Here is a 144,179-nt window from a genome sequence, read left to right as displayed (position 1 = left end):
CTAGGATGAAAATCTAGGAGATGAACTATGGAGGATGATTTGTTTTTTTAGATTTTCATCAATGCTACTATTTACCTAAAAGAAATGTTTATAAAGGATAAAAATCAAATTGAGAAAGGATGTCAATAATCCATCATTTAGGTTCCATTCAAATCTAGTTTTTTTATCTTCACCAAAATATCTTTACTTATAACTCCTTGCAAAAGAATATTCATTTGTGAATCCTTATAAAATAATAGACATTCATGACTTTGAAATGCTAGCAAGCCTCATTAATATTACACACATAAGAACTGGACCTCATCATCAAGCCCCAACATTGAGCTCATGAGTATCGACCTAAGTTAGTTAGGCTAGTTAGGTAGTGAAGGTATGGCACTATCAAGTTAATGGTGTGGTCAACCTGAGTGACAAATGAGATCTATGTGTTGATTGACTCAATGAAGTTCTTGGGTCAAATATGTGAGACTAGGTGTTGATGTAATTGTACATCAAATGGTTGGGCTTGACTCTGAATTTTAGTATTTGGATAAAGAGTTTCATTTAATATGTGTATTTTGAGTGTGTAGGAATTTGATGGATATACACATGCTAACAACTTGACATGACCAAGGTCTTGGTTATATGATGGTTTGAAATCCATGAAAAATAAAGAATGATATGTTGGGACATCTGAGAGATCGCAGAACAAAGAATATGAGGCTATAGCTCTGCCTATGAAGTGAACTATGTAAGCAAAGTGTGAAGAATGGTACAAGAAGCAAACTGAGATCTCAGGTGCATTTGAGGGATAAGAAGCTTCATTAGATTTATTTTATGGTGGAGATGGTTGTATGGTAGAAGTGTAGCTTGCTTGGATGGAAGACTATGTAAGCAGAGCATGAAGGATGATACGAAACTTGAGTCGAGAGATCAAGTGCAACTAAAGAATAATAAACTTGATGGAAGATGGTCTTGTGGGGAGACAATTGTACGATGAGTTGAGAGTTCAAACCAAATGTACTTAATTGGATGAGGATGGTTCTCAACTTCAATGAGTGTGACTTTGCTAAGAATTAACAAGAGTAGATTTCATTTTCAATTTATAGATATATGATTACTAATCACTCTCTCCCTCTCGAACATTTGGTCATCTCACTCAACTCACCTCATGTTCCTAACACTAAGCAAGTGAACCAAATAGGTTGGGCCAACAAAAACAGACCGACTAGTCTAATTAATATTCTAGTTGGCTAGGTGAACCATGCAATTTCGATGGGCTAAATGAGTTGTTGAGTTGGAGGTTGGGCAAGCTAAATGGTTTGGGCAAACTAATCAAATTATTTAATCCTAATAAGTTGTGTGAGTTGGGTGATCCATATATGTTGGTTGGATAAATTCGAATGAGCTAGTCTAAATGGATGACTCATGCGAATCAGACGAACTAGATGTGTTAGGTATGAGTTAAAGTGATCAAGCGAATATCTCATTATCTTTTTTTTTATCCCTCTAATTTTTCTTTAGGGTCTAATCAAGCCAAGTCAATCCAAACTTAATTATGTTTAAATTTGTTCCTCCACTCGTTAAGTATATTTAAATTTAGTTGTTAAAATATTATGGAGGTTAATTGAATTTGAGCCTTTTATAAAAAAAAATGATAATCCCAGTTAGTCGCATTGACTCAATCCTTGGGGTGACCGGCCCGGTCCCACGGAAATTTTCTACCGGCCACCAAGGTAAATCGGGAAGTGCATGCAGCGGCCAACCCAGATGCTCAGCATCCTTTGATTGCGATCCTCATTTGAAGAAAAATTCCTACAAATACGCCGTAGCTGGAGATCGAACCGTGAATTTGAGCCTTTTATCAAACTCAACTAAGATACATTTGTCTTATAAATTAATAAAAATATTGGTTTAATGAATCAAATAAATATATTTTTTTTTCAATAAGCTTACCTTTATATCCAACAATTAAGAGTTCTAAAGGAAAAAAAAAGTCATAAAATAATTTTCAGTGTCAATCCCAATTACAAATTTAGGTCATATTTGAATAAATTCTTCCTTAAATTATTTTTATTCTATTTCTATTTCTTGCACATTAAATATTTTTGCTTCCACCAATAGGCCTTAAATCCTTACATTAGTCCGATTTTTGGTCAACCATGTTGACTAATGACTCGTCTTCCCCTTACCCTCCACAGGTCAACTATTCGTATTCTTTAATGGCATTTTGTGGTCTTCTCTTGCCCATAACTTAATGATCGAACCAACACATTGTCAAATCGCGATCTTTGGATCGATTAGGAGGAATAATTTCTCCAATGTGATTCTTTCTACTTTGACTGTTCTCGAAAGTCAAAAAGAGGGCTGCGACGCGACGCATCTAGTGTCGTTTCCTACCGCTAATGATGCTTCGCCACGTAGACGGGAGAAACGCGGCATTATGAGATTTTGACCAGTCGCGGCTAGACGAAACGCAGGGGTCAAAGGTTTTGTCGTCACGCTGCGCAGACAGACACGTGGCCCCATGTGGAAACGGTGTTGACCTTGGATCACGCGCGTGCTCGCCGCGGGTCCTACGTTGACCTCTACCAGCCGGTCGCAGCCGGTGGCGCGCCGCTTGGTGGATAAACAAATAATAAGAGTGGAATATTTTGATAACCTCACGTCATTTTATTTTCCGGATCAGAGTTCTATCGAAATAGAATTCTGAAGCGGTCCCTTTCCTGGAAGCGTAGAAGTTATATTTGGGGGGTGGACATAACGAACTGAGTCATGCGTCACTAGGGAATATATTTGATGGGACACTTGTCGGATCTAAGACTTCGACATTTACGGGGGTTTTTTTGCTTAAATTAAAAAACATTTTAGGTTCGATATGGAAAACAGCATGCGTTTGCCTTAGAATTAAGTGGGAGAAGTAGGTAGGGAGTTTTGCTGCAGGAAACACAACAGGCTAGCTCTTTGCCAAAAAACATTTTTTTCAAAAAAAAAAATGAAAATATTTCATTAGATATTTATTATATACATTGAGAATAAAAAAACACAGCAAAAAATAATTAAATCTGGAGGTTCTATAGAATTATCTGATGATGTAGGTTTTAGGGCTCCACAAGTTGCACCAAACGGCTTTACATAAGTGGCAGGCATTCCAACCCTATTAATAATTCCTCTTCCCCATCATTCCTTCTCCTACCAGACCTCTCTTCTCTTCTCCTCTCTCCTCGATCCACAGCTTCAGATCGTCCGTCCATGGCCGATCACCAGTTCCAGGCAGGCAGCAGCTGGTGGAGCTCCTCAGCCGTCCCCTGCCGGCCCGACGACGTCGTCAGCCTCCCGGCCATGCCTTCCTTCGTCAGCTGCTCCACCGTGCTCTGCAGAAGCCTCGACTATTGCGACGAGATGACCACGTCGCCGTCCGCGTCGGTCTCAAATAGCTCAGTCACCTTCCAGGGTCACCCTTCCGCTCTGACGACCGCCGGAGTAATCCCCATGGACCACTTCCCCTCCCACGAGTGGAACCTTCAGGGACCCTTCTGGTATTACAAGCTCTCTTATATAATTGCGATCAGCTAGCTAGCTAGTTTTATAGGGTTTCTATATTGGGTTAGCCGATCACAGCGTACATGGAGCTTCAGTTGACTGGATTCGATTCGTATAGCAGCGGAGCGAGATCGGAGCACAATTTCCACGGCTTGCTCCAAGAAGATGTGATGACGATCTCCGGCGTCAATATCGACATGGATGGCTCATCCTTTTCGAGCACCACCAATATCAATCCATTGAGGAGCCACCCTATGAGCCACACCTTTCTGGAAGATCACAGCGACAGCTTCATCATCAACCCTCTCGTTTCGCCCTCCTTCGCGTCGCCTTACGCCTTCCTGCACGGCCTCAATCTCGAGCAAGATGGTGGATCGCAGACTTCTTTCGAGGAGGACCGGACGATCCGGTTGCCGGAGCAGCAGCAGCAGCTTCAGTTCTCCAATGAGACTTTCTTCTGGAATCCCATCGCGGCCTCCGGCACTGAGCACCATGCTTTGAGGCCTCCTGCTCCTCCTCCTCCTCCTCCTCTGACTCTGCCTCTCCATAATCAAACCTCAAGTGGTGGCTACAACAGTAGCCTTCTTAAGGTCAGTCCTTTACTCTTATCATTTTTTTAATCAGCTAGCTAGCTTTTCCATTCAAGTACAACTATTGGTTTACATGATCATGGTTGTGTGCGTGTAGACATCTTCTAATTCTTCCATGGAAAGTCGGAAAAGCAGTGAACCATCGCTCAAGAAGACTAGAATAGAGGCTCCCTCCGTGATACCGACCTTCAAGGTATATAGCTCAATATTGTTCCTTTAACCGACTAGCTAGTACTCTATTGATGGCCGGGACTAATGGCTTAAACTATTCAGGTGAGAAAAGAAAAATTAGGGGATAGAATCACTGCACTCCAACAACTAGTCTCACCTTTTGGGAAGGTACGCATGTACTTAGAGAATTAATTAATTAAGAGCTAGCTAGATATCAATTAGCTAGAGTACACTAATTCTCTAACAGTATATAGCTAGCTAGCTTAATGTCTCTAGCTCCATTAATGCATTTACAGACGGACACCGCATCAGTATTGCACGAGGCGATCGAGTACATCAAGTTCCTCCACAATCAAGTTCGTGTAAGTCGACTTCTTCGCGTTCTATTAAGTCTTGCATATGAAAAGATTATATGTTCTCACGCTACGAGTACTGTCGATCAGGTACTAAGTGCACCATATCTAAAGAATGGTCATCCTGCAGTGCCGCAGATGAAGGTAATTAATTAAGCATGGAGTACGTACATTGATTAATTGTTTCATATTTCTTGAATATCTAATAATGATACTAATTTTACGACGTACGTATTACTTGGACAGGATTCGGAGAAATCAAAGGAATGTGTTGTGCAAAATCAAGAGCTAAGAAGCCGAGGCTTGTGCCTGGTTCCAATCTCAAGCACATTTGCCGTTGCTAATGAGATCCCAACTGATTTTTGGACTCCTACCTTTATGGGAGGAGCCTTTACTTAGGGAACATGTATGGAGGAGGCATGCATGCACTGATCAGTGTTTTTGAAACCGGACCAAAATTAATTAGGTGATCGATCGACATATATATATCTATATATATATTAATTTAACAGCATTGAATCGATACTGATCCGGATTCAAGAACACTGAAAGTTTAGCTAGCTAGCACTCTACATATATAGGGCCAATTGATCTCTTTTAGTTATAGTAGGCATAGAGGAAGAAATATGACTCATCATTTGATATTATAGAAGACAGTAGAGAGAGTAAAGAGGAAGGAAAGGCAAGTGTGGTGGTGACCCAACAAAGCTAGATAGCTAGCTAGGCATGGTGTTTTAATTTGGGACACCACTACTTGTTGTATTGGATGGAATATGGCATGATTAGTGGTTTGGAGTACAATGGGGGCATTAATTAATTAATTGATGTTTTTCATATTGTATGTATTTTATTATTATTTTTCTTTCTAACAATTAATTATTATTTGGAGGAGAGAAAAAGTTTTTCAAAAAAGAAGAAGAAGAAGAGGGGAATAATAAGAACAAGTGTGTGACTTTTCTGACAGAAGGATCAACTTTTTCTTGATTGTTTAGTTGAATTCAGATGTGATAGTGGAAGTCAGGGAGGAAGGGGGTGGTCCATTTGCCCACTCTCTTCCTGAAATTCTTCATGTTTTTATGCAATGCTGATGCTTTATTTTGTAGTACATATATATGGGCAATATTAAAGGAAATTAAACAAGTGTTTTTGAAGGAGGAGGGCAATGAAGATGATAATAAATTTGTGCATAACAAAGGAAAACAAGTGGTGGAATGGAAGGAAGAGAAATAATTAAGGAGGAGGTTTCCAATTATAATACTTGATACTCATGATTTAGAGGGGAACTACTCATAGATGAACAAATCATTGATCAAATAAAATTGTAAACTCATGTAATTTATTTTTCACTTGCAACTACAGCATATTCTAATATGAACATATATATATCATATCATGATTGAAAATTACAAAGAATATGACTACACTCAAAAGTGCTTGAAGATAAAGATATATGATCTTAGGCTCTTGATATTTTAACAAAAATAATGAAAGACTATAAAAAACAAGAGTATGAAGACTATGAGATAAACAATTGTGATTGTTGAGGTCCCTTTACTTTTCTATTTGTAGCCTTTACTCCAAAGTTGGATAAAATTTACATGGTTGTTTTGTTTGAATATGTCGAGTACTCAAATATTCTCTTCAAGTCAACTAAAATATTGATCATAAAGGTCTTATCTATCAACGATTATCTTCGGTCGATAAAACATCTTTTAGCTACTTCAAATCCATGTCAATTAATTCATTTGGATAAGATTGTTGTTGATACAATCATGCCAATGAGCTATAGTTTTGATGGTTGACATCAATAAAGATTAGAATAAATTATGAGAAACTTCATTTAAGTATCAAGTGTGTAGGAAAGTCCTTACATGTAAGAAGGTCGGATGTAAGACAAAGGAAAGTCCAAGAAAGTCAAGAAGCGAACTCTTGATTAGAGAATGTCCTTACCAGTCAGAAGGCCAGATGTGAGATAAGTAAAGTCCAAAAAGGTGGATGATCAAATTCTTGACAAAAGAAGAAAAATCAAACGTATCACAGATCAGATACGCGAGAGGTAATTTAGACGAATTCGATCATTTAGAACAACAAATCCCCCCCCCCCCCCATCAGTCAATTGATCATGATATCCAGTCGATTGATATTGATACCAGTAGATTGAAAGTGAATCATCAATCGACTAATACTATTGTTCAACCTTGATTCTACGTATTAGTTGATTGATTACCATATTAGTCAGATTGATTTGAGATTCAATTAGATTGATAAGAGATATCAGTCGATTGATTCTGTTTCAAAAGCAAATAGAAGAGGATCGATTTAACTGATAAGGGATATCAGTCGATTAATTCTGTTTCAAAAAAAAATAAAAGAGAATCGATTCGACTGATTCATTATATCAGTCAATTGATTCTGTTTCGAAAGCAAACAGAAGAAGATCGATTTAACTAATAAGGGATATCAGTCAATTGATTCTATTTCAAAAAAAAAATAGAAAAGAATCGATTCGATTGATTCTGTTTTAGAAGTAAATAGAAAAGAATTGATTTGACTGATTATGTTTCAGAAGCAAATAGAAGCAAATCAATTCGACTAGTGACTCGATTATCCATATCAGTCGACTAGTATATGAATCAATTCGACTGATATTTAAAAATCGATAAAATCAAATATTATTTCAGAAGGTTCATAAGTTGTTATTTGGTCGCTGACCAAATCAATCAACTGAAAGAAAAACTCTTAAGATCATTGTAAAACTTCTCTTCTTTCTCGTCGTATTTTCTACCTTCTTTTGCAAGCTATTATAATCCTACTATAAGAAGGTTTCTCCGCGTTCGGGGTTTGTCTGAGAAGGAGAAGGTTTAGTGGAAGTGGTGAGCTAAGACTGGATCCTTGGATTAGTCACTTGAAGGAGGTGGATACTAAGTAAAATCATCTGAGTTAGCATTGTGTATGTAGCGTGGCTGGTTCGTTGAAAAATTTTCACTGCTCTAGTTTAAGACTAAGTGAACATTATCAATAGATATCATCTTCAGTAATTTCATATCCATGTAAGTCGAATTTCAATAATTAGTCAATTGAAAATTTGCCATCAGTCGACGACCTACTATTAGTCAACTATCTACTATCAATCAACTGCTTAGTTGACTCAGTCATGACTAAAACTATTTTTTCCATTAGCTACTGAGATCTAATCGACTGGCAAGTCGACTACTTAAATCATAAATCTACTTTAAAATATAGAGTTTTTCAACCACCAATCTATTAGTAACTCTTACTATGACCACTTTTGAGATTGAGCTTTTCTATGCTGAGTTCTACCATAATCTACATGGATATATGTCATGCAACACTCTCACCAGAGTCTTACTCTTCACTGCTTGACTTTGCCCTCAGTTATCTCCTATTAAGTCATACATCTCTCAGATGCACCTTAGTTGGCTCCTCCACATGTCATCTTTCGTACCTCTTGCCTATATAGTCCACCTCTATCAATTGTAATCCTCGTTACCTCGATGCTCCTAGTCTTATGATATCTCGATCTATCTCATGCAACCTTCTCATTTGTGGACCTTGAGTCATCGAGCTACCAACTTGGCCACATTAGGTCATCACTACAAAGCTACTCTAACACCACTTAGTGTTTCTCATCTTGTGAACCTTTAGATATGTCATATCATCCTTCTTCGATCTCTTTGGGTCTCCGAACCATTAAGCGTCACCTTGGCCACACCAAGCCACAAGCTCTCTAAGCTCCATGTGTATTCTTATATGTCTTGCAACACTCAAACGCATATATCAAATGCAACATGCAAGACCTAATTTAAATCCTCTACCCAAACATCAAAATCAAAGTTACACCGAACCACTCAAGGGCTTGATTCCACCAACATTCAATTACCAATTTCACTAAAACTTTGCAAGTAACAATCAAGTAATTAATACCATTGTATGATTTTATGAAGTGAAATAAGTAATTTACAAATAACATCCATATATATTACTTGTTCATACAATATACTATGTAGAAATTTGCATTGATATTTTTGTAAGAGTTCAAATGATGCACAAAATAAAATTGTTCATGCATTTTCGATTGAATCATTGGTGACATACTATAATTAGAATGATGATTATGCTCAAAATGAGTGCACCTTGAATATTTTTTCTAAAATTTTCACTATCTTGATTTAGTTTGTGTTTCCTTCCATCTTCTTGATTATATGTGACACCTAGGAGGTAGTAGTTAAGATCATTGAGGCGACAATCTAAAAATTGCTTACACCTTGTAGCATGAATTATGTCATATATGTGCTTCTAAAATGTGATGATAAATAGTACTCTTGTAAAAATTATAATGATTCATACTAATGCATCCAAAATTTGCCTCCTCACTAGTTGTTGATATAGAAGCTTCCTATAAGGATGAAGGCTAACCCACATGGATTAACATGCGTTAGAGGATATTAGAATTGTCTGGTGAAGCCACTCTAATGCTTAAGTTAATTTCTAATGATGGTAAATGAGGCAAGTAATGGAAAATAGAATGCAGGCAGAGAGGATGAGTTTAGATCCTTATATTGTTGTTAGCTTAACTCCTTTTATATGACCAGTTTCTTGAACCCTAGGGTTTTTGGCCCTAGGGGCATGGGCTATAGGAGTATGAATTCTAAGGGGACACTAACTAGTGATGGCTTGGGTTTGTTAGGATCATGCCCATATGTGGCTCATAACCGTTGAGCCCGTACCTAATTATGATCCATACTTTCCCGACCCATGCTTTATAGGGGCCACGTCTAGTTGTGGCTTCTTTGCTAGGATCATACTTAGGGATGGCTTGAGCCTGTGATTTTTTGAGGGATTAGGCCCATCATATGAGACTTGAGGAAGCTTAAGATACTTGTAGGGGTAAGTTGAGTACGGAGCTCAGAAAGACATCCTACGTATGAAGCTCAAGTGCAACCCTGAGTGAAGTGCCTTGAGAACTCAAGATGTAGAGTCGAGATACTTGGGTTACTTATTGGTGCAATCGATCCCTGGTCAAGATCGACCAAGTTTGACCAAGATCGAGTTGACTTGAGTTGAGCTTTTGATGTTTGATCAATATATTAAGTGGTAAAGTGAGACGTCGAGTATATCAAGGTTAATCGGATACTTGACGATGTCGGAAGTCCAACAGGGAGTTGGTAAGAGAAGTAAAGTCCAAGTGGATCATAGAGAACTGGGTACTGGGCATGAGAAGTAAAGTTCAAGTGGGTCATGGAGATTGGATACTTGATATGAGAAGTAAAGTCTAAGTGGGTTATGGAGGATCAGACTCTTGGTGATGACGAAAGTCTTGATAACTTAAAGTTAATCAAATATTAGATAATGAGAAAGTAACGGTAGGTCAAGATTGACTGGATACTAAGCACGAGAAAGTCCTAGCAGGTTAAGATTGATTGGATGCCAAGTAATGAGAAAGTCCCGATAGGTCAACATTGACCGGATGCTAGACAACGAGGAAGTCCCAGAAGGTTAAGATGAATTAGATACTAGACAACAGGAAGTCTCAACAGATTAAGGTTGATCGAATGTCAGGAAAAGAAAGTCCTGGTAGGTTGAGGTTAACTGGATACCAGGCAAGATGATAATTCAACCTTGGTAAGGCTAAAACAAGAGTATTAGTCGGATGCTAAGCAACGAGAACATTTCGAATCCTGGGGAAGGCAAAAATCCACTGGCCAGGGGTGGAAAGACCTAGTGAGTAACGGCACGGTCGAGGGTCGTCGGTTGACGACATAAAGGGGTCGCCAGTTGGGCCGCCCAAGGGACCGCCAAGGGGCCGCCAGTTGGGCCGCCCAAGGGGCCGAGGGGCCGGGTCATTACAGATTGAGATCAACTGAATAATAGATAAGATGAGAATTCAATCTTAGTAAGGCTAAAATAGGAGTATTAGTCTATTGATAGAGAATATCGATTGACTAATGATCGTAACATCTCAAATATATGATTGCTTTAGTACTGCTCCACAAGACTTATAATCTACAACACTTGGTGGTGCCTGCCAATTTCCATCAAGGTCTCAGTATGATTTCTGTATTTCTAATTTCTTCAAGATGGAATTCCACTAGTTTTTTTAGAAATAAACTCTCATTTTAGAAAAATATCATTTCTAGGTTGGCAAACACTTTACCTTGTGTGGGATTGTAAAAGTAATATCTCATTGTTTCCTTGGAATATCCTACAAAATAGCACTTATCAAATTTAGGTCCTAGTTTATTTGAGACTTGACGTTGAACATAAGCTTCATAATCCTAAATCTTCATAAAAGATAGTTTAGAACTTTTTCTAGTCCATATCGTATATGGTGTCTTTATGATGGCTTTAAATAGAACTTGGTTAAGTGTGAAAATAACTGTCTCTAGAGCAAATCCCCAGAAGGAAGTAGAAAAATCCATCTGAGTCATCATTGATCGTACTATATCTAATAAGGTACGATTTCTCCTCAGATACACCATTCCATTGTGGTATTCCAAGTAGAGTGAGTTGAGATATGATCTCATACTCAGCTAGATGATCATAAAACTCTTGATTAAGGTATTCACAATCTTGATCTGATCGAAGTACCTTAATCTTTTATCAAGTTGATTTTATACTTATTATTAAATTCTTTAAACTTTTCAAAGGATTCCGACTTGTGTTTCGTGAACTATAATTGATCGAAGTAGTAGTGAGTACTATCCAAAAAGGAGTCTTTGATAGACATATTGAGGCGACTTAATTACGATAAAATTCTAACTAAGCATGCATCACATACAATCATGGCATATATCGACATCTAAGCATAAACGTGACATGGTTATGGCCCATCTACTACGATCTTCTCAAGCCAATCAGAAGATCGAAAGATCAATCTAGGGATAACAACTTCTCCAAGTGCTTCCTTTGGTAGTCCTGTGTCGTCGACATCCTTCTTATAAATTCATCATCCAGTAGACTAGCACTCCTTATTTTGTACATTATAAATTAAAGAAAACTTGAGTTACATTCGAGTCTAATCTTATTTTATAACTAGAAATATAGAGGTAAAGATAGACATGCATGCTATATTATGAATTACATCATGCACACACATGCAAATCCAATCTCATTGGGTAAAGGGGTCATAACCATGCACCATGGCATATAACATCCACAATAGATCTATGACATGATTTACTATGATTGCAAATACGACTTATGAGTTGAAACCTCACGACGGTCCCACTAGTCCATCAAGATGAACCTGAGACCCTCCACAATCCATTGATGCATCCTTACGATAAAAATTGCACAATCTATTCACAACAATTCGTGAAAGTTTTTCACAATCTGTTCCCACCAAATTGATGCAACCGCATCAACCATCATGAAAACCTTATGTTATAATAATTTGTCGAATGCAATGGGATTATAGCATGTGTTCATAATATGTATGAAGATGCTACAATCCTTTAGTTTGATCAACACAAACTGTTGCATACTCGACAAAATGCTCAAACGATCATGCAACTCATAATAAAACACATATCCAATTTCTATATCACATATAAACACTAAGTTTGTACGATCTTTCGTAAGTGGCTCTGATACCACTGTTGGGATCTCTTATGCGAAAACAATAATATATACAGCGGAAAATAGGATCCTTTCCAATGATCCATGCGAAAAATTCATATAAAGTTCTAACTAAGAGTTATACCTTTGTTGTGTGCCCTTAGCATATCCCTACTAGTCCTTGGTTCATCAAATCTCTGCACGATCAGAATGGTCGTGCCTCTAATAGTATCCACATGAACACGATCTCGATCTCGGAGATGAACCACCTTAGTTGTGCTAGCAACTTGGAATGGTTCACAAGACAAGAGGACCAAAAACACACCTTGTGTGTTTCGGCCAAGAAGAAGGAGAGGAGGAAGAAGAGGAATGATGAGCACTCTATCTATTTCAAAATTACAAGAAGTCTTTTTGTATTCATCCAATGAATACAAAGGGTTTTTGCCTCCTACAAAAGAAAAAAAATAAAAAGAGTTAACTATAAGATGGGTCGGGTTCGGGGATGGGGACCTTGAGCTTCCCCTCCTCTTAATACCCATAAATCACAATGAATACCCTAAAAACTCTTACCATATATTTTTTAGCTCTTCATCTTCTATTCATCCAATGAATAGAATGTCTCTTGGTCTTCCTCTTTAATAATATTTCATTAAACTTTTTAATGAACATTATCCATTATTAAGTGGTTGAGTCTAATCTAAGTGAGTCTAACTCGGATTAGACTCAATCTTATAATCTAATTGGATTTATTTGAGTTTAACTCAATTAATTCAATTTTGGATCACATTTTAGTCAAACTAAAATCAATTTATCTTTGAAACATTGTATTCTTTGTGTGTGATCCAATATGTTCTTGTAATGTTGGCAATGTATCTAAACCGCTTTAGATACATAAACAATGAGCGGCATCTAGCAATGCATCATTGCTACTTCAAGTGATAAGAAAGTCGAGATTTGACCTAACCTTTCCGTGTCTATTATAATGTATGACTTTGTCCTTTTATCCTCGATATTGAGATTGATCAATGAGGCATAGATCGTGTCATTCTCTTATCAATCTTTGTGTTTCTTATTCCTGAGTAGACTCATTTAAACAAATGAGCTCAATATCTCAAATTGACTCATTTGAATATAGTCATGCGTTCTAGTAGTCCTTACTCGATCAAAAGACTCACAGATATCACTCCCGTCATGTGGGAGGGATAGATCTCATCTACATCACTCACATCCCTCCGCATAATTCATTGCATATCCAGTGATTGACTTTATAGTCTACCCTATTATGGATGACATTTGACGATATCAAAGTATACAACTTCTTATGTAGGGAACCATAGTGACTTCAGATCTAAGGACTATTCATACCAATAGTCACTATGGAAAAGTTTATGACACTCATATAATGATCCATGAAATTTTCTCATATCAAATCAATTCAGTATATATTCTTCAATATATATCCATCTATCAACATGATATCTCATATTCATGACTTGTGAGATGAAGTCATCAATTAACCTATACACTAGTCTCAACGCATTAATATTGTTCCTTGTATATTAATGTTTGACTATGACTAAGAATAGCATCTCACTGTCAATTCAATTCAACCAATTGATATGATATATATTAAAACATATTACCCAAGGATATTATTATACTTATTTATTTGGTACAAATTAAATGAAATAAATATAATAATTAAAATTTTATTTTTATTAATAAAATATAATATAAAATGTTTATTTAATTAACTATGTTATTTCATCTCATGATTGATTCTAAAGCTAATAATAATACATTTTGAGTGAGATTTAAACTCCATTATTTAGAAAGTTAATCCAACCTCTTACCGTAATACCATAATCCCAAGGTTATTTTTATCAAAGTTGATCTAAGTTGCTTCGTCTTAAAGTTGTTTTTATAAAAAAAATATATATTATAAAATTAGAGTTTTCATACTTTTCTTAATTAGATTGATCGAGAATAAAGGAATAAAGGGGTGTTTTGACATTGAAAATTATGGTAATTTGACAAATATGACGTAAGCTAAGGTTTTCTGCATTGGCAAGGCAATTCTATATCGTCTTCTCCTGTTGCCACATAAATAAATTCTAAATGCTCGCCTGCCTGCCTGCGTTGGAATTGGTAAGACGAGATGGCGGATCAGAACTCGAGAGGCGAAGAGTTCGTTCAGAAGGCGGAGAAGAAGCTATCGGGATGGGGAATCTTCGGATCCAAGTACGACGACGCCGCCGATTTGTACGAGAAGGCCTGCAATTGCTTCAAGCTCGCCAAAAACTGTACTTCTCTTGCCCTTTTCGTATCGATCCCTTCTTTGCCGATTTGGATTCGCGTCTTTTATAGGATTTTTATGTCTGTACAGAGAAATCAGTTTTCCGATCATTTTTCTGGGAATATTCAGTTCATAATCAGGAATCGTTCCTGATTCTGGTGGATGAGTTGATTGCGGTCAAACACTTTTGTATTCGCTAGTTGGATCCCTTAGGAAACCAAATTTCTGGTCTTTCGTTAAATAGTGGCTGTTGGCGGTAACATCTTGCTATGGATCTTGTCGATCCAAAAGCTTTGTAGGTTGAATTATTAGCATCTGGTATTTTTTTTTTAACTAATTGGCTTCATCTTGTTGAATTATGTGCCCCGATCAGCACTTGCTAGTTTTCAAACCCTAATTCAAGGGACGCCATGTTGTTGTCCTGTGTTAACTTGGCGTCTTGACTGTGTGATCCATCTTGTGCTACATGTCAGATCATGTAGGTGAAGGCAAATGATGATATAATTGCTAGTATCTTGTTGGGCATATTTCAGAACTAGTATCAGATGTTATTAATGTCCTCATTCTTAACGAGTTTTGGGAAGCTCATGCTGCATGTATTGAAGAGGGCAAGTTTGATAAACTTTGGAAAACATGCTGTGAATATTCTATCTGCCACAGGTGTGGCCAATCTTCTGAGGTCATGTTTACCCTGGTGGAATCCACGTGGGTGGAGAGAAGATCTTTGATTTCAAGGGGCACTCCCTTGTTTAACCAGAGGAGCTCTCTCTAGTTCTCGGCAGATGCTTTCTTCCTAGAAACTCTGTTCACTGCAAACAAGGATGGCATACTATTTAGCCATAAAGTCTCAGCAAAATCCTGATCTTATCACTGTGTGAGCTTTGGCGAAGGTGCAAAGTCCCATGGTTCTCATTTGGATAGCAACAGCAATAAATTAGGCAACGGCGACAAATCAGGTGGTCAATTGGGCCATTGTAGTTGTAGTAAAGAGTAGACTCGTCTTTTTATCTTCTCCCCTTAGTGCAGTAAACAGAGGAGTTTAAATGAAGTGAAGAAAATAATATAGTGTAGGAATATAAATGCTATACTAAGCAAGGGAAAAAAAAGACAACAAGTGTGTTTATTAGTAGGGGTTTTACATATTTGTTTGGAGAAATTGGGGAATGTCTCATTTGACACTGAAAACTATTCTGTAACTTTGGGATAGAAGATAAGAAGATGAATACACCAAACAAGAAAATTAATATTACTCTTCAGTATTGCACGTGTTCAGTAATTTACATTTAGCATAATATTTGCAAGAAATTGGTTAACACAAATGATGGCATAAGTCAATTAAATCGATATTTAAGTTGTAATTTTTGCATGTTCCAAAATGTTAAATACTACAATCAATACTTACCAAACGTATTAGATGACAGTGCAACATAATTAATTAGATTATTGCTTAGTTTTGCCAACTAAATTGAGTTATTTGTTAACATATGGACACATGACAATGTTTATTTACCAAGTAATTTAAATGCACAGTTGGCATTGATTCTGAAAGACAATTGGTGAATGTAGATAGTCTGGTAATTGGCTGGTATTTGTTTTTTGACCTAATGTTTCTTAGTTGTTTTGGTCTTTCCTTTATTTCTCAGAAAGATATTATTTATGGTAATATAATTCTTCTTAAACTTGTCTTATATATATACTGCAGGGGATAGAGCTGGCTCTGTGTATATTAAACTTGCTATCTGCCATTTGAAGGTTAGAATAACAGTTAGCTTGATAGTATGCATAGTTTGACATGTATGTCTAAATGATGTTTAATTATTCTTTAACATCATCACACAGTTAGAAAGCAAGCATGAAGCTGCCTCTTCTTATGTTGATGCAGCAAATTGTTACAAGAAAATCTCAATTCAAGGTATATAATCATCTGAATATAACTAACTCCAGTTTCTCAATGATTTTGATAAGTTGTGAATTTCTTGATGTTGTAATAGTGTTTTCTTCCTTCTCCCTGAATTTGAATGGCTCCACGTTTCTTAGTTTTTCCAGTTCATTTAAATAAAGATGAAAAGTGAGCAACAATTTTGAAACTCTCACTTTGCTATTTGGACCTCAGAAACTTTTTCCATTCATTGCAGATGCAACACAGTCATTAAACCAAGCTGTCAACATTTTCTTGGAGATTGGTAGACTAAACATGGCTGCAAGATATTGCAAGGTTATGAACTATCTGGGAAGTTTGTTTTTTATTGTTTTATGGCTGCAAATTAGTTATAAAACTCAATTTGAGGAAACATTCACAGTTACACGCATCTATAGTTATTCTAGTATTTAATTACATAGGTGGAGACTTCACTGATTTTACTGCTAATTAGTTGGCATGGGGGCATGGGCATGCCATGCATTAGCTATATTATATATCGTGATAGTTTGAGCATGAAAATGGTTCAAAATTATGTATCTGGAATAGAATTACAGTTAGGATCTATTACTATGTTTCCTGATTTAAGTTGATGGCATGCATGTACAACTGTTGGTTGTTTTAAGATATTAGTTTTGTTTACTGAGATTCCACATCATCATCTTACAGGAGCTTGGTGAGTTATATGAGCAAGAACAGAATCCAGAGAAGGCTATTGAGTACTTTGAACGAGCTGCTGATCTATTTCAAAGTGAGGAAGTGACAACTTCTGCTAACCAATGTAACCAAAAGGTTGCACAACTAGCCGCTCAACTAGAACAGTAAGTATAATAATCTTGCATTTTATTCTAGCACATTAAACTGCGAATCTTATCTGAAATATTTTTGGTTCTTTTTGATCTATTTATTAGCAAGTAGGATTACAACATAAACCTTTTGTTGTCAATGCTCCTGAAGTAGGAATTTTGCACGTTGTAAGATGCATTGCTAGAATATGTTGGTTTTCGCCCTTCCGTCCATGCTTGGAATTACATTTTTATGTTTAACTCATTGATTTATTAATTATAGTAAGGTGATACTTTTATGTGCAAATGCAAAACAAATTACATTTGTCTATCTTATTGGTTTACCATAGTTAGCTGTTACTTTTTCTGTTCATATGTAAATTATGCTATTTGATTTTGTGATTGTTACTATCATTTTGTTTTCAGTGAGTATTTGTTAACTGAGTAAGAAAATAGTGTAGCATTTACCACCATTTGTTATTACAAGTCTATTGACTGTCCAAGAATCTTAATTGATTTAGTAGTTTTTCCAAAATTTGGTCTCAACTGGATGATACTAGTTATCTGGGGCAATTTATATAAGTTAGTTACTTTCACATAGTAGATGTAGAACACCTTGATCCACCGTTTTTCCTTCTATATTCAGTTCCTCAGATTTACATCTGCCATATGGAAGTTGTATTTGGTGAACTGCTGCTACCTTTGCTTTGATCATAATACCATGTTAAACAAAGATTTGCTTTCATTCTGTGTCATGTACTTATCTTTTGCTGATCTCAAGGTTCTGAAAATATCTATATACACCATTTGCGCTGATCATTGTTTAAGACTTTGCAGATCATATGGTATCTATATGCTTTCTAGAATCCCATGTGCATATGTTTGTGTTCAAATAGTTTAAAATTTCCATTGCACTTGTGTTCATGGAAAATGTAACACATTGTGATCTTTCCAGATACCCAAAGGCAATTGAAATATATGAAGCAATTGCGAAACACTCAATCAATAATAATCTTCTCAAGTATAGTGTTAAGGGGATTCTTCTTAATGCCGGAATATGCCAATTGTGCAAAGGTGATGTTGTTGCAATTACAAACGCATTAGAGCGATATCAGGTTTGTTTGTTTTGGTTAATAATTGATGGGGTTTTTTTTATATATATAAAGTATCATTAAACTGACTGCACTTTGCAGGAAATTGATCCTACTTTTTCAGGCACAAGGGAATGCAAACTTTTATCTGTAAGACTTCATTTTTTATTTTTGGGCTATAAGTTTGTCTAGTTTCTCTCTTACAGATAATTCCTTTGCTTAGTTGGTCAAGTTCTAAAATATATGTTTGCTAGAAGATGTGACATAATCTATTTCATCACGGACAAAATCTTTTCAACTGGAGTTTTTTCAAATGAAATATAGCACTAGTATGTATGTATGTATGCTTAACTGTATTATTTTAGTAATTTTGCTTGAGGATACACCAAAAGGAAAGGCAAAACAGCTATAAAAGAAACTAACACAATCGTACAGATATTATATAGCCAATTAGCGCTTTTATTGTTTTATCTGGTACAATAAATTTTTACTAGTATAGTACAAGAGAAATAATTTGTGTGAAAGCTTCAAGTTTTAGCTATTAACATGTCAGCTAATATATGTTCAATTTGTTTCCTTTTTCCTGAGATACATGTCGTTCACTTTGAAAAATAGCACTTTCATTTCAGGCATTAGCAGATTCAATGGATGAGGAAGATGTTGGGAAATTTACAGAAGCCCTTCATGAATACGATAGTATGACGAGGCTGGTATGTATTTTCTATTAATGTTAGACTGTTAGTCGTAGTTTCTTGAGATCTGGGTTCATTGTTAAACTTGAGATAATAATTGTTTGGTTATGGTATGACTATTAGTTTCTTGACTTTCATGCCCAAGCTTGTTGAGTTAGTTTCCAATTATAACATGTTTGATATAGTTTTTTGCATTCTAGGATGATGATCGGAATTAGCACTTATTATTCACATCTATAGATCTTTGGCCATATAAAATAGTTCCTCTAAGAATTTGTTAACAAGTCCCAATATCCTACATACCTGTCGATGCTTATTTCAAGAAACATAATTTTACAGTAGCACAAATAGGCCTTTCAGCTGAGATATGAAGGGGTTCTTCTATGTTCTTTGCATAGTTCTTTTCACCTTGACACCAGCGACATTAGATATATAGATAGCAATTTTGCTGTTCAATTCGGTTAAACTTTTGCTGATAATACAAGTCTCAATGGACAACAGGATGCTTGGAAAACGACGCTTCTGTTACGCGTGAAGAATGCCATCAAAGAAAAGGAAGAAGAGGAAGACGATCTCACCTAATTCATTCCTACCGGATAGTAATAGGATTGGAGTGCCTTCATCTTCGTCTGTACTCGCACATGCTGTATCTCAGACGGTACTTGCTCATCTTCATTCGCTTGTTTATGGCTGACCTGGTTTGAAGAATTTGGTTTGAGTGTATGAGGTTATTAATACGTACGTTCAGGTTGTGCACAACTACTTACTATTAACCCTGAAGACGTCTACATTATGTTCGACAATACGGGTGGGCAAAGCATTTGCCCACTTGTTCCTATTTCGATGCATTCAATTCGATATTTGGTAGTTAACTTACAAGTGATTCTGGACATCTTGAAAGTACTTCATTAAACTCTCGTCATCTCTTTCGATCGGATCCATTGTATGCCCTTGGCTTGACGACTCGTGTTTTCTTCATCGAAGATGTGTGTGGGCTCAGGAATTTAACATAATTGGTCAAGCCTGCGCAGCAGTGGAACAGAAGTTTTTGACTTTGTAGAATTAATTAATTAATTACAAATTTAATTTATAATCTTTATAATAGTGTTGATAATCTTCATATTAATTTTTTTTCAAATTTGGAAGAAAAGTTGTAGAAAAGAGAGAATACGTGATATAGAATTTATATGAGTTTAATTTTAAAAGTATAAATGAAAAACATTTAATTTGGAAAAATAGAATTGTCCAAAAAAATCAAATTTAATCATCTATCTTTTAACTTGAACAAATAAAAGGACAAATGATGAAATTAATTATTACATCTATAAAAAATAATAGAGAAATAAATAAAATATTCTTTATTATTCTCTCACTTATTCATCCTTCCATTCATAATTTAAAATGGTTTATCGTGCATAACAAAATAATCAAAATATATCATTTTAATAAATTATTAAAATTCAATATCACTCCATTAATTTTACTCTCTCTTTTGTTTCTTCTTTAACCTCTAATTTTATCGGCATAATATATCAGGATATAAGCATAATAGTAAATAATATTATTCTAGTAAAAAATTAAAATTTCAGCAGAAATAAAATACCAATAAGGAACTCTACTAATTAAACTAACAAAGATTGAAAAAGAATTAATAAGTCAAATGATATGTACATCCTATTACTAGCTTATTTTCTTTCATGAACATTCTAATCCATTATGTAGTTTATTTAGTGTGGAAAAATGGAGGTGCAAGAAAAAAGAATAAATTATAAAAGATGTGTATGTAAATAACATATACAAGTCAGATTACAATGAGAAAAATGAGAATTCATGCAATACCAATCAAGTTTGTGCACATAAATTTCTTTTTCAGAACTTCAAATGGAGTGGAAAATCTTGTACTTTAGACAAAAAGAAGAGGATGAAGCTAAATTCACATCTAATATTTTTTTTATATATAGAGAAGTTACACATGAAACTAATACCAAAAAGGTCACAAACAAAGGAAAGCAATTGTGGGAGGCTGCAACGAAAACAAATAAACTGAAACGCTACACTCTCCGGTCCATAGAACGAGCAATTCAAGTGCACCAAAGTTTAATCCCAACAATACCTTGTTCGCGGAGAGCCTGATGCATACTCCTAGTCCCTGTGATCTGGTGACCTGCCAGAGGTTTAAGTTAAAGATTAGGCTCATCGAGTCATAACACAAGCATGCATTCTTAAGCAAGCTAGGTGGAACTTCAAACAACTTCATGGATAATGTTTAGTTTCTTCATATAAATGATGTTTTCTTTTTTAAGTTCCAAGCAAACAAACTGGAAAAATAGATCAACCATCTTTTGAATATGAACTCAGTCAAATAAAAGGCTGAACATTCTGATCTTTCATACCCAAGTTTAGGCTCACTTAATGGTATTTGCAGTTACATAGAAATAAACAACAATGTTCATTTTTGTTCTATTGGTCACCAATTCTCAAAAAATTGAGGAAACAGCATTTTCATTTCACATAATTTACATGGAAAAGTAACTGCAACTTTTTTGGTATTGTAGAATTGGTTTTAAAACACAATGAAAGGATTACATATCCATTTGCGAACTTATATATACTGCAAAATTAATTGCACATTAATAAATCATCATTCTTTTTCTGAGTGTGAACTTGATCCCTAAGCAGGTTATAACAATCACCAGCTTATGGTTCCATATCAATAAAAATAGATGGATAATTCCTTCCAGATTTTTTGCATTTTAAGTGGAGGCCTTGAATCCTAAATCATATCAATCCTAAATCCTATTTTGCCCCCAAAACAACACGAAAATATTTCACCAATATAGGATAATGACTTTCCAAGTTTCATGACATATATAGGATAATGACTTTCCCAGTTTCACGACATGTTTTAGTTTGCCAACAGAAAAAAAAACCTAGTTACCAAATTCTCAGTTCTTATGTCTTTAGATAAGGTCACTGTTACATACACAATTTTGATAACGCATGGGCATGACCAAATTTGTACCTACTTACCAAGCTTCTAGTAGCTTTATATAAGATTAGGGAATTCGTACCTAGTTACCAAATTTCATGGCATGCTCTACTAGCTTAATTAACATAGTCACCCAAGCTCAAAAAATTAAATAATTAATTCAAACAAATCAGTTTTGATAACGCATGGGCATGGCCAACAAAAAAAAGATAAAGAAGAAAGTGACTTACATTCAGATAAACTTACTTTCCTAATGCATGTTCTCACCAAGAAGGTTTCTTCGTTTCTTTTCCTTCTTTTGTGCATGAAGAAAAGCTATGTATCAGTCATTGTCACGTCCAAGAGAATGGAGAAATGAGTAAACAAAATGATGTTTTTGTATCTTCCATCCGATGCAAGAGTTTCTCAAAAGGAGACCAATGGCTTGTTCACTTGCAATTAATCATTCATACACAAATCGCACGTCAACATGAATATATTTCCTCATAAGACCAACTAAAAATGAGGTAAAATTGGCTAACATTTGAAACTCTTCATGCGTTTTCATCCCTAAAAGTACACCATGGATGACTAATTTCTTGAGGTTGGGACATCTTCCAATCATCCCAAAAGCCCAACGCCCAAAGTTATCACTTATAGTAGTCCATCCTAGTTCTAATACATTAACATTTTCCAGGGTTGAGGAGCCTTGCAGCGCATTATATTGTAGTCCATCTCTAATGTCATAGTTCAACGCCAGATGTTCAAGTTCTGGGAATGAAACGGCAATGGATTCAGAACCAATGAGCTTATCCACGGAACAAATGTTACTCCCCATAGCCTCAATCTTCTTAGTTTAGATGCTCTGGAAAAAAATTTGGTAAAATTTGGGCATCGTTATCACAAAGTAACTCACATCAACAACCTTCAAATTGTCCAAGTTCTCACCGATTTCCAAATGGGTGACACTACTATCATCTATCTTCAAATGTTTAAGAGTGCCTTTTCCATTTAGCTTTAAAAAACCAATATTCGAGTATTTTAAGTGCAAGCTCTCAAGGTTATCTGCCTCCAAAATTATTTTCTCCAATCTTACTGCCTTTGCAAATATGCACTTCAATGTAGGACTATTCAGTTTCATTGATGATTGAGAATATGAAGTGAAAATGTCTACAACATCAAGGGTCAAGGACTCTATTCTCGGACACGCAGTTAACAATAAGTTCAGATCCAAGGCAGAGATAATAACACGTCTGAGAGAGAGAAATTTGAGACAAGTAAATCTCTGATAACTTGGTTCAACCCTGATTTTAGAATGATGATCTAGATCCAAAGCCTCCAACTTATGTAGACCACATTCCTCTAGAACATTCACATTCGGAATAGTGAGCACTTTGTAGGACAAACTCCATAATGTTTTTCTAGTGTGCGTGAGCCAAACAATGACTGGAGCAGCAGCAAATTGATAGGCACTGTCCATATGAATCGAAAGACACTGCAATCCCACGGTTTGCAATATAGTTTGTGTTATGCTACATATATGGATCTCTAGCTGCCTAGTAGTAATATCACGGGGCCAATCATCAGATTTGAAAGAAAGCGTATGGAGGTACTTGCAGGCTTCTCTCCATTTCCGGCAAGTTGCAGATGCAACAACAACATCTCGAGCAGTTCCAAGATAAGAAAGTATGTTACCAATGACTTCCACAGGAAGATCTTCCATGATCCAAGATAAAGTAGCTTAGTCAACCACAACAGTTTCAAGCAGTGTAGTCGCAACAATTGGTTGAATTATACAAATGCAAAATCCGCTTCTAAACTAGAAGAACCGTTCGAGGAAGAAAGCAATCTGAAAGGTCGACTAACTAACTCCAGCATCTTCCTTTCCTGCAGAAATATTTGGCGGGAAAAGAAACAATTTAAAGAAATTCAAAGAAAAGAATCAAGAGACATCATCTTCCAAAATCTTTGAACAAGTACTCCAGACAATATGAATATTCTTCACTTCAAAATAAGCGCAAAAAACAACAGAAATCTCGCAAGGCAATAATGACAAGATCCAGCTTTTCTCCGAACTTCGATGAAACAACTCTGAGTATTTAAACCTATCCCATCATTCCATCAACAACTGTGTCGACCATTCATTATTAAACGAAAGTGCGGCGCAATAAGGAACATGAAAAATGTTCATCAAACGAACTCGACGAACAGATTTACGATTCACCCTTACCAACGAAATGAATTTACAAATCGAGACATCATTCATCTGGATCAAACAAAATAAAAGACTACCGTGTGTGTGGATCGAGCGGCATACCTTCCAGTCTCGCGTCAATCGACGAAACCATCGACGGGGAGCGAGCAAGAAAAGAAAGGATCGATGCGAGGGTAGAACAGGCGGATCGCAGATCGAGGTTTACCGATCAACGTTGATGGAGTGGGAAGAAGATCAAACGGAGAAGACGCTCGGGGGATGCATCGATCGCTACAGCTTTAAAGAATTTATAAGTTTAATAATGGAAGGGGATATTACAAAATTTTAATAAATAAATAATTCAAGAAATACATTTTTCAAATAAGCCCTTAGGGTTGATTAAATCATATTTATAAACTTATAAACAAGCTTATAAATAATCAAATAAGCTCCTAAAGGCTTTAAATTAAAATAGACAAGCAATCTTTCATATCAAACTCACTGACCAATTAAATATTTTTTAAATGTAAAATCTGCAAACAATTAAATAAGCCCAAATTAAGAACTAGAATTAAAAAAAAAATCAGTAATTATTTATAAATTATCATGTTTGGTGAGAAACTGATCTGTTGATCACTAATTGAAGGGAGGAAAAACTTTAAAAACAGTTTGTAAAGTTTATTTACAGCCGATTAAAACTATTAAAGATTGGAAGAAAAAAATTAAAACCTGTGAATATGAAGAAGGAAAAGGGATAGAAAATTATTGAAGTAACTCATTTATAAGAAAGATTGGATTCATCAAACATGATTACTGGTTTTATAGCTGAAGCTAATTAAGTCGATAGTGATCGACAAGTATGAGAAGGAGATGAAGCAAGAAATAGCTGTCTATGGAGTTGAAGGGAAATCAGCGGCGCCAAGCAACAGCCAGTGGTTGCTCCAGGACAGCAGGAAGAAGAAAAAAAGGGCTTCGTGATAAATTATATTAAAATATAAAAAAATAATAATTACAACATAAAGACAGTTTGGCCGAGTGGTCTAAGGCGCCAGATTTAGGCTCTGGTCCGAAAGGGCGTGGGTTCAAATCCCACAGCTGTCACTTTTTTTTCCCTTTTTTTTTAAATTCTTTGTGAAAAATTGAGCAAAATTGTCTTTATTAACTTGATTTTAGGTTTTAAAAATTATTATATTTTGTTTATGAATTTACTGTAAACATTATATTTAAAAAATGGCTAAAAATCTCCAATCATTTAATTTTGTTAACCAAAAATTAATAAATAATTTTTTTCTCTAGGGACACAGTACAATGATAAACGGTAAGGCGGATAGAGTTCGATTCTGGACACTTTTGACCCTCACTACGATGCTTGAACTACTAGGGATGTTGGATCGTTGGGTTGTGGACATTTGTGTTTCTCATATTTACTATGATGGTCAATGGAAAATTTTTTATGAAGTTAGACCGTCCACTTTCAAAATTAATCGGATTGTAAAAAATGAATACCCAAGTAAAAAATAATAATTTTTAATCATTAACTTAATTTTTAGAGTTTAAATTCTAACTTAATTTTTTTTTCTTATAATAGGGTCAAATGGTTAGTTTGCAAATATATCACAATATTATGAATTTTTTATGTGTCTTAATGTTTAAAACTTGTTGAATCTATCACCATTCTTATAGTTTTAAATAGGTTATAGGCGAAGCAAGTCGAGTTAAATTTTATATTATTAAATTTATTTGATAAGATAATCAAATTAAATTAAATTTAATTTAAAATGAACTAAACTATTAAAATAATTATTCAAACGTAATTTGATTTCGTTTTATAGTTTGAGTTTAATTTTATTAAACTCATAATTTGAATTTTTTATTATTTAAATTTTTTTATATTTTTAAACTTATTTAATTAATCAGTGAACTTGATATTTTTAAACTTATTAATTCATTCTAAGAGTTTTTTTTATTTATTTATAAATTTGATAAAAAATTTATTCATAAACATTACATTTATATATATTAATTCACGAACAATTCATAACTATATTAACACATATATATTTAAAACTATTTATTTAATTTAATAAATTATTCAAAAAAATTAGTTCAAAAAAAAATTTTAAAAAAATCTAAAACTTGGTAGGTAAGCTCAATCCTAAAGTGCCCTTTGTTGTTGGCCCTTCCTTCCATCATCCTGGTTCTTCACTGTAATAGTCAAACAATTATTGTTGCATAATTAAGTGGGAATTAAGCCGAGATTAGTGGCTAAAATGGATAAACAATCTTAAATTTTCTAGAGATCATGTACATGATTATGCAAGTATATATTCCTCCCTCGTCCTATAAACAATAGGGTAGAATAAGTGGATTATCTACATCCTCTCTCTATCTCACTATCCTTAGTGACTTAAATATTAGAGTGATTTTATTGAAAATAATTTTTGATGCCCTCTAACATTTTCTTTTTTTGATGTCCTTTAATTTTTTTTCGGATTTAAACAATTTTTTTATTCTTTTAGATAGAACTCAATTTTTGTTTTACAAAAAAAACCAAATCTTTCTCCTTCGTCCTTTTGTTTTATTTTCTCATCAATTGCGCTGATCACGATTGATTTAAACATTATGCTTTTTTTTTAATCATGATGAAAAATACATAAAATCACGGCCAGCATTCATGATGATTGATGATAATGTAAAAGTCCTCGGACATACCTGAGTTAATTACGACGCTTAATAGAAAAGATTGTAAAAATAGAATTGTAGAAGAGAATAATTTCTCGATTTATTCAAGATCCTGATGAAATCCGGTAAGGCCGCTAAGGTGATAAATTTCAATTTTTTTGTTACAGGATGATAACGTAAAGTAGAAGGTAGCCCAAAATAGTGAGATAATGTTTTTTTTGTTTTGCATAATTTACTAGACGAATAAACTGATTTTTTAGAGTGAGTAAATTTAAAGAACTTTATAAGGATAAATAAGTAAATTTGTAATGTAGGGACGGGTTTTACCAAACCCACAACGTTACCCAAGCTGGAGACCACCAAACAAACCTTTTGCAGAGTATACAGAAGCGGGCCCATGCTCAACCAATCCCACCGACTTCGCCCACCGTTTCAGTCAGACGGGGACGCCTCACTCGGCCCCTAGTCCGCCGCTGCCGCGTGGTGCTCCGCCCACGACTCCGCTCTCCGCCCGGAGGCGAGCCGCCTCATCCCTCCCAACCCGGGCAACTCCTGCGTCGGCTCCTTCCCGGCGTCCTCCGGGGAAGGGAGGGAGCGAGCAAGCCTTCCTCCCCTCGCCCGTCGGCACCGCGCCGGGGCCGCCGCCGCCGAATCCGAGGCAGCATATCCATCGGCTCCCCGGCCGCCCCTTTCCCTGCCTCCGCTCCCTCTCCGACAGAACCCTCCCGAAGCAGGAGACCTTGGGCGAGCCCGGATCCGCCTCCGCGGACTCCCTGCGCGACCGCGCGCTGCCCTTCCTGATGAAGATCCGGCCAGCCGGCTGTCTTCTCGAGAGCCGCCCCGCGGAGGGCCGGATCGAACTGGGGAGGCCGATGACCGGGGGCGGCTTCGCCTTGAGGCTGGCGGAGGAGAGCTCGGAGATGGATCGGGACTTGGAGTTGGCGTGGCAGCTCGACTTGGGGTTGGTGCTGCCCTTGGTGGAGTCCTCGCGTTCGAAGACGACGTTGAGGTAGGCCCAGTCGATCCCCTCGCCGCCGATGGGGACCTGAATGGACTCCGGAGGGAGGTCCGCATCCTCCGCCCGCGCATCAGGTCGGGAAACTGCACTTTCCTCCTGGTGCCCTCTCCCGGAGGCGACGGCGGCGGCGCCTCCTCCGTGGCGCAGGAGGCCGTTGGGATCCATCCGGACAAGAAGAAGAAGAAGAAGAAGAAGAAGAAGGGAAGAAGGGAGAGCCAAAATGGAAAGGGAAAGGGTGGGGGATTCGGAAGAAGATAATTGAGGAAATCTCCCGAGATCTGAGCCGCCGATCACGCGGTGCGAGAATCACAAAGCAAACAGAAGGAAGCAGATTCGCTTACAGTCGCTCCGTGGCGTTGGCGTTTTCAAAACCACGTCACTAGTTCTTTTGCTCCGTTTAATAAATTTTTTAAAAAAATAGATTTAAAAAAAAAAAGCATCTCATCAACTATTTTATCCTAAAAATAATTTTACTATCAACGGTATTATAACCACTGCAATCAACCAACGGAGCAGACTATTCTTGTTGGGTTCATGCCCGCGGTGTCGAGTTTCTTGTGCACTTGACTATTAAGTCAAAAACAGCTTATACTTAGTTTATCAGGTTTATGGGAAGTGGGGTTGAATCATACACTCAAGGCACACTATAATCAAACATATAAAGTTTAAGTCTCAATTGAAGTGCACTGTTGAGAATTTCTTCGTAGTGGGATGACAGACTTAAGAACGCTAATCGTTTGGATGGATAGCCATGAGCGCTTTCTGATTTACTCTGATGGTCGATCTTTCATGGAGTCGGAACAATCATTTTCAAAATTAATTGGATTGTAAGAGTTTGATACTTGGGTTACTATAAAAAAAGATACAATAGCTACAATATTGCCCCTAGGGCATGGTGGTGGTAAGAGGCATGGTGCTTTTCTCAAATAGTAGGGTTCAAAACTCATGCAGCGCATGCATGTGATGTTCGAACAACTAATGTTGCAGTGTCACATCAAGAGGTGCAAGTCGAAGTATTTTTACAATAGCTACAAGGTGCACGGATAATCAAACATATAAAATTCAAGTCTCAATTGAAGTGCACCGTTGAGAATTTCTTTGTAGTGGGATGATAGGTCTAAGAACGCTAATCGCTTGGATGGGCCATCGTGAGTGTTCCTGATTTACCTTGATGGTCGATCTTTCATAGAGCCGAAACGATCATTTTTCAAAATTAGTTGGATCTTAAAAGCTAAATACTTGGATTACTATAAAAAAAATACAATAGCTACAAAATTACCCCTATGGCATGGTGGTAGTAAGAGGCATGATATTTTCCCCAAATAATAGTGTTCAAAACTCACGTAGCGCATGCATGTGGTGTTTAAACAACTAGTGATGTTGTAGTGTCACATCAAGAATCATCTCGCTTCTTGGATTTATTTGGTGAGTGAAATGTAGAGTCAGACCGTTCATTATAAATTAGTCGATGTAAACTATATAACTGATATGGAAAAAAATACAATAGCTACAATATTATTTCTTATTTCTAATATGATTTGATCTAAGATCAAGAGATGGATTGAGTCTTGTTGAGTCATTTTCTACTATGTTGAACTCTAGCTCATCGTCTTTTGTCAAGTGGGCTTTTACCAAGTTGACTTGTATTAGGTCAACTTTTGTTGAGTTGGCTTCTACCGAGTTGAACTTTAGCAGGTCGTCTTCTACCGAATCAACTTCTACTAAGTCGATTTCTGCTAAGTCAAACTTTATCGAGTCAAGCTCTAGTCATTCATCTTCTGCCAAGTCAACTTCTTATCAACTTCTTATCCCATGCCTAGTCAACTTCTATCGGGTAGAGTCCTGACAAGTTGACTTCTAGCAGGTAGGGTCTTAGCAAGTCAACTTTACTGAAAGAGATCAGCAGAAAATTAAAAGGAGACCAAGGCACACCTTGCTATGACCCCTCAAATGCTCAGAGGAAAATGAGGTGGAAATGAGAGTAACAAAATAAAAACATAACGAAGTTGTGCATACTCTTTCTTGATTGATGTTGCTACATTATATAGAGAAGATGGAACCATTATTATTGAACACAACTTGAGGAGTGGATGCATCTTTACCGCAGTTGCACTCCTTTCCTATTTGACATTATATTATTAACAGCGGTACCATTATTTACCTTTATAATTGGTGTATGCCTCTTTTTCTACTTTTTATAATGCGCATTGCTTTATAATTGACTCCCCCTCTGTAATCGATGCCTCTTTGATTTTGTAACTATCCTAAATTCCGTCTAATGAAGGTCTATATCGACCGAGCTTTGCTCATGCCATGTAACTCTCATACTCTTCTCCACATCATAATAGTATTATAGTAGTTAGTCATACCTGCTACAACTGTATAGCAGTTTATTGTAATATTATAATAGTTATTTAATAATAATTTTTATTTAATAACTATTTAGTGGATTCTATCATTATTTTAAAATAATTTTAATTAAGTTTAAAATTTGTGATCAAATTAATAAAAAGTAAGAATTAAAATTTAAAATTTAATTATTATTGTGCAGTAGATATTTATAATTATAATTATTTTAAAATAATTTTGATCACATTTGATAAAATTTAAATAATTTTAATTAATTCGATAATGAGTATTTTAATATAATATTATTTTATATATAATAATAAATAAATAAATATATATATATATATTTAAGATTCGTTTAGATGTACTTTTGATTATTGTTTGTCTTATATATTTAAATTAAATTAATGAATTTAGATATTAATGAGCTGAAGTGACTGATACGACTGGATTTAAAAGGCAATGGCACTGGTGCGGTCAAACTAGAAGAGAAGGAAAAGAAAGGCAGGGAGTTGCAGAAGTAGCTGACGTGTCCCATTCGGTGTCGGTGGCAGCAACAGCAACAGCAACGGCAACGGCAACAGCAACAGGAACAGCAACAGCAGGAGCAGAAAGCCAACTGAGGAAGCATGAGCAGGAGCAGTGGCGTCCTCTACTTTTATTTTTATTTTTTTATATATAATTCAGATAATATGAGCATTCGGCACCTACTCTCCTAATAATTTCATAGACGATCAACTCAGTCCATGCAAATTTTTTACTATTAAAATAAATTTAAAAATATAAATAATTTTTGAAAATGGACAGTTTAACATTATAAGTTTTTAAAAATTTTCACATGTAATATGTGTGAGATTTGAACTTCCTTGTATAAAGAGTCAGTGTCACCTTTTATGATCATTCTGTAATTTTAATTTTGGGAGCATCCTCTAACTTAAATTGGAGAGTGGGTAGGTGGTTGGGGAGAGGGGATTGTGTGGCTGCTTCTACTTTCAATTTGAGAAGGATAGTTAGAGCATCCGCAACATACGTGGCGTTATAACACCATGGGCTCCATTGTCACGTGGTAGTCGATCAGGTGATCGACTACCACACATGGTGATCGATCACCTGATCGACTACTACCACCTGATTGTGAAAAAAATTTAAAAAAAAATGCATGGCCCACCACTGTCACCGATTAACGCGTTCAGAACTCTGAACGCATTAAATACCTCACTCCTCCCTCGCTCCTCCACGTCCGCTGTTAACGCGCGATTAACAGCGCGTTACGGATGCTCTTAGAGATGTGAGATGGATTAATTCATCAAAAATTCATCATCTAACGAATTAGAATGGATGGACTTGACCGTTAATCTGACGGGCTGAGATTAGATGAGTCAATACACAAGTCAATCAAAAAATATTTTATATATATATATATATATATAAGATTGTAAATTTTAAATTTAGATTACAGATTAGACGGATTGACTCATGAATCAATTAAAATTTTTATTTTTATTTTAAATTTTTATTTTTATTTCTTCTCAATTCACGAGTCAATCTAAATCTTACAATTTTTTTTCCACTTACAATTTTTTCCCCACTTTAAATTAATTTTTATTTTTAAATGAATTGATGAAATTTTAACTTAAATCATTTAAATTATTTGATAGGAGGATCAACTCAAATTGATTGCATTAAATAGCTAAAATCAAATTTTAGAAATACTTTATTTTTTTTAATTATTTATTTTAAGAAATATTGAAAGGATGTCATTTTAACCGCGTTTTTTCTTTTCCAAAATATTAAAACACCCTGTCAATCATATATTTAGTTTTGATTAAAATCGCTATTTTTAAAAAACTTCTACTTAAATTATAAATTTTAAAAATTTAAAAATATTTAAAATATGTGTCGAAATAGTCCTGTAGTTAAAGCTTATTGTTATGCATTATTGCTTTTAAAATTATTAAATTCTTCAAAAAAAGTCCTAGTGATTTTGGACCTAAACTATTAGGTGATTATTTTATACTCAAAATTAGAATATAAATACACTATAGAAGTCATTAAAATCCATTTGTTTTTAAAGTTATCAAATAATTCAAAAACGATATATAGCAATTTTCATTCAAGACTATTACATGATTAAAATTTGAATTTGTAAATGCAATCTACAATTCTATTGGAGTCTAATCATGTTTTCAAAATTGACCAAATGATTTAAAATTATTATATAATAATTTTAACCATTTGTATAGCAATTTTAAAATCCTAGTTGATAAAAAAAATTAGATTCATATAGTAGTTTTGGTTTTAAAAATAGTAAATTGCATCTGTATATTCAATTTTAAATTTTGAATATAAACTAACTTTAGGATTAAAATTGTTATACATCGTGAGTCATGTGACCTAGGATTACCTCATCCATTCTCCTATTAAAGCTCACCATAATTTTTTTTACTTAAGTCGTTTGATCGATCACAATCCATTAGAATATTCTTTATTCGACTTCTCTTTAGCAATCAATTGGTGACACTAGACTTGCAAAAAGATCCATTGGAATATTATTTATTCGATTTCTCTTTAGCAATCAATTGGTGACACTACCAGTGCAATTGGAGTGTGGAGTTAGTATAATTGGAGTTGACATAAATGCATTGTATCTCATTGATTCACATCTGAATTAGGTCCAGCCTCTGTGTCATCCTAACCTACTTCACTTCCAATACACAATTTGTCACTGATCTTATTAGGTCCAACCTCTGTGCCAACCTACAAGTACGTGTCCAAATTTTTTTGGAGAATGTAAGTCCAGGGATTTTTTGGAATAGAAGCTTTCATAGAATTATTTTAAGCATAATCTTGATTCATAGAACAGCAATAACCCTTACCATTTAATTTCAATCCCAATCTAACACATTTAATAAACGTGTTTAAAATATATAATTCCTACATAACGCGATTGACTAATTTATGATGCATTAATGACTTGTTTAATTAAAATAGTTGGAAAGATCATAAATATATCATGTGATATAACTGGTTAAGCAAACTTAAATAAGCTTTAAAATTAAAATATAAACAATATACAAACTATGTTTAATTATCTAAAAAAATATTAAAATACGATTCATATGATTTAATAACTTGTGATTACAAGTGATTTATAACTTACTATTAGATCATATATTTTGTTAGATCTCTACTAATTAACTAATTTAATATCTATATATTTATAGATCAAGTAAAGGAGATTCATCTTCAAAACTATGGAGACCTCTTCAACACAATAAGGGCATGGAAGATAAAACCAATGTTCCATATACATTGAACTTTATATTTGCATGCAACGAACAAACCAAAATGTTGATTTACTATCGACAACCTAATCAGTACTTGGATCATTAAAGAATAAGGTATTAGACACCGGGTTAAATTAAATATAATCTGGTATCATATTTTCAATGTTAAAAAATAACTACAAACATGTATCCCCTATGGAAACCAGCAACCTTTCGATACAAGACAGCTAATGGAGTATAGGAGATTCAATTTGTGGACCTATGGCAATCTCTTCAACACAACAAGCGCATGGAGGAATTAACCAATAGTTCCATATACACACTAGCTTTACTTCAAATTTTATGAGCACATTCCAAACACTAATTCTCAGTAACTATGTCACTTTAAAAATGGATGATCATATAGAGTTCAAGTTCATATTTCCATTGTTAAATAAAAAACTAGCCATGCAACCGAGCAATCAGCCTCCTCAACACAGTAAAAGTTGGAGGAATCAACCCATAGCTCCATCCACATCATAAAAGTCACAAGGTTATATTACATTCAATCAGGATCATATTTTCAATGCTAAATAGTACTAGGAACATGTTTCACCCATGGAAATCAGCAACCTATTAATACAAGGCAGCTAATGGAGTACAGGAGATTCAATTTGTGGATCTATAGCAACCTCTTCGACACAGTAAGAGTCTGGAGGAATTAACCCATAGTTCCATATGCACGATGACTTTACTTCAAATTCAATGGACAAATTTCAAGCATTAATTCCCAGCAACTATTGCGATCACTTCAAAAATGGATGGTTATATAGAATTCCAATTCATATTTCATTGTTAAATAGAAAACTAGGCACATGTTTCACCTATGAAAATCAGCAGCCAATCAATACAAGGCGCTGATGGAGTAAAGGAGATTCACTCTTTGGAACCATGTCAGCCTCTTCAACACAGTCAAAGTATGGAGGAATTAACCCATAGTTCCATACACATCTAATTATATTTCAACATGGAATGAACAAACCCCAGCTATCTAAGTCACAAAAAAAAATCAAAGAAATAAACAGGCAATGAATGATAAACCCGACTGATAATGGCCATGAGTATGGAGTATGGAGTATGGATATGGAGGCCTATAGCAAAGTTAGCAAAATTCCGTAAACAACCAACCGTAGTAAATCACAAGGTTATATTACATTCAATTAGGTATCATATTTTCAATGCTAAGGGACATGTTTCACCCATGGAAATCAGCAACCTATTAATACAAGGCAGCTAATGGAGTACAGGTGATTCAATTTGTGGATCTACAGCAACCTCTTCGACACAGTAAGAGTCTGGAGGAATTAACCCATAGTTCCATATGCACAATGACTTTACTTCAAATTCAATGGACAAATTTCAAGCATTAATTGCCAGCAACTATTGCGATCACCTTAAAAATGGATGGTTATTTAGAATTCAAGTTCATATTTCCATTGTTAAATAGAAAACTAGGTACATGTTTCACCTATGAAAATCAGCAGCCAAGCAATACAAGGCAGTTAATGGAGTAAAGGAGACTCACTCTTTGGAACCATGTCAGCCTCTTCAACACAGTAAAAGTATGGAGGAATTAACACATAGTTCCATACACATAATTATACTTCCAACACGGAATGAACAAACCCCAGCTATCAAGTCATAAAAAAAGAAATAAGAGGCAATGAATGATAAACCCGACTGACAATAACCATGAGTATGCAACCAACTTTACTAAGTTACAGGGTTAATTTGTGGATGTTTCACCCATGGAAATCAGCAACCTATTAAAACAAGGCAGCTAATGGAGTACAGGAGATTTAATTTGTGGATCTATGGCAACCTCTTCGACACAGAGACTAGAGGAATTAACCCATAGTTCCATATGCACACTGACTTTACTTCAAATCCAATGGACAAATTTCAAGTGTTAATTCCAAGCAACAATTGAGGTCGCTATTTTAAAATGCAATGTTATATAGAATCCAAGTATCATATTTTTATTATTAAATAGTAATCTAGATACATGTTTCACCCATGGAAATCAGCAGCCAATCAATACTAGGCAGCTTATGGAGTACAGGAGACTCACTCTTTGGACCCATGACAACCTCTTCAACACAGTAAAAGCATCGAGGAATTAACCCATAGTTCCATATACACCTAACTATACTTCAACACAATGAGCAATTCCCAACTCCAAGTCACAACAAAGAACGGGAATCAAAGTAATAAAGGGTAAAATTGATAAACGACTGACTATGTGAAATTTAATTAAACGGCATTTTATCATTAAAACAAAGGAGAGATCAATTTTTTCCTGTTGGTGCTTCCTGGCAAGAGCCATAAGAAGGGCCTCTTCGATTCAAGTCCTGAGGCTCAGGACCAGAAGCAGTGTTGAATCTATTACCATACCACCAATAAGTCAATGTCAGAAAAAAAATCCAAATCTTGGTCAGAGAAAAAGAAATAGAAAATCACAATCCCACCTTCGCCGAATGCATTCATCCATCCTCGAGTAGCTTCGCTGCAAAGATTAGCGTCTGCTGGTCCTGTGGATTCCACAAAATTGCAGAAAATTAAAATATATGTGAAAAAAGGAAACAGACTAGAACCCTAATAAACAAGATGAGAGCTGCTACATCGCTCGATCCGCACCTTGCCTGTCTCGGATCAAGACACTGGCATTGTCGAAGATGTCGATGCACTATACCATAATAGCAACGATCCTCCGGCGACAGTCTTCACATATACCGGCAACCCCGCCGGTCTCCCTCACCCACTCCCTCTCTAGCGCAGCAGGGGAATGAAGCCTAGTCTTCCGCACCGTTACGTCCTTTACCATTTATAGACAATCGGGCCTTCTAGGGTTTCCTTTCGTCAATAAATTTACGAATTTACCCGTATTTCTCGGATTTTTTTTGCGTGAAAAAGAGGATCCGCATCCTATTCGGATATAGGCGGCGGTTCAAGATGAGATCCGAATCCGCAAATAACTATGGTGCCACTTTCTCTGATTACTCTGAGAATAGACAATCGATTGCTATAGTGTAGCAATCAAAATTATGATTCAGTATGCTTATATGATCCTACACAATAATTTAAATCGATTGATTAATTTAAAAAAATTAAAAATAATTTAAAAACTTTTTATGATAAAAAATTCATGACTCTCAATACAATATATCGAATTGGTATTTGAATGCATGGATACATTCAGGAGCACTATTCGAGTATATAGGATGTGGTTCCATATCATTTTAAGTTCTTTAAATTCATCAATCACTTTTGAATGAAACTGACTAATAAATTACATAGGATGAAACATCAATTTTTTAAATATAAATCGAGCATAAGAAATAATGTTGGATGTTTATTATAAATACTATGGCTATCGGTTATGATACTCACTAATGGACAGCATAATTGAAATTATTGGACTCCCATTTTTCTAAAAATATTTATTTTTTATTTTTTGAATGGTAGAAGGGGTGTGATGTAAATAAATAAAGATCATATAAAAATTGATTAGGAATTGAAAAGACTTAAGACTCAATTGGTTAAGAGGAAGGGAGAAATAAGAAGATATCTCTAATAAGAATGGATGAAAGGAGAAACATAAGCTCCACTCTAACTACACTATAAAAAATATCGTAGATCAAATGACTGGTCGAGGTGGTCGCTCAATTAGAGTGGGACGTGTCATTGGGTGGTCAGAGGGAATGTGAAATCGACACCTAAGGTTATCACCCGAGATGAAAGATAATGACCTATTACTATCGAACTAGGGGCGTAAATCCATTTGAGGAGACTTAAGTGGATCATGGGACAAGGAAGTCAAACCAGTGCTTGACATACCCACTCAGACAAAACAAACGAAATGAAAAGAGAGAGAAGACAAGATGATTTACACAGATCGAAAGGAAGCCGTAGAACAAGGAAGGTCATGAAGCTACGATAACCACAATTGAGGAATGCAGAGTCACATTTTTAGCGGACCTTGTTTCCTTTTTATAGCCGAATGAGACACCTCAAGGAAAAGGCATGGATAGTTGGAACAACACCCACTTTTTCCCGTGTGATCCAATAGCTGTGGTAGCAGCCACTCGATGAATAATATCAACACACGTGGACATTATGGATGGAAAAGGAGATACAGTTCGCAGTCGTCAGGCTCACATCCGAGCATGTACGGGCAATGATAATGTCAGAAAACTATTCTATGCTTCGCGTCTGTGGATCACAGTTCCAAAAACTTGAGTAACAAACAGCTCATCACTTGAGTGAGCATAGATAAATTACACCTTAGATATGTTCGAACTAGGGATACCATATAACACGAGGGGGTAACACGAATATGATAGCCTAATGGGTCAATATTGAAGTTTAGCAGACATTCTAATTGACACCTTTGTGAATTCCCTAAAATAAGGGATATCTTTGTAGGATCGTGATACACGCTAAAGAGGGGTGAATAACGCGGTAATCACTTTTTGTTCGTTCGTTCTATCAGAAAACTTACAGCGAAATTAGATAAACAATGCAGGGACACATGGATTTTTACTTGGTTCTTAATCCCCCCCAAGGTTAGTACATCCAAGGTCTATGTACGGGAGGTGTTCATCCACTAGTGGTCTCCTTTTCGAACATTCGTTCGAATCCAATAAAGAATAACATTCATTCGCGTTCTACTGGAACTTCCGGAATAATAAAGACAAACATTTGTGTAGAGTCGATCCGGAAGTCCTGAGCGTCATGCACTCCTCCTGGATCTTCCCCGGTTGCACGAGCCTAGCTCCGTTCGCGTTCAGCAATACCACTAGATGAAGAAGATGGCTTGTTGTTGTTGTCTTTGGTTGTGCACGTTCATCTTCCTTTTATAGTCCCTTCCGATCGACTGGAACCCTCATCCGGGCAACTGGATAGGATCTGATCCGATCCAATCTTCTCGATCTCATCTGGGCCGAATATTATATTCCGGTCGCTTGGAACATTCATTCCGATCGCCTGGAACATTTCGGTCGCCTGGAATCAGTTGACTCAGGTTTGACCTGAGTTGACCCCAGGTTTGGTTCAGCTGCCTCTATTTGCTTCACTTATATTTTCTCCATCTTGCTTCCAGCTCCTAGTTCCTATAAGACAAGCATACAAACATGCAAACAACCTAAATCTTACCCTGTGGGTCTAACTTCGGATCTCTAATAAAATCCTGAATTAAACTAATGCATACCGTTCTACTCCGAAAACGCGCCCTTACCCACTCCACTCGGGAGAAGTTTTGCCAATAAGTCCTCCAGACTTGTTGGACTTCCCGCTTAGCCGTGGTCCTCGACCCCCAGAAATTTGCTGCTAGGCCCTGGTCCTCCTGACCACCTAGACTTCCACCAAGCCTCCGGTCAATCTGACCCTACTCGCTTGGATTTTGGCCACGCTTTCCAGTCCTCTTACATTGTATAGACTTGCACCTGATGCACTTAACTTTACTAAGACTTCTGTCTGATCTTCCAAACTAAGACTTGCCTTTGCCTAGTCTACAACTAGGACTTTCCCTGCCTAGCTTCACTCATCAGGACTTCCTTGTCTAATCTTCCAAATCAGAACTTCCACTGTCTAGTCTAACCGACTAGGACTTCTCGCTAATCATCTGGTTAAACTGATCTGACTAGACTTCACTCACTCACATCCAAACATCAGGTCATATTTGGATCAATCCTTGATCAAACTGACCAGACTTAGGTATATTGTCAAACATCGAAACTTTAAGTAAGATTTAGTGCTTCTTACACCAACAATCTTAATACTTTCTTCATTAATGATCCGAGCGACAATGTATGACAGAACCCAGTGGTAAGGGTTAAGATTTGGAAAGATCTTTCTGGAAGACTTATGACGATTACAAGACTCATGATGAATCATTGGGGGCATTACTTTGGTTCAAGCAAATTGATGATCATAGTCATGCGGCCTCGAGCCAACAAGTTGATATTTAGGTGATCATGACCTTTTCATCCATGTATTGTCAAAATGGTCACCCAGATGAAGGAAGGTATTATCAAGGGAATAATCAAGAACAAATGTCTTAGGAATAAATGATACAGGCCTTTGCCCACTTTGAACGACATCACGAAATTAAATGACCATCATGGTATATTTTACTGCTGACAAAGTTATACGAACAATCATTGAAAATGAAAATTTGACCTTATGGCTTTGCAAAATATCCATCTTGATCAGGAGGATAGAAGTCATCCGAACGATCATCCCTTAAAGTTTTGGCCTCAGGGCCTTACAAAATCTCCTTCCTCAGTAGGAAAGGTTAACGTTTGTTGAGCTACTCACACTTGAAAATTTTGACCTTATGGCCTTACAACATTCTCCTCCTCGAGTGGGAGGACTTAGTTTTTTCGGGCAACTTGCCCTTAAGAAGAACACCAGTACATCATTCGAAAGGAGGGGAGAAGGCATAATTTCTCGAGCACGCATTCTAGGGCCGGTCTAGATCTAGAAAAGTGGAGGCCTCGCAGAGCGGTGAATATCTAGCTTCCTTTAATTGAGTCGTATAATCATCAAACCCCACTTTCAGGGAGGAGAACATGCGATCCACCAATAGGCCAGTGATCTTTGGGTTGGAGGCTTTAGATGATATGCTTTAAGTTCTCCTTGCGGACCTTGGTCGTGGGAAGTTTGTTAAGGGCTAACATCCTCGCCTCTTCAGCTTCCTTAGTGCGTTGGTTGGCGACCTCTACATGCTCCTACACTAGGATACAATCCTCCTTAGCGTGGCTATCTCCCTTACAGACACATCCTCCCTTTCCCAGGCGACAGATAGATCGCTATCTAGATTGCTCCTCATCTTTTCTAGAACTTCAGCTCAAGCCTGGACAACCACTAGATTGAGATGGAAACCAAGGGAACGACCTTCAACCAGGGAGCCTGACTTGAAGCTTGTTGGGGACCTTTCCCTCTACGAAGATGATTATCCAGCTCTTGGGCCACCTCTAGCCCCTATGTGGCGAAAGAGAGTGGGCTCATAAGAACTAAGGGTGTGCTACAAAAATTCATATAACAGGATATTAGAACTTACCTGAGACATTCTTTGCATTGTGAGGTCATAGAGTTGCCTCCAATTCAACTCGATAGGGGTTCGGAGGTAGAGGGGTTGATAGCCTCACCACTTGAAGTTGCACTAGTATTCGCTCGGAGGACCTCAATAGCCTTGAGAACATAACAAGTATATGTGACTCAAGGGTAAAGGGTTGAGCGAAAAATTTACACAGGAAGTCTGAGAGGCTCAAAGGAAATTTTGCAACGATTAAAGACAACAGTTTGTGTAGTAGAAGATTAAAAGTGAAATAGCAAAGTCTCGTCATATTTCACTCGCCTTTTATAGTCGTGTTCATCATGATGAGGTAAAAACATGAGTGGTTAGAATCTCATCTGCTTTTTTATCAGCCCATCAGATAGCTAGGGTAACAACTGTTGGATCGAGAAAGAAGAGGAGGGTGAATCTCGTATTTTAAAAACTTTTCATTTTCAAGACTTTTTGAAACCAATAATTGCAGTGGAAAATAAGAGTAACACACAACATATTTACTTAGTTTACAATCCTCATCGGATTGTTACTCCAAGGCTCATAATTCGATACTGGACTACCTCAGTTGGGCAAATTACTAAAATCCTCCTTCTGAAGAACTTTCGACAAGGAGGGTACGTTTATAAGATATATAAAATTGTAACACTTTTACAATTCTCCTAATACAAAAAAATGTAAACTTATACCGACAAAAATATATGACACTTTGATGTAGGTTGTCGAGGACTTACACGGCTTGCTTAGACAGCTAAATGAGCACAGAGGTTGAAGAGTCCTCTTTTATAGACCTTTCTGGTTGCCTAGAGAGACTTTCGAGCGACTCCAACTGTACTTGTTGATTTGAAAATTCAGTCTGTTGATTTAGAAATTTGATCCCTTCTGTCGCTTGAATTCCCTTTCGGGCGATTTCAACATGGCCTTATTCATTCCAACGTATTTTTGATATTTTTCTACTCTAGGTACCTGTATTCATTCTGGTCACCTCCGATCTGACTTGTCAAAATTACTCTTCGAGCGCCTAAAAATGATATGGTCGCCTCTGATCTGATTTGCCAAAATTACTCTCCAGGCGCTTGGAAACGATTCAATTGCCTGGCCTTCCGGTCGCCTGGAATCTATCAGATTGTTCGAATTCTTGAAAATTCGAAGTAGCTCATAAATAATATATTATCATTTGGAATAATCATCCAATATTTGGATCTGATCTTGACTTCAGAATCCAAGTTGGACCCTTAGTCGGATCATTACTTAAGTTTATCCCCATAAAGAGGACTTGTCCTTTCCACTTCACTACTGGAGCTTATCTATCAAATATTTGATCTACTTGATCTGCTTGGACTTTCTTTGCTTGATGTTCGATCTCTTGATCTATTAAGATTTTCCTGCAATATTAAATTAGCACAATAAAATAGTAATGCAAAATACTATATTTTTAATTACATTTGCTTTGGAGTTCATTCCTCTAAGATTGCTCATTATTTAAGGTTCACTCTCTTAAATTTTTTTTTTACTTGGAGTTTATTCCTCTAAGAGTTCTCATTATCTAAGGTTCACTCCTTTAAGACTTTATTTTTCTTATCAAGCATCCGGTTATCCTTGGCCTGCTTAGGCTTTTTCCTGCTAGACATCCAATTAACCTTGACCTGATTGGACTTTTTTCCTTTGCTAGTCATCTGGTCAATCTTGATTTGACTAGACTTCTCTTTGTTAGTCATCCAATCAACCTTGATCTAACTAGATTTTTCTCTTAACTAGGTCAATCTTAACCAGACTTTATTAAATATATATTGTTAAAAAAATATTAAAACTTTGAAAGTCAATTGCACCAACAACAATCGCTTGATAAATAGTATATTCCTACATGGCAATGGTAGACGATCGGGAATATGAAGCATGAATTGAACGGCTGAAATTAAACATGCATAGTGAAAATGTATTATTGGGTGGAGCTTCGAGCGCCGAGTCTGTTGACGCCAGTGTCATTAATGCACAAGATAGATTGACTAATAGGTAAGGCGACGAATGTGACCAGGATGCATGCCCATCATGTGTCAAGGATACGAGACATAGAAAAATAACCCGAACAGTTAACGAGAGGGACATGTGATGTGGTCATGCCTTTCAGCTTCTTGAGAAGTATCAACATGAAACAAAAAATATAACCCCTTCAAGCAAGCGCTCAACATTAACCTTCTGAATGAGTAGAATATCTGACCCCCTCCAGCAGCTACTTAACATCAGCCCTCTAAACGAGTCGAATATCTGACCCCCTCCAGCAGCCACTCAGCAACAACCTCTAAACGAGCAGAATATTTGACCCTTGCCAACATCACTTAGCATCATCCCTCTAAATGAGCCGAATATCTGAACTACATCAAGGACCACAGGCCCCCCTCAAACGGAAAGCCTCCGTTTGATGTCTGCAAAGTCCTCGACCCACCAGGACTTCCTGCCCCCTCGGTCCACCCTGACCTACTAGGACTTCCTGCCCAGCCGTGACCACCGAGACTTCCTGTCCCTCGGTCCACTCGACCTACTAGGACTTCTGCCCAGCCGCAATCAGGACTTCCTGCCCCTCGGTCCACTCGACCTACTAGGACTTCCTGCCCAGCCGCAACCAGGACTTCCTGCCTGGTGTCTGGTCCTCTCAATTCAGACACAGGAGCACTCACTTTCTTTGTATAAGGTTCAACCCACATGGTTAGATCTGGATCATGGCTCATCCGGCGGTTAGTCCGGTGAAGAGCGGTCTCGCTCTGATACCAATTGTAGGGTCCCCAAGGATGTCTGTATCTCCACAATAGCATGATATTGTCCACTTTGGGTCTAAGCCCTCATGGTTTTGTTCTTGGGCTCTCCCCAAAAGGTCTCACGCCAATGGAGATATATTTCATTCTTTTAAACCCATGATCTTTTCCATGTGTTTTAGATGTGGGACTATGTTTGCATCCCTTGCAACCCAACACATCAACTGACCTAGGCATCAATCTTCAATCGTATTCATTTTTAGCTCATACACAAATATATGAGGTTTGCTTTCTTACTAAGATAGTTGTCAAGTAACCATCAAAACCTGGTACAATTCTCACGACCTTGGATTGCTATTTTCTTTGGTCGGGGTGGAATTTGCCTTTTACGTATAGTCCTCACAACCATGGATTGCTACTCTTCTTGGTTGGGATTTGACTTGTCTATTCTTCCTAGTTGGGGCTGGACTTGCCCTATTTTGATACAATCCTCATGATCTTGGATCGCTATTCTCCCTAGTCAAGACAAGATTTGCTTTATACTTGGTACAATCCTCATGATCTTGGATTGCTATTCTCCCTAATCGAGGTGAGACTTCCCTATTTTGGTATGATTCTCACGACCTTAGATGATTACTCTCCCTGGTCGGGGTGAGATTTATCCTATACTTGGAACAGACCTCACAACCTTTGATCACTACTCTCCCTAGTCGGGATGGAACTTGTCCTAATTTGGTACACTCCTTGCAACCTTAGATTGCTATTCTCCCTAGTTGGGGCGGGATTTGCCATGTACTTGGTACAATTCTCACGACCACGAGATCACTACCCTCCTTGGTCAAGGTTTGCCCTATACCTGGTACAATCCTCATAACCTTGGATCACTACCCTCCTTGATCACTACTCTCCCTAGTCGGGATGGAACTTGTCCTAATTTGGTACACTCCTTACAACCTTAGATTGCTATTCTCCCTAGTTGGGGCGGGATTTGCCATGTACTTGGTACAATTCTCACGACCACGAGATCACTACCCTCCTTGGTCAAGGTTTGCCCTATACCTGGTACAATCCTCATAACCTTGGATCGCTACTCTTCCTGATCAAGATGGAATTTTCCCTATACCTGATATAGTCTTCATGACCTTGGATAGCTACTCTCCTTGGTTGGGTATTTTGATATAATCCTCATGACCTTGGATCGCTACTCTCTCCGATCAAGTTCGAACTTGTCCTTTTATGGTACAATCCTCACAACCTTAGATCGCCTACTCTCCTTGGTTGAGACGAAATTTACCCTATACCTAGTACAATCTTCACGACCTTGGATCACTACTCTCCATGATCGAGGGCAAGATTTGTCCTATACTTGGTATACAATCCTCATGACCCCGGGATTGCTACTCTCCTCGGTCAGGACAGGACTTGCCCTATTCTAATACAATCCTCATGACATTGGATCGCTAATCTCCCTAGTCAAGATAAATTTTTCATATATTGGTACAGTCCTCACGATCGTGGGATCACTACTCTCCCCCGTCGGGGTGGGACTTGCCCTATTTTTTGTTATTATTTTCGATCGCGGGATCGAGCTTCTCTCCCCAGTCCAGATGGAACGGACATTTTGGTATTCTCAATTTTCTCTTGAAATTCGTGGTATTCTTATTATTATCCTCATGATCGAGGGATCAAGCTCCTCTCCCCCATCGGGGCAGGATTAACTTCTAGTATTCCAGACATTCTTATTATTGTTCTTGGGCGCGAGATCAATCTCTCTCACTAGTCTAGATGAAACGAGTATTCTAGTAGTCTTGATTTCCTTTTGGAAGTCTCAGCATTCTTACTATTATCGTCATGATTGAGGAATCAACCTCCTCTCCCGATCGGGGAGGGATTGGACTTTTGATATTCCATACATTTTTATTATTGTTCCTAACCACGGGATCGAGCTCCTCTTCCCAGTCCAGATGGAATATACATTTTGATATCCTCGATCTTCTCCTAGAATTCTCAGCGTTTTTATTATTATCCTCACGACTAAGGGATCAAACTCCTTTTCTCGGTCAGGGGCAGAATTGGATTTCTAATATTTTGGAAATTCTTATTATTATTTTAGACTGTGGGATCAAACTTCTCTCTCATGTCCAGATGAAACGACTATTTTGGTATTCTCGATATTCTCCTAGAATTCATGACATAGTTATTATTATCCTCATGACTAAGGGATTGAACTCCTCTCCTCAATCGACGTAGAGTTGGACTCTTGGTGTTATGAACATTCTTATTACTATGAGATTGAGTGCCTCTATCCGGTCCGAGCTAAAGAACCATTCCAGTATTTTGGATCTTCTTCTGGTATTCTTGGTCCTCCTTGAAAGTTTTGGCGTTCTTAATATTATCCTCCTGACCAATAGATCGAGTTGCTCCTCTCGATCGAGACAGTATTAAACTTGTATTATAGGCTTTCTATTGATATTCTAGACGTTCAGACCAATATTTTCATGGTCGGTCAGGGACTAGTCTCTTCCTAACTCTATGACTTATTAGACTTCATTTGACTTTGCTTCTTAGTCTGACCTAGAGGGGGGACATGTAATGCAACTTGGGTGAACCCCGATCAAATCATCGTCCAATCAAAATCTTGTACACTCGATTGACACCCTTCACAACCACATAGGTCCATTAAACCCCGACCTTCTCTACCCGAACGGCTATATCGATTCTGAAACGATGAGGGATTTGGGTTGAGCGAACTCTTTCGGACACCAAACCTTCGATAGTCCCTGATGCAAAATTTACCCTAGCGAGGTTGTCCTCTTGGGGAGCGACATCAGGCTAATGACCAAACAACACCAATGGTACGGACGGATGGTTGTCTCCCCTTGCATAACGACCCGCTCATGTGGTTGGCCGGTGGGTGATGCCTTGCTTGTGTGGTTGTCTACATAATCCACTCAAAACTGACGTGGCTACATAGACCTTCTACCTCCGCGGCTATATAAGGTGATGCAAAAGTAAATGAAGGTATGATTTTCTTCTAACTCAATGAAGTTAATTTTTTCCATCTTCCTCTTTCGAGCTCTTAAACACTCTCTTGTACACACAAGCTTCTATTCTTCTAGATGAGTGCTAACTTGACTGTCGGAAGGGTCACGCCGACAACACCAACTCCCACCTACCTTGCTTTGATCCATAAGACTTTAGGAACGGACTCATCAAAGGAATAGCCACCGCCACCACCTCTAAGGAGGAAGGAGAGGAGGGCCCAAGCAGTTGAAAAGGACTACATCAACATCTAACATAATCTTAATAGAAGATATTATTTATCAGACTATTTTGATACAATTGATGAAAGAAAACCTTGAATTTGACATTTTTTTTTAGTAGTGCGAACTCAAAATTCTTTACCACAAAGCGTGCGTTGGTCAAGCACATGCCTTATCTTTGGATTGGCTGCCATAACCAAAATAGCAAAATTTTGTGAGAACAAGGTACGACTTGCTTCATCTTGATCATGATCTTGAAACCTGTGGTTCTCCAGTGTGAGAAATTGCTGGTTATCATCTATTTGATAGTGAATCTTCATAAATTACTCAAAACAACCAATAGCTCAAAAGATTTGGATGCCAAGGGCACAGATCATAACAACAGCACATATGCTGCAATCCATGAAAATGGCACCTGCTACTTCCTGAAAGATAAACCATGCCTCCAAAATATCGCTTGCGTTCCCGGTCCAATGATATTCCAGCTTTTCATTCTTGGCTGCCTTTTGCTTATCGCCTCCACGATTTGCCATCAGAGGCCAAAAAACAATGGTCAAGTCCGCCAAGATATCAAGGAACAAAGGTCTGAAGTTAATAATGCTTCCGCCAAATGCACCACCAAAGCAGCTCGATATGATGGTGAAAATTGCAATTGTAAACGCACAAAGTAAACGTGCATTTTCAGAATCCGAGACAACATGGCTGACTTGCTTTGATGAGATTGTCAGGTTTTTCATCAACCGTGCTGATGAAGCTGTATCTACAACTTGATCAGGTGATTTCTGCGCCACCGAAGTGTTACGGAGTTCTGAAACCTGATTCCTTTGCAGCTCCTTCACTTCAGGCTTCAATTCAAACACAGTATTATTGTGTTCCATCTTGGCACTAACCACTCCAATGCTTGCCTGAGTTGTAGGAATTGCTTTGTGTTTATCGATTTCTTCTCTTTCACTAGCTGTGATTTTGCCATCGTTGTTGCTCTTGTATTGGTCATTAGTTCCCTCAACCCTGCTAAATGGAGAGCCTACAACAAAATGAAGGCCGATGAGCTACTAAAGGTTTATTGTAGAGAAAGATGACTCCTTCCAAAAGATAATCACTAGGACAATAATATCAATAAGTATTAAACAAAATTTTCTAACAGTGACAAACATCGAGAGAAAATTCCATCATAGCAAAGAGCCAATGTAAGAGTCTATTCCAGGTCTCCTGGGAAATACGAGTAAGCTGGCCGATACCGAATGACAACCTTCGGCCATACACCACGTTAATTCAATATTAACACACATTTAAAGAAATACAAACAATTAGCTTGGACGAACAAGGAATGCACAGCACAATTTTACCTGAGAACAGTGCAAACGACGGCTATGTAGGAAAACATAGAGGAGAAGAATTGAAATGGATTCTACCGAGAAGACTGATTGCGTTTGTGGATGATCATGCCAAATTACGGCACAAGAAGTCATCTTGTTCAGTTGACATAATCTTCCAAAGTACAACTCTGAGGAGGAAAAATGCTGCTTTTCGATTGGCAACACAAGTATCCAATCCCCAAAAATTTCTGCCTAAACCTCAGACAACTAATGCCATGAGAACTAAAAGGCATGCGATCGCATTGAGAGAGAGAGAGAGAGGATGTCACTGTAAAAAAGGGGAAATGATGCCTTCCGATTGGAAATGGAAATCGAATCGAGGACCAAATCGAAACACAACTGATACCATCAGAGGAAAGTATATTGAAATCGAATTAAATCTCGATGAGGACAATCTAACTAAGGAACATGCGATTGCATTGATCGAGTAAAGAGACAGAGATCACACCCGAAGGGGGAGGATGTCCTTCATTGGGGGCACGAGGGGATGAATCGGGGACGGATTGGACTTGCCCGGAGATTAGGGCAAGGCGGTCGGAACCGCGCTCCAAGATCTTTCGCCGGCGAGCATCCCGCGCGTTGTCCATCTCCTCCTCTTCCTCGAGCTCTGGTCCTCCTTTTGATCGGGGAGTGAAGGAGGCGAAGGTGCGCCTTGGCCGCCGCCGACGCCGGGGAATAAGCTTCGCCGCTAATTTTACATTAATCGTTGACCATCACATGAACCAGAAATTTCCATTTTTTTTAAATCATGAATGCTTTTCGTGATGATTTTTTTCCTTTAATTTCCAAAAAAAAAAATTTGTAATATAAAATACAATTTTATCATTAAAAATAAAAAATAAATTCTCAAATAGCACATCCTTTTATCCACAATTTTGTCCGTTGGCTATTCTTTTCTCTCCCATTTAATGATGTAAATAATCATTCTCTTTCTTTTTCTTTTTAAACTAAATTATTTTTAAAAAATGATTAATCTTCTAAATTTATCTATTTTTAATTTTAAAACTTTAATTTTAAAATTAAAAATAAAAAAAAATAAAAATATTTTTTTTTTTAATATCTAATTATAAAAGATTAAAAAAATAAAATTAAATTAATAAAGTTGATTTTATTAATAAAAATAAAATAAAAATATCTTTGATACTATTTTTAAAAACCAACCTCACAATTTAATTTTAATTTAACCAACATTGCTATGGTGCTCATTTTTAAATACTAACACTATAACTAAAATATCAATACCACAACTTAAACATTAGCACCATCAGCATCATTGTCATGCTGATTTTTTTATAAATACTAAAGAATGACATATTTGGACTCTAGAGTATTGTAAAAACTCATTGGAGTTAGAATAAATTCAATCAGAGTTATCTAAGTCCATCAATTAGTTTTGACTGAAACACATCATTGAACCTTAGGGATTTGAATTTCTGAAAAGTTGATTATATAATGGAAGAGGATAGTACAGTGAAGATATTTATGATGTACATGTCTGGTTTGACATCTCTACAATAAAATATGTATATGTGTTAATTATTTTAAAGTTATAAAATTTGAAAACCTTCTAATCACTATTGTTAATGATTTCAAGTTGATATCGCTAGACACATATAGACTTTAAGTTACTTCAAAAATTTATAGCACTTGGAAATAATTTATCAGTTGGGATCACTTCCTGATCAAAGCAGAGACGGATTTTAAAATAGAAGATTAAATCCTGGGCCATCACAATCACCCTGTCAATCTATGGCCTGGATTTAATCTATAACTTTAAAATCGAACGGTGATAAATATTTCTGAAGGACTTGGTAAAATTAGATACATACTTGTAATCTATAATTTGGTATCAAAAAAATTAATGGATTAATTTTTTATTCATTGTATTTTGATGTTTAACTCATCTTTTTCATACATAAAGTCAGCACAGTCCACCTCTAATTTCTGGATCCGTCCCTGGATCAAAGCTTTTTAAGTCCATTAATGGATTTTGGCTTCAACTTACGCTCTGTTTGGATCGGGTGAGGAACGGTTCATTAATGGAAGGGGAAGGGAGGGGAAGGGGAGGGGAAGGGAAGGGAAGGGAGGAGAAGAAAAATAATCTTGTTTGGGAAGAAGCCGGGAGGAAGGTTCAAAGGAAAGGAAATGAGAGTTAAAGATATAAAATGTCAAAAATATCCATCGTACCCCGATTCCATCTCCTCTTCCTCCTCCTCCTCGTCTTCGACCTCCGCATCGGGCCCCTTCCTCGAGCCCCGCCGTCCCGCAGCCGCCTCTTCCCTCTCCGTCGCACCGGTCGGAAAATTCCCTCGCCGCCAGCCGGCAGGTGAACCGTATAGGGATGTCAAAATCAGATATGAACACCATAAATATCTTCACTACACTACCCTCTTTCATTATATGTTAACTTTAAAAAATCTAAATCATCTAGGTCATCAATAAATTTCAATCAAAATTTAATGATTGACCTTAGAGAGATAAAATTGAACTCATTTCAACTTTTGTGAATTTGCTCTTCGTAATCCAAATATATTCTTCTTTACTATTTTTAAAAAAATTAATATCACAGTTTTTTATCATTTTTAAAAAATTAACCACTATAGTACTGATGATGCTAATGTTTAAGTTGTAGTGTTGGTTTTTAAAAATCTAAATATTGGTTAAATTAAAATTAAACCGCATCAAAATAATTTTTTATTTTATTATTTTTATAAATAAAAATTAGCTCTTTATAAATTTTATTTTTTATTCTTTTATAATTAAATATTAAAAATAGAAAAATATATTTTTATTAATCTTTTTTTATTTTTATTATTAAAATTTTAAAATTAAAATAGCTAAATTTAGAGGATTATCGTGTGTTTAATGATTAAATTTTTTTAAAATAATATAATTAAAAAATTTAAGAAGAAAGAGAAAATAGTGGAAAAATATTTGACACATACATACGAATAAAAAAATTTTAATTAAATGAGAAAAAAATTGTCGCTGTTGGCGGAAGGGATAAAATGAGAATTATATGTATTTTAAAAAAATATGAAAAGATGCATCTTTTATACATTCGAAAACTTTAACTGTGTATAAATTTACTGTAAAAAAGGGCAATAAGTATCAATTTTTTCCACTTTCATTGGTTCAAAAAAATAAAAATAAACATTTTAAAACGGAGAAAACTTTTCTCTCAGTCTTGTAATTATATTCTCTTTTTACCTCTCTCTATCCAAATAATTAAACATTTAATTTCTTTTCTTTTATTCTTAGAATATTTTAAAAAGAATAAAAATAATTTAAATATTTAAATTTATGAATAATTAAAAAATTATATTTTTAGAAAATAAAACAAAATAATTAAAAATCAGAAAGCATTTATCATGTTATTCACTTTTGATAAAATTTACTTTCCAACTATTAAATCTTTGAACGCGTAAGACGCCGAATATTGAGCTTCCATTAGCGATTTGACCTCCGTGTGTGACGTTGACTTGCTTGTCCCCTCACTCATGGAGGAGGACTTGACTTTCCAGAAGGATGGTGAGAGGAAGCGTGAGAGTAGATGTTACGGCTAACGATTATTAATTAAGTAGCAAGCCATTGTGGACTGGATCCGTCCCCGAGACGCGGTCGCCATTGTAGATCCGGTCAACTCAGAGGCAATCTAAAAAATTGATAATCTCAATTAGTCGTATTGATTCAATCTCTGAGGATGATCAATTCGATCTCATGGAAGTTTTTTATCGACCACCAAGGATAAATCAGGAAACGCACGCAGCGGCCAATCCAGATGTCCAGCATCCTTTGATTGTGATCCCTCATTTAGAAAAAAATTTCTACAAATACGTTGTAGCTGGGGATTGAATCGCAGATGCCTAGATGACAACCTGGATGTTTTACCGCGGCACCATGACCCCCGGGGACAACTCACGAGCAATCTAAAATGATAAATCCCAGTCAGTCTCATGGACTCAATCCCTGAGGGTGGTCGGTCCGATCCCACGGAAGTTTCTCATCGATCACCAAGATAAATCGGGAAGCGCATACGACGGCCAATCCAGATGCCCAGCATCCTTTGATTGCGTTTCCCATTTTGAAAAAATTTTTTTACAAATACGCCGTAGTTGAGGATCGAATCGTAGGTCCCTGAATCACAACTCGGATGTCCTACTATTGCACCATTGTCCCGAAGACAACTCATCAGTGTTTAGTCAACGTGGCGTGATTAGTTATCATCTTGTTAATCTAATAAACTACGGAGACGAGGAATGGTCAAGCCCGCTCACTGTGCCTTGTCGTTTCTACGCCGACGCATTTAGTGAAATGCAAAATTTTCATTATAATCCTTTTAATTCGTTTTTTCCATTTCAATCTTTCAGCTTTCATTAATCACATTTTACATCTTCTAAAATGAGCTCTAAAGTTTAGTCTAACTAGAAAAATATTATTCTTTTTTAGTCAAATGTTAATCTCGTCCTTTATGAAAGTTCGAGGGGTCAAATCGAAAATTGGTCACCGATACACCTTATCTGAACACGCTTTCCACGTTCATGCACTCCTTGTTGCTGCGCTCGGCTGTTTCATCAAACCACAAAACGGGGTAAATCTTGAAGTTTCACCATTAATGCGAGTGGGGTCCAGGATTCCATCAAATGATGATATGTTTTGTTTTAATTCCTGTTCGAAAAGATACATCCGATCCTCACCAGGGGATCCTTTTCGCCGCCGGGTCGCAGTTCATACTTGACTGTTCGACGGTTTTGCCGAGAGGAGTCCACTAATCAACGGCCAAGATGTGGTCTTAGATTCCCCAGCCGCCGTCCGTCCTTCTCTGAAGCACCCTTCGCCTTGCTTTCTTCTCCCTATAAAATTGGACATCCTTCTTCCTGCTGATCACCGAAATCAATCTCGAAGATCGAAGATGCCTTCGGTAGAACCGCACAAATCGGCGGCCGACGGCGAACCGGTCCAGCTCCAGATCCGCTCCGTCTGGGCGGACAACCTCGAAGCCGAATTCGATCTCATCCGCGAAGCCGTGGAGCGCTTCCCCTTCGCCGCCATGGACACCGAATTCCCCGGCGTGATCCACCGTCCCCGCAAGCACCCAGCGGCCCTAACCGCCAGCGAGCGCTACGCCGTCCTCAAGGCCAACGTCGACGCCCTCCACCTGATCCAGGTCGGCCTCACGCTCTCCGACTCCGCCGGCAACCTCCCGGACCTCGGCAGCGGCGGCGGGAAGATCCGCTACCTCTGGGAGTTCAACTTCCGCGACTTCGACCCCCGCCGCGACCTCCACGCCCCGGAGTCCATCGAGCTCCTCAAGGCCAACGGGATCGACTTCGAGAAGAACCGGGCGAGGGGTATCGACTCCTGCCGCTTCGCCGAGCTTCTGGTGTCCTCCGGCCTGGTGTGCAACGACTCGGCCGTGGCCTGGGTGACCTTCCACAGCGCCTACGACTTCGGCTACCTGATCAAGATCCTCACGCGGCGCAAGCTGCCGAGGAGCCTGCAGGAGTTCATGGGGCTGGTTGGCGTCTTCTTCGGGGAAAGGGTGTTCGACATGAAGCACATGATGAGGTACTGCGGCAGCTTGTACGGCGGATTGGAGCGGGTGGCGACGACGCTCCAGGTGGACCGGGCGGTGGGGCGATGCCACCAGGCGGGGTCCGACAGTTTGCTAACTTGGCAGGCGTTCCGGCGGATGAAGGAGCTCTTCTTCATGGAGGACGACGGCGAGAAGCACGCCGGAATTCTCTTCGGCTTGGAAGCCTTCTGATTGCAGGAAGCACAGTCAATTCATAATTCGTTATATCTTGAGAATTTTGTGTATAAACTTATGAAATAAAATTAATAGTAAAAATTGGTCCTTTGATGCATAACAATACTTATTAGAAGCATTTTTTTTTTATCAAAACACACACGTGTTTCACAACTAAACACCTCCCCTCCCCCTATACAATTTTTATTTGATTCAATCGATTGACGAGTGCTATCAGTCGAGTACCACCGTTGAATTCAAAATATTATATTCATTGCAATAGTATTATTGTTCATTAAAATTGATCACAATGGATCAAGTTTCAAATACTTTATTTATTATAATAATTTCATTAGTCGATTATTTATATCTAACAGTCGACTGATGTATAGTAAACTTTCTTAAACCTTTCAAATTTTGAATCCGGAGTTTAAGGATTCATCAGTCGATTGCTATTTCATAGTAGTTGATTGATACCTCAATTTCAACTTTACCAAGATTAAATTCTCGTCTTGTCTAGTATCCGATTGACCTTAACATATTAGGACTTCCTTTGTCTAACATCCGATCAATCTTGATTTGTTGAAACTTCCTATTGTTTAATATCTGATCAACTTTGATCTGCCAAAACTTCATCGTTGTCTAATATCTAATCAACCTTGATTTGCTATAACTTTACCACTGTCTAGCATCGGGTCAATCTTGACTTGCCAGTCGGGACAGATCTAGAAATTAGAATTTGAGTGGACTTGAACTTAATGTAATAATCGTTACGCCAAGACTCTCCTTCGTATTATTATAAAAATATAATAAATTATATAGTTAAAAAAATTATTACATTGCATTCTACTCGTCAACAAAACAACTAAAAGGATAAAATGAAAAGAGAATGGAAGTCTTACCATCTTTCTGATCATCTCAACTAGCTCCGACGATAAGAAAAGGTAAAATAAGAATTGCTCTTGTTGGAGAGGAAGAAAGACTAGGGTTGCTATTAGTCGATTGGAAAACAACAAAAGGAAGGAAAGAAGGAGAGTTGTTGCTCTTGAGAAGAGGAAGAATAAAAAAGAACTATTGTTGGAGCTAGAAGGAGAAAAGAAAAACAACTAAGTTATTATATTAGGAAGATTAGAAGAAGAAGAAGTCGACATGTGGAGACTTAGTGAGTCTATTTACATGGAAAAGAATTAAAAGAGAGAGAGAAGAGATTAGGTTTTCTCAAGAATTAAAAAGAGAGGGAGAGAAGAGATTAGGCTTTCTCAAAAAAATTTTAACTTATTTTTAATCGATTAAATCAGTTTAATCCGATTAAATTTGGTTTAGTCATAACTTGGCCAAATCAAAATTAAATCAATCTTGATTTAGACCAACATATTATTTATCTTCACGCCTACCTGATGGATTGTGTTCAATCCTAATTTGATTTTAAATCAGCACTTTCACTTCGTGTTTGATAATTGAATTTATTTTGTAAAAAATCTAATACTTAATAAAATTTATATAAATAATAATAATTAAAAAACTTAGGGTGGGCTATAGCCCAAGACGAGCCTAATGTGGCTCCTTCTTTGCCTATCAAGATTTCATCGTTGTCTAACATTCAATCAATCTTGATCTATCAGGACTTCACTACTGTTAAATATTTAGTCCTCCTTTATCTATTTGGACTTCTGTTATTGTTAAGTATTCAGTCAACCTTAACTCACTTGGATTTCATATCTCATGGCAACTCCTTGTTGAACTTCCAACTACTAAGTGTCTAGTCAACTGTGATTCATTTAAATTTTTCTCTTGCCAATTTCTTATTGGATTTTCGATTGTCAAGTATTCGGTCAACCGTGATCCACTTGGATTTCTCTCTTGTCAACTCTTTGTTGGATTTTCGACTTTCAAATGTCTGATTAATCGATGACCCACTTGGACTTCTCTACTTTAAATATCTAGTCAGCCTTGACTTATTTGACTTTGTGCTTAACCATCATTCCAAATCAATCTCAGTTAACTTTACCTGAGGTTGATTATACTAATAATCTTCCATTCCATAGACTCTCCTTTTACTTGACGTTTTGCTATCGTCAATAAATATATTGACTAAATATTAAAATTGAACTTGAGCCAACTCAAACTTGGTCAACTTGATCAACCTTGACCAGAGGTCGATTGCACCAACACAGTAAGAGTAGACCTTATAGGTCTAATGAAAGGAAGTTAGATTAGTGTCATCTATTATATTGTGAGTAATTTTGAAAGATCTAAGAGTTTTAAATTTTATGAAGCCTTAAATAGATCCTTTTTTGAGAAGGCAAATGTTAAGTTTATTGAGGATTATGAGAGCACTAGAATGAGGGATATGGCCTTTGAAGAAGAAATTATCATTGGCGTTACTACTGTGGTTACTACTATTGTAATTGATGATGATAGACAAATACAAAAAATGAATCAATTAATAACTTCCAAACCCTTATATATAGCCTTTAATCAAGTTTTCACTTAGCCTTTAAAGTATCTTTTCTTTTTGGTTTAATCGACTATTTTGCGCTTCAAGTTGATTGATCTCTACTATACAACCGCTTTGTGAGCCTCTTCGTTCGATTGTGTTCCATCAATTGACTAGTCAATTGATCTTTACTGAAGTTTATGAATTGTTGCATTGTAACAACTAACCATTTTGTTTCAATTGCTCAACTGCATCGTTAGTCAACTCAAAATGCATTCAATCAACTGTATAGCAAATTAACTATTTAGTCAACTTAAGATATTATCAATCAATTTAGATTTGTCATCAATCGATAGCTCATAGTATCAATTGATTGGCTAGTCAATTAGTTTACAAGCATAGATGAACAATAACTTTCTATTTCCTAGTCATTTATCTTGAGTTGACTAACTAGTTGACTCAAGCATCAGTTAATTGAAAACACATTCATCTGACTGAAATAGTGATTAAAGTCATTTCTAAAACTTAGTCCAAGTTTAATCTAACCCAAAATAGCTTACAATTACATATACTCTCACACACATCTTTGCATAAATAAAATTGGCAAGAGTCTCAAGAATATCTTTTTCTAAGACTCTAAGTTGCTAAGAAGTCTTATTTTTGGTTCTTCCTCTTTTGCCAAGTTTTCAGTCAACTTTGACCATCAAGACTTTTATACCAATCATCTTTTTGACCTACCAGAACATCTAATATTGCACTTGAAACACTTGTGTCAAGTAATTTGCACTTATGCACTTAACACACCTTATCAATAAACTACACATTCTAACTTAGACCTTTGTACAAACAACAAAATCATCTAGGGATGTGATTGCACCAACTCATTCTCGGTATGTTAAGAGTTGAAAGTGATGGAGTCAAAGATGAAGAACAAGTTAAAGATGGAGAACAAGCTCTAGTCCAACAAGCTAAGAATGAGGATTAAGCTAAGACTATAGAAAAAAAACATCCCACTCTAGATTTTCTTAATGATCCATTACACATTAATGGAGACTCAATTACAATGACTACAGTTAAAAAGATGAAGAAAATACTTAATGAGCTAATTGAAGATGTTAAGGACAAAACTACAATCAAAGCATATTTGGCAAAGAGTAAGTCATGCATCTCAATCAACCTAATTCAAACTTGGATGAGTTTAATTAGTCACATAAAAGTCATTTCTATGCAGTAGGGACAATTCTCATGTATAGATCTAAGTTTGACCTTTATTTGGGTTGTAATGTTAACTTATGCCCAAGCTATGTAGTCAATCTAGACATTTTCTAAATGTGATTTCTTTTGACCTTTTATGATTTTTAGATCACCCTATAGTTATAAATAAAAAGGGTGACGATAAGACATGTAACTTTTGCTTACTTTTCAATCCAAAGCGGGGTGAGACTCTCACTTATTAGTGCTCTTTAAATTAGAACTTATCAAGGCAATCCCTTGTGGTGCTCTTAAACTTAACTTAAATTCTAAAGTTATGGTGTCTTCTACCTTCTATACCTTAGGTTCATGCTTTATTAAATATTGGGTCTAGGCTTTTATCATTCATCTTATCGATTTAGACTTTTCTTATTTTGTCCTTCAATTTATTGTAGGTTTATGAGATATTCTTCTCTTTGGGTTCACATTATAAAGATATCTATTAGGACTGGTGCAAGCTAGAGGGGGTGATAGTTTCAATCACTTCAATTCAATTTTATGTGCTCATTTACAATTCGTTAGTACGCAGCAGAAATAAATCAATATAAAAGAAAAGAAAACACACAAAGATAAACTGATTTTATTTGTTTCATTGCCTCTCAAGGCGTTGACGTCCAAGGCTTAGTCTTAGTTAACTATCATCACTACCTTCTCATTATATTTTTGGATATCTTCTAGAAGACAGAGAAACCTCTTACAACCTGTTTCTTGCAACAAATATAAGCAATACAACTAAATCCAAAATTACAAATGTAATCAAAGTAAAATAAATTTTACAAATGAAAACTTTACTTGAGATGCTTCTTTCTTACTTTGGATTGCTTCTTGATGGTAGAAAATGCAGTAGCATTTGTCTCCAAACCTTAAAGAACCAGTGGCTTCAAATGACCTTGAAACCCTCTTTTATAAGGTTGCATTCAAGTTGATTTCTGCTTAACAATTCATTTCTTATCTTTACCAATCGATTGCTTCTTTGTAATTCAATCATTTACACTTACAAAATACACTTTCCATGCAATTTGACTACATCAATTGATTGTTGAGATTCAACAATTGATTGTTAGCTTCTAGTCGAACTGGCCAGGCTAATCGATTTAGAAAACTTCTGTTTATTCAACACTATCTATTAATCGATTGTTGTAACCAAGTGATCCATTGATAGCTTCCAGTCAAGCTAGTCAATCGATTAATAGCATCCAGTTGAATTAGTCAATCGATTGATAGTGCAATAAACCTCACTTAAACTTGAAATTGGGGTTTAGGAGTTTAGCAATCGATTGCTATTACCTAGCAATCGATTGCTACTAACCCTATTTCAAGTAGTTTAAGAATGAATGCTCATCTTGCATGATATCATATTGGTCTTTTCACTTCTTGTCAAGTCTTTAGTCAGTCTTGACCTACTTAATTCTTGCTCAACCAATTAACATATTAATCAAACATTTAAACCCAGCTCGAGTCTTCTCGAGCTTAGTCAATCGAGCTCGATCAACCTTGACCGTTAAGGTAGACTTAACCTTTAGGATGATCATAATTAACAATTGAAGTTGCCTTTAATAGATTGGTAGTTAAGTCAACTGAGTAGTCAACTAAGTACATTGGCCAACAATTAAATACTTTTTGTTTCCAGCTAAGTTTGGAACCAACAAATATAATATTTATGTTCATGTACGTATTTGTCGATTAGGGAGTCAACTGATTAGGGATCAATCAATTAATTAAAACATTAAGTCAATTGAAGCTGCACTAGAAAAGCTAAGGAGAGCTATTGATTTACTTCCACCAAAGTCCAAATCAATGCACATTTTCATATCCCAACAAATGACATTTCATCTTCATGCTATTGATAAATTTCTCTCATATCTTCTTCGATCTACATTGTTGTTGTTCTTCAAGTATTTTTTATTTTTGTTCCTTTTTTATTTTCATGTATATATTTTTGAAGCCCTTATTCACTCAAAAGAAATTTTCTACTCTATGAACCTTGAAAAGATTGTAAAATAATTAAATCTTGATCCTCACTCATATTATTCTTTATTTTACATCTTTAAAGCCATGTATCACTTTTGAATAAAACTACTACACATTCTTAAATTAGTTTAAATTGAAAAAGAAAGGGATATATCAATTGCATAGAGTTTGGGAATATATAAGAGCATTTATTCGTGAAACAAAATTGCTACATTGACTTAAAATGTCTAAAATCATAAAAGGAATGTATATAATAATTCTAGAGGCTTTAGGGTCTAAGGTAGGCAGTGAAATATTATCTTACACATCCATCTATGAGCATCTAGTATTAATTTTTTTTTAAGATTTAGTATTTAAGCTAAAGGAAGTGAAAAAAAATTAAAATTAAGGGCTTACGAATAAGTGTGCAGGATAATAAAACTCTCTCTCCATATAGGAATATTTGTTTATGAATTTATAATAAAAGGAATGCATATAGCAAGCTACTCTATAGGATGAAAGCATATTCACAAGATAAGTTTCATATAATAATTTTCGACAAAATTATTATATAAATCTAAAATATTTCAAATTGGGAAAATGCATATAATTGCTTCCTAGAGTAAAGATTTATAATAGTCTTTGTTTGTGAATTTAGATGAGTTTAAGTTCATATAATTGTTTTTTTTCCAACATTGCTATACATGGATCTAAAATATCAAAAATTTATAATTTTTTTATTTTAAAATTTTATAATTCATGTAATAAGTTTTTACAATTTATAATAGAAATTATAATACTTTGTATTTTAAAAATTAATTTTAATAATTTTTAATATAGTTTTAAATATTTATAATTTATTTATCAATTTTAACGAAGGAATATGATCACTGTATCACTTCAAGACTGAATATGTCTTTGAAGTGAAAAATCTCTGTGAAGGGCCGAATAGTTAAGCTGATAATGGATCGCTTCATCTGTTTGTAACTGCATTTGTGTCTCTGATAAGCATATATATCGAGATACAGGAGCTTAGCTTGGCCTGTTTGCTCCATCAACCAGGCGAGGAAGAACTTTGTTTGTAAAACAAAACGTAGGCTTCTCTGCAGCATATCATCAAACAAGTAGATTGCGCAGTCCGCTCAACGTCATTGCTGCTGCCAAATGGAACGTCGAAGCAACAAAGCCTCCATCGCCGAACCAAAACAAACCGATCGGGCACTCGGAAGGTGTCTAGTAATCAGAAATTGTACATGGCAAACGGCGAGAAATTGGAGATCGAGAGGCACCTGCACATTGGCGAAGCGAGTGAGGTCGCTGAGGCCGCAATGTGAGACAAACAAGGGAAGTGGGCGTGGAGGGTCGGCGATGCGACTTGCGAGCGAGGAAGAACCAGATCGTTTGATTAGTCCCACATTGTGGAGTGGGCGACGAGGAGCGGAGGCCGAGGCCTTTAAGAAAGAAGGCTTGTGCCACGTTGTTTCATACTTACCTGGACGGGGTCGACGGGCGATCAAGGAGGCTCGTGGCCTAGATCAACGGCTGCCATTGCACTGCGGCGGCGCGTTGGTTTACCATCTCCCCAAGTGGGAGAGTGGACGTCATAATTTGTGAAAGAGGGGGTACGCGCTTGCGCGGCCCCTGCCAATTTAATTAAAGTATTTTTTAATTTAGTTGGGGATCTCTAGCTGTAGAGGTTAACATTAATATTTGTCTGTTAAAATAAAAAACAGACAAGTTTCAAAGTGTCCAACACCTTCTGTACCAAACAAATTTCTAAGTCTTCCATCACACACAATCTTATAACTTTTTGGGGATCACGTAGGTTATTCTGTTATATGCATATATTCCAGCAAAAAAAGGGTGGTTTGAGTATCAAATTGAGAAAGAACAGAATTGTTACCATACAGGGGCCTAACTCAGCATCCCTCAAATGTGATAATCTGAATTTCTATATTGTCCTTAAAATTATATTGCTTCACTAGTCTTCATCTCTGCCTACAGATGTGCTCTGGTGCTCATCTCCATCTTTTCCTTCCTGTCTTTGGAGTCTGCATCTCTCAGAGCAGATCTTTCAGATCCCAGTTGCTCTTGCCCGGTGTTGCATTTATTTTTTCTGTTTGTTGGATCAACATCTTTAAGATTCTAATTGCTATATGGCTTCTGCAGATTTTGTAGGAGTTTTCTCTAGTTTCTTGAGGTTGACTTGAATGTCTCGATTTAAGCTTCTTAACGCGCAGTTGTGTTGTAGCACTTTTGCTGCTTCGGTCCAGTTTTCCTATTCTTTTGCTTTGAAGATTAATTACTTTTAAATTTTTCTTAGGATATGGCTGCTTTCAATCTCATGTCTGTGGTTCCTCAACTATGATTCTCGTTTCGGGTTCGAATTTTGGCAAAGTGTTCGAATTACTATAGACATTGAGAGTTACATTTCAATTCTGCTTTTCAATCCCAGACATATGGCCTGTCGAAGCATACTATTTGGATGCTATATGATCTCTGCTTCTATTTGGATGCTATAATCTTTGCAAACTTGGGTGTTATATTTTGGGATAATTAAGAGAACCATTTATATTTGTTAGAGTTTTCATAATGACTCCTTTCAAGGCAATTTATGGTAAGCTTAGTAGACTGCTGGTGTAGAGTGCATCTCCTATTAAGGTCATAAAGTGATTTAGTATAAAATAAAAGTTAGCTCTTAGATTCATAGGATCCTTTAGGTTTTTGAACATGTGGACCTGGTGACTTTTGCACTTGCTCTACCACCTTCAATAATAGGAGAATGTGATGTGTTTAATAGATCGATGTTACGGAGGTATGCTTATGATTTGACACATGTACTAGAGAGTTTGACGGGACCACCTTGTTTAGATGCAAGTTATGAGGTGTATATATTCCACATCTTAGACACAAAGAGCACTAACTTCGCAAGAAGAGGACACATATGGTGAAGTTGTTTTAACAATATCACTTTGATCAAGAGCTTATGGGGGAGTATGAGGAAGATGTGACAGAATAACTTACTTTTTCCTTTTAAATAATTAATTAAATTTAAAGAATTAAATTTCTTTTAAAGGGTGTAGAATGTTATATCATTTTAAATTTCATAGGATCCTTTTGTAATTCTTATAAATATTAGGACCTTTTTATATTATATATAGTTACTAGGAAAGTCATCCTTTTCTAATTGTAAATGTATTAAAAGAAAGGACGTTTCACTTTAATTTTTTAAATCATCAAAGAAGTGTCCCACTTTAATTTTTTCACTTTATTTTAATATTCAATTGTATATAATTATCCAAATATCCTCTAACACTGTTACATACTATTTAGTATTTATCTCCTATCTAAATTTTAAATCGATGGAGCATGTTGTAACAGTTACGAAACAATAACTGCTACAATGTGAATAGTTATAGCAGCATGGTTTGCAATTGTTACAATGTGAATTCTTGTTCATGTTGTAATACGTTTTATAACTACTACAATATGAATTTTTATTATTCTTGCTTAAGTTATAGTAGTTACAGTTTCGTAACTACTATAACATAACTTTTTAATACACATTATATCAGCTATGAAATCGTAACTGCTACAATGTAAATTTCTATCATTCTTGTTCACATTGTAATAGTTATAATTTCATAGTTGCTACGATATATTCGATCGATTCAGAAATTAGATAAAAATAATAATATTAAACAGTACTAAAGTACAATTAAGTAATTATATACTATTAAATAATGAGATAGAGTGTCCTTTTAATAAAAAAATTAGAATGAGACATCCTTTCATCATTAAAAAAAAAAAACAAAGGCGTCTTCTTATTTTTTCCTTTTATTCTTTAGAATTGTTTAATATTCCAAAAGAGAAACTTAACTTCTAACTTTAACTTTGGTTGAACGCCTGAGTGAGTTGTATGGGCTAAATGTATTGATATTATAAAGTTGTACGGACAGCTACAAGAATTTCATATCTTTAATTGAAGGAGCATGATGTAATATAATAATTTCCAACTTTTTATAAATTTGTGCTACTTATCACAAAAATATCTTTCTAATATCATGCAAATGGTGATGTTTTCGATCATTTATTCAAGTAATATAGTTAGGAGTGTAAACGAGTGAAGTTTGAGTCAAATTAAGTTTAATTATATCCAAACTTATTTATTTACTTATTGAGTTTTTTAAAACTTATTTATTAAAATTTTTATCGAATTCTAGTTGAACTCAAACTTATTTATAAACATTATTTAAGTTTTTAATCTCGCTTAATTATCAATGTAGTTATTCTTATAATTTACATTAAATTGTTATTTATTTATAAATTATATTGTTATTTATTTTAATATATTATAAATATTAGATTTAGATAGAACACAAATATCTATAATATTATTCATGTGAACATATATTATTTTTGATAATTAAATTTTATATAAATTAATAGATAAATTTATTCATAAATTATTTAGAAATATTATTGATGAACATGAATATTAATGAATCGAATTCATGAGTGTTTATTTTATATATTTTTTATAATTAAATGAAAATAAATAAATTTTATCAAATTGAATATTAAATTTATTCATGATCTCTCTTATTTAAAAATTTATAAGATAAATAAAATATTTAACAATCATTTCTAATGAACCGAACACACTTACACACCCGCAAATCTTTTCCAGTGAACCGCGTCCCGTGGACCGGCCTACTAGACCGAATTGCAAGGCCTTACTGGAAATGGGCCTTGAAGCGTAGCCCATGGGCTTCAGGCGGACCGGACCAAACTGCGATACTACTCATTCTCTTCTGCGTCGTTGGAACTGGCGGATGCTCGGAGATTGTGCGAGGAAATGCCACAAGGATGATATCGAGTCCGGCGAACCTCTCGCACTTTTGGAATTCCGTCAGAGTCGCCTCGTTCCGTACGAAGAGTCACGCCTTGCTCCCCTGTCACAGGAGACGTTGCTGTTCTTCGCCAGTCATAGCGTTCTCCCAACACGTAAAACCCTAGCCTTCACCTTTTTTGTTAACCTCTTTGTTGTTCGTTTGGTCGTGCTTGTACTAATTGCTCATGCCTTCTTTTTTAAATCGGTGGACTGATAGTTGCATCTGCTTCTATAGGCAGAAGAGCAATCGTTGGTTGTGGTGGGTGGTGGTGCTGCTGGAGTCTATGCTTCAATTAGAGCGAAGTCTCTAGCTCCGCACCTGAGGGTGTTGGTTATTGAGAAAGGGAAACCATTAGCAAAGGTTAAAATTTCCGGGGGAGGTCGATGCAATGTGACAAATGGACATTTCTTTGATGCAGCGGTGAGGGAAAAGCTTTTTCACATGTCTCAAAATCACAGTTTTGGAACAATAAAATGAAGAAGGGCTATTGCTTTTCCCATCATGGTTACCATTTCAAGTTCTTGAAATGCTGCATTCATGCCTTGTGTATTTGGTTGTTAATCCATCGGCATTGTCTTAATTTACTCTCACTATATAATTTATGCTATATTCCAGTAGCAAATCTTCAAATATGGATGTAGTAACAGGGCAAAAATGGTGCAATCTGTGTGCTTTTCTGGTGGTGGGTATGTTGGCAAAAGGGAGCACTTTGTCTATCCTTTTGGCGCTTGGAGTATGTATGTTAGGCATGATATTATGATTATAATACTGTTTCTCTGAATTTTTTTAATTATATCTAATATCCCCATAGCAAGCTATGTATAACTCATATCAAGCATTGCTTTACTGATATCGAGCTTCCAATCACTTCTATTGAATTCTATATTGCCCCATATTAATCGCAGAGACAAAATTTCATACATCACAAGAATATATTGATTGTTTTCCCTCCCTTTATCTATAGGTGAATTAGCATGCAACTTAGTTTTTTATCATGCAGGGCCATGCTGTTACTCTTCTGAGCATGCTTGCTTGCTTCAATTACAGAGACTGGTGGATAATTATCCTCGAGGAAATAGAGAACTGAGAGGCTCTTTTTTCAACATTCACGGACCAAAGGACACAATATGCTGGTTTTCTGATCATGGGGTTAAGCTTAAGGTTTTATTTAGAAATATCTACTCTATTCTCCTCCATATTTGGTGTATGATTGTCATTGTTAAGACAGTTCTATTCTTTTTATTACAATAAAGTTCAGACAGAAGATGATGGAAGAGTTTTCCCCATTAGCAACAACTCATCATCTATTGTAGATTGCCTTCTCAATGAAGCAAAGATGCGTGGAGGTATTCTTTTCTTTCCAATGAAGATGTGGCATCTGACATCTTTTCTAAAATGATCGCATGCACTTATACAGTTACTTTTTGCTTGGTAATATGTTTCCATACTCAACTAACTTGGATCATTTTAGTCATTCCTTGCTTTTACATATGCAGCAAATTGATGAGATCTTCAAGTAGTTGAAGGAAACCATAGTCATCTGAGATTCAAAATATTAAATTAAATGTTGAAGGATGTGCATAGCTATGTATTTTTGAGTTGATATTAACTATTGAGTTTGCAAAATGTAAATCAGGGAAAACAAAAACATTGGTGTCATGCTGATTTATTCAGTATCTTAGTATGAGCATCTTTGTTGTTACATAAAAAATGGAAAGATATTACTCATCATGCTTCGTGAGTTGATAAATATCGAGGTTAATAACCTAACCTTGTCATAGATTGGGATATATATGCTTCTTTGGTTGTTGTCTAATGCTAGTCAAGCTAGCTTCTGAGAGTTCCAACAGTAACTCAGGGACCCATGGCTAGCAATACAACAAATTAGGTTTCTGCAGCGCTAATATTAGCAACAATTTTAAATGCTGCCAATTTATTCTAATCACTATTTGCAAATCTAAAATAGGCTATGGTAACATGTGATACATAATGCAAAGTTTTTTTTTCTTTCTAAAAAGGATCTTTAGTGGAATTTTTGAATGCCATCATCTAAATTTTGTTGTAGCGAAGGTTGATAGGTAATCTCTTGTGTGAGTAGTAGTTCATTTTAGCATTTAAAAGTACAAAGCAGATGGATAAGTATCTTACTGGCTAGACTATTTATCATTTATATTTTGTCCTTTCTCCCTACCTCTTATTTCCTTCTCTTTCTATTCTGTTATTTTGAATAAACTAGATTAAGATTTTTCTCATTATTCTCTTCTCCGCATCTTCTCAGACAACCTAATCCTTCTCATGTTGTGGCTCCTTGTATCATGCCTTGCTCTATCTTTTTGGCTACCCATTGCTTTGCCCTTCCCATTTGGAAATGAATAGATCTTGTTTAGGGGGGTTAAGACAATGGGAAACATGTATGAGAAGGGTCCTGCATGCTGGAGACTTTTCTATCCCTACAACAGGGAATGATCCTTTTTTCATCTAATTATTAATTGTATATTTGTAATATTTTAAAAATTATGTTCAAAGCCAGAATCATTTACATATATAAACAAATAAAATTGTTCAATGAATTTTGACAAATTATAATTTGCTTTAATCCTTCACTAATCTTATAAGTCAAATTTGCCAAACCTTTATTTATTAATTAAACTTGCACATACATTAGTTAATTGTTGTGTTTCTCACTTTTTGTGAATGCATCTTAACGATTTTTTTCTGCATTCTTTGAAATAGAATTTTCTTTTTTAAGTTGTACTGCAGATGGGAAAAACAGTTTCGGAGGTGTCTTTAAGTGATAGTGGGCAATTTCTTCTGAAGGTGGAGAAAAGAACTATGGATTTAGTCGAACACTTTAAGGCTGATTATGTATTAATGGCCACTGGGAGCAGTCGACAGGTGTGTAATTTGTAATTTGTAATTGTATACATACTTTTTTTTTTGTAAAAATTGGACCATTGTGATACATTAGCAGTTCTTTAACAGGGCTACAAAATTGCTATCCAGCTTGGTCATTCTATAATCGACCCAGTTCCCAGCCTATTCACCTTTAAAATTGAGGATACAGAATTATCAAATTTGTCAGGGGTATTTATACATGGAGCCTTTTAGTGGTATTTTTTTTCTTGTTGTAAAGGTTATCTTTAGGGAATTTATTTTGCATGCAAAGGTAGTTCTATTTATTTTCAATTTAATATACCATCATTTCATCATTATCTTAGTTTGTCTGATAATACGAACTATTTACGACACAACGAACTTGAATTTCAAAATATATAACAGTTTCTATATTGATCATTCGTCTATACACATAATTTAAAGGGACTCAAATGATGAGCCTAATAGACATCTCATCTTTCCATTGTCTTTCTCAAAGCATATCTTAAGTACTTTAGTATCATATCATGCATTTCAAGTATCAAAATCTTCCATGTTGCAAGTACTAGTACTGTCTGCTCATCACAGAAGTTCTCCATTGTGTAACATTAAGATTCTGAGCTAATAGTTCATTGCCCACTATGCAAATTTTATGATCTTTTCTATCAGTGAGTATTATTTCTTTATAGTGTACCCATGAGGTTCTTGATATAATTCAGTGGTCCTTTTTTGTTGACTATCAGAAAAGCAATCGGATAATCCTCCATTCTCTTTGGTTTAACAAGAAGATGGAAGATAGGAATCCTTCATCCTATCCATCCTATCTCTTGTCTCATGTCAGATTTCATCATGAACTGTTTGAAACATCTACAAAAATATCCTCCATTGAGAAATAAACCTCCATCCTATCCATCCTGTCCCATGGTCGCATGATGATTTCGTCATGCAATGTTTAAAATTCTACAAATATCCTTTAATAATATCCATTTACAATATGAAACCACTGTGTTCAAGTTTATAAACATTTTGCATTGTGTAACATGATGGTTGTTTTTCTTAGCCCTTCAAGGACTTAACAATTTTCTATATTCTATTACTAGGTCACATTTCCTAAAGTTAAAGCCAAGTTGAAATTGAAAAATATCCAAAAGAATTTGCCGGAATATACACAGGCATGTAGTATGGTTATTTTACATATCATTTTTTTACTATATTCCAAAATAATATATGGCTTATGCAGGTTGGACCTATGCTAGTGACTCATTGGGGCCTTAGTGGGCCTGTGATTCTCCGCTTATCTGCATGGGGAGCTCGCGAACTATTTCTGTCTGAATATTCGGGTAACAATTATCTTACATCTTATAATGACTAATTCTTAGTTTATTCTTGGGCAACAATTTCAAGAAAATTCAATGTCTTCTTTGTATATGGTTGACAGTTTTAAATGGAACCTTTTTATAATTTATGCTTTTAAATTGACTTAATTGACAATTTGTAATAAACCAACAAAGTACAAATGATAGGAACTACCAAAAGAATGAATGGATGAATGTGCAGAGCTACTAAGATTTTGTGAATGTATCATAGACAATGGATATACTGAGTAATTCTAGTGTATTTGCTAAGTAATCCACATATGTTGTAATTTTTTGCAGTGTCAATGCACAAATGCCTTCTGTAGACCTTATACCACTTTGTTTTTTTGTACATTATCAGACAATGGATGCACTAACTAACTGTAGTATACATTATCTCAAGGATTTCAATCCTTGTTTGCTTTTTTGTTGATTAAACATGTTCATTTTTGTCGATCCTGCACAGGAATGCTTATGGTAGACTTCATACCTGACATCCAATTAGAAGATGCGAAGCACATCCTTTTCCAACATAAAGACCAGCTTGCAGTTTGGTTTCATTCCTCAACTCTTAATTTCTATTCTAAATCTGCTATTATTTGGCTAGTAATTGACTGTTTTCTTACTATTATTCGTCTTTAGGAAAAATGTCTTTTTCATGTTTATCAAATTGCAAATTTGAGTGCGAATGTTTATGAAAGATTGCTGAAACTAAAAAGAGTTAACGATGAAGAGTTACAATGATGGGTTGGAACGAACAGAATATTAGAAAATTGTATTATAAGTGTTTTTGAGCTTAACCATTTGGAATTTCTAAACTTCTTTCAACATTTTGAATCTACAATGATATTTCTTTTACTTCTAAACTGTTTGGATTAGGATTGAAAGTTTAATTTTGTTCTTTAGTTCATAAATACCTTATCAATGTTTTCCTTGCTGAGCTTATGTCCATGCTTGTTTGTCACAGAAAATTAAGGCGTCCAATTCATTTCCTTCGCAGTTCAATTTAGTAAAACGATTTTGGAGATATTTATTAGAACGCGAGGTTACATTTACTTTGTTTGTTTCACTTAACTTTTGTGACTCTCAGCCTTCTAAACCAACTTAGTCGTCTCTTTTCAGGGTTTGGATGCAGACATATTATGGGCTTCGATTTCAAACAACCATTTGATTTCCTTAGCTCTACTAATAAAGCATTGTCCGTTTAAAATAGTGGGAAAAGTATGCGACTTTGGGTTTTCAGTTTGAGTATCGCTTCTTGAACTGTCTAAAATTTGATTAAATTTACCTTGTTTGTCCTGTCTCCCACATCTGAAGGGTCAATTCAAAGATGAATTTGTCACTGCCGGAGGCATCCCACTCTCTGAGGTTTGTGCTCTTCTCCAAAAGCAATCAAAAGGAGAGTAAACTCTCTATATCTTTAACTCATCACTTTCTCCTTTTCTTATATTGCAATGCAGATATCACTAAACACCATGGAAAGCAAAGTAATACCGAATTTATTTTTTGCAGGCGAGGTAACCTATTATTTTCCTATTACTTTATAGTTTATTCGTCAGATAGCATGATTAGAAATCAACTTTTTTGCAGATACTAAATGTAGATGGGATTACTGGTGGATTCAACTTTCAGGTATTGTTTATGTACATGGAAGTATTCTATTGAAGGTTTTTGAGAGGTTTGTCAAATCAAAAATGTTGAATAAAAAACTCTAACCATCGTGGAGATGAGGTCGAGGTTTTTAGTTTAAGAACATTAATGAAATTTTAAATCTGTTTTTTTCTTTAATATCAATCATGTGGGGTGAGTGTTTGTAATTAATTAATAGTGAAGTTTAAGGTTTGTAGGAAGATTTTTATATATTTGATGTTGGATATTAGGAACTACAAAAAGTTTTTGAAACTCATTTAGAGCTCTATTCTGTTCTGGATAACCTTTGATACAAAAGTTTTGTTGCACATAAATTTTCTGCAAAAATATTGTTTGTTTAATTGGTATAAACTAAATCCATTTTTTAAAATTGTTTTATTTTTATCTTGTTAATTTCTGCAGAATGCCTGGAGTGGTGGATATATTGCAGGGACAAAAATTGGCGAGCGTGCATCAAATAACAGCAACAAGGAGATCCTCTGAATAAATCTTTCTTATATTTTATATTATCAATGCAAACATAATATTTAACAATCATTTTATGGATAAAGAATTATCTGAAACTATTATCTTCAATTTCTTTTCCCACAATGAACTTTGATCTTTCCTCCCTCCTAGATGAAAATTTGTCAACAAGCACAAATTTTTATTCAATCACAATCTTCTTCTTGTTCCTGTCGAATTTTCAATTCCCAATTGATCAACCCATTGGATCCTCAATCAATCTCTATTAAAAGTGATCCCTCAAACCTCTTCCATTTTCTTCCCCTTCTCCCAAGCTTCCAAGCTCCATCCATGGCTTCTACTGCCGTTGCATTTGCAGCAGCTCCAGTCAACTTCTCTGCAACCAGAAGAAGAAGAGCCCAGCTCTGTTCTTTCCCTCCCACCTCAAGGAGGCCGGCGACCTTCTTCCCTTGCGCCACCACCTCTTCAAAAATCCCACCTTTTGGTCCAAAGGTTGCTTTTTTTTTTTTTTTGCTTTTGTCATCCTGCTTTGATTTGTTTCTATTAATGGTTTTCCATCTCGTGATAGGTTTATGCAGTAGGGTTCTTTGATCCTCTCTCCCATGGCGTTTCCTCGTCTTCTTCGAGCGACTGTGTGGCTGGTGAATCTACAGCGGCAGAATGGAAGTCATCCGGCACTAGAAGACTTTTCCTTGGCGCCTTGGTCTGGAAAGCCGTCGCCTTTGCTTGCTATGTGGGATGCGGCGCTTGCCTCGCCGCCGATGACTCCATCCGAGCGTCCGGCTTAGGGCTGAAGGTGGCGACGACACTGCGACGACTAGGGTTAGCCGATGAGCTCGTCGTCTTCGCCCTCGCCACCCTTCCCGTTCTGGAGCTCCGCGGCGCCATTCCCGTGGGCTACTGGATGCAGCTTCATCCGCTCGCTCTCACACTCCTTGCCATCCTAGGGTTCGTCTCTTTCCTCGCCGTCCCAACTCACAATCTGATCTGCATAATTGCTTCGATGTTCTTGCATCAGGAACATGGTCCCCGTGCCGTTCATCATCCTCTACTTGAAAAAGCTGGCATCTTTCTTCCTCTCCCGGAAGAGCGGCGTAGCGACCCGGTTCGTGAATCTCCTGTTCGAGAGAGCGAAAGCGAAGGCGGTGTCGGTGGAGGAGTTCAGATGGCTGGGCTTGATGTTGTTCGTCGCCGTGCCATTTCCCGGCACAGGCGCTTGGACTGGGGCTGCGATCGCCTCCATCCTCGACATGCCTTTCTCCTCCGCTTTCTCTGCCAACCTCGTCGGGGTTGTCCTCGCCGGATTGCTGGTCAATCTGCTGGTGAATCTCGGATTGAAATACGCGATCTTAACTGGTTTGTTCCTCTTCTTTGTATCGACTGTCATGTGGAGCATCCTGCGATCGCTTAAGAAATCATCGAACTGATGGTTGCGTAGTTTGTTTCCTGTTACGCTCCGGGGTGTTATTCTATATAATAGAATAATCATGAAAATCCTCAAGTTTATTTATTTATATCCTTTTTTATTATATATAACAAAATTATACGAATAAAACATCATATGAAATTAACATGAATACAATGAAATAAAAATAAAATAAATTAGAAATTATTAGATCGAGATCTCGAGCAATTTTATGTAAAATTGAAATCAATTATAGTATTATAAAGGTGTCTATGTTTGCAAAATTAGAGGTTAAGGAAAGCAAATATTATGTCAAATTGTTAAGTGGAGTAATTAGAATAGATGTGCAAAATAATTAAAGTTTTAATTAAATATGAAATTGTAGCATAGAGTTTTTTTTCTGATAGGATGTTATTTCATTAGTGGACTCATTTGAGTTATTGATTTGATTTAAATTGGAGGCTAAGTTGTAGTTGACTCGGACTTGAGGTTAGATGTTTCTTTGGTTGCCACCAATGCTAATAGGTTGATTTGTTCTTAGTTTGATTCAGATTTTGAAGAAGACTCGTCCCATATCGCCTCTAGAAATTTCTTCTTCTTATTCTTGTCGGTGTTTTTTTCTTTTAGAAGTGGATAATTTGATTTGAATCAGGAGGTTAGATGATTCTTTGGTTGTCACCAACACAATGCTAATAGGTAATAAAGGAAGGTAGCTTGTTAGCCCGGAGGCTACAACATTCTTGGCTCCGCCATTGGTCACCAATGCTATTCTTAAATTTTGAAGAAGACTTGTCCCATATTGCCTTTTAGAACTTTCTTCTTCTTATTATTCTTGTCGGGTTTTTTGTTTCTTTTAGAAGTGGATATTCCGATTTGTGATGCCCCTGTTTGTTGTATTCGAAGCATCAACATTTGTAAGCTCCTTTTTTTGAAATCTCTTTCTTAACAAACCTCTAGGAAAATTTCTTCCATCAGATCATCCGTTTGCCTAAATGAGCAACTTTCGAAGATAGGTCACCTTCGTCAATTGATGGTTCGGATTCCGATTCGATTTTTTCCTTAGGTTTGGATCTTGACTTGGTTTTTTCTACAATCAAAGTTATACTCTTCTCTTTCAGATCAAGATTAGTCTATTTGTGGAGTTCAAAATCACATAAGAATTCATCTAACTTAATTGTTGAAAGATTCTTAAACACTTTGTAAGCATTGACCATGGATGCCCACAAGGTAATCCTGGGAAAAAGCTTTAAGGGCGTACCTGATCAAGTTGCGATTATCGACTTATTCACCCATAGCATCGATTCTATTCAAGATTTCCTTGAACTATCTGACTTACCGATTTACCGACTTACATTCCTTCATCTTGATGGTCTGAAGTTGGCTAAATAGTAGATCCTTCTTATCAATTCGAGAATTAGTTGAACCTTCGTGAAGCTCGATGAGCTTCTCCTTGAGTTCTTTAGCATTGCTAAATGATCCAACCTGAGTTGTTCCTGAGTTAGATTGTATTGCAATGTGGTTGTGGCCCTTGCATTTGATTGAGCTTTCTTCTTAATGTCACTTGTCCAGTGACTGAAGTCGACTAGCTCGCTAGTTGGATTTTTAGGTAGCTCAAAGCCTACTTTAACTATCAATCAATATTTTTATCTCATTCATGATATAATACTCCCCCTTTCCTTTCCAATAGGTAAAATTATTGTCATCGAAGAGAGGAGGATAAATTATGCTGAATCCTTCATGCATAGATACTTTTCTAAGACTTTTGTAAATCTTGGATTAGTAGCACAAAAAAAATAGTAATCAAATTGTTAAATTAGAGCTAGGTCAGGGTTATGGTTTAGTTTGAATTTGGTCTGGTTGTAATTAGGATTTGGATTTTGACTTCGGGCTAGACTCAGATTAAGTTAATTGTAAATTTATTTGTTTAATCTGACTCAAAGTACAAAATTTGACCCTAGGTTAGATTTAGATTTTGCTTTGGGTTAATTAAGTAAAAGTTTCCTAAATTAGTTTCGAGGTCATGGCTAAGTACAGAGGTTTCTTAATCAGATCAACAATCATTTCCTAAGATAAAGCTAACTTAATAATCTAATACTTAACTAAATTTAATATAACCTCCTGGTCTAACTAGTTTAGAATGGGGTGAGCTAACTTCAGCTAGCTCCCCTTAACCAGATGCACTAGGTAGGATACGTCTTATCCATCCTAGATACCTAATCAAGATTACCTAACGTACTATCAACACAACTCATTCTAATACCAATTTGTAGGATCAAATTCAACGCTAAAGGGGTGAATATCATTTAAGAATTTGTAACTAAGTGATAGATTGACATAAATTAAATTTTAACCAAACAAGCAAAGAATGTACGACAGAATAAATAAAAACTAACTTAGCTAACTACTCATCAAAATTCAATTTTAACTTGTAATGTGATGTTTAGCAATTAACTTATCATGCAATATATCAACTGAGTTTAGCAGCAGGATCAAGGCGAAGCCAGGCAATATCCTCCTGCATCGTGATCAACTGCAATTTCTCGATTTACCTCCTTATAAATGATCATGAGACTGATCGTGTGGGACCGCTAAGATGGCGGATTCCACCTACTAGCAAAATATTTGACTACCAGCGACATTGAGACTAGTATTATGACACAACAACTATGCAAGAGATTAAGACAAGTGTAAGCAAATATCAACATGTGCAAATTTTAAAAAGTAATTATTATGTAGAATCTTCTTTCCAGAAAGTCTTTGGAGGTAAAGAGATCTTAAAAAAGAATCTAAATATTATACACAAGAATATGATAACAAGTAATTAACAAAATTACACACAAGGATTGTCATTTGAAGTGAAAACGCAAGGTTGCAGCACATCGTCATAGTAGAATGAAGAGCACAACAAACACTCAAAGAGTAGTTAAGATTGGATTAATTGATTGATTTTAAAACATCTGCCTCGAGCTTCCTTATATAGAACTCAGTCAATGCTGACATGGTAAATTTTTTGATCGACTAGCACCTCTCCGATTGCTTGGAAGATGCTGACTTAACTCCAACTTCTATCCGATAGATAACATCGTCTATGGTCTCCGATCGACTGGACTCCTTTCAGTCGCCTAGAGCTTGGTCAAATCTAATCTTGACCAACTCATCCAAATCATTGAATTTCATTACTACTGGCCGTTGGAAGCCATCCTCTATCACTCGGATGCTATGGTCGCCCCACTCCTCACTCCAGTTGCCCCACTCCTCACTCTGGTCGCTTGGAATCTCTTGACTTCGTTAGTAGAAGTTTATATCTAGTTAGTCGCCTGAATTCCCTTCCGGTCGCCTAGAACCATCAAAAAATACTTCCCTGCAATTGTAACATGTAATGAGTATGTTTGAAAAATTAACATTACTCGTACATACCTTATCTAAATGTTTAGCTTCCAATTGACCCATCTAGGTTTAGTTGCCAGACTCAACTCCTAGTTGACTTGCTGCTAAGACCACAATTACTAGCTAACTTCCTTTGGACTTAATTAATGTAGTTCCCAACTATGATTTCCTTGTCTGGTTCCCAACTAGGTCTTACACTGTCTAGCTTCACTAGGACTTCCATCGCTTAATTCTCAACCAGGACTTTAGTTGCCTAGTCTCACTAAGACTTAGCAATTGTTTGGTTCTCAACCAGGACTTTTCTACTTGTCAAGTAATCTCCACATGCACACTTAACACAATCCATTAGATCAATACAAGACTAACTTTAAACTTAGTCATACATCAAAACTTAGGTTCGATGTAGTATTCTCAGCCCCAACAATAATAATATTACTGAATTTGATTACTATGGTAGACTTCACGAAATCATTGAGGTGGAATATTTTACTTTACTCATAAAAAGGTTAGTGTTATTCAAATTTTCATGGTATAATCTAACTTCAAGAACATGTATGATAGTACATTCGAACTATAATTTAGTTCAAGTTAATGCAAACAAAAAATTTAACAAACATGAACCTTTCATTTTCGTAGTACAAGCTTGTCAAGTTTTCTATACTAAATACCTAACAAAGAGAAGAGGATCTAGTAAATGGTTATCAATTTATCAAATGAAGTCTCAGTCAACCAAAGAAATGCCGAGCTCCATCACTGCCCAAAACCAAGATGCATTTCAGAATGAGAAAGTGAAGAGCCATTCAGTTGATTCATAAATTCAAACGACATCTGAATTACTTGTAGATGTAAATGTTACTTACAAGGAATTAAATGATAGAAAGATGTCCAATAGTGAGGAGCATAACTACTAATGGAGTATGGCAATGATAACTTAAAAATTATTAATATTAATGACTATTGTGATACCAATTAAATTATAGGATTAAAAACTATGGTATAATAATTTTTAAATTAAATTTGTGCTGGATGACCTATGTATTTCTTTTCATTATGTTTTTCTTATTTGTCGTAGCATATTCAATATTATGTGTGTGAGCAATAGTTAGGACTCAAAATATGATGTTAAACTAAATTTAACTTACATGTATATCTCACTAGTTCGATCATATAGGACATAACTTATACTGATGAACTTGTATATTTGAATAATATTTGAAACTTGTATGTATTATAATGTTATTTTACACATATATATCATCATGACAGATCTTACATAGGAACAAAATGGCCAGATTATACTAAAAATTATTAGTGATGAGTAAGTATTTTCATTATATTTTTAAATAGTATTATTACGAATTCATATTCACATAGTCTTTTTTTATTATTTTAAAATATTAAAGATTTTTTCATATAGCTTTACTCCCCATCATAGTGTATCTGCATACATCACATCAAAATTTAACGAACATCAATGTGTTTCTGAATATACATGGAGTCATGTAGATCAAGAAATTAAATATTTCTATTTCTTAGTAAGGATTTTAATATTATTGATACTGTATAATAAAAAATTATATTAATTTTGATATTGTTGTGAAAAAATATACTTGGGAGTCGGGACATGACATGAGGTTGAGTTTAAGGCAATATGGAACTTATATTGTCAAAAATAATACAAGAAATTATTACATAAGTGGAGAAAGAAAGACAAAATCATAACATGTACCAGTTGAGGTTTGGGATGTTTGGCAGAAAATTTAGAGTGAAGATAAATATCAAAAAAATCAAAGACAGCTCAAAAAAATAGAAATAGTGAGGTCTTTGGCCCATGTACGGGAGTTACAAAACACACAGCTAGAGCACACTCTATTGTAGAGCATGTAATACAATTGGTGACTCTACAATAAATTTATATAAGTACTTCTTTATTATTATTAATGAACTTATTTTAATTTTAAATAAATTTATTTATGCAGGAAGAAACTTTACAATGACCAACTGATTGCTTAGAGTTATTTTGCAGTACGCATCAACAAAAGGATGACACTTTTGTTGATGCTTGATCATAGGTTATTGACGTAAGTATCTAAACTTTATTATCTCTTAAATTTAACAATAATTAGCTTTATTATTTATATATTAGATATTAGTAATATTTTATTTTACATATGATGATATGACTGCTAGAGTTGCACAGACGTCTTAACCTGCTATAGAGGAAGGAGAGTCACAGATTTCATCACCTGATGTTACAAATAACATGTATTATGAGGTTGTTAGTGGAATAAAAGAAATCCCTCTATGACCTTGACTCTCAGGCAAAGGTTGTATTTGATCGTGTGTTATATACTCCTAGGCTCAGAGGGTCATCCGAGTTGTTCATCTAGTGAAGTGCAAGAGTTAAAGGCGGAGAATGAAGAATTAAAAGCTCATGTCACGACATTATAAAAATAGTCGATGTAAGATTTTATGTCTCATATGATGTTCTTTCAACCATTAGCTCCTCTTGCTTTTCCTGACTTTTCTACGCCTGGTTGATGAGACTAGACCTATTGATTAGTAAGTTATATATAATTGTTTGAGTATTTTAGTTGTTCTTAAAATTATGTTGTTGGATTGTTTTTCATGTCGTGAGATTTATGTTCATAAATATTCTTTATAAATATTTGTATCTTGAAATTGATGATTTGGAAGTTGTTAGTAAATATTATTATGATTGATGTTAATATTGTAATTGTGTGCAGTTTGTTACTGCAATTGACCTCTAGTCAAAGTTGATCAAGTTGACCAAGCTTAAGTTAACTCGAGTTGGTTTCAATATTTGATCAATATGTTAGTTGGTCAAGTAAAATGTCAAGTAGATCAAAGTTGATCGGATACATCACAGTCGAGCAATTTAGTGAGCGTGCGTGAGCAAATGGTGTGTGGTTGAGTGAGATATTAAGTAGGTCAAGGTTGACTGGATACTTGACGGTGGAAAAGTCCAATAGGAAATTGGCACAAGAGGATAAGTCTAAGTAGGTCATGATTGACTAGACATTTAATTATCGAAAGTTTCAGTAGGTCATGATTGATCAGATACTTGGTAGTCAGAAGCATAAGGCAAGAAGTCGAAGTGACTTATAGTTGACCAAACATTTGGTGATCGAAAATTTAAGTGGATCACGATTGATCAAATACTTGAAAATGGGAGAAGTCCTAACAGGTCATAATTGAGTGAGTGTTAGGCATGAAACGAGAAATCCAAACAGGACAAAGAAGATTGGATGTTTGATAATGGCAAAGTCCCAATAGGTCAATATTGACTCGATATTGGGCAACAAAAAGTATCGACAGGTCAAGGGTGACAAGATATTAAGTAAAGGAAGTCTTGGTTGATTGATATCAATCGAATACTAGGCAAAATGATATTTCATCCTTGAAAATGTTGAAATAGGGGTAGCAACCGATTGTTAGGAAGTAGCAATTGATTGTTAAACCCTAAACATGGAATTCAAGGTTTGAGGAAGAAAAGGGGATTTGTTGGAATGCAACAATTGATTGTTGGCACTATAACAGTATACAATAAGTGTTGTAATCGATTGCTATTATCAATCGATTGGTAGGCATAGCAATTGATTACTGAACTGTTAAACTGACATATCAAAGAAATGGTAGAAATCGAAGTGTAGCAATCGACTGCTAAACCCTAAACCCTAAATTATACATTGCTATCTACGAAATTATAACTGTTACAACTGTGTAGCAGTTCAGTTGTAACAGATACGAAGGTAGCATTATTTTATACAAAATAACTTCAAAGTGGAGTTTAAAAGAGTATTTAAGAAATTAAATAATAAGTGGGGTGTTATTTTGATATGTTTTAAAAGAGAAGATTTTTTCTGTCTTAAATATACATTAATTTCTTTACTCTATAATTATAGAATTTCTTTACTATATATATATATATATATATATATATATATATATATATATATATATATATATATATATATATATATATATATATATATATATAAAATTTTTACTTTCTTTTCTTTGACTTAAATATTAAATCTTAAATCTTAAAAAAAATAAGACTAAATGCTCATGGATGAATATATAAGATAACATTTATATATATATATATATATATAGCACAATATTAGAAAGCTTAGCATGATTTGCTTAGTAAGAAAATCTTGTTTGCTTTTTTTTTTAACCAAATGAATGTTTTTGTAATCCAATTAGTCGTATGGTTCTAATGCATGACGAGAGATATGTAGTTCTTTAAATCATGATGGTGAATATCAAAGCAAGATGGAAAGGTCACTTAAACATATGGTTTGAATCACGATGGGTGGATATCATGATTCACTACAAGAAAAACAGTCATAGACATCGGTGGAAAACCGATGTCTATGAGAAAATCGACCGATGTCTATGAAGGCGATGTAAAAGGTCTGACATTTTAGACATCGGTTTTTAACCGATGTAATATCACTCAATGACATCGATTTGTAAGCGATGTAGTACCGATGTAGTATCACTCAAAGACATCGGTTATGCAACGGTATAAAACCGATGTAATATCTGTTTAACATCAATTTTAGCAACGGTTTTTGACCGATGTAATATCACTCAACGACATCGATTTTACAACGGTGAAAAACCGTTGTAATATCTGTTTAACATCAAATTTAACAACGATTTTCGACCGATGTAATATGACTTAATGACATCGATTTCGCAACGGTGTAAAATCGATGTAATATCTGTTTAACATCAAATTTAACAACGATTTTCGACCGATGTAATATCACTCAACGACATTAGTTCTGCAACGGTATAAAATCGATGTAATATCTGTTTAACATCAATTTTAACAACGATTTTCGACCGATGTAATATCACTTAACGACAACGCTTCCAAACCGATGTCATTGAATTTAAAACTATTGTAATAACACTTATTTTTTTAATGTTGTTTGTAAATTATGATCGAGCAAGATTACAAAATTATCATAATATTATAAATTCACCAAACAAATTACAAATAGAAAAGCACCGATATATTTAATCACCTCAATATTTACAAATAACACAAATATTCTTTTTGCAACATATTACATATTCCCTCAGCGTTTTCATCCTCAGAAGAAACTAATAGAATCGTCAGGGTTTACAAATAACCTTTTGACTGTTGTACTTCTTCTACAGATACAAAATCTCCATCTAGCATAGCAATGAATCATGAGCCACTCCATTCACTTACTTCGAACAGGCTTGGACCAGCAAGCTTTAAATTCTTGGATGCTCTCCGTAGCCTTCTGTACAGGGCTTGCATTCCCAGCTAACATGCCATATAGCTCAAAGGCCATCTGACAAAAAGTATAAAAAAGAAAGATTTAAAGTTGCAGCTCATAAAGTACAGGGATACCATGCTAAGATATAAACTAGAGTCCATCTCAAGTTCTTTTCTCAATTCATCCTATCAGGAAACAAAAGGAACTTGAATTTCTAATGCAGAAGATTAATTAAGCAGATATGCTAAGCTCTCGTGACAAACCTTGACAAGAACAGCACGACAAAAGGAAGGTCTGATGGGCAAACCAGACACATGGATCTGAGAAGGCTGTAGGCCATCCAACGCTGCTCTCTTTGCTACTTCCTCAGAGGGGCAGTAACATCTATTGACATCAGAGTGGAACCTGATCGAACCGATAAGGTTCTTCAGTCAAATTTAACTTCATAAAAGTATACAAAATTAGTTTCACACACCATGTAGGGTGGCAGGTGTTGAGATCGGTGATGACGGTAACAAAAACAACTTTGTTTTGAAGGTTTTTCCATTTCAGCACCAACAAAGGAATGTGCTGCATGAGGGGATGGACACTGATTATGATATCTGGCTTGTACTTCTTCAGACCGGCTTCCACTTTCCTTCAGTCATCAAGCACCAAAATCAATAATGACTGCTGCAAAAAGAATTTCTCTACGGAAATTGTTCACTGATTTGGAATTGCTATGTCAGCAGTAGAATTGCTGTTGAGAAGGATAAAGAAGAGCTCCATACTTGGTGTAGAATGATGCGATGGCAGCTAGATACAAGTTATGGATCCAACGAGGGGAGGTTCCGTGAAAGGCCATCCTCCATAGCTGCACATGCTTCACCATGAATTTGTAGGAACTCTCCATGTTATTCAAAGGCCAACCTGCATGTTCCATGATCAAATCCTTCACAAAAACCTGCACATTGAGATAAGCAACAACAAGTTGTTACAATTCTAGCTCCTATTGCATTGATACTATGAAATAAAACCAGAGGAAACAATAATGATCACCTCTGGAGAGTGAGGATAACTAAATGCGTCAAATAATCAATATGCAAAAGGCTAATTATGTAAGCATTCCTGAACATCAGGACAGAGAAAGACAAATAACCTTTTGAAGCAGAGTTGTTTAATGCAGTAAATGTGTGTTTCAAATAGAAAATAGGTATACAAGGATATTTATTACTCAACCACACCAACACACACATGGAATATAAAATAAAGAGAAAGACAACAGGATATCAGCATTCTTTCAATTATTATCATGTTCAAATGCCTTTAGTGTCTTAAAGCATCAATATCTCTTCAAAGTCAGACAAAGATATGCATATTCATATGCTTCTGGATCATGAATCAGAAGAGAATCTTCTGATACTTTCATTTGTGATTTATGATTTTATTCGTATGTTCAAATGCCTTTAGTGTCTCAAAGCATCAATATTTATCATTTGTGATTTTATTTACCACTAATTAATATTTATGTTCCTTGTACGTTTAATTGTGTGAACATGTTTCCATTTGAGTATCTAGCCACCTTTAAGTTTCTTTCAAAAAGTTCCTCCTTGCACAACATCGATCAATCTCTTCTGCAAAAGAATTCTCAAATAAAATTTAAATTCTGATACTTTCATTATTATTGTTGTTGTTGTTGTCCATGCAGAGTTGACTTCTTGACTTTGACACTTGAAATCCTCCCTTTTGTTCTCTTTCCACGAGAGGAACAAATCCCATTCAGACTGGCCGATGACTGCTCTCGCGTTTGTTTGTGCTTTTCCCACTTACAACACATAAACAAATACAGTTCTCTTTCCATGGATTTGTTCTTGTTGCTCAGAAGAAGAAAAAAAACTTCCCCTGACCGGTTCAGTGAGCAGATGCCACGAAATTAACCTTCACTTTGTTCCAAGTCTTCTCGTCGCCTTCTCCCTTGTTTCATCTCTGCGAACGCGCTTATTTGACCGATCGAGACTTCTTCCTACGTTTACTCGCCGATTTAAACCGCCACATTTATCACTTTTCCTGCTCTTCTTTCTTCGACCGAGAAGAAGAGGAGGAATTAAGTGACTGTTCTTAATCGCTCTGCTTTCGCCATGGAGCAGACTCACAAGTCGGAAATTGAGGTGGCGAGGCAGCTGGTTCAGCTCAGCAGCGGCGGAGAGGAAGACGAGGGTGAAGGATCAGCGACCGCGCAGAGCAAGAGTGGGGTGGACAGGAGGAAGGAGAACGTCGACGCCGTCGCCGATGAAACTTTAACGGCGAGAGTCGCGAGAGAAACAGAAGAGGAGGAGGAAAGCCGGCAGCCGAGGAAGAGGCGGCGGTTCCGGTCGTTGGCGGAGATATATAAGGTGACTGAAGCCATGACGGCCGTCGCCGGCGAAAGGGTAGAGTGTTAGGTCATTAGGACGAGGATTAAGAAGGTAATCCGTAATTTATGAAATGATAAGTATAGTCTATTAGTTTCTATAACTCGAACTCCAAAGCACTTGGTTTCCTAAGCACTCAGCTCAACTTCAGAAGCGCTCGACGTTCAAAATAGGGATGTGGAATAAGTTTTGTGTTTGGTTCGTTAAGAAGTTATTTATGTTTATTCAGTAAATAAATATAAGATGAATTAAATGAATAAATTTTAATAATTTATTAAATTAAACGAACAAGTTTAATACATATCTATTCAAATTTAATTTGAATAAATTTTAGGGGAGGGAGCATTTGGTTTGAATGTTATCATTGATAATTTTAATTATCTATTTAAAATTATCAAATCTGAAATTAAATTACCTTTGTTTTTTTTTAAGTTTTTGTTGATCCCGGGGTTATCCATTGATGTTCCTTCGCACGAAAGATTTGCCAGGGTTGAGGGTGGTGGCAACGTCAGAAGGTGGAGTGGCAGCGATAGGCGGCGATCAGCAGGATGTGGACGTCCGACAGGAAACAAGCGACGATAATGACCGTTCTAAGGGAGGCAAGCGACAACGACGAGCGTCCAACAAGAGACGAACGATGGCAAGAGGCGATGGTGGGCGTTATGACAGAGCCAGGTGGCAGGCGGCAGGCGGCAGGCGACAAGCGGTGGGCGGTGGGTGATAGGCAGGGATGGCAGATCGCCGGCATGAAGATAGGGAGATCGCGAGGACAAAAAAATTAATTGAATTAATCAAGTCCTACCTATAGTTGAGATAAATTAAATAAATCAAATTTAAAGTCCAATAAAATTATCTAAAAAATTTTAAAATAAAATTTTTTTAAAATATTATCCAACTTTATTTATTTATATATCATCATTAATATTAATAATAATATTATTATATTTATTTTATTTTATTTTATTAATTGATTTGACCGTTGATATAATTTTGTGCACTTCGTTATATATTAAAATTTCTAAATAAATAAAATTTTATTTTATTATCTAAAATTTAACTAAATAATATTAAGTTATATTTTATTTCTTATAATAGATTATATTTTATTTCTTGTAACGTGACTATATGATAATTTTAAATCAAACACACTTTTTTTTAATGTCCATCTCAAAAATCATACTATGGTCACTGCTTTCTAAGAAACTATTAACCATAGGGATTTTAAAGGATCGACCATAGAAAAGAGGTAAACTTAGTCAAAGAAAGTAAGCGAAGCTTTTTCTCGCATTACATTGTTAATGCATACGAATTCATCCACGTCGTAAAAGAAAACTTTGTTATCGATATCCAATGAGAAGGCAAATTTTAAGTGCATCATTATCTGTTATTTTTACAAATTAAACATAGAAACGAAAATGCTACTTATATTCTATGACCGTTTTCCTTCTCTAAAATTAGCTACCTTTAGGAATGCATGAGGTAATAAAATTAGCTACCTTTCTTGATACACCAAATGGGAAGCCTTTTAATTCAAATAACATATTTGCAAGTTCTTTTCCAACATATGCAACGTCAATTTGAGCAGCAAAAACAAAAAAAATATTTTTGAAAGAATGTAAGATACGACATAGCTCAGTCACATGATAGTCTGTAAATTTAGAACAGGATAGGAGCTTCATTCAGCAGAGTTCATCAATAATTTACGAGTCCATTTTCAGTGTCAAAAATATTACAAAATCAAACTGCATAAATGTTATCTGTCAGGAGTTCAAAATGATACCATACTATCAAAGTGTCAATCTAACTGCAAATGAACTTATCAGAATATCACCGTGCAATCCTTTGGGCAAACTGGTGATTGTCTCGTACATTGATAAATCTAGCACAGAAATGTCTCCCTTCCCAACTCTTTTATTTGAAATTTATTCAAAACGCCCTCTGACTGAGCAGAGTCGTAGTGGCATGAAAACAAGCAAAGCTAACGGCTGAAGTTTGTGGAAAGAAATATGCAACTCAATGATTGGAACTGATCAAGTTTCTGATGACAAATGGAAGAATTCCTCCATGATTGAAGTATGCCAGCTCCACCTGCAGAGCAATTCAAATACAAGATAAGAACCTTGAAGCATTTCAAGGAAGAGGAAATGCTGGTTTGGCTGCTAAGATACAAGCATAGTTCTTATTCAACAATAAACAATAACTTCTGCTAGTTATTCTTCAATCTATTTTCATCATGATAATTAAGTCTACTTTAAGTAGTGCTTTGATAGTTGAGTGCATCGTACGGCTTCAATTGAAACCATAAATTGAATTAGGATGCTAACATTCACAAAAGGAAAACTATGATCCACTTACGACACGCTGTTATAACAATTTCCACATACTAGAGTTAAGTATTGGTATAGAAGTTAATTTCTGAACCACTTAAGGCATAGAGGCCTATATCATACTTGTTAAACTCAATTGCTTTTGATAATGATTGCCTATAGTTGAATTGGGATAAGTAAGAGCCAATCCAATTCTAGCCAATATCTCAGACGTCTAAGGGAGATCAGAATGGTGAAAAATAGCTAGTAGTCGTTGGTATTTCGCTAGAAATTGACAGAAATGCATGAGAATGAGGAGTAAAAAGTAATTTTCTTCAAAACTTAGTGGATTCCAATAAGATCAAATGAGAACTTGATTTTGAGAAAATCTGAAGATTGCTGAAGCCTTCAGCGGCTGCAACAGTCTGATTCAGCATGAAGCAAAGAAGATCCATAGCTTTACATCATGAATCATCTGTAGGTGCACCTCAAACTGTGCTTGAAGAACTCAAAGCATGAAGGTAAGGGATGAACTGACTGATTATTATATTAAGTGGGCATTTTTTGAGTTGTTAAGAAGAATATCAACACAGCCTTTGTTTCTCAAAAGAAGAATGATTCAATTCTCAAGCTTCTAATCCATCCATATCAACAAGGTTCATACAGCAATAACTCAGGTGAAGCTTATTATAAATTCATTAAGGTAGCAACTTAATATATTGCCAATAGCAAAGGCTTTAAGAGTCAGTATTACCTCAGTATCAAATCGAAGAATACATGTGAATGACTTCCCTGCATCTGTTACAACAGTAATGTCTTGTCCTGGTCTTATGTCACTTATGCTACTTGGAAGGTCTATTGTGTAACGCTCATGTCCAGTCAAACCCAGTGAATCAGCATCTTCACCAGGCTTGAAGCAGAGTGGGATTATACCCATTCCCACTAAATTGCTGCGATGGATCCTCTCAAAACTTTTAGCAATCACAGCTTTCACTCCCTAAAGAAAGAAAATAGAAAAATCATATGAAATTGTATACACTCACTGTAGCACGTGCACACATATATTTACATATTTTAAGACCACAATAAAGCCAAATATAGATGATGCATTATGTCAGTAGAAACATACCAACAACATTGGGCCCTTGGCAGCCCAATCACGTGAGCTTCCACTTCCATACTCTGCTCCAGCCAAAACTATGGTGTCATGCCCTTCAGCCTTGTATCTCTGAAAGAGCATTGGATGTACTCAAATCACTTCGTGTTATTTCTAAGTAATACTGAAGAAGTATAAATTGAGCTCAAAATTGGCATAAAAGGCTTCTTTATAAGGCCCTACCATCTTGTTTGTTCTAATGTCCAAACTATTAGAGGGGTTAACTACTTGAATCTTTTCCTGTCATGGTATCTTGAATTGGAATTTTTGAGTTGAATGCAAAGAAAAGGCCATGAAATTGTAACATTATTAATTAAATAAAAGCACAACTACTATCAAAAACAATTTTAATGCAGCAAATACACAGATGAATACCAATTTGCCTTTAACAAGAAAATAATCTGCTAATCATTTAGTGTAGTACTAAATTTCACTGTGAAACTAGCTTCAATTACAGTCATTAGCATATATTTGAATTCACGAAAAAGTCATACAAGATATACAATTTTAGTGGCAATAATATGGGATCAAAATCATAAATGTAACCTGTAACAATAAGAAGCCAAAAAGGAAATGGTTATTCAATATTGAAAGTGCCTTTTTTACATTCAACAAAGTTCAGAATCTTCATCTTAAACTTAACACATTTAAAAGGCAACTAGACTAGGTACTCCAGTCCTAGTTGAGCATTAAACTTATTATTTGGATAAAAATATTGAAATTAAAATCTAAACTATATGAACGAGTGGAATTACCATTGCTGCGTCAAAAACATAGAGTTTATCCCCCGTTGGAATATGAATCGTCTTTGGCCCCACTTCTCCATTGAGGAATTTATTGACAAGACGAATGTTTGCAAATGTTCCCCTTGCCATGATTTCATCATTGCCACGCCGGCTTCCATATGAATTGAAATCCTTGCGGTCTATACCACGTTCAAGAAGGTATTTTGCGGCAGGACTATCCTTGTGAATGCTACCAGCTGGTGAAATGTGATCTGTTGTGATGCTGTCGCCAAAGTTCAATAAGCAATATGCATTCTTCACTCCATGAGAGCCAGGTGGAGCCATAGTCATGTCCTTAAAATATGGTGGTTCATGAATGTAAGTAGACTTTGGATCCCATGAATAAAGGGTGGTCACTGGGACAGTCAGCTGATTCCACATAGGGTTGCCGTTTGTAATTGATTCATAAGTACTTCGGAACATTTCAGGCAACACACTCAATTGCACAACCTATAAAAATTTTTCCAGAATTAGTTACCAAAATTATCCAAGGAGTTCACTAAGCAACAAAGATTCTAGTCCATGGTGTTTGGAGAGAAAGTATCATAGAAGTGAAAGAAAATTTGCTAAGATGACTAGAGAGGTCAAAAAAATCATAAATTTGTCCATGATTACGAGACAATTTTCCAAGATATAAACTGATAATAGTGTCAATAGATGAGCATATGAAAGCATACAGCATCAATCAATGTGTGCAACTAATTGACAGCCCATGTATCTTACATTGCAATTAGCTCTATATGATATGATATGTTGATAGAGACACTAGTCATTCAAATTATCTTACCAAAGAAAGGTCATTCAAATAACTTCAAATTACTTTTCTTTGGTTACATCTCAATGTGACTCAACTATCTTAGTAATCCCCGAATATTCATCTCAACACTCTCATCTCTGCAAGAGTTAGCTTGTTTCTTTATTGTGTTATACTGCTGCTCTTGTGGCATAACTGCAATTTACAAACAAAATAACTCTACATGAACCTATAATATTTTTATTCAATTTAAGTTACATATGAAAATCACACAAGACGCAAATGATCCTCTACATTTTAATTAACCAAACATTTATCCTTTGAAAATGGTATCCTCCACAATCTTCCTTTGGTGTTAAAGCAGATCTATAATATCAAAACTCTTGCAAAATATCAACTTAACCCTATTTACTTTCTTAATATCTAGTTTTACTTAGCTTAGACCTTCAGCTGCTCTGCAACTCTAGTTTGACTTATCCTAGCTAAACTCTTATCAATTAACACAAGATCATTTACCGACAGCATAAACAAGGAGGTTTTGTCTGGATATAACAAGCTCATCATTACTACTTTAAAAAATAAAGACATACAAGTGACATAGACTTATAGTCATAAGAATCAATTGTCCTGGTTATTAATAGTTATCGCACTAGTAACTACATCATCATAAATATTCTTTATTGTATGTGTAATTACTAGATACTGTTTTTCTTTCTAAAATCCCATCACAGTAATTGTATAGGATCTGGATCCCTTCCGTCAGTTTTTCCCACATCAAATGCAAACTATGTGCAATCATATGAAAGATGAAGGCAATCCAATTATCTACCTTAGCAATCTCTTCAGTGGATGGCCATATATCCTTGAAATATATGTTTTTCCCATCCTTCCCTGTGCCAATTGGTTCTTTCTCAAAATCAATGTCAACCTGAAAAATAACTTGCAAGGTAAGATAAAATATTAAATAAGAAAAACTAACATTCTGTATATTCAGATACAAAAATATCGGACTTTCTTTGTCATTTAGATAAGTAAAAACATCCTGTATATTCAGATAAATAAATTTCAGACTTCCCTTGTCATCTCGATATAGTATATGGAAACTTGCTTCAATTATAAGATGTATCATTTTGCCAGCACTGTTATGTGTATCCTATGTGAACAAGGCTACCTAATGGGCAAATAATTTTCATTTGTGTAGCTTCATCTCATATCATTGAAGATTTTCATATCATTGAAGAATACAAACAATTGACCATTTTTGAGAAGTTCCCTGGACTGTCATTTATTTTCCCAGCAAAGGATATAGTCTGATGGATCTAGTCTTGATTCACATGTTTGATCCATGAAATAATGGATAATGTTTCATTTTCTAAGCATTATGTTATATTGGTCCAAATTTTTTCCTTTAATAAACAAAAGCAATAAAGACCTTCCTGATAGATTATGTCCAAACTTGGTAATAGGGAAGAAAATAATAATGACATAGACATTATATTTAAATGTGCATGTTCCCATATATCATTTGATATGTGAAAAAGCTACAGAAACGTTTTTCTTTACTACTATAAGCATTTTAACAATATTTTTTACTGATTCACATTCTACAACACTGGAATTAGTGAAAGTTGGTGAATACACTAACAAGAAATGCTACTAATAAAAAGAAGAAAAAAAAATAATAATGACAAATAGTTAGCAGTGGGTATAAAATTTATTTCCAGATGTGAAAGGATTGTATTTAGACTTATGTTCCCATATATCATTTGATATGTGAAATGATATTGTATTGCTACAGAAACGTTTTTCTTTACTACTATAAGCATTTTAACAATATTTTTTACTGCATTCTACAACACTGGAATTAGTGAAAGTTGGTGAATACACTAACAAGAAATGCTACTAATAAAAAGAAGAACAAAAAAATACCGTTCCAGCAAGCGATATGCTACAACTAATGGAGGTGAGGCCAAATAGTTAGCTCGTGTTAGTGGGTGGACGCGCCCCTCAAAATTTCTATTTCCAGAAAGTACAGCAGCAGCGACAACATCTATTATAAGAAAGGATTGTATTTAGACTTAAACATATAGATAGAGAAAACACGAGTACCATGTCCTCATCCTGTCAATCATCCAATTAAATTCAACTCACCGTTATCTGAAATTGCAGCAGCAACAGACTCATCAAGGTCCCCAGAATTCCCAATACAAGTTGTGCAACCATACCCGACAATATGGAATCCTTGCTGATTTAAATACCCTTGAAGGCCACTACATTTATACACAAATTTCATCAATACTCAAGAAACATAAAAAAGGGCCACTACGTTTATACACAAATTTCATCAATACTCAGGAAACATAAAAATGCAGCTGAGAAAGCCAACTAATCCAATCAGTAATACCTCTTGAGCAAATACTTGGTGACAACTCCAGAACCTGGGGCAAGGCTTGTTTTCACCCAAGGCTTAACCTTAAAATTAAGGCAGAAAATTCATCAAATGAACATTGCAGCTACCACAAAAACACAGTTGTGCAAGGCATGAGATATGATGAGAGCACTGAAACAGTGCAACACACAGCAACAACAACAAACTATCGTCTTATTCAAATTCACAATATTGTTACATAATTTAAGTTAGCTATCAAGCTTCCACCTTTTCCTTTCAGAAAAAATATTTGAAGAAAAAGGCATATTTCTCCCATTATCAACTAACCTGAAGGCCCAATTCACACGCCTTCTTTGCAACAAGACCAGCACCAAGCATGACACTTGGATTTGATGTGTTTGTGCAGCTTGTTATTGCCGCTATGACAACACTACCATGCTTGAGCTCTGCAGGTTGTCCATGAAAGTCAAACTTCACAATTTTTTCTTGTGATTCCTTGGGCACTGCAAATCCCTGCAACAGCAGCACTTGGTTAGCAACTAATAAAAAAGAATAAGAACTAAACAATAATCAAGTTAACAGCTGGAGGTAATTTGCAATTGGTCATAATCAGTATGATGACAGTGATTGTGCTGTAAAATAGGGCATTAATGAGACACTTCCAACTCCAAATACTAATAGGTTGCTAAAACTTAAATAATTGAACTTCAAAAACTATAGGCAACAATTTCTTCTTTTTCAGTGTTGCAATTTATTCTTTTAAAAAATATACTAGCTGTCATCTACTTCAGCACTTAACCTAAAAATTTTGTTGGAAATTGATGCCAGAAACTGTTAAATGAAATAATGAAAGTGAAAAGAACCTACGTAAAAAAGAAAAAAAAAAGGACGGGAAGCAAAGAACAAATATAAATGCATATTGCGCTTCAGCAGTAAATTACTTAGCAAAGGTTGTCCATGATCTTGCTAAATGATGGAACTAGCAACTATCCACTATCCAGGAAACAAATCAAATTAGTATCCACTGCTCAGTCCAACAAGGACTCTCACCTTGAATCCAACTTTGTTGCCCAGACAAGAATGCCAATCTGCTTTCATCTCTTTTAAAGGTACACGATCATGAGGTCTATCATGATTGGTATAGAAAAAGGTGATTTTTAAAAGAAAAAAAAAAGAATAGATAGCAAGGAAGGGTTAAAAAAACAACAGAAATCTACCTTTTAGGGCCTGAAATGCAGGGCTCAACATCTGCAAGGTTTAATTCTAGATAAGATGAATAAACTCTTTCCTTCTGAGGCTGCTCAGACAGTCAAACAAAAACAATTTTGCATGCATCAGCAATTGGTTTGATTACACAATGGAAGTATTTAGTCTCTTACCTCATTATAGTCAACAAACATTTTGTTTGCACGCAAATAGGCCTCAATCATAGACACCTGTGGAATGAGAGTTTAGTAAGATGTCTTTGATTCAAAGTCAAATAAAGAGAACAATCTTCTGCATCAATATCAAACTAACTAAAGTGACCCACCATAGCAACCATTGTTCTTAAAATAAGTTATGTGGCTACATAAGCACCCAAATATGCATATATAGTGCTTCACCACAACATATGAATATGGCATAATGTGACCTATATTGTTTGAATTCCAACTTAACTCGCTTGGACCAACTTAGTTTTTTTTACACTAGAGATCTTTAAATTCATTTGAGTATCACACAATGCTTACTGAACTTCAATATCCACTCAGTGAGCCACCTGATAAATCCATAATCCCATTAAAGGCCGTCCACTTTCATGAAATTTGCATTCCTATCAATTCATTATTAGATCAGACTAGGTAGGAGTAATATGCATTTCTGTGCAGGTAAGAGTGATATGCATTTCTGTGCCAATGAAAGGATATTAATAACCAATATAATCATGTGGCAACATTATTTCCAATGCAAACAATTATAAGCTTCTTGCTTAAGTATACTTACAGTTTCATCACTTCTTCCTGTCAACTTAAGATATTGCAGGGTCACATGATCCACAGGGAAGAAGCCCATAGTTGCTCCATATTCAGGTGACATATTAGCAATTGTTGCCCTATCAGCCAATGATAACTCACCCATACCTTCACCTGTAGTATCAAACCAAAATAGTTTAACAGAAAAGTCAAGGATATAATTTTTAACATTCCCATGAAAGTCAAGATGTGTTACCATAGAACTCGACGAACTTGCCAACAACTCCATGCTTCCTCAGCATTTGGGTGACAGTTAAAACCAAGTCTGTTGCTGTGACACCATTCTGTAGTTTCCCTGTCAACTTAAAACCTACTACACCAGGCAAGACCATACTCATGGGCTGAAAATACAAGAACACATTAATACAGTATCAAAATGTGTTTATTGGGGAAAGAAAAGGCTATGCACTATACAGTACCCAATAGATTTTATTAGAATTTTTATCAATACTAACAATAAATCAGAATTTGTACTGATTTCTATATACTATTACAATAGAAAAATTAACTGGAACTCTGGAAGTGCTCAAATTGTTAAAAATTAACAAGAACTTTACATGAATGCTTGTAGAAGACAAAATATAATGCCTAAAACTAGAGATGTTAAAAAAAACTAAAGGTGGAATAGTCAATAAACTCCTATAGTTTTAGTCCAAGGCGTCAAATGCTATTAACTGAGCCTTTCATAACCAAGTGCAAAAAGATAGAAAAACAAAACAGATACCAAAATCAAAAGGGTTTGCAGAAACACAGCATAAACAACGCATTTTTATTATAATATAAAATGCTATATGGACGGAAAACATGAATTCCTATAGTTCTTTTAGCAGTAAGAATACTCTTTAATAGTCAAAATGCAAAAAACACAAGTGTCAATGGATGAGGCCTTAAAATCAACTGAAAAAATACCCAAAAAAGGAAATGGATGAATTTGATCAAAACACGAATATGAAACATATCCAATTTGTTACAATTTACTTAACTCAATACCACTACATAGTCATGCAGAATGGAGAACATTTTTTTAAAAAATGAAAAAATGTACAAACTTGTTAAGGTTTAAAATTCTTGGAAGAGAAGCATTCTTCATGCAATAAATTATATCTCCAAACAAAATTATTCTCCAAAATATAAAACCATCCAGACATAGGTTGGGCAAACTTGATTTAATTGATAATTATTTTTAAATATGACTTAGTTGTATTTAGTCTGTTAGAAATTCAACTTCACAAGTTATTGTTGGGTATAAAAATTGTGTTTTTCCTGCACAAGAAAGAAATGGTTTCTTATGAAAAAGGAATTGCAATCTGGACTTTTATCCTCCATCAATAAGTTGATTTCTTTACATGCTTCTTGTTGAGATAATGGTAGAGCCCGTGCTCTAAGTAAATATAATTCCAAACAGTTTAAAATACGAGTGACCAAGAATGATCCTAGTAGAAATTAACATTCAGGGAATGCAGTAACAGAAGTATGTTTTTTATTGCTGGAAGTTTGTAGGCAATACTCCTGCTGTTAGTACGTAGTGCAGCATCTATTGCTAACAATAGGTATTTGTCCTTGTTTTGATTTCCTTCTGAAAAAGCATAACATCCTTAATTGCTCTACATGGAGGTATATTGTTGAGTGTGAGAACATCATTCATTAGATTGCATAGCACAAGATAACTTGCCTGAAGAAGACATAGGTACAAAACATAGATGAATTTTTTAATATATTTGAAACTTTATAGAAGAATTATTGAGAAAAAAATTAAAAATTGTTGAAGCTAGAGGCTCCATTCCCATTGATGCCACATGTACAAATGCAATATAGTTCATTATAAAAATAAATACAAATTAGTCTATTTCATTCCAGCTGGAGATTTTGAGATAAGTGGTTAGCCAGTCACCTTTAACATGATTGAGGTTTGGGATGGCCATTGGTCCCACATAGCAAGTACAGTAGTTTGTTATAAAAATAAATATAAGTTAGCCTCATTCCATCCGGCTAATTCATTTGGAATAAGCCATTAGCCAATCAATTTTGACATGGATGAGGTTTTGGATTCAAATTTTACCTGTGTCAAAAAAAAAGCTTGTGCTTTTAAGTCATGATGCGCATGAGGAAACACATTGAAGCTAGGAAGCTCCATGTCCATTAATCCCACATGGATAAGTGTAATAGTCCATTTTAAATATAAATATAAATTAATGTATTTCCTAGTAGTTTGAGTTTTTCAGATAAGTGGTTAACTAATCAAGTTTAACAAAAATAAAGTAGAATTCACATTTTTAAAATAACACTCCTATATATATAAGTGTTGTCAAAGTAGGGTTAGAAAGCAACAATGATCAAGTACATCTCAAGCACAAGAAATTGCTTGACATGTTGAATAGCTTGACAAATCAAAGGTACATTAGAGGGTTTGAGAAAACAACAAAAAGTCAGGTATATCTCAAGCTCAAGAAGTTGATTTGTATGTTAATTAATATTACCTGACCAAGCATAGCAGCCTCTGCCTCAATTCCTCCAACTCCCCAACCAGCTACCCCCAGTCCATCAATCATAGTAGTATGAGAATCAGTTCCTACCACACTATCAGGGTATAGAATACCATTGGTGTTAAAAACGACACGACCAAGATACTCTAGATTAACCTGGAATAGAACATGAAACATATGTGTGTGCAGTTAAAATAAAGACTACATTGTTCAATTGTGCCAAAAAAGGGGATCTAGGTTGTTTACTCAAACCACCTAGAGGTGTTGCCAAAAAGTTTTAACAAAAAAATCCAACCTGGTGAACAATGCCAGAACCAGGTGGAACCACCAGCATATTCTGGAAAGCAGTAGATCCCCACTTCAAGAAACCAAATCTTTCCTTGTTCCTTTGGAATTCAAGTTCCATATTCGCTTGCACTGCATTCTCAGATCTTGCTACATCAACCTGGACTGAATGATCAATTACAAGATCTACTGGAACCTGAAAGTGAAAGCAAATAATATCAACAGAAAATAACGCAGGTATGCACAAATGACAAATCATAATGCTCATCATAATGTCTATGGAAAGATTGATTATCATGATAAAGGATATACAAGAAGTGCAAGTTGAAAAGGTAAGAAAAGAAAAGGTTAGGCTGGATGTGAAAAGGCATCAATATTTCATGATAAAGAAAAATCAGTTATTTGCCAAATGTTGACTCAAAGGATAGAGATTAATACTTTTTGCAACTTCAGGTAGCATAATTTACCCTGAAATCCAGAACATTCAGAACCAACTTGCAATTGAAAATTAATCAACATATACAAGCAAGTCCGACTAACTTTGATTTAGATGAGAATTACATGGATAAGAATTGCAAGAGGGTAATCCAAGAGGAAATTCCATAGCCAGAAACTACTGCCAGTTATGAGATGTCAAACCATCTGAAGTACAATGACCTACCCAACATCAACCAAAGAGAAATTATTCTTAGAGAATGAGAAACAATGTAATCCAGCACGCACCAAGGGATTTATCTTGTTAGAATCACTACCCAACTTGTTCATGGCATCACGCATACAAGCAAGGTCAACAACCGCAGGGACACCAGTAAAATCCTGTCAAAATAATTTTAAAAAAAAAGTTATAGAAGACAACAAAAATCAGAAAGTAGGGTGCATATAACCTTGGCAAACCTGCAGAAGAACACGAGCAGGCTTAAAAGGAATCTCTACCAACTTTGGGGAAGTGTTCTCCCAATCAATTATCTTCTCTACATCTTTCTTAGTGACCTGAAAATTATCACAATTCCGGATAGCTGACTCCAAAAGGATTCTGATAGAGTACGGCAGTCTATCTGTCATCCAGAAAATGATTGGCTTTTTGTCAGACAGCAGTAACAAGATTTGACAACAAAGGCCTACAGATCAACCTATTGATAAGTTCCAATAATAACTCTATGAAGAGCCAAATTTTTTGAAAAAGGAAAGAACATTAAAAAAAGAAAATACTGTGCAAAGACAAAGAAAAAGATTAGATGATCAAAAGATAACTTAGAGAACAGATAAGCTGATATTTGATTTATTTATATATCTTAATCAGATCTTGCCAATCAACAAAGCCTTATAAAGTATCTTACTTGGATTAGAATACATAGTTTTTCTTAATAGACCAAACAAATCAGATAGATTAGTGGCAGTCATGTAAACTTGTATCCTGTAGCCCTAAATCAGTAACAATGTTTAGGTCTTCATTTCTATGCGTACAAAATACAAATTATAATTATCTACTAAATTAAGAACTATGTGGATTATATAATTGCTACTTGCTATATCCATTTTTTTTCTTTAATGATAAGCTGAAACCCCAAATAAAGGAGATATTGTTCTTCTAGCTATCTTTGTTTTATTATTAAGTCATAAATAAAAGTCAGAATTTGAAACTTGAAAACATCAGTATAAATTAAAATAGCTGCACATAATATCAAGGTATCAATCACTGACATATTTAACCAATAATACCTATTCTAGGATCATCTAAAGCAGGCAAACTGAAGTATTTGCCATATTCGCCGCCATTAGGCTTTGGAAGGCCCGTCAGGATACTATTGAAGGCATTTTCAGTAGCTGCATACAGAGAGAGAGAGGCATAAGAATACATCAGTTGACACAAAAATCATAAAATAATGATTTATAGTCAGTACTAATATATTAATTTCTTTGTTGATGTCATCAAAAGGATGTGCATGCAAAGTGCAAAAACAACCACGAAACAAAACGACAATTGGACAAAGTCATCCTATTCCCTAAGAAGATGTATAAATATTAGTTGAAGAATGCATGACCCTTTTGCATGGTCACATTCAATGACCAATCCTTCATAGATGTATGCCTAGATAGCACCAGTCATGCATCTTCTTACCAAGGAGATGCACTATTGTAGCATAAGAAGCATGGATTTCATCATTGAAGATTCCTCTAATATCAGACTCTTCATCTAAAACCCCATAACTGTATCAGATAGCATTCTGACATAAACAATATGACACTGACACTCTGATGGCACACCCAACAATCTGACACTGACGTTCTGTCAGAAAAATGCACTCCTATCAAAAGATTTATAACATGAGATGTCAGAAATAAAGATCCATATCCCGGTGGTTGTAGCCAAGTCTGAGTAAGATATACACGTTGTAATAAATATTTGGGAGCACCAACAATAAACAAATAGTAATGCAAATTCAACGATCTAGAGTGGCTTCAAATCAAACAGAGCAAATGGAAAAGAAATAGGTAAGTTCATAGAAAATCCAACATTGAATATTAGGAGAATTACTTGTACCAACATATATTCTTCCAAATTGATTTTGTATTAGGCACTGTAGATTTAAATATAGGGAATCCATCCCTAATATATGTTCAAACTTGAATGCATGACATTAAAATTAATATAACTATAACTAAGTTGATTGTTAGCACAAACATTATCCATAGTTTAGACTTGAAAATAAGTTGAATATAGTCCTATCTTCAAAAAAAAAGGGGATCTTAGATATAAGTAGCGATTTAAAATTCAAATTATAATAATCATGGTTAATGATATTTTAATCAGTTTAATGTAGAAACAAAATCCTTGTATCCAATCCCAACTAGGCGAGGCAAACACTGGTAGATGATGATGATGTTGAGATAGGAGCAGTTTGATAGTGATAATGATGATGATGTTAATCATGATTCTACAATAAATTATTGCACAAACCGATCAATGCATTTGCATGACAAAGGAATGTTGTCTTTATGGTGAAAAAAAATGCTAGTCCCTTATTACCAGTTGAAATCCAAGATATCTTGGTTATCCAATTTTGCAAAGTATGTGCATATGGAATTTCAACACTATATGGTGATACATGTAAACAACTGCATTGAGGCATAAGCTACTTGAAAAAAAATATTGTTGCGTGCCTAAACGGATGAAAAACTAGACCTTCCTAGGATCATAATAAAATATTCCTTTCAGAATCACGTCACAAATCTAAAAGTTCAAATATTTTGACTCGCAAAGTTGCATATCATTTCACCAGTCCGTTACGACCCAATTTCCAGTCGAAGTTTAATAGGATCCGCTGGCGGACCATTGTTTTTACTATTAAAATAAAATAATTGAAAATATCATAGTTAGATCACTTGCCCAACTGAAAAAATAAAATAAAATCCGACCACTTCAAAACTGCAAACAACCACCCGGTATCAAACTCCCCATTATGTGTAAGATTCTTCGGAACACCGATTAACCAAGTCAAAAGTTTCTTGCGGATAAAAGTAGTTTGCATACCGACAGTCGCCATCTTCCTATCGAACCGGTCAATCACGGCAGCGGAATTCCTGATCTGAACACTGGAAACGAACGGGGCACTCCCACCGGAACGCCAACCTGCGGTCAAGCCGATCCGCGATCTGGGGAAGAAAGAGCTGCAGGATCTCGAAAAGGCGACGGATCTCGCCGCGGAGGGCGACGACCGAAGCTTCGGCGGAGAAGCGAGGGATCTGAACAGGGACGGTGAAACGGACGACGAAAAGTGAAGGGCGGAAGGAGCAGGCGAAGGATGATGCGTACGGAAGAGTCCGAAGGACGCAGCTTTATACATGGCTCGGTTTGGTGGTAGCACATCAAGGCGTCGGGTGAGGTTAGGAAGGAAGACGCTTAAAGTACCCTAATAAATTCCATTTTTGCTAATTATTTTTTATTACGGCTAATCTCATTTTATTGCTGTTTTTAACAGAACGGTGCAAAGGAGAATTAAATTTTTAAAAAAATAATTTTAAATTGTTAGGCAACTAATGACATCCTAGCCCGTTTTATATGTTAATAATAATGATATGACTTTTTTTAATTAAATTTTTATTACAAAATTAAATAAATGTATTTAAATATTAAATTAACTCTTTTAAATGCATGCCGGTGTGCTCTTTTAATAATAGGCTCCTTCCTTACTAATAAGGAACTCATGCGTCATCAACTAGTGAGCTCGATCGTTGGATTGCCAAGGGTGGCCCCGCTAAGCGAAGGCGGCCTTGTATGTTCTTCAGCTGTTGAATTAGGGTGTTTGTGCACATTGGAACTTAGCATCAAATCATAATGATGAAAACTAGACAGTTTAATAACTTGTCATCGCTTAGAGATTCGGCATCTCAGATCAAAATCATCCTCGACGAGGAACGAACAAACTGTGCTATCACAGAACCGTTGTGTGTTAATGCTAATCCGAGTGTATCCATCCGGAAATATGGCCCACTCGAGAAGTTTGGTCCAGGAACATAGTTCGGTCTGGTTAAATGTGAAGTTGGTACGTTAACAATTTGTATAGGACTTTAGCCGTATATTCATTTTGAGAACATCCCGTAATAAATTGTACACTTTGGAAACATCTCTGATTGGGAATATCTCCGTAATAAATTATATTTTGGGAGCATCTCCAATCAAGAACATCTCTGAGACAATCCACTCACATTAGGGGAACATCCCTGATCAAGAATATTCCTACCGAATCGAACTCCTCCAATCTTGACGTCTAACCATCCTTGACAATTGTGGCTCTGACATAAAATTGCCAATAACTATCACTGATAAGATAAACATCGGTAGATAGGACTCATGGCGACCACCCGTATGGTGTCAGACATACAATGCCATCATCATACCTCTAACCCCTAACACAACTCTATATTTTCGACAAATATGTTGGGAAAGAATGATCTCAATAAACTTGTTATCAGATAATTTACAGCGGAATAATAATAATTTTTTTTTCCCACTTTGTGTAATCAAATAGATAATGCAAACCAGTCAATCAAATCTGATAATAACAGATAGCTAAATCAAACAGAAATTTAGAACGCCACCAATTTTAGCGTGGAAAACCCTAAATTGGATAAAAACCACGAGACCGAGTTGGCCACTTAAATCTTCCACTATCAACAATAATAATGGGAACTTCAATGTTCAATACAGCAACATAATCATCATTATCATAACCATGATGAATATAAGAGAATAATTAGGAATAAGAAGAACCTCACAAAATTGTGGAAACCCTAGATTTCTTCAGTTCGTTTTTCTAAATTCGAACAGACTTACAGATGTCAAAATCCGATCGCCACCGTTCAGAATGATGCCCAAGATGTTACGAACACGCTGTCAAAATTTGACGATGATCCAACGGTTCAAACTCCGGCAAACTGAGTTTTTCCGAGACTGCGCTGGAGAAATCTGAAAACCTTTCTCTCTCTCTCTTTTTCTTTTCTCTCGTTGCTGCTGCTTTGTTTTTCTCGCACGTTCCATGCGGCGGCTGCTTCCTTCCACATTAAAAATAAATTAAAGTGGGCTTTTACCCTAAGCCAAAGTGTGGCCCATGTGAAGGGACCACAACAAATCTCCCCCTCCCGATCACATGGAGGAAGGCTCCCCCATACCTGCAATATCTCGGCACACTACAAGCTTTTCTTTTGACAATGCCTTAGTCATCATATCAGAACCATTTTCATCGGTATGAATCTTCTCAAGCTGTAGCATCTTTGATTCTAACACATCACGAATCCAATGATACCTCACATCGATATGCTTCGAACGTGAGTGGAATGTGGAATTCTTGCTGAGATGAATTGCACTTTGGCTGTCACAGTACAAAACATACTTTTCTTGCTCATGGCCTAACTCTTGTAGGAATTTCTGCATCCATAATACTTCCTTGCAAGCTTCTGTAACTGCTATATACTCAGCCTCTGTAATTGACAAAGCAACACACTTCTGCAGTTTTGATTGCCATGAAACTGCTCCCCCTGCAAAAGTAATTAAATAACCAGATAAGGATTTTCTTGAATCAATATCACCTGCCATATCTGCATCTATATAACCCTCCAACACAGGTTTATCATTTCTAAAGTGTATACATACTTTAGAATTGGTTTGTGTAGGGCTTGACTTACCTGAAACATCAATTTTAGAATTGGTTTGAGTTGATGATTTAGTCAATTGAAAAATGGATTCAATCAATTGACTGTTGGCAGTTTCTGTAACTGTCACCACGCTCGCTTCGCACGCCCACCACGCACTCCACGGAGTGCAGAACGTGCACTCCGTGGAGGGTGCGGCCTCTCCCTATTAAAGGGAGAGTAAAGCTTTGAGGACGGGAGCGATCTTACGGTGCGTCCAAGCGAATCAGAAGTAGAGAGTTTCCTGTGAGGAGAGCACAAATGAGAAAGAACACCGAAGTGCAAGGATTTGGTTTGTGGAAACCTAAGGGACTTTCCGTCTACGTGATTGTTCCTCCAACGCGAGCAACAAAAGTCAAAGTTTTTCCTTACAACAGGTACACATATCATGGTATCAGAACAGTAAGATAGAGTTACCTGTTTGTAGCCGTCGTTCCTGTTTTTTTTCTGTTGGAAAAATCGTTGCTGCCAAGAACAACGTTCTGCCCATCACTGCTGCTTTGGTCGGCGACGCACACGGCAGAGCAAGCACAAGCGTGACTTCCAGTGACGCGTGACGCTGGTGAAGTGTCCGGTCGGCGAGGTTGGCGCAGTCGGTGCGGCCGGCACCGATAAGGTTGACAAAGAGGTGGCGGTGGCACGTTGCGTGATGAACAAAAACAGAAAAAAAATGAGGCGGCAGTGAAATAGGCCTATGCTTAGGGCACAGTGAAATCACTGATTTCATTTCCCCAATTTAGCACACTGAATCACGGATTTCATTTCCCAAGGAACAAAATCCAAATTGGGTCAGTGAACATGTTCACTAATAATGTTGCTGGACATAAGGTCACTAATAATGGGATATTGGACATAAGGTCACTGGACATAAGGTCACTAGTAATGGGCTGGACACGGAATGGCCCAATTAATTTGTTGAACATGTTTTTTTTTAATAAAAAAAAACTAAGCAGATTTGTGGCTGCATGGATGTAATGTAAGAGAAAAGTGAAAAATTACAATGGATGAAGAGATAAAGTCTATGAGAAAGAATCATGTATGAGATTTAGTCGATCTTCCTCCAGGCCGAAGGGCCATTGGGAATAAATGGATTCTCAAAATAAAGAGGAAAGCAGATGGATCGATTAATCGATACAAAGTTCGCTTGGTTGCAAAAGGATATACCCAACTGGAGGGTATTGATTTTGAAGAGACATTTTCTCCTATAGTAAAGTTTGTGTCAATTCGAGTTATTTTGGCTTTTGTAGCGCATTATAACTTGGAATTACATCAAATATATGTAAAAACTGCTTTCTTTAATAGTGAGCTTGACGAGGAAATCTATATGGTTCAGCCAGAAGGTTTCATTTTTGAAGGCCAAGAAAGAAAAGTATGTAGACTTAGAAAATATATATACGGGTTAAAGCAAGCGTCAAGACAATGGAACATAAAGTTTAACGAAGTCGTTTTAACTTATGGTTTCGAAATGATCAATGAGGATCATTGTGTTTTCCTGAAAAGGGAAAAAGGAAAGTATGTCATTTTATCATTATATGTTGATGATATGTTGATAGCTGGAAATGACATAAGTTTTGTGATAGAAGTCAAAAAGTGGCTTTCATCACAGTTTGACATAATGGATATGGGAGAAGCTGAATACATCTTAGGAGTAAAGATCATCAGTGATCGATCTAAACGACTTTTGGATTTGTCTCAAGAGTCATATATAAATAAGATGTTACAACATTTCAGCATGCCTGATTGCAACGTTGAACAGACACCTATTATGAAAGGTATTGTTCTAAGCAAGAGTATGTGTCCCAAGACTCTTAATGAAATAGCCGAAATGAAGAAAAGATCATATGCCAGTGCTATTGGTAGTTTAATGTATACTATGTTGTGTACACGTCCCGATATCAGCTATGCTGTTGGCTTAGTGAGCCGGTTCCAGTCAAACCCAGGACCGAGATATTGGAAGGCAGTGAAAAGGATTTTCAGATATCTGAAGGCGACGACAGATTATTGTCTCTGTTTTCAAAATCTCTCCCATAGGGGATGCTCTTGCATAAGTGAAGTAGTCGGAGAGATCGGAGTGTAGGAGAGATATCCACTAGTGGGGATATTCTTGCGGCCAGTATAGAATGCTAAGGACGTTCCTGTGGTGGAGATGCTCCTACATAAGTGAAGTAGTCAGACAAGTAGGAGTCTAAGGGAGATATCTACGAGTGGGGATATTCTCGCAGTCTAGATAACATGCTAAGGACATTCCCATGGCGGGGAAGCTTTTGCACAGTTAGTTAGCTATAAAAGAGGAAACTTGGGGGATTTATTTGAGAAGGTACCTGATCCATGTGCTTCCCCAATTATAAACTTCTAAGGCCATGAACTTCGAGGCCGCAAACTTTCGAGGTCATAAACTTTTGAAACTACGAACTTCCAATGTTATGAATTTTCAAAGCTGCAGACTTCTCAAGTTGCGAAACTTATTTGGAGATATCCCATAGGAGTTGTTTCCAAGTCATGTATTTTCCAAACCACGAACCTCTCAAGCTACGATATTTTTCAAGTCATAGAGACTTGAGTTTTTCTAGGGATATGCCTAAATGGATGTTCCTAAGCTGCAACACTTCGAGATTTGTTATACTTCTTAAGCTACAATTTATCCATTGATTTACCCTCTGCATGCTTAGTCATGCCTCTCCGATATGAGTATATATGTCCGAGCAAGGATTATGGGGCGCATCAATTATTATTGAAATTTTATTCATAATAAATAAAATATAGGTTTACATGATAGAACCTTGAAAAATTGTAATTTTTAACACTAATTATCAAATATAATATAGATTCATGAAGCTATCTCATGTGTGCGCCAACTACATATAAAATACTGAGCTTTTACCGTAATATGGTCAAAAATAGATAATTCATATCCATATGATCATATAATACTTAGAATAAGTACCACCAAATTACACCACATAATCACAAACATGTTCTGATGTTCCTTAGGTTTTCCTCCAATTTTCAAGACCATCCTTGAGTCCTCAACCTAACCTTATACTCTATGCGAAACGTGTCCATCATCTAAGCTCGTCCACGAAGCAACCTACCCTTGAGTTCTATTAATTTAATTGTTATTTACCCTAGACTCCAATCTTTTTGATTCGACCTATATATCTTGTCTCAAGTCTAATCATTTCAATTTAAGGCTGATTACCTTCAAAATTTTTTGATTTGACCATTCGAGCTAACTACTCTTAAATTCAATTTTGTTATCCCGGGACAATGGTGCTAGGACATTTGTTTTATTAGCTACGGCGTATTTGCAGAAATTTTCTTCCAAATGGAGAACACAATCAAAGGATGTTGGACATCTTTGGCACCGTATATAGTGGTCGGTGGAAAACTTTAAATATTTTTGAGATACTGATTTATCATTCTTATATATTTTGTCATTAATTTTTTTTTCAAATCTTAAATTTTATTTAAATATTTTTTAATATAATTATGTATTATTATTTTTTATTTAAATCTTAAATTTTAATTTTTAATTGATCGAATATATTATAATTATTATGATTTTATAACTATATAGCAGCTACGATTTCGTATTATTATAACACACTCAATATATTTAATGTTCAAAAATATTGACGTTGTAGCGGTTACAATTTCATAGTTGCTACAATGTATACTTAACATGTTCAAAAATATTTATATTGTAACAATTACGATTTTATAATTGCTACAATATGGATTCAATCTTGTTCATTTATTATTCACATTGTAACAACTACGAAATCATAACTATTATAATGCAGATTCAATTTAATATTCACAGTAATAGCTATTGTCCCTTGATATAACGTGAATATTTTTGAATATTATACGAGGGGCCGGGTATTGTTTTGATGCGTTGACGTTGATAGATATAGTAAATTAACTTTTGTCTACGTTTCTAAACATAACTGTGCACAAGGATTTATATAATATTCATGAATCTTGTGAAGCTTACTAACTTGACGAGATCAACTTAAGCTATTCTCAATGGCTTGGCGGCCTACAATGAGCGACAAAAATTAATTGAGAGGAGCTTGGAGGACTTTTGTGGCGTGAAACATTGAGTGGTGACTCACAAGAATGGAGGATTTGATGACTAGATAGTTAACTAAAGAATATTAGTTGATTGTGGAATCAATTAAATACAATTGTTTGAGGAATAAAATAAATTTATTCGAGTACCATCTATTTGAAAGTGAAATTAAACCAAACCAATTGACAATATAATTATATGCTTCTAATGATAATATTTTGGTGTGCCTCTCAATCATCGCCCAGGTATAAATACCTGAATGGGTCTATGAGCGCCGATCGAAGATGTGACCAAGTAGGCAAGAGAATAAACCAAAGAAGTTTCACAAGTTAAGAAGTTCGTGGCTTGGGAAGTGCACATTTAGGAAGTGTTGTGGCTTAGAAACATTCCTTGAAAGACATAGTGGTTGATATGCTCAGGTGAAGAAGTTGTGGTCTACCCGCTTGGGGTACCTCCTCGCGAGAACATGTCAAGCCCCTCTATTCATAGCTGGCTGACTATGCAAGAGCATCCTTGCTCGAGAACATACTCAGCATGTCATTTGGGATGCTAGAACATCTTGCACAGGAATATCTCCCCTTGGACTCAACCCCTCCATTTATTTTACTTAATCATTCCTTCTAATGATTCTTTAACTAGCAATCTGATAGGTGGTAGTGTCTTAAGCATGATTGTAGCAGGAGTTGACTAGAGGAGGAGGATGTTAGCTTAACGGTTGTACAAGGTCTCACATGTAGGAGAGGGGGATGATGCCCGCGGTGTTAGTGGATTGGGCGTATAATAGGTATTGTATGGTGAAGAGAGGTCAATCGTGGACCCTCACTTGTACATGTCTTGGGTATTAGACTTTGTCTTAAACAAGACATGATAACACTCTTACCTCTGCCCACATATAAAGTTAACTTCGCCCTACACATGAAATGACAATCAGAGCATGGAGATGTTCATATGGAGATTAACTTTTGCCCTATGTGAGGATAAGAGTTCCCACTAAAACCAAATGAAGGTAATTGATAAACTTACAAACTAGCTAGGCAATTGTTATGAGTAACCGTAAGTCAAGATAGTAGTTGATCTGGTCAACTACTGTGCTTCTTCTTTCTTTCATTTTTGCTAAAAATTTTCTCCCGGATAAGACACTATCTTTTACAATTTCATGCTGACTTAACCATTGGAGAGGTCATACCGGTAATGTCAAACCCTCGCTAACAAATGTTGATTCATAAATTGAAGATATGCACGGGTGCGGAATGAAAGGATCTCTATTAGGTTGAAACCAAAAGAGGTGGCGCACCATCCTAGGACAAAAAGCTTTTTTTAAAAAATTAGTTGAAAATGACCAAATTAGGGCTGCTTATTATATTAAATTTTGACGCTTTTTTTGATGATTAAAAGCGTCCAAAGACATCAATGGAGGCTGAAGTCGACTCACCATCTGAGAATTTTGTTTGAGAAAGTAAACTTACAAATGTAACGGCAAAAATGGAAAAAATTCACATCCATGAAAATATGTCACGGGATTCCCACGTGATTAACGTGGTCCCCGCCCATTCCAGCGCCACCTGTTTAGTTTTGCCGAAAGGGACGTTGCCTTTTCCACATTTCCTGAATTGAAATATTCCCCCAGAGAACACGTCTAACTGATAATTTAAATACTATCCTGGGCTTTCTTGCACATTTATTCACGGCTGCAAATGCTTCGCCGACGCTGTCCACGTACATCTTCAGATCGGCGATAATTCGAAAAAACACCGTAAATTTTCTGCCCTCAAATCTCCGTTCCAAATAAATTCAGAAACATGCTCCTTTTATTTTTATTTTTATTTTTCATTTTTGAATCCGTCAGTTTTGGCTGATCCCCCGACGGGCCTTTGTGACTGTAAATCCTTATCGCTCCTTGCGACGGGACTGTTCTACCTTCATTTTGGTTCTGGAGTCTGCAAAGAGGCGGCGTGGGCGATCTTGGGGCGGCGACGGTGGCGATGGCTCTACAACCGCAGCGGCCGGTTTGTTGTCGAACGACGACCTTGGGGAACACCCAGTTCAGGGTAAAGCCGCTTCTTGGGGTCTTCTCCCGTGTAAGCTTCCAGCTCTCGTTCCTTTAGTTCGTAGTGTGGCTTGGTTTTTTTGATGAGTTTTGCTTTCATGGGTGAGCTGCCATTGGGGGTTTGATTCATTGAGTTGGAGTGATCTGTTTATTTTCAGTAGTTGCCCGATTTGAGTATTTGTAAGAATTCCTTCTTTGGTGTGAGGTGGGTTTCTAGTGATTTTGATCCAATTTCTGGATGAAATTGCTATTTTTATTCATTAGCTCTTTCCTTTTGGAAGTTTTTTCTTTTTAGTCTCGTGATTCATTTTGATGCCTTTTCTTATATAGTTGATTATTTTGGATTTTATTTTTGTTGTACATCTAGACTGCAGTTCCTGAAGAAGATGTTGGAAATTATGTTTTCATAACTGCATGAATTCTAAAGCATAAGAACTCGAAACAGGAAAACAAATCCAGCACAAGAATCTAGTTACAATGTTTTATGCGACAAAAATGAAATACAAAAGATAAGACGATGGACGTGAATGCAATGGAATAACCATTGTCTTTATGAGAGTCATTCACGAATCTGATCCTGCGTTGAAAAACAAAGAGGGCTGATCTTTCGAAGGAATTAAGTTGACGACATCGTATCTCTTCACTGATGGGGAGTGTAGAGATCTGTTAGAATACCTAATCCAACGAGGCCATGCCTATATATATATGAACCAATTCATTATCAATCCATTAATAATAATGGTGCGGGTTAACGGGTTTTACACATGTAAATCCACATATCCAATAACTCAAACCCTCCATATTAATTAGATCACATAATGGGTTTGATTCTTAATGACATAAATCCGCATGCCACAAATATATGTAAGTCAACTAAATAGAGATAATATCCAATAATTTTCCACTTGAGCTATATTTGATTTGTATATAACACATGAGTACACCTTAGTTGACGTCAACAATAATATCGAACTTTATGGGTATAGAATGCCCTTGAAAAATAATCTAATCCATTAACTTCATTGGTATAGGACTAATGATGTCATAGTTACTAGAATATGACTGTAACAAGCTCTAACATTAATCACAATACTAATATCATTAATGATAGGTCAAGATATAGATGTTTAATATGAAAATTACATGAAATGCGATTTGTATATGCCAATTTCTAACTAGTCGTAATGACTCAAAAGGGTTCTGACCATATTTGCAAACACTTTATGCTAAACTACAACAGTAAATCATGATCTAAATCTCATGATTCCAAAAGAAATCTAAATTATATTTATAAGCATCATTCACTAATCAACATTAGTAAATCATGATAATTTTATTTCAGAGTGTTAAAATAAAATACACATGAATGTTTGAACTTAAGTACGTACTATAAAACAAAACAAAATGCATGTGTTTATTAACAAATACAGAACACTTAAATAAATACAGGCTCTCATTAAACGAGTACTTCATCTAATATAAGAACTTTCATATCCACCACATGAGTATCAAACATCTTAGGCACCAAACCCTTAGTGAGCGGACTGTCAACATGGAATCTATGCTGATGTGCTCTATTATCACCCGACGATTCTGAACTCTTTCTTTAATCCCCAGAGATTTGATGTTGATGTGCTTTGATTTTGACGAACTGCGGTTGTTCTTGGTATAAAGTTTTGCGACTTTATTATCATAGTTGATCCTTAAGGGTCTATCAATCCTATCAATGATTTGCAATGTTGTGATGAAGTTTTGTAGTTAAATCCCATGATTGGATGTTTCATAGTAAGCTATCAACTCTGTCTTTATAGTTGAAGTGACTACTAGCGTCTTAACGCTTTTCTACTATATAATCTCTTCAGCAAGCATGAAAATATAGTCAGAAGTGGATCTTTTACTATCTAAGCATCTAGAAAAATCGGAGTCTAAATATCTAATCACCTACAGGTGATCAGACCTTCGATATGTGAGCATATGTTTCTTTGTTTTCTGCAAATACCGCATCATTCTCTTCACCACTTTCTAGTGCACCGGTCTTGGGTTATTTAGATACCTGTCTAACATCCCCACTATGTACGTAGTGTCCGGACGCGAACACACCTGTGCATTCATGAGACCACAGCTGACACAAGAAAATTGTTGCATCTCTTTTATTTTAAGTTCAAGCTGTGAATATTGCTGTAAACTGAATCTGTCATCTCTAAACATGAGTGTGCCAACAGGTGCACAGTTTTGCATGTTATACCGTATAAGCATCTTTTTAAGATAGGCTTTTTGTGAAAGTCCAAGAATACTTCTTGAACGATCACGATATATCTGTAGGTTTAAAACAAAAGATGTTTCACCAAGATCTTTTATTTCAAAATTGCCTGATAAAATGACTTGATTTCTTGCAACAAACCTTTATTATTGCTTACCAGCAATATGTTATTCACATACAAGACAAGTATAATAAACTTGTTCCTATTGAACTTGACATTATGTATTGATCAACAGGGTTCTCCTTAAAACCAAATGAAATAACCACTTCATCAAATTTTCGGTACTATTGACAAAACATTTGTTTTAAATCATAAATGAACTTTAATCTACATACTATGCACTTCAAGTTCTCAAACTCAAAGTTCTCTAGTTACATTATGCATATAGCCTCCTTAATATCACCATTGAGGAATGCAGTTTTTGCATCCATCTAATGTAGCTCTAAATCAAAATGAGCTACAAGTGTCATGATTATGCTAAGGGAGTGTTTCGTCGACATAGAGGAGAAATTTTCTTTGTAATCAATGTTCTCCTTTTGAGTGAATCCCTTGGCAATAAGACAAGCTTTATACTTCTCGACATTGCCTTTTAAATCCTATTTAGTTTTAAATATCTATTTACAACCAACGAGATTCGTACCTTTAGGCAATTCGACAAGTTCTCAAATGTCATTGCCTGTTATAGATTTTAACTTATCCTTCATAGCTTCGATCTATCTCTCGGGATTAGAACATTGTTTGACTTCTTGGAAAGATGTGAGATTACTTTCCAACCCTATGTCAAAATCATGCTATTGGAGATAAACATAATCACGGGCAACCATGGATCTTCGTTCCCTTGTGGATCGCCTTAAAGACATTTGTGATTGAGGTGGTTGAGGTACTTGCTCATCAATATGAGGCAATATATCAACTTGAATAGAAGATTCTTCTAATTGCATTGGAGATGATATGGGAATATCATGTTCCATTACTCCGATTGGACGTGCAATATCCATAATGTAGGGTATGAATACCATACCACTACTCATTGCACTAGTAGCGACCTCAATAGGATTGCCAACGCTTTCCTTAAAAGATACTTCCCTAATCATAATGCTTCCATTGCTCTCAATAAATTGACATTTCGGGTCTAAAAAAAAGACCTATTTGAGGGGTTATAAAATTTATCAGGGTATCCTATAAAATGACAGCTCACAGTTCTTGAATTTAGTTTAATTTCATTAGGCCTATAAGGCCTAGCCGGAGCTGGACAATTCGAGACGTGTAAATGCCTAATGCCAGGTTTCCTACGCTTCTACATCTCATATGGAGTTTTGGCCACTATCTTACTGGGAACTCTATGAAGTAGGTAAACTGCAGTCTTAGCTGTCTCACCCCATAAAGACTCTGGTAGAGAAGAAAAAACCATCATACTTTTTGCTATATTTTTTATAGTTCAATTTCGTTACTTAGCTACACCATTCTGATTGGGAGTACCAGACATTACTATTGAGGAACTATCTCACACTTTGTAAGATAATTCACAAAAGGTTCAGGATGTTGTTCACCTGATTTGTCATGCTGACTGTAGTATTTACCACCACCATGATCAGATCTAATGGTCTTAGGTTTCTAGCTACTTGATTTTCAATTTCTGTTTTGAAAATCTTGAACATATCCAAGGATTACAATTTCTCATGAATAAGGTATGAATAGCCGTATCGAGAATAATCATTTATGAAACTAATGAAATATATGTGTTCATTTCAAGATGCCTTAGGGAAAAATCCACAAATGCCCATATATATTAGTTCCAAGACGTCACTACATTGACTTGCATCCTTATTCCTTTTGTTGGTCGTCTTCCCCTTAACACACTCTATGCAGGCATCAAAGTCTGACATGTCAAAGAAATCAATAATTCCATGTGACATTAACCTTTTTAGGCTTTATTTGTATATATGTTTTAAACGTCTATGTTACAACATAGAAGAATTCTCGTCAGTCAAATTGTGTTTCGTATCTATACTATGTATAATTTTGTTGTCAATAGTAGGTGTTAAGGTATTTAATTTATATAACTTATCAATCAAGGAACCACTGTCAACCAACACTGAATTTAGAAAAATACTAAAAATTTAATTTTCAAATGAACAAGAATAACCAGATTTATCCAAATAAGAAATACAATTAAATTCTATCTAAAAGATAGTACAATGTGTATTATCAAAATCCAAAAAGACATTAGTTCCTAAATAAAGTCTAAAAACACCTATGGACTCTACTTTAACTTTCTTGTCATTCCCTGTATAGATGTATTTTTCACCATCAAGCGACAGTCGGCTCTTGAGACAATCCTGCATAGTGACACTTATATGAGTAGTAGCATCAGTATCTATCCACCAAGTATTATTAAGCACAATTGCTAAGTTAACTTCCGAACTGACAAAATTAAGAAGTTTATCTTTCTTAGCACGTAAGTTAGCGTATTTAGGGTAATTTTTCTTCATATGATTCTTATACTTGCAGAAGAAACAAGGAGATTCCTTATCTTGTTTCGTTTGCTCTTTATGACCATGAACTCCAGAATCTGTAATGTGTTTACCTTTGCCTTTAGTATTAGTCCTTTTTCACTTCATGCTCGAACCTTAAAAAGCAGATGAGAAGTGAGCACTTTCGGATGTCTCACGTCTCAGTCTTTCCTCCTCTTGCACATACTGAGCTATAAGCTTATTTAATATCCATTGCTCCTTTTGAGTATTATAAGATATCTTAAAAGGAGTAAATTGTGCAGGCAAAGACATCAAGATAAAGTGTACTAACATATTCTTGGTTATTTTGAGTTTCAGTGTTTTTAGTCTTGTGGCGAGATTCGACATCATCATAATGACTCCCATATGTTATCCTTTCCATTATACTGCATGGATACTAACTTCGAGAGAAATGTGGTAGTTTCGACCTTTTCGTTTGACATGAATCAGTCTGCCAATTGCTTTAGGAAAGTTTTTGCATCCTCCTCTTCAGTTATTGAGTCATTTAATGGTTCCAGAATTAAGAGCTTTATGATTTTAGACTCATGGAATTTGATCGCTTTCACTTGTTAAATTCAACTCTCTGCTTTACAATGCTAGCCTTGGTTATGGGTGCGGGGCGATCGTGCCTCAGTGCATAGTTTAAGTCAATGCAACCTAAGACTACGATAACGTATTCTTTCCATTGGATAAAGTTTGATCTAGTAAGTATGGAGATATTAATATTAGCAGTTATTGATTGCACTAGAATTGAAAAAGAGAAAATACCATAAGCTCATGATTAAAACTAAGAACATAGACATAAATATATATTTAAGAAATTTATGTAATGAAACATGCATGTGAATGAACTCTTTATGAGATATCAAATACAATATTACATTTTAATCTTTGGACTAAAATGTAATTTGATACGGTACTCTCTATTATAGTTCAAATCTTAGTTGACTACATAATGTGTTTTCCTTTGGGCCGATACATTATGCGCATAATCGACATTTTATATGAGCTATATGAGTCTATAGTTTATAATAACCTTAATCAACCACGTAATATGCTTTCCTTTCAGCCGACATATGAAGTGCATGATCCGAATAAGAAATTTGTTCCTCAATTGTGAGCCACTCTTGAACATATATCTGGTCTAAAAGTAATTTTCTTTTGGGTCAATTACTTTAAGCTTAAATATACGTTTATTGACACAAAATGCACTAAATCTACCTAAGATACATTCTTTTGGGCCGACACATTAGTTTAATTTAGTAACATGTGTGTAAATAAACTCAAGAAAATTCTAAGAGACTTGATCGAATAAAAATAATCCACTATCGCCAGTGGTTCTCAAATACTCCCAAGTGGAAAGCCATGCAGTGGAGCGATAACAAGGTTTTCAGGACCTAACACGGTTTGATTGTGTCACTTGACATAGCTAGGGTCGGCATTGTAGGTGGACGAAATTGGCCACACATGGCCTGGCCGTGTTGTCCAACACGGTCATGTTTGGTCTGGCTAGAATGCCACAAGGTCGTCTTCGGCCAGGCCAGAATGCGGCCCGACCAGAACGCCACACGATCTTGCCGTGTTGGGCAACATGGTCGTGTTCGGCCTTGTGTGTCCTCCAGCAAGCTACATGACCTGGCCGTATTTTTCAACACGGTCGTGGCGCGCTAGTGGTTTGCACTAGTACGTCACACGGCCTGACCTTGTTTTTCAATACGATTGTGGCGCACCAAACCCTATTCGCTAATAACAGATCAAACACGACGGTTATCACAAAAACAATGACGATTATCACTGTTCTTCTTATTCTTTGCAAAAAATCATGAAAAACTCGATAAATGACGCTTATCCTAAGTTTTCTTTTATGGAATTTCAACAATCAAACATAATTTTATGCTAGTAAATCAAAATCTAACATAAAACACCGAAAATCGATGAAAAACCTAAACCTTAATGCCATAAAATCGATGAAACAACTTTGACTCTGATACCCCTTGTCGGAAATTATATTTTCCTAACCGCATGAATTCTAAAGCATAAGAATAACAAACCTAGCACAAGAATCTAGTTATATCGTTTTATACGGTAAAAATGAAATACAGAAGATAAGACGATGGACCTGAATGTAGCGGAATAGCCATTGTCTTTATGAGCGTTGTTCACAAATCTGATCTTGTGGAGAAAAGCAAAGGGGATTGGTCTTCTGAAGGAATTAGATTGACGACACTGTAATCTCTTCATTGATGGGGAGCATAGAGATCTGCTAAAATATCTAATCCAATGAGGACCATACCCTAATATATAAACCTATCCGTTATTGGCCCATTAATGATAACAGTGCAGGTTAAGGGGTTCTACCCATGTAAACCCCCAAATTCAATAATTCAAACCCTCTATATTAATTAGATCACATAACGGGTTTGATTCTTAATACTACATAGAGATAATATCCAATAGAAGATACTGACTTTTCTTTTTTCCTCTAGAGTAGAAGTTGCTGCACAATATTTGTTTACTATGAGGATTACATATGATTTACTAAAATCCTAATACTGCAAAAAAAAAATCTCATGTTTCTTCTTTCGTTTCAACTACTTTCCACAGTCATCACTAAGGTATCAAGAAGTTAGAATCAAATTTGTACCTTGCATCCAGGCAAGTTCAGGTAAACAATTCATATGTTGTTTGAAATCAAATACTTTATCCACAATCAGGTTACATTCTTCAGGTTTTGATTTGCATTGCAGACTATTTGAAGAGGCGCCAAAAAAAGAGCTTGATTCCAAAGACAAAGACTTCTACTCCAAGGGGCTTTGCTCCTAGACCACTGGTTGGAACAGGCACTGAAAAGAAAGATCAAAATGACACCAAAGAAAAAGTTGGAACAAGCACTGAAAAGAAAGATCAAAATGACACCAAAGAAAAAGAAGCATTGGAAACTTCAAGCTCAGGCAAAGATGCAGTTTCGAGAAGCAGATTAACTAATAAAATAATTACTACGGAATCACAAACGGCTGAAGCTGATAGCATGCCTTTTGCTGCTACTGTTGACACTGAATACGATATTAAAGAAATGGGGACTGGGAATGAAGAATATGGACACGATCTGAGATCTCAGCTTGTAAAAGTTGATCATAGTGACAAAATTATAGAAAATGAGGCAGAGACTGACCTGTTCAATGAAGTGGGAAGGCAAGTGGCCTTTGGTAATGATCAAATAGGCAGAACGACAATAGCAGAAAAGACATCAATAGTTGGTGAACAAGAGGAAAATCCAGGTACGACTGAAAATAATCTGGATAAAGATGACATTGATGAATCAGCTGATGTTCTAAATGCAAAGAACACAATGATTGATACTGAAGACTCATTACTCAAAGAGAGAGAAGAGATTGATGCACAGGAACAAAGAAAACGATTGGAGAATCTTGCTGATGAAAATTTTTCAAGAGGTAATAAAATATTTGTTATTCCAGAAGTGGTGATTCCAGACCAAGCTATCAAAATTTTCTTGAACCGAAGTTTATCTGCATTGGCAACTGAACCTGATGTTTTGATCATGGGCGCTTACAATGGTTGGAGATGGAAATTTTTTACAGAGAAAATGGAGAAAACCAATCTTAAAGGAGATTGGTGGTCCTGTGAACTCTGTGTGCCTAAGGAGGCTTATAGAGTGGATTTTGTGTTTTTCAATGGTGCCAACGTATATGAGAATAATGATTATAAAGATTTCTCTGTATCTGTGAAAGGTGTTATGGATGAAACTAAATTTGAAGAATTCTTGCTTGAAGAAAAGAAGAAGGAGCTTGAAAGACTTGCTTCTGAAGAAAATGAAAAGAGAAGGTTGGCAGAAGAGCAACGCCGGAGAGAAGCAGAGAAAGCTGCAATTGAAGCTGAAAGAGTACAAGCAAAGGCACAAGTCGAAAAAAGGAGGCAGGGTTTGCATCATGTGATGAGATTGGCTTCAGAATCAGCTCATGATGTATGGCAAATGGAGCCTACTTTATTTGAAGGAGGTGACAAGATTAAACTTTATTATAACAGAAGTTCGCGCCCACTTGCTCATGCTTCAGAGATTTGGATTCATGGAGGTCACAACAACTGGAGTGAAGGACTGTCTATTGTCGAGAAACTTTTCCGTTCTGAGAAAGTTGATGGTGATTGGTGGCGTGCTGATGGTATAATACATAGTCACTTTAAGCATTCTTTTATGACCTGGATATTTGGTCTTCTTGCACTCTCTTTAACTATGCAACTACACACAATTTCCTTTTCCAAATAAGCATGATTCCACATTTTAATTTGATGAACCTTGTTAGAAGAACCCCAGTTATCCTTTTCCAAATAATCTGGTTAGGCTTTTAATATGTTTGCATGTTAGCCCATATATTGCAATCATGGAGTTCATTTGTTGCTACCTGTGGCATTCTCCCTAATTCTTTATACAATGTCAATTTATTTCAGCTTCCATTTTGCATGACATAGTGCAAGAATGACCAATAACTTCATGTGAAGTGAACATTGTTTTTCAGATCTTTAAGCTACAACAGATGCCTAGTCCAGTCACTCTAATACAAATTGTTTGCACATCTTAATCACAGTTTGTTTTTGAAGATAGTGCTGAGTTGTTGTTATCTTTGCACGTACATTGTTCATGGATGTCTATCATTTTTGAACATCTCTGTCTTTTATCATGGAAAATTCTGTCATCAGCAGTGTTTTGAGACTTATTTTTTTTTAAAAAAAAAAAAACAAAAGTAGTGATTTTGAGCAATTCCAAAAGCTTCTTTCAATCCTTATTTGGATTAAAGGTTAAAAAGGAATTTATTTTAAATTGGTCAAGATTTGGAATCTCTGTAAGAATTTATGTTCTAAAAATAAGTTATTTCTCTCATACATATAATATCTTAAATTGTTCCCAGTTAGTAGAATAACTCTTGTGATGTTGACACAATCTAGTATATGCTTAGCTGTCTTCATTTTGGAGGGTTGGTGGTTTGTTTGGTTACTTGGCAATTCATATGTTGTTGATGACTATAAGCAATAAGAGCCAATTGATATCTGATAAAAATTGATTTAGTTTTTGCTGAAACTTTTAGCCATTTTTCCTTGTTGCTTAGTAGAACATTAAAATACTGCATATGCCATTATTCTTATTGATTATTTTTTTTCACAGTTGTTGTGCCTGGTCGAGCACTGGTTCTGGATTGGGTTTTTGCTGATGGACCACCCGGAAAGGCAGTTGGTTATGACAACAACAACTTGAAGGACTTTCACGCTACTGTGCCAAAGAGCATTCCTGAAGAACTTTTTTGGGTTGAAGAAGAGCACCGAATCTTCAGAAAGCTTCAAGAAGACAGAAGAGCTAGGGAAGAGGCTCTTCGTAAAAAGGTTAGGTATCATTTTAGTATTGCTAATATATGTGTTTAGCAAGAAGATGAGAAATGGTTACTGTAAATAATTATATTTGATATCTGAGTGAACGAAGAAACTTTGTTGTCTTCAGTTCCTTTTAATGTTAATATCCTTGGACAGCATAAAAATAAGACCTAGCTTAATTTGAATAATGTTTATTTTTACAGATTGAGAAAACTGAACGTATGAAGGCTGAAACAAAGGAAAGGACAATGAAAATGTTTTTGTTGTCTCAAAAGCATATAGTGTACACTGAACCAATTGACGTGCGAGCTGGAAACATGGTCACTATTTTTTATAATCCATCTAATACTATTCTAAATGGCAAACCTGAAGTTTGGTTTAGATGTTCATTCAATCGTTGGAGTCACCCTAATGGTCCTCTACCACCTCAAAAAATGGTTCTGGCTGAGAATGGTTCACACCTTAAAGCAACTGGTTAGATTTCTCCATTCAAAGAATTTCTTAAATATCCCTTTATTTTTGACTATCTTTAATTCCTTGATGTCAATATACTATACTCTTAAAGGATTCTTTCTCAATGTTTCTTCAAAATTGCTAGTATTTGATGTTTGCTTTAGTATACATCTTTCTGCTAACACAAGAATTATGACATCATGCTATTTTATCTCTGATGCGTTCTTATCTATGTTGAATAAAATTCTTTTCTCAGCTTGTTGAATGAAGTTTAGTTCGATTCATTTTTTTTTCAATCTTTTTTGCATTATTTGCTTATTAATTAGATCTTTATTGATAAAATCAATGTCTTTATTGATTGGTTTGCGACCCTTCTCCTGAATTTCGTATTGGTGGAAGCTTTGTACATCGGCTGTCCTTTTTATTGGTTCGGTTAAAATATTGATGTGATGCTATCATTCTATAGGAAATTTTAGGATTAGCACACTTTACTTTGAGCATGAGTACACACTACCCTAGGTGTTCCCTCTTATACAAGGCATACAGAAACAAACATGACCAAATCTCATATAAGCATGTTCAAGTAGATACCACAAGTAGCTTGTTTGAAACGATGGATACTAAGTTTGCCCACTCAGAAGAGTCTGATCATGAGGGATAAAATAATTTCCTCATCAAGGATCAGCATATCACAACCATGCCATAAAAAAATAATAAATGGGATTGTCTCGATCTGAACCTGATGCAGATTGAGGCAGAGAACACAAGTTGGGTATGTAATGTGGATGTTCTCTTGTATGAACACAGTCAGTCCATGCAAATGACAAACAATTCAGTGTGACATTATACATTGGCCTTGTGATGCTTATTACCCGCATTTTCTTATCTATATGTTACAAGCTGTAGTACAGAGCCATGTATGCCCCTCAACTTTGCACTCTAATATCATAAAATATTTTAATTTCTTTTATGTTAATTGAGGGATTGCACCAGTAGCCAACTCAATTTGCATCAACCTCTATATCTCTATCTTATGACCCATATTGTGCTTATTCATCAAAGCAGCCAAGTTGGATTCTAGCCAACCACAAGAGTAATTGATAGGGAGTCTTATTTGAGTCTAACCAGGTGATTAATTTGGGCATTAGAGTAGACCCATAATCTATTAATCATCCTAATTTCATTGTATCCAGTCGATAGCTACACTGTTTATCTCATGGAATGTTAATATGCTGGCGGATTCAATCTGGTTTACATTGGCCCATGTTTCTTTGTTTGGTCTTGTCCTAGTCTATCTTAGGCTGGCTATTGATTGTGTATATTAAAGAGCCTATAGTTGCAAGTCCTTTCAAGTACCAAGTCACATTTGTATGCAAAAATGTGAATATTCTGTCATTAAAGTGCTTCACTTCTTGATTACTATGATGATGGTACATTAATTTATGTAGACTTGTAGTAGTGTTTATGTTAAAGTTTGATGGCTGACAGCGTCTGAAATTTAAATTTTCATTGTTTATTATTGCAGTTAAGGTCCCAATTGATGCATATATGATGGATTTTGTTTTCTCGGAGAAGGAAGACGGTGGACTCTATGATAATAGAAACCAGATGGATTATCATATCCCTGTCACTGGAAGCATTGCAAAGGAACCACCTATGCATATTGTCCATATTGCTGTTGAAATGGCACCTATTGCGAAGGTAAAGTCACTTGGTGAATGCTTGTTGACTTAAATCTAGGTTTTGAATATAGTTAGGGAAGCTAAATACGAGAACAAGAAAATCAATCAGGGAAACTAGTTCAATCAGATAAATTCTAACTAATTCTATATTGGCATGCTGTTACAAAACATTGTTATGCTCAGAACTTACTGTTAATTTGCTTAAGTGTGTTTTGTTAGGACTCACTTAGATGAGAAAATTAACCTATTAACTATTAATACCACCATACAAACATGTTCCAACATCTCATAGTGCCTAAGGTTTGGTTTGCTTTCATATTAATGACCTGTCTACTTGGAAGGAAGGGGGTTCACAAGAAAGGAAATCTGAGTGGAAGGGGTTGAGTTTTTAGCTCCTTTTGCTGCCTACTTGGAATCAAATTATTTCGTACCTATGTTCTTTGCTTTTAAAGAAAGCAAAGTTGGTGAATGATTGATTTGGGTAAGCTTCATGTCCATAACATATCTCAGCAATTATAATTTATTGGAAAAACAATTCCCGTGCAACTAGCAAAATCCCAAGTAATCCAACTTCAAGAAGAGATTTGTATTGTGAGAGATTGAACGTGGCAACATTGTTGAACCAAGCAAAATTTTTTGAGAACTTGTAAACCAAAAGTTTTGGAACACAAAAATTGGAACAATCTTGATTGAACTCTTTATTTAGCAGAAGGAATAGGTAAAGATGGCATTCTAAGTCGAGGACACTTCTATCTTTTCTATTGTATTTTCTTCACTTTTTCCCTATTAGCTATATATATCTGTATATATTAGATGCTATATATATCTGCATATATTAGCTAATATATAATTGTCAATTAGCTAGTTGTCAATTACCTTAATGATAGTTTCCTAAGATAGATTCCTAGTTTTGTATATAAATATGCCTCACTCTTCAATAAAAGTTAATAACGCTTTATCTCAAGTAGTATGGTATCAGAGCAATTAGAGATTCAAAATTAGGATTCCATCTATGCCGTAACCTTTGGCTCCTCATCGGCAGCATTCTCCGCCTCTAATATCTCCAGTCTTTTCTCGTTGTCGGCTTTGGTTTCTCCCTAGGTGCTTCTTCCTCTGTCGGTTCCTCATCTCTCTTCGGCCTCTCAACCTTTGGCTCTTCATCGGCTTGACGATCTCCTCCACTTGGTCGCAGGCAACGCGGAATAACTCCCACCGCTATTTGAAGGCCTTGAGGGCAGTGTCAGTGGTTGGGTTTTGGTCAAAGGACTGGTCCTTGGCCTCCAGCACCGAGGCAACGACTGCGACGAACTTGTCATAGGGGGCGTTGAGCTTCTCCATGGTTCTCTCCATTGGCTTTTAGCGGGACGCGCTTGTACGCGTTGACGTATGAGTTTATCTGTCTTGTTGGTTTGAAACTTCTTTCGGATTCTTCTCTTATTTGATTTCCTTTGGGATTAAGTCTTATGACTGAGAATATGTCTTCTATTATGACGGATGTGGTGCTTGTGATGTCTAAAATCACTGACTATAAGCTAAATGGTTTGAACTATTTGGATTGAAGTAAGACTATTCATTTTTATCTACGAAGCATTGATGAAGATGATCATTTAACTGATAATCTTTCTAAAAATGATTTGAAGCACACATAACTTAGAGAGGATGCTCGCTTGTTCCTTCAAATTCGGAATTATATTGATAGTGAGGTAATTGGTTTGATCAATCACTATGAATTTGTTAAAGAACTAATGGATTATTTAGAATTATTGTACTATGGAAAAGAGAATCTCTCCCGCATGTATGAGGTTTGCAAAGCCTTTTACCATGTGGAAAAACAAGATCAACCTAAGATCAATTATTTTATGCTGTTCAAGAAGACATATGAGGAGTTTAATATGCTACTATCCTTTAGCCTTGATGTGAAAGTTCAACAACGGCAACGAAAGTAGATGACTATCATGAGCTTTCTTGCTGGTCTATCTCTTGACTTTGAGTCTGCTAAGTCACAAGTTCTCTTTGGTTTTGAGGTCTTCTCTTTACAAGATGTATTTAATCGTATTCTCCATATGGAAAGGACTTCATCCGTTTCGCTTAGTGGTGCTTTGATAAATCACAATACTAATTATGTGCTTGGGAGATCAACTAGTTACAGTGGAAACAAAGGAGGTAGCTCACAGGAGTTTGAAACACGAACGTCGAATTTTGATGGTATTGTATGAACTATTGCCGTAAGCTAGGCCATACGAAGTTTGAGTGCAGAAAGCTTCAATATAAAAATTAACAAAAACACGTGACTCATATTGTGCCCGCTAATGATGCCTCTTATAAATCGGTTCTTATCTTTGCAGCTGAATTTGTTAAGTTCTTACAATATCAAGAATCACTCAAGTTTTCATCTTTCTGTTTCACTGCTATTGCTGATTCAGGTAAACACAACGTATGTCTTCTTTCCTTCCTCCAAATGGGTCATTAATTTTGGTGCCACGGATCATATGTCAGTTAATTCTAAATTCTTTTCTACTTTTCAGTTCAAAGCTAACACTCCTACTGTTACTTTAGCTGATGGGTCTCTTTCGTGTGTTCGTGGATTTGACAATATCAATCTTACCCCTTTGCTTCCTCTATTCTCTATCTTACATTTACCTAATTTATCTTTTAATTTGCTCTTTGTTAGTCAATTAACTCGTAATATTAACTGTTGCATCTCATTTTTTCTTGATCATTATTTATTTCAAGATCTTTTGACGAAAAAGATTATTGGTAAAGGATATGAGTCTAGAGGCCTCTACATTCTTGACACACCACTCCCAAATTCTTTTACTTGCTCGAGTGCCTCTTCTCTTTTCAAGGTTCATTGTAGGTTGAGTCATCCATCTTTTCCTTTGCTCAAGAAACTTTATTTACAATATAGTAGGGTGTCTTCATTAGATTGTGAGTCATGTCAGTTTGCAAAACATCACCTTCTTAGTTCAAGTCCTAGCGTAAATAAATGTGTTACTATTCCTTTTGAATTACTTCATTCTGATATTTGGAGTCCTTGTCATATTTTGTTTAAACTTAGATTTAGATATTTTGTTGCTTTTGTGGATGATTATTCTTGTGTAACTTGGTTTTATTTAATGAAAAGTCGTTCTGAGTTATTCTTTGTTTTGTGCATTTTGTGCTAAGATTAAAACTTAGTTCGATGTGTCCATCCGTACTTTGCGACGTGATAATGCCAAAGAATATATGCCCGATATATTTCAATCTTATATGGGTCAGAATGACATGTTATACTCCATTCCAAAATAGTGTGTCAGAACGTAAAAACAGACATCTTCTTGAAACTGCACGAATCCTTTTATTTCAAATGAATGTTCCCAAACCTTTTTGAGCTGATATGGTTTCTACAACATGTTTTCTCATTAATCGCATTCCTTTGTTTTTCATGGTGAGATTCCTTATAAAATCCTTTTTCCCAATAAGTTATTTTTTCCTGTTAACCCTAGGATATTTGATAGCCACTTGTTTTGTTCGGGATGTTCGTCCGCATGTCACTAAATCAAGTCGTATCTTCCTTGGTTATTCTTGTCTTCTTGTCTTCAGAATGGTTATAGATGTTATTGTCACAGTATTAACAAATATCTTATCTCAATTGATGTTACCTTCATGAAAGTCACATTTTATTTCCTGTCCTCACCTATTCTGACTTGCCAAAAGGAGAATGATGATTTGTTAGCGTATTCTCTCACATCCCTCGCACCCATCTTGGAACCAACTTCTGTCAAACCTCTTATTATTCAAGTCTACTTCAGGTATCAACCTCTTGATTCATGTTCTGCACCTACTTCATCATCAGATCCAGTGCCAAGCGATGATCTTCTTATTGCGTTATGCAAAGGTAAACGACAGTGTAGTTATCCTGCTTCTTATGTTTCTTATAACGACTTGTCGTCTTCCTCTTATTCCTTTATTGCTTCATTTGACTCTGTCTATTCCTAAAACTGTCTGTGAGACCATATTTTATCCTGGTTGGAAAGATGCAATGATAGAGGAGATGAATGCTTTAGATGACAATGACACTTGGGACTTGGTCGATCTACTTTTAGGGAAATGGGCTATAGTATGCAAACGAATATTTACAGTTAAAGTCAATCCGAATGGGCGAGTTGCCGGATTGAAAGTCCATCTTGTCGCTAAGGGCTATGCTTAGACCTATAATGTGGACTAGTTTGACACTTTTTCTTCTGTTGTAAAATTGACATCTATTCGGTTGTTTATTTAAATGACCGCTACTCATCATTGACCTTTATATCAACTTGATATTAAGAATGTTTTTTTTCATGGTGATTTTCAGGAGGAGTTGTAAATGGAGCAACCTCCTAGTTTTGTTGCTCGGGGATTAGGGCGGGTTTGTTGTTTTCGAAAATCTTTGTATGGTTTGAAATAGAGTCCTTGTGCTTGATTTGGAAAATTTAGTCAAGTTGTTGAAAAATTTGGTATGATAAAAAGCAAGTCTGATCATTCTGTGTTCTACAAGCAGTCAGGAGTTGATATCATTTTGTTAGTTGTATATGTGGATGATATTGTTATCATTGGAAGTGATACTACAAGAATCTCATCTCTTAAATCTTTCATTCATACTCAATTTCACACGAAGGACTTGGGGGTGCTAATGTATTTCTTGGGTATTGAAGTTACGAGTAAAAAAAAGTATATTTTTATCTCAGAGAAAATATATCCTTGACCTATTAACTCAAACAGGAAAATTAGGGGTAGAGCCTTGTAGTGCTCCAATGACTTAAAATGTGCACCTCATAGGAGATGAGGAACTATTTGAACATCCTAAGAGATATCGAAGGTTGATTGGGAAGTTGAATTATCTTACCGTGACTCGTTTAGATATTACATACTCGGTTAGTGTCATTAGTCAGTTTATGCCATTTTCAACCGTTTATCATTAGATAACATTAGAGCAAATTGTGTGTTACTTGAAAGGAGCACCCGGACAGGGTATCGTGTATGCAAATCACCCGGACACTAATATTGAATGCTTTTCAAATGTAGATTGGGCAGGTACTAAAATATATAGAAGATCTACTTTAGGTTATTGTATCTTTATTGGAGGAAATTTAGTCTCATGGAAGAGTAAGAAGCAAAACATTGTGTCATGATTTAGTGCAGAGTCAGAATATAGGGCTATGATACAGTCTGTGTGTGAGACAATATGGATATATCAATTCTTGATTGAAATAGGACTTAAAATTTTAGTACTAGCAAAATTGTGATGTGATAACCAAGTTGCTCTTCATATTGTATTGAATTCTGTGTTTTATGAGCGAACTAAGCATATTGAAATTGATTGTCATTTTGTTCGTGAGAAAATTTAATAAAATTTGATTTCTATAGGATATGTGAAAACTAGAGAACAACTAGCGGATATCTTCACAAAAATTTTAAATGAGGTTTGGGTAAATTATCTTTGTAACAAGTTGGACATGATTAATATTTATGTTTCAACTTGAGGAAGAGTATTAGCTATATATATATATATATATGTATATATTAGTTAATATATAACTGTCAATTAGCTAGTTGTCAATTACGTTAATTATAATTTCCTAAGATAGATTCCTAATTTTATTTATAAATATGCCTCACTCTTCAATAAAGGTTAATAACTTTTTATCTTAAATAACATTCCCAAATAAATAATGAAAAGTGTTGGTGCTGGGAGCATCACAGTGTACTCAGAGTTTTGATGTATGACTAAGTGTAAAATTAGGTTGTCTGTGAACTAATGATTCTGTGTCAAGTGAAGCAGGTTACTTGACAAGTACGAAGTCTTGATTGAGACCAAACAATAGCTAACTCCTAGCGAAGTTAGGCAAGTGCAAAGTCATAGTTGGGAACCAGATAATTGGCCTAGGTGGTGGAAGTTCTAGTTGGGAATTAGACAGTTGGTTAAACCTTGGTTAGAAACCAAGCAGAGAAGATCTAGTTGGGAATTAAGCAAAGCAAGTCCAAGCAAAGTCAACTTGGAGCTAAAGTCTTGGTAGAGCAAGTCTAAGCAAAGTCAGCTGGGAGCTAAAGTCTTGGCAAATAAGTTCAAGTGGAGACAGTTGGGAGTTGTGACTTAGGAAATCACATTAGAAGGTTCAACTAAAAGCTAAGCATCTAGCCAAGGTACACGCACAAATGAAAATAAATTTTATATCATACTAATTACGTGTATTAAGTACAGGGATGTAAGGTTCAATGGTTTTAGGCAACCGGGAGGTAGCTCGGGCGATTGACTGGAGAAAATCTTCGACCGTTGGAGTCGAGGTGTATCAGGCAACTGGAGCGAGGAGTAGGCGATTGCAATGTCTAGGTTACCGTAGATGTTTCCAGGTGATCGGTAGGGATGAGATCCAGCGATTAGAGAAGCAGGTCAAAGATGGAAATTTGCCTAGCTCCAGGCGACCTGGGGGAATCCAGTTGACTGAGATTACGATTAACATTTACTATTTGATAAACGTTGTAGCTATGTCAACAGCCTCCTAAGCGATTGGGGATGGTCCAGCCGATTGGGAGGTGTCACATTAGCATCCGAAGAAGGCCTATAAAAGGAGCCACGAGACACAACTTTCAAGCAATTCATCATCAATCATTCTCAATGTGCTCGTGCTCACATTTAGTGCTCTTCGGGCGCTATTGGCAACAACCTGCAATATCGTTCTTCATTTTCCATAAACGACAATTTGTTGCAGTACTTCTTGTATTTTTGTATGTTTTATTTTTAATTTTTTAAAAAAGTTTCTCCACCTCTAGAATCTTTCTATAAAGGAGTTAAATGAAATAAGAATCAATTTGTTTATGCCATGTGTCCTTATAATTGTTGCATGCTTTATGTGGTAACCTAGAAAATACTACTACTCTTAGAATACTTAGTTTAATTGTTTATCTTTATTCCGCTGTATTATTCTATCAATATTCTTAGAGTTATTTTTCGTCCTTTAAAGCTTGTAAAATTTGTGATATTATTCACCTCCCTCTAGCATCGAATTCGATCCTACAAAAAGGACTCATTAACGCACCTTCCTCCTTTAATTGCCTCCTCTCAATCGGACAAGATTTATTGAGTTTTCCTTCCTTTTCCCCTCCTATCCCTTCCCACTTCATTCTTCACATTCTCTCCCTCCCATACCATTCACTCCAAGTAGATAAAACAAAATTGTCATGACTAACTTAAATAAGGAAAAAGTCCTATTAACTTGTCAAACCCAACAAATTGACAAAAATGTCTAAGCCGAGTTATTAGTAGTTCACTCATCTAAGCTTATAAAGCTCCTTTATTAGTCAATAATTCACGAAGTAAAATGGGGTATCCCATGTTTATCCTTCTAGAAATTGCAATCACCAATGCCCGATATGGATAAAGAATTTGCATCTTGAATTATAAGTTGTCTAGATTTCTCTATTTTTTGTAGTTAAAATTTGTCCTATAACATTCACTTTTTTTATCATAGAAATAATGGTGGTTTGCAATGATGATCTTTATTAAGCTTTGTACATGCATTATTGGCAAGGTGAAGCGGTAAATGATTCTTAGCTTGTTATGTAGAAGATCTAGGATTGTTGACACGGTTAGAGAGGGTGTGTCATGCCCTACACGAGCTAGGCTTGTCGTGATGTTAGTTTCGCTTACCGCACGTGAATTGTAACAATGTTAGAGCAAAATGTATACAAGGCTAACCAACTAACTACATGCATAACTCTAAAGTAATTCCATTAGTATTATGTACATATCTCAACAATTAATTTGGATGTAAAAAACTTCAAAAGTGAGTTTAAAAATGCAAAGTGGGTATAAGAAAGAAATGCATGATATAAAATTGTGTATCTCATAAGAGTCTAAAGAAATAATGATGGTCAAAATTTTCTGCACTTCATTAATTTTTTAACACAATTTTTCTTAAAATTTTTAAACGATTTCATCATTTCTCATACTTTCTCTTTTATTCTCTTATCAATATTCTTTATTTAATTTATCAATTAATCTATAGATACATATTATGTATGATAGACGACCCGTAATCTACCTAGTAAAGGATGTATCATGTATATATATGGATGAACGACTTGTGATCCATCTAAAATAAAGTGGATCATAATTACATATAAATATATATGGTGAACGATCCGCAATCCATCGAGTAAAGATGTATGTATATACGTGGGGTGAACGACCTACAATCCACCCAATACAAAATCAATCATAAATATATATAAAAGGTGAACGACTCGCAATCAACTCAGTAAAAATGTATCGTATATACATAGGGTGAATGACTCACAATTTATACAGTACGAAATGCATCATGTGTATGCACATATACATATATATAGGACGAACGATCCACAGTCCACCTGAAATACACTTCACATAAAATAGGATAAATGACCCGCAATCCACTTAATGAGGCATCTTAGATAAGAATAGGGTGACTGACCCTCAATCCACCTAGTGAGAAAAATCATTTTAGTTTGGCCGAAGCCTATGAACGCGTAGAAAGATTTAAGAGTTCTCTTTGTGCGCAGAGCCAACTACTCTACAATTTTCAAGATTTATTATATTTTTAATTTAACATAAACAATCCCATAACCTTTCATGGATTATATAATCGAACTCTACAACACAAGGAGTCATTTCCTTATTAATTCAAGTAAGAAATACAAATCTTCCTATGAGCACCAAGCTAAAGTTCTCTTGTATTATTTATTCATATGTGATTGTTTTGTCATAGATAATAATATTGATTGGCCATCTAAGGTATAATTTGTTTCTTACTTTATTAGTTAGCATAAATAATTAGGTAATTTAGTTTATCATGGATCTTAAATAAGAAATGAACAAAATAAAAATCAATTATGAATATAAAAGGGCAAACAATATGGTAGGAAACAATCAAGCAATAAGAGTAGAAATGAAATTAGAATTTATTTCTATTTTCTATAATATTTACGTTCATAAATTAAATCATGCATGAGGTAAATGTAGTGAGACAAGTAAGAAAACCCACTTCATGAAAAAAATATAGTTTAACATCACTAAAGGAATCTTCTTCATCATCAAGCACTCAAAACATCTCTATACTCTTCCAACGACTAGGTATGCAAGGTATGAATGAGAACATAAATTAGTTACTTGAATTAAACTCTAACGATAGAGAAGCTTACCTTATGTACCGACATTAAGTAACATAAAAATAAACTCTAGGTCAAATTTCATTTCATCACGACTAATGTAACCACTACAATACTACGTGAATAGAGATCCATTAGCAACTACTATTGCAATGTGTTTTCTGCCTCAAGGACATCACAGGGTATTTCATCAATGTCCATTGCCCGTGTGAATCGTGGAATCACCTAGGAAGAAGCTCAAATAAATCAATAACAATGTATTCTTACAGAGAAGATTTCGAGAAGAGGCGATTCCGAAGAATAGGGAGTGGGACAAGAAACGAACCTCATCCACGACATAAGGAGGGGGAGAAAAGGAGAGGAGGGAGGGGCAACAACATTTGCAACAACGCGATGGTGTCGACGTCAATGGCGATATGTGCAGCGGTGGCAGCTGTGTGCGGTGGTGGTGTCACGAGGAGAGTTTGCGGCATCGAGAGAGTTTTGGATGAGGAAATTTAGGGTTTTAAGGAAATAAAAAGGTTGGCTCTTTGGGGAAGAAGAGGTCATGAGAGAAAAATTCAAGCTGCCTTTTTTCGCACTTTTGCAAAAAGATCCAGATATTTTTTAGAATCTCAAATAGGCCCCTTTAACTTTTTTTATATCATAACAGGGGTCAATAGCTTGGAATATAAAAATTAGAACACTCTCAACTACTCAATTACAAGGCTTAAATAATGTTAGAGTTATGCAATGAAAATATAAAATAAAACAATGCTACTCATGCCCAAGTCACTTGTTAGGTGAGTCACTCTTCAATGAATCCACTAAATGTGTTCTTATATGTGGCATAAAAACCTCTTACAAAAAGTTTTTTTTTTTTACAAAATATAAAACAAGTAATGCATAAAAAAGAAGTTGTAAGAAAGGTGAAACTTTGCAAGATAAAAATCTTAGGCTTTTGGGGTTTTAACAAGAGAGTTAATGACTTTAAAAATAAGCCAAAGAGTGTGGATTTGGAGCAGTGAAATTATTCTTGTTGACTTCCCCTTGCACCTTTATTCATAGTTTAAGGTGAGTTTGTATAAGCTTTGCAAGTTCTATGTGAATCCAATCAACTTAAAGCTTCCTAGTCAACTAAAACATTGATTATAAAAGCCTTATCTGTAAACGACTACTTGATAATCAACTTCGCACCTTTTTAGTCAACTCAAATAATGTCACTCAACTCCAACTAGATAACATTTGTAGACTACTCTAACCTAGTTCAGCCAAACTCAATCGATTGCACTTGACTCAATTGGCTGGTGTTGGAACCTTATCCTTCTTCCTAAGTCGATTCAATACCTCCTCAACTGACTTAACTTAAATAAGGAGTGATCTATCTCCAATAGTTGACTTACTAATTGATTTTAGCTACTTTAGTTGATTGAATTCCCATTCAATTGATTCAAGCTGAAACAGAATATTACTGAGTTAACTCAACTATTCAATGGACTGAAATCAATTTTCAGTAAACCAATCCTCAGTAAATTGACTAAATCAGTTCAAAGGTTGACTTAGCTTGAAATCGAGCTTATTCATTGACTACGACCTAGAATAGCTATTCCTTGGTTGAGTACCCACCTAGGTAAACATTTACCTAGAAAACCCTTGATTATAGTTGCTTGTTATACTCACTAGTCCTCATTTACTAAGAGGCTTAGCCTTTGGGTCTTCCTCATATGCCAAGAGTCTCACCTATGACCTTCTTCATCTCCCAAACGACCTCGCTTCTGGGGTCTTATTTACCAAGAGCCTTTGGCTTCGAGCCTTTCCCATCTACTAAGAAGCCTTAGAGGCGCCTTCCGGCCTTTCTTATTTGCTAAGAGGCCTTGTCTCTGATCTTCCTAATCTTCCAAAAGGCTTCACCGCCAGATCATCCTCATTTTCCAAGAGACCTCGCCTCTAAGCCGTTAAGGAAGACCTAGCTTCCTTAATGGCACCTGCCATGCTCCTTGTCAATCTTAGCCTTTCGAGCATCCTGGCTATACATATTGATCTTCTCTATTTGCTAAGGCCCTCTGGCCCTCTTGGATTGTTTCGCTTGCCCAATCCGCATCACTAAAAGCATGTAAGTCTCGAGATGATTGACGATATAAGAGAAGACCATGTAAAATAGTTCCTTTGAGATAACGAAGAATCCTTTTCACTCCTTCCCAATTTTGTTCTGTGGGAGCATGCATGAATTGACAAGCACGATTTATTGCAAAAGTAATATCAGGGCGTGTGATCGTGACATATTGTAAAGCTCCAACAATGCTTCGATAAACTTGGGGATCAGCCATAGCAGGAGAAGATGCAGAGAAGTTGTCTATGGCGATTGGTGTTGATATCGGACGTGCTCCATCCATTTTAGATCTTTGAAGAATTCCAGTAATATACTTGCTCTGAGAGAGGAGACAACCTTCCTTGTGTGGGATAAGTTCGATACCAAGAAAAAAACGTGCAATGCCTAGATCCCGAATAGGAAATTCTTGATGGAGAAGACGTAATAAAGTTGTGATGCCTTCTTGATTGTTACCGGTAATTAAAATGTCATCCACATAAATAAGAAAGAATACCATAGAGCCATTATTGCAATTGTAGAATAGAGAAGAGTCGGTCTTAGATCCAGAAAACCCTTGACCTTGTAACCAACTAGATAGACGATGAAACCATGCACGAGGGGCTTGTCGAAGACCATATAAGGATTTCTTAAGTTGACAAACATGAGATGGAAATTGTGGATGGAGGAACCCAGGTGGTTGCTCCATAAATATAGTTTCCTCAAGATGACCATGAAGAAATGCATTGGAAACGTCTAATTGTCGTACAGGCCAATTAGAACTAACAGCTATTGATAACAGTAATCTGACAGATGTAATTTTGACGACTGGGCTAAAAGTGTCATTAAAGTCAATACCTGGTTGTTGATTAAATCCTTTGGCCACAAGTCGAGCTTTGTATCGTTCAAGAGAACCATCAGCTCGATGTTTGAGACGAAAAACCCATTTTGAGCCCACAACATTCATGGAGGAAGTGCGTGGAACTAGACTCCATGTTCCATTGCGAAGAAGTGCATCAAACTCTGAAGCCATTGCACTACGCCAATTTGGATCCTTGTTCGCTTGGGAAAAACAAGTTGGTTCAACAATTTTTGAAGAGGCCACTAAAGCTCGCGGAAGGGGATGTCGAGTTTCCATTGGTGGGCAGCGTGCATAGATATCACTTAAGGGCAAGGTACGACGAGGAGCATCATCATTTGAATCATCTGTGGATGGTGAAGAGACAACAGTAGGATGACATGGAGATTTAGATGACGGACTTGTATTATCTGATGATCCAGATTTAGAGAGTATAATATCTGGTGATGCTTCTGAAATTGGGCACGGAATAGGTTCTAGCATATTATCCCTTCTGTTAGTGCGTCTTGTTCTTAACGGAGTAGCCACTCGGGGTGATTCTGATGGTGTAGAAGAGAACTCTGGAGCAGAACCTAGGATGCCATCCCCTCTTGTATCATTAGGGCGTCTCATCGGATGAGCAACCTGTGAGAATCCTGGTGGGATATTAGGTGGTATCAAAAAAGTACCACTGTTTCCTGAGGATGAAGGTGTTGTAGTGGCTGCAAAAGGAAATAGAGACTCATCAAAAATAACATGTCGAGATATATATATACGTCCAGTCGGTATATGCAGGCAACGATACCCATGGTGCAAATTACTATAACCAAGGAAAACACATTGTTGAGAACGAGGATCTAGTTTATGTTTAGAGTAGGGACGTAGCCACGGATAACATGCGCAACCAAAGATACGTAAGAAGATGTAATTAGGAGGCCGATTATAGAGGTTTTCCAAGGGACACTTATGTTGAAGCAATGGGGTAGGTAGACGATTAATGAGATAAACTGCAGTTAGGACTGCATCATCCCAAAATTTTAGAGGTACAGATGCATGATTAAGAAGAGCCAAAGCAGTTTCGATTATATGACGATGTTTCCTCTCTGCGGAACCATTTTGTTCAGGAGTGTGAGGACATGAGATTCGATGAAGGATGCCAGAAGAGTCTAGATGACGATGAAGTGCTTGATATTCACCACCCCAATCAGAGTGGAGAGAGAGAATTTTACGGCCAAAATAACGTTCGACATGTCTCTGAAATCGACAAAAAATATCAAAAAGATCAGATTTACGTTTCATAAGAAAAACCCATGTGAATTTACTAAAGTCATCAATAAAGACCACATAATAAAGAAAACCTTGATTTGATAAAATAGGAGCGGGACCCCAAACATCAAAATGAATTATTTCTAAAGGAAAACTAGACACATGAGAAGAAGAAACAAATGGTAATTTGTGGCTCTTTTGCTTTCCAACATGCTTCACAAGAATGTGATGAAGAAACTAAAGAAGTTGGCAAGGAAAACCGATTAATGATACTTTGAACGAGACGTAAAGATGGATGACCAAGTCGTGCATGCCAGGCGGACTTATTTGTGCGTTCTCCAATGAGGACTTTGGTGGATGTAGGTTGAAGGTAATAGAGACCATCTCTAATTTCTCTTTTGAGTAGGGTGGTTCCAGTTGTCGGATCCTTCACGAGACAATGATGAGGATGAAATTCAAAAAACACATTATTATCAAGAGTAAATTGACGAACAGAAAGTAAATTTTTAGTGATGGAGGGAACATGAAGAGTATTGCGCATGTGAAAGAGTCGACCAGATGAATGAAAGAATGTGTTTCCAAGATTAGCAATTTGCAAACCTGAGCCATTGCCTACTTGTACCATGTCAGGACCATGATAGGAGGAAGCTTCTGCAAGATTGTCAAAATTTGGTGTGACATGATGAGTTGCTCCAGAATTTGGATGCCATCCGGAGATCGAAGAATTTGTCGTAGGTACATAAGGATTGCTTGCAATAGAAAAAGCTCCTGCTTGAGACAATGAAGTTGACGATGATGCTTGATTTGGATTTGAGGATGAAAGGCAATCTGGCAACGCCCTCGACCTCGTCCTTGACCTCGACCTCGTCCTTGTCCCCGTCCTCTATTTCTTCCACCTTGATTTTGTTGATTTTGTTGACGATGATTAGCACCATCAATATGGTGAGTCGTGTGAACTGAAAGAGCGAGAGAATCCGGCATCCTCTGAGATTGTAGTTGTAAGAGTATTTCATGAGAGGATAACATGCTATGAAGGGTATCGAGGGACACTTGATCGACCCGAGCAGTCACACTCGGAATAAAGCTATCATATTGAGGTCCCAAACCTGCAAGAACATGGATTAGTAAATCTTCATCTGAAATTGGATGTCCAATCGCAGCTAAATTGTTGGTGATGGTCTTGATTGCTTGCATATATTCATTTATAGATTTATCTCCTCGTTGCACGGATTGTAATTGCATGCGAAGTTGAAGAACTCGTGCTTGAGAGCTTGAAGCAAAGGTTCGAGCCAGAGTTTTCCATATCTGACAGGAGCTTTCTAGCCCTACAATCATAGGAAGTACCGACTCACTGAACGTCGAAATCAACCATGTCATAATTAGTTGATCCTTTTTATTCCAGATAAGAACATTTGGATCATCTTCTTTTGGTTTAGGAGAGGTGCCATCAACAATTCCAAGTAGATCATGGACACGCAATAGTGAGAGAAACTGCATCTTCCAAAGCAAGTAATTATCATTGCTGAGTTTAATTGGTAGATAAGATAGGGCATTCATGGGTAATGAAGAGAGATGTGTTGTTAGGCTTGTTTCTGTGGTGGAAGATGGAGATGAAAATTCTGACATTGTATAAAATAAAAAATTGAAGAGAAAGATTTATCTGGAGATTCTGGTTGTGGCTTGGGCGTCGGCAGCAGAAGGAGTCTACCAACAATGAGGCATCATGAAATAAAGGACGTCGTCTCTTCCAAATAAAGGCAATTGTTGCAGCAGTTTTGTAGGATCACAACTTGAGGATGATGGTTAGAAGAAGATATCACCAATTGTGAAGGTCTGCAGTTCGATTCTGCATGAAGGCACCAATTTTCTCTTTGTTGTACCAATTTCCTTCTTTTGCTATCGTGAACCTCAGCGATGAAATCGAAAGAAGGTGCTGCTGTGAACCTCAGCGATGAGAAGCTGTAGAAATCGAAAAAGAGATGATTGACGGCGACGGCGGCTCTGATACCGTGAGAAAGTAAAAGAGGAGAAATAAATGAATAATTTAACTTGTTCATTAAACCCTAAAATAATAGGATAATATATAGTATCGTTACATGACTCGGTCAATCAATTAATAGGGAACAAATATTTTAAAGGATATATAATCTTAATTTTATACGGCCATAGGGAATAATTCTTTTATAATTCGGTCGTATGAGATAATCCTTCTTTACTTACCACGGAACATGGCTGAGGCAGTTAGGTACTGACCATGTCGAGGATCAGCAGCACACATCATGTTCTTGGCATCCCACATCTGTTGAGTCAACTCGGGAACAGTGAGAGCCCTGTATTGTTGGGATCCCCTCGATGTCAAGGGTGTTGTTCCCAGCACCGGACTGCCCGAAGACGAAGTTATCCGGCCTAAAGATCTGGCCAAATGAGCCAGATCTGACGGAATCCATAGTGCCGGGCTCCAGATCCATGAGAACAGCTCGCGGAACGTAGCGGCCTCCACTGGACTCATTGTAGTACACATTGATCCACTCAAGCTGGAGGTCAGAGTCGCCGCGCCCTACCTGCCGGTGCCGTCAATGCCGTGCTCGTCACAGATCACTTCCCAGAACTTAGCCCCGATCTGGTTCCCGCATTGCCCGCCATGTACGTGCAAGATCTCTCTCATATTCGTCTTCTTTGGAGACCTAAGCTCGAACGAGGCGTTTCGGTTTCGACTTTCGTAGATAACGACGGAGGAAAAATGCGCGCAAGAAACGGAAGAGACACGAGGGGGTAAATCTAAATATCCATTATTTAGAAGATGAGCATGCAAAATCCAAATTTGTTAAAAAATATATGAGTCAAAATTAAATTTATTTATGAGGTTTATATTTAATTATTAGTATTTAAGTCTATTTATTTTATTTTTACCATACTGAATGAATATAAATGAGTTTATGAAATTAAACTTTAAATTTATTTAAGAATGCTTGATTCATTTTGTTACAAAAAAAAATCTAAACTTAATTCAATGTATTTAAGTGTTTATTAGCATGGATAATTATAGAGCCTAAACTATTATATTTTTTTTTATTCATAAAAATACAAATAAATATGGAGGAATCAAGGTTTGAACTAGAAACCTCTCACTAAAACATTTTATTGCTTACCAATAGTCCTCAATTTTCTTTATTATGATTTTTCGGTCGACTGCTATATATACCAGTGGACTGCTGTCAGTCGACTGGCACTCGACTAAATTTTCTGTTTCACTCGATTCGCCGTGGCCAGTCGACTGGTACCTCTGGGACAGGGTTTCTACTTTGATATTTAAGCCTTAAATACAATCTATAGTGCTACTACTTACATTATACGACATTCTTATATGGTTCAATGCCCAAATTAAAGTGCACATATCATCAATCTACAATACAACTTAGTTCTAAGCATGGATAAACAATTTATTACGCATAAACTATTAAACGATCATCAATGCACTCTAATATACGGAAGCAAATAAATAACATGGAAGGGATTTTTATTTCAACTTAAGAATGTAAATTTTAATATTCTTCCGCGGTTCCGTTGCCACACACACCAACGTCCATCCTTGCCGCCTTCTTCTTTAGTTTAGCTTTTCCTTTCCATTGTCTGCAATAAGAGGAATACAACTATAAGCGAATAGCTTAGTAAGCACTTTCTAACTCACAAAATACGAAGAAAAGCACATGCAACTGTTAAAACTTTCATGCTCTTAAAATAAAACACATGTTTTCTACATTCACAATAACTTGTACTGGGATTCAAGTAACATGTAAATAATGAACTTGCTTAAACTTTTACTTCATGAACTTATAAATAATGGAAACTTGCTTTTACTTATAAATTTACTTCAAAATACATAATCAACTTCTCTTGGACCCTAGGCATAGTACTCCCTAATAGAAACTGGGGTAGCGAGTCACCAGTCCTACGAGGGCAAAGACCTTGGTCTTACCAGAGCCAAGACCTTGGAATTGGTCACCTGGATTTGTTTTACGACAACCTTGGAAGTCGGGTTCTAGCCTCTTCAAAGTAAAATAACTTTTTATCTTTTGCACTCATATACTAGAATGTCTTGGCATTTCTTCAAACACTTGATATGCCTTTTTGATCCTCAAATTCTTGAATTTGGGATCCTTTCAAGACCTTGGTCTTTTCTTGCTTATAAACTCATCATAACTTTAAAAGGGACTTAAAAGAATCTTTTTATCTACATGCATATAAATCTAGGTTTTTATCATTCCACATGCATATAAATCTAGATTTTATCATCCCACATGCATATAAATCTAGGTTATAATGTGTGAAGCGAAAATAACTCTTTAGCATTCTATTATAGCAAGGAAAAACTTTGAAAACTACTCTTATTGCAGGTGAGAAGTACTTACCCCTTGTTCTTGTACTTACAACGAACCCTAAGGTCGAAGACTCCGAGAAAACATTAGCGTGTTTAGAGGATCCTTGTTGGTGCGTCCGAATCCCACCAATAAGGCTCCCTAACTCCCTTCTCTTGACTGCCCACCACAAGGAAGGAGAGGGAAGAAGAAAATCTAGTTTTTCTTCTAATTTCCGCCGCCCAAGGAGAAGGAACGAACCCTAAATGAAAAACTCTCGTTTTCTCTCTAACTTAACCTCTTTTATACACGGAAAAAAAATAATTTTGGTTTCTAAAATTGCTTAATCAAGATTTTGTTTCCTATTTGTTTATGGAATAAATTCCTGGATTCTTGGTTAGCTGAAACGTGTGAAGATGTTGTTTGGTTAAGGGTCTCGGCTTGTCCTTTTTTTGTGACGATTTTGGTTCTTTTTTATAAAAATACCAAACGACCTCAAAAAAAATACATAAAAATACTCTAAAAATTTCTAAAAATCTTTAGAATATTTCTATGACATTTCTAAATATTTTTAAGCACTTTAAGGACTTGAAATAGGGGAATTTGGGATGTTACACATTTACAATCTAAATAAATAAATTTTGAAGCTAAGTTAATATTTTGTTAACCATAAAAATTTTAAAAATAGATATTTTTGTAAAAAAAATAGAAAATGTTGTGACGTGTCAAAGAATTTCTATCAAAACACTTGAGGGGTGGGTTAAGAAACTTTTATAAAAGTATTTCTTGATGTCTTAAGGTGTTTCTAGGAGAAGATGATATGTAGTTTTTTATGAAAACATCTTGATATGTCATGGAGTTCCTATGCAAACACCTTGTGTATTCTAATCCCAAAATAACAAAACGCCAATATAGTTCAAAATATATATCTAATATTTTTTCTTTATGAAAAAACAAATGTTTCCTTTACTTGCCATAACAACACAAGAATAACAATTTAAAAGAATATATAATGTGTAGAGCGCCAACTATATATAATAATAACTAATTAATAATGTTTGAATTAGTGGTTTAAAGATAGGCCTTCTCCTTATCTTCTTCACTTAGCCTTCTTTATCCTCTTTATTTGAGTTATAAATTTCTTTCCATAGTGGTGTCTCATTAGGTGTACTAGCTCTTAGAGTCATAATAAGATCTATTACATCCTTTGTTACGTTAATGTACCGCCTGCTCGGTTGTGGTTTATGATGAGGGTTCGATGTCAAGATTGCTAGAGGGATTGAGGATGTGTCCCTTTACTCTTTGTAAGTGCAATCAGCTACTCCAGTGCATTTAAAGAATTCTCCATTCTAATCTCTTCTTACATATTCTAAGTGCATTTTCTGACATATTTGATCGATATTGGTAGCCAAACAATTAGGGGATCAAGATTTGAATATTTGTTACTGATCTAGTTCTTGCTAAAAGCTAAAAGACTCCTCAAACTCCAACAACTATAAGAAAACAGAGTTTCAAAAAAAATAATTTTATAAATCATGCAATCCATTATTTTTAAAAATTTTATGATGGAATTTATATTATTTTTATTTTTATTTAAAAAAAACTTTTTCTAATTTTTTTGATATGTTTTTAAAATTTACAGTTTATATAATAAATTTATCTAAAATTACAGTTAAAACTGTTATAGAAGCTTGCTTAGGAGTCAGGCCACCAGTAGGGATGACAATTAGACCCGGACTCGATGGAGAATCCGTTCCCCGAACCCATTTTGATCGGGGAATACCCGAATCCGAGAAAGCGGGGATGGGGATGGGGAATCCCCGAATCTCGGAAAGCGGGGATGGGTCGGGGATGGTATTCCAAATATTCCCCGTCCCCATCCTCGAACCCGACGGGGAATATTATTTTAGAGATAATGTTTTGTTTTAGAGTTTAATGTTTGGTTTTATAATGTTATTTTTGTAAAGATTTTATATAATATATATATATATATATATATATATATATATATTTAAATTAATATTTAAAAAAAAAACAAGATGGGGATGGGGATGCATGGGGATGGGGATGGGGATGGGTATGGGGATACCAATGGAAATACTCACGGGGAAAATCACTCCGAAACTCGCGGGGATCCCCGAAACCCGCTGGATACCCGAAACCCGACGGGGACGGGGATGGTATTTAAATTATGATACCCGACGGGAATGGGGATGGGGATGTTATATGGGTTTGGGTTTCGGGGACGGGGATGGAGAAGGCTTCCCCGCGAACCCCCGAACCCGTTGCCATCCCTAGCCACCAGTGGGATAACCGATTAGATATTTTTAGGCAGTCACATATAAAGTGAAATGCTTTTAAAGGGCAAATTTAGAAGGAAAAAAAATACAAGATGAAAAATTTTTTCGATGATAAAATAATAGAGACATCTCTTAAACAATCTTCTTTTTTTTTAAAAAAAAAAGAGAATATTTTAATTTTTGAAGTAACTTTCAGCTGGCCCTCTCAGAAAAATAATAAATTAAAAAATTAAGATATTATTAGATTAGATATGAATATATTTATAAATATTTAATTGATTTAATTATCATCTTTAATTGATTTTATTTAATATAAATAATTATCTAAATTAAAACTTTATTTTTTACTTATCAAAATTTGATGGACACATATATAATCTTATTATTGTGATTAATAATATTCAAGCTATCCTTAAAATCTCATATGGTATCAGAGCCTTTGGCTCACATTCTTAATTCCTCCAAAACATATGCTAATGGTCTCTTTGACCTTCTCTACTACCTCCATCATCTCTACCATGATAACAGTGCACCACCCCCTACATTCAATCTCATCTCCATTAATATGACATCTCAAGCCCCTTTAAAACTTAAAACTCACCTCCACCAATTACTGAGCTTGGTGGCTTCAATTTCAATCTTTCCTTATTGGTTATGATCTCATGGGTTACTTTGATGACTCCAATCCATGCTCGCCTCCCACCATCTCTCAAGGTAATTCCATCGTCCCTAACCCTGACTATTTACTTTGGATTCGTCAAGACAAATTACTTTTCAATGCTATCATTGGTGCTCTCTCGTCCACTTTGATTTCGTTCATTGTTGCTTCCAAAATATCTCTTGATGCTTGGACTACTCTTGCAAAGACCTATGCTGCTCTTAATCGTAGTCGGATTTTGCAACTCAAAGCTCAGATCTCTAATCCTGTCAAAGGATCGGAATCGATCACTGATTTCATGCAAGACATCAAGTGCATTGTGGATGCTCTTGCCCTTATGAACACCCCCATCGACGATAAAGACCTCACCCTCAAAGTCCTCAATGGCCTTGACGACAATTACAAAGAACTCTCCATGATATTCAAACTCGTGACACCTCTATTTCATTTGATGAATTGTATGAAAAATTACTCAACTTTGAAGTTCAACTCTCAACAAAGGCTAATGCTCCTTATACTCCTACCATCGCCTTTGTTGCTTCCCACTCTAGTAAATCATCTCATTAGAGTTAATTCACAGGTCAGACTTGGCCCTCTGGAGCTTCACGTGGTCATGACCCCCGTCCTCCGAGTCCTTGGCAAGCATGGTCTTCCACCGCCGCCCCCAACCTATGCCCTTACCAAGGGCGCTGCTAGCTTTGTGGTGTCATTGGTCATTAGTCAAGCGTTGCACTTCTTACCAATATCTACTATGGACTCCACAACAACAAGAACCCTCCTCGCCTGGCCTACGTTGCTTCTCAGGCTTACATGACTTTTCACCCGCTTACTAACCCTGTACGCACAAAATGGCTCAAGGATTCCGGCGCCTCTCACTATGTGACCACTAATCTAGCCAATCTTTCTCTCCATTCTTCGTATGTTGGCTTGGATACCATTGTTATGGGCAATGACACTAGTTTGTCTATCTCACACACTGGCTCTCTCAGTTTGCCTATATCTTTTTCTCCTTTATCTCTTATCAATATGCTATGTGCTCCTTCCATGAAAAAAAAAATTAATTTCTGTTGCTCAACTGTGTTGCACTAACAATGTATTTATTACCTTTTTTACCTTCTTGTTTTCATATGAAGGATTTATGAACGAGAACTCTTCTGCTCATGGGTCCATGTAATAATGGGATCTATGTTTGGCCACTCTTCAAGCCCCTCATGGATCTATGTTTTGGTATATGTCGATAATTTGATTCTTACAAGTAATCATGCACCTCTCATTGATGATATTGTTAAGCAACCGCGTTATGATTTTCTATTAAAGACTTGGGACACCTATTATATTTTCTTGGTATTGAGATTCTTCATTATTCTCGTGGGCTAATTCTATCTCAACAACTATGCATTTGATCTTCTTACTCGGTTCAACATGCACATTTAGGAGCTTGTCCAAACGCCCCTTGCCACCACTATTAAGTTATCTTTTCATGATGGCACCACTCACACAGATGACACTCACTACAGGCAAGTTATGGGTAGTCTTCAATCCTGCTTGTTACTTGCCTAGAATTGGTTTTTACTATTAATAGTCTCTCCCAATTCATGCATACCCCCTCCGAACACTATTGGGGTGCGGTCAAGCGTCTGTTTCGCTATCTCCATGATGCTCTTGCTTATGGTTTTCATATTCACTCTGAGACGTTACTATCTTTTCATGACTTTACTGATACTGATTGGGATGATCGTTGTTTCACCAAAGCATATATTATCTTCTGTGGCTCTAATCCAATCTCTTTGAGCTCTAAGAAATAAAAATCCATTGCTCGGTCCTCTACGGAAGCTGAATATTGAGCCAGTGCATCAGGTGGTGCTATTTCTTGAATTTGTTCTCCCCTTTGAGAATTGTGTGTTCTCATTTTATTTATACATGTCATCTATAGTGATAATATTGGAATAACTTATCTCTATGCTAATTCAATTTTTCACTCTCGTATGAAGCATATTGTCTTGAACTACCATTTTATTCGCGAACTTGTCCAAGGTGCCAAGTTGTCTGTTTCTCATGTCTCATCAAGAGATCAACTTGCTGATGCTCTCAACAAGTAAAGGAAGAATATTTTAATTTTTGCAATAACTTTCAGCTAGCACTCTCAGGAAAATAATAAATTAAAGAATTAGAGCATCTCCAACGTAGCATTAATAGCGTGTTAATAATACTTTTTTATTATCTTTCCACATGACTACATATTTTTTTTAAAATTTTTTTAGCTGTTACAACATAGCAGCGTTACATATGCTCTTAGAATCAACGTAAATAAAACTTAAAAATAATAAATTAAAAATTAGGATCGACACGAACAAACTTTTAGTTTCCCCTAGTCTTCCTTTCCAGATGTCGGCCGGTACACGTACCGACATCACTGTCCAAAATTCCCCCAGACGCATAGACGCGCCGACGTCACTTACGTTGGTCAGTGGAACGCGCAACCCGAACACAAAAAACAAACAACTCAACCAGCTTTATAAGCTTTGCCAGCAGAGGAAGAGGCCGCTTAATACCACCTTTTACTTCAAGCATCTTCCTAATTTACAATCCTCGCCTTCCATCTCTGATTACTTTCCTCACTTTCCCATGCCTCTTTACGCCGCCGCTAGACATCCGACCATAGATTTCGAAAAGCTGATTGTTCGATTTCGCCAGAAAAAAAGAAAAGGAATATATAAAGTTGACCTTTAGATTTGGTTTACCCACTCTTGCTTTCTTACAAATATATATATGGATGTTTTGAGCACAAAGGAAGCAGAACAAGCGAAGAAGAAGAAGAAGAAGAGTTAAGATGAGTCGCGCTCAGTCATCTCACTGGAACGGTCAAATGCATGTACGTGGAGAAAAATTTTTTTCTCTACTGGTAGGCTCGGTGAATTAATCAATTCCCTTATGTTGATCAGGAAAGGTGGGTGAAATCCAGTGAAGACGCTATCTACATCTCAGCCAAAGCCATGCAAATAGCTTGGGGCAAAGATGAAAGATTCTGGAAGTGGATTAATCTTTCCAAGGACAAGCTTCCCGGAGATTTTGCCAGACATGAACTCAGGTACGTACGCCAACAAATGCAAGGCTCTCATATGACTTGCATATATATATTCTGTATCACTGATTAATCAGCATATTCAGTGATCAAATTGCGCCATGTTTACTGCAGCTTTGACAGTGCTGCAGAGCTCGTCCAGGTGAAATGTCTTCAGGTAACAGGAATTCTGGATCTGGCGACTCACGGACGTCGGTTGAACCCATCCAAAACGTATGAGATCATCTATCACGTTAAGTTCAAGGTGGATGCTTTCGGGTGGAGCAAAACCCCTGTGACGTTTCTGCATGGGACGAGGAAGACGAAGAAGAGGGGTTACGCGCTGGTGGCTTTGTCGCGGAGGAGCAGATCAGGAGTGGGTGAGTGGCTAGAAATCCGTGGAGGGGAGTTCACACCGAGTGCATTCATGGCTGCTGGGAAGGTTCAGTTTGGGATGCTTGACGTGGAGAGTGAATGGTGGAAGGGTGGCATGGTCTTTGCAGGGGTTACTATAAGGCCCTCAAGGAACTGAAAATCTGGAGACTACTACTAAAGTGAATACAAATTTACGAAAAATAAAATACAATTAACTGTTAATTTATATTTTCTGTATAT

At 36.0% G+C, this 144,179-nt stretch overlaps 11 protein-coding genes, 1 long non-coding RNA gene, 2 other non-coding genes and 1 pseudogene across 17 annotated transcripts in view; 9 read left to right on the top strand and 6 right to left on the bottom strand.

The window, feature by feature from the left end:
• Positions 1-3,205: 3,205 nt before the first annotated feature.
• Positions 3,206-5,457, top strand: LOC141829651 (uncharacterized). 2 transcript variants are annotated; one of them, XM_074717174.1, is made up of 7 exons: positions 3,206-3,518; positions 3,641-4,112; positions 4,210-4,305; positions 4,386-4,451; positions 4,580-4,639; positions 4,727-4,780; positions 4,883-5,457. In XM_074717174.1, exons 1-7 carry the CDS (start codon positions 3,232-3,234, stop codon positions 5,033-5,035), a joined length of 1,188 nt encoding a protein of 395 aa, XP_074573275.1. In that variant the 5' UTR covers positions 3,206-3,231; the 3' UTR covers positions 5,036-5,457. The 2 variants fall into 2 exon arrangements, with proteins under 2 accessions (XP_074573275.1, XP_074573274.1); XM_074717173.1 differs by having other exon boundaries at positions 4,580-4,645.
• An 8,866-nt stretch (positions 5,458-14,323) lies between these two features.
• LOC141829569 (alpha-soluble NSF attachment protein-like) lies at positions 14,324-19,733 on the top strand. Its single transcript, XM_074717080.1, has 9 exons — positions 14,324-14,517; positions 16,213-16,262; positions 16,350-16,422; positions 16,646-16,725; positions 17,098-17,249; positions 18,169-18,328; positions 18,407-18,454; positions 18,934-19,014; positions 19,498-19,733. Exons 1-9 carry the CDS (start codon positions 14,373-14,375, stop codon positions 19,576-19,578), a joined length of 870 nt encoding a protein of 289 aa, XP_074573181.1. The 5' UTR covers positions 14,324-14,372; the 3' UTR covers positions 19,579-19,733.
• A 2,694-nt stretch (positions 19,734-22,427) lies between these two features.
• Positions 22,428-23,687, bottom strand: LOC141828837 (F-box/LRR-repeat protein At1g67190). Its single transcript, XM_074716223.1, is given in 1 exon segment — positions 22,428-23,687. A coding segment is annotated over 1 exon segment (1,260 nt).
• A 1,492-nt stretch (positions 23,688-25,179) lies between these two features.
• On the top strand, positions 25,180-25,259 carry TRNAL-UAG (transfer RNA leucine (anticodon UAG)). The gene has a single exon. It is a non-coding gene; the product is annotated as a tRNA-Leu (tRNA).
• Positions 25,260-27,081: 1,822 nt separating this feature from the next.
• On the bottom strand, positions 27,082-28,067 carry LOC141829570 (uncharacterized; annotated as a pseudogene).
• A 7,419-nt stretch (positions 28,068-35,486) lies between these two features.
• Positions 35,487-36,313, bottom strand: LOC141829722 (uncharacterized). The gene is made up of 3 exons (XR_012601904.1): positions 36,171-36,313; positions 36,002-36,064; positions 35,487-35,915 (listed from the first exon to the last, which is right to left on the bottom strand). It is a non-coding gene; the product is annotated as an uncharacterized LOC141829722 (long non-coding RNA).
• A 10,376-nt stretch (positions 36,314-46,689) lies between these two features.
• On the bottom strand, positions 46,690-48,666 carry LOC141830102 (uncharacterized). Its single transcript, XM_074717589.1, has 2 exons — positions 48,440-48,666; positions 46,690-47,639 (listed from the first exon to the last, which is right to left on the bottom strand). The coding sequence occupies exons 1-2, from the start codon at positions 48,576-48,578 to the stop codon at positions 46,960-46,962; spliced, it is 819 nt and encodes a 272-aa protein (XP_074573690.1). The 5' UTR covers positions 48,579-48,666; the 3' UTR covers positions 46,690-46,959.
• Positions 48,667-52,868: 4,202 nt separating this feature from the next.
• Positions 52,869-54,025, top strand: LOC141830022 (putative CCR4-associated factor 1 homolog 11). The gene has a single exon (XM_074717501.1). It carries the CDS (start codon positions 52,904-52,906, stop codon positions 53,756-53,758), a length of 855 nt encoding a protein of 284 aa, XP_074573602.1. The 5' UTR covers positions 52,869-52,903; the 3' UTR covers positions 53,759-54,025.
• Positions 54,026-60,862: 6,837 nt separating this feature from the next.
• Positions 60,863-61,022, top strand: LOC141830245 (U1 spliceosomal RNA). The gene has a single exon (XR_012601937.1). It is a non-coding gene; the product is annotated as a U1 spliceosomal RNA (small nuclear RNA).
• A 3,201-nt stretch (positions 61,023-64,223) lies between these two features.
• LOC141829698 (uncharacterized) lies at positions 64,224-70,664 on the top strand. 2 transcript variants are annotated; one of them, XM_074717222.1, is made up of 15 exons: positions 64,224-64,385; positions 64,508-64,693; positions 65,321-65,434; positions 65,532-65,619; positions 67,023-67,168; positions 67,256-67,357; positions 68,248-68,319; positions 68,388-68,487; positions 68,969-69,051; positions 69,470-69,547; positions 69,625-69,723; positions 69,820-69,870; positions 69,963-70,019; positions 70,093-70,134; positions 70,555-70,664. In XM_074717222.1, exons 1-15 carry the CDS (start codon positions 64,248-64,250, stop codon positions 70,633-70,635), a joined length of 1,437 nt encoding a protein of 478 aa, XP_074573323.1. In that variant the 5' UTR covers positions 64,224-64,247; the 3' UTR covers positions 70,636-70,664. The 2 variants fall into 2 exon arrangements, with proteins under 2 accessions (XP_074573323.1, XP_074573324.1); XM_074717223.1 differs by lacking the exon at positions 67,256-67,357.
• A 213-nt stretch (positions 70,665-70,877) lies between these two features.
• LOC141830216 (uncharacterized) lies at positions 70,878-72,072 on the top strand. Its single transcript, XM_074717701.1, has 3 exons — positions 70,878-71,109; positions 71,186-71,565; positions 71,636-72,072. Exons 1-3 carry the CDS (start codon positions 70,948-70,950, stop codon positions 72,042-72,044), a joined length of 951 nt encoding a protein of 316 aa, XP_074573802.1. The 5' UTR covers positions 70,878-70,947; the 3' UTR covers positions 72,045-72,072.
• A 1,138-nt stretch (positions 72,073-73,210) lies between these two features.
• LOC141829887 (putative monogalactosyldiacylglycerol synthase 3, chloroplastic) lies at positions 73,211-81,589 on the bottom strand. Its single transcript, XM_074717367.1, has 7 exons — positions 81,468-81,589; positions 81,173-81,334; positions 80,961-81,102; positions 80,832-80,882; positions 80,728-80,772; positions 73,359-73,504; positions 73,211-73,280 (listed from the first exon to the last, which is right to left on the bottom strand). The coding sequence occupies exons 1-7, from the start codon at positions 81,587-81,589 to the stop codon at positions 73,211-73,213; spliced, it is 738 nt and encodes a 245-aa protein (XP_074573468.1).
• A 3,280-nt stretch (positions 81,590-84,869) lies between these two features.
• Positions 84,870-99,102, bottom strand: LOC141829045 (putative aconitate hydratase, cytoplasmic). Its single transcript, XM_074716463.1, is given in 21 exon segments — positions 84,870-85,175; positions 86,148-86,390; positions 86,523-86,621; positions 87,305-87,784; positions 88,918-89,016; positions 90,018-90,031; positions 90,034-90,138; positions 90,240-90,358; positions 90,493-90,560; positions 90,805-90,990; positions 91,528-91,603; positions 91,695-91,774; positions 91,857-91,913; positions 92,461-92,603; positions 92,686-92,830; positions 94,967-95,128; positions 95,268-95,453; positions 95,981-96,073; positions 96,152-96,312; positions 96,977-97,081; positions 98,790-99,102. Coding segments are annotated over 21 exon segments (3,009 nt in total). The 3' UTR covers positions 84,870-85,100.
• Positions 99,103-107,239: 8,137 nt separating this feature from the next.
• Positions 107,240-119,908, top strand: LOC141829886 (soluble starch synthase 3, chloroplastic/amyloplastic-like). The gene is made up of 7 exons (XM_074717366.1): positions 107,240-107,274; positions 107,368-107,599; positions 114,947-115,007; positions 115,090-116,520; positions 117,519-117,733; positions 117,925-118,195; positions 119,700-119,908. The coding sequence occupies exons 2-7, from the start codon at positions 107,504-107,506 to the stop codon at positions 119,906-119,908; spliced, it is 2,283 nt and encodes a 760-aa protein (XP_074573467.1). The 5' UTR covers positions 107,240-107,274; positions 107,368-107,503.
• A 23,402-nt stretch (positions 119,909-143,310) lies between these two features.
• Positions 143,311-144,179, top strand: part of LOC141830058 (uncharacterized protein PHLOEM PROTEIN 2-LIKE A4-like) — a 1,489-nt gene continuing 620 nt past the window's right edge. Inside the window, exons 1-3 of one of the 2 annotated variants that reach the window (XM_074717537.1) lie at positions 143,311-143,375; positions 143,446-143,591; positions 143,700-144,118. In XM_074717537.1, the coding sequence (XP_074573638.1) occupies positions 143,334-143,375; positions 143,446-143,591; positions 143,700-144,096 (585 nt within the window). In that variant the 5' untranslated portion in view covers positions 143,311-143,333 and the 3' untranslated portion in view covers positions 144,097-144,118. Of the gene's footprint in view, positions 143,376-143,445; positions 143,592-143,699 lie in introns of both variants that reach the window. The other variant, XM_074717536.1, reaches the window with a different exon arrangement.

Source organism: Curcuma longa, chromosome 5, assembly GCF_044706935.1.
Source record: "Curcuma longa cultivar G26 ecotype Majalengka, Jawa Barat chromosome 5, ITB_CL_G26_1.1, whole genome shotgun sequence".
Classification (NCBI taxonomy): Eukaryota; Viridiplantae; Streptophyta; class Magnoliopsida; order Zingiberales; family Zingiberaceae; genus Curcuma; species Curcuma longa.
Note: the sequence above shows the minus strand (reverse complement) of the source record. Positions and strands in the feature narration are given on the sequence as shown.

Coding starts and splice junctions, on each gene's coding strand:
- LOC141829886 (XM_074717366.1), top strand. CDS start 107,504: ATGGCTCTACAACCGCAGCGGCCGGTTTGTTGTCGAACGACGACCTTG. Junction 107,600..114,946: donor TTCTTGGGGTCTTCTCCCGT/GTAAGCTTCCAG, acceptor TACTTTCCACAG/TCATCACTAAGGTATCAAGA. Junction 116,521..117,518: donor TGATTGGTGGCGTGCTGATG/GTATAATACATA, acceptor TTTTTTTCACAG/TTGTTGTGCCTGGTCGAGCA.
- LOC141830022 (XM_074717501.1), top strand. CDS start 52,904: ATGCCTTCGGTAGAACCGCACAAATCGGCGGCCGACGGCGAACCGGTC.
- LOC141830216 (XM_074717701.1), top strand. CDS start 70,948: ATGGCTTCTACTGCCGTTGCATTTGCAGCAGCTCCAGTCAACTTCTCT. Junction 71,110..71,185: donor TCCCACCTTTTGGTCCAAAG/GTTGCTTTTTTT, acceptor ATCTCGTGATAG/GTTTATGCAGTAGGGTTCTT. Junction 71,566..71,635: donor ACACTCCTTGCCATCCTAGG/GTTCGTCTCTTT, acceptor TTCTTGCATCAG/GAACATGGTCCCCGTGCCGT.
- LOC141829887 (XM_074717367.1), bottom strand. CDS start 81,589: ATGGAGAGTTCCTACAAATTCATGGTGAAGCATGTGCAGCTATGGAGG. Junction 81,335..81,467: donor ATCGCATCATTCTACACCAA/GTATGGAGCTCT, acceptor TGATGACTGAAG/GAAAGTGGAAGCCGGTCTGA. Junction 73,505..80,727: donor TAGCTGGGAATGCAAGCCCT/GTACAGAAGGCT, acceptor GGAACAACTCAG/GTTGGATCATTTAGCAATGC.
- LOC141829698 (XM_074717222.1), top strand. CDS start 64,248: ATGATATCGAGTCCGGCGAACCTCTCGCACTTTTGGAATTCCGTCAGA. Junction 68,488..68,968: donor ATTTCTGTCTGAATATTCGG/GTAACAATTATC, acceptor GATCCTGCACAG/GAATGCTTATGGTAGACTTC. Junction 70,135..70,554: donor CTGGTGGATTCAACTTTCAG/GTATTGTTTATG, acceptor TAATTTCTGCAG/AATGCCTGGAGTGGTGGATA.
- LOC141829651 (XM_074717173.1), top strand. CDS start 3,232: ATGGCCGATCACCAGTTCCAGGCAGGCAGCAGCTGGTGGAGCTCCTCA. Junction 4,113..4,209: donor ACAACAGTAGCCTTCTTAAG/GTCAGTCCTTTA, acceptor GTGTGCGTGTAG/ACATCTTCTAATTCTTCCAT. Junction 4,452..4,579: donor TAGTCTCACCTTTTGGGAAG/GTACGCATGTAC, acceptor ATGCATTTACAG/ACGGACACCGCATCAGTATT.
- LOC141829569 (XM_074717080.1), top strand. CDS start 14,373: ATGGCGGATCAGAACTCGAGAGGCGAAGAGTTCGTTCAGAAGGCGGAG. Junction 16,423..16,645: donor CAAGAAAATCTCAATTCAAG/GTATATAATCAT, acceptor CATTCATTGCAG/ATGCAACACAGTCATTAAAC. Junction 19,015..19,497: donor ACGATAGTATGACGAGGCTG/GTATGTATTTTC, acceptor AATGGACAACAG/GATGCTTGGAAAACGACGCT.
- LOC141830102 (XM_074717589.1), bottom strand. CDS start 48,578: ATGGACAACGCGCGGGATGCTCGCCGGCGAAAGATCTTGGAGCGCGGT. Junction 47,640..48,439: donor AGGACATCCTCCCCCTTCGG/GTGTGATCTCTG, acceptor ATTTTGTTGTAG/GCTCTCCATTTAGCAGGGTT.